This window comes from Eschrichtius robustus, chromosome 9 (assembly GCF_028021215.1).
Source record: "Eschrichtius robustus isolate mEscRob2 chromosome 9, mEscRob2.pri, whole genome shotgun sequence".
NCBI lineage: Eukaryota > Metazoa > Chordata > Mammalia > Artiodactyla > Eschrichtiidae > Eschrichtius > Eschrichtius robustus.
In genome coordinates this window covers 44,281,849-44,403,744 of record NC_090832.1, presented here as the reverse complement: position 1 = coordinate 44,403,744, position 121,896 = coordinate 44,281,849, and the positions used below count along the sequence as shown (strand labels likewise).

The following is a 121,896-nucleotide window of genomic DNA, read 5'->3' as shown; positions in this document are numbered from 1 at the left end:
TGGATAAGTGCCAGATATTCACTTAGTGTCTGTATGACTTACACACACACACACACACAATCAACCTGGATATCAAGCGCTATTAAAAACATTTTTTTTAATCCCAGTAATTTTCCTGAATGTTTTTCTTCTGATTATGTGATATAAGTGGGCAGAGTCCTGTTGTGTACAGTTAACCACTACGACTTCCTTTACAAAATGAGTCTGAGGGTGTCTCTGTAAAGAAGGAAGATTCTAAAGTTTAGTATTGTAGAGCTAAGCCCCATGGACTGAGAAAACTCTGAGGCTTTGGGGGTGGGGGGACTGGGTAGAGGAGATTGATTTGCAAGGTTGTGGGGAAAGGTGGTGGTATAGCCTCAGAACTTTGGGTGCCTGGATGGGTGGATGGCCCCAGCCTGGACCCAGCTTCTGGAGGTACAGCTAAGGAGAAAACCTTTGACAGAGAGGTGGTGCCTTTCCCATAAGTAGTGCTAAAAAAATGGGTAAGGGTCAAATACACTCATAATCTTGGCCACCTAGGCAAGTTAATGCTCTTAGATTGTATTACTCCTCCCCCAAATCCACCCTTCAGCCATCTATCACCTTGGGTCCCATTTTGTTTTTCCTATGTTATATTTTGATGTAATATAGTTTAATATTAAATTAAACTTCAGGGGTGATTTATCTTTCTAATGCTCCAAATGAGGGTGACAGGTTGCAGGTTGTGGTGAGGCGATGTGAACCAAAGCAGGATTCTTGCTCTTTCTGGAGAGCACTAAGCATATAGATAGCAAGCACAGGGCATTATCTGTCAAAAGAACAGAAGATGAAAGGAATGAAGGATTATGTGGCAGTCAGGCAACAGAGACCCCAAGTCTATTGACTTTTCCTTCTTAAAGAGAGAACAAGATATTTTCCACCACATGACTTTCTTGCCATTTTGGATTGGAAATGAAATATGGCGATTTCTTTCATTTTTCATTTCAACAAACGTCCATTGCACTACTACTAGGTATAAGAGGTGAGGAATCGTCAGGGACGGGTTTAAATTACAAAACATGTAGGGAGTGAATGCATCCTTTCCTCCAAGCTCAGGGCCAGATCCTGGAGGGCAGAGAGGCCCGGCATTCTGCGCCCGGGAGCAGGGCCCTCTGGACACTCGTGGGATGCGATGGCGTCTGCCCCAAGTCACTGAGACGGGCCCTCACCACCCCCTAGGATTACTCCAGGAATAAATCAACCGAGGACATGTTGTGCAAAGACTGAGCGGTGCTCTGGGGTCCTCCTCTCCTGGCCTGGGCCTGCAGAGTCAAGGCTGTCCGCGGAAGCATCCTTGTTTTCTCCCTAGAGTAGAGATGGGGACAGTCGCTTTTCCCCCGAAGATGACAGTGGCGCTTTCTTGGTTCTTTCTGGGAGCTTTGGGTGTGGAAAGAGTGCTCAGTCCCAGGGCAAGACGAGAGAAAAGGAGGAAAGAGGGGAAAGGAGATGTGGGGAATGGGACTCCATCGCTCAGGCTCGACGAGCGCAGGTGAGGAAGTGAGTTCCAAGCTGAGCATCTGCCAGGATGGCAGACAGGTGGAGAGAGGCAGTCCCGCCTCGGCCCACCCAGTTCCCAGGGCGGTCCGAGCTGTACCTGTGCGCGGCCTTCCTTCTCCGCGACGCCCGGGGGATCCCGAGCCGCAGCCTCCGTCCCCGCCCCAGCGGCCCCGGGTCCCCAGCCCCGCCCCGCCCCGCCCCGGCCTCGGGGCTCCGCTGGGAGCCGGTCGAGCGGCGGGTGCCCGAGTCTCCGTGGCCAGGAGGATGGCCAAGGTCCCGGAGCTGGAAGACGCCTTCCTGCAGGTGCAGGCTTCTCCCCAGGTTTCTCCCGAAGTCCAGGAGGAGTGTTGTGTGCAGCTCCTGAGCAAGGGTTTGCTCGTTTTCCCCGAAGAAAGGGTGTACCTGGCGGCTGAAGCGCAGCCCGGGGGTGCGCTGGGCAGCGGGGAGAAAGGGGACGACCCGGAGCTGCCGGTGGGAGTTAAAGCCGGTGAGTGCTCTGCCCCCTCCCGGGACGTGATTGGGACGCGGATGTATTTTTTACAGGGCATCCGATAATAAAAAGAAACATACCGCAAACGCGCATATATTTCCCCTAAGAAAATGATTGTTAAATAGAAATTAAGTCGAAAGGATTTTGCATAGCTCTCCCCTGAACGCCCCATAGGCCACCCTGTTTGACGCCAAGATACATTTAGAGGCTAATTAATTGATTTTATATTCTGATTTTATTTATCATCTTTTCAACTTGCAATCAGAAATGCATTTAAGCAATGGTAACTTTTCCTCCGAAGAAGAGGTAGCAGACAATCAAGACAGCAAAACCAAAGCAACCGATCCACACCTCTCTCAGAAGAAAACCATCACGCAGATTATGAAGGATAAAAAGAAGCAGACTCAGCTCACCCTGCAGTGGTAAGACTCGCCCAAGGATACCCTTAAGCACCTGTTGAATTTTTAAAGTCAGTATATTCAGATTCTTTGCTTTTCTCAATTTGCTTCTCCCTCAGATTTTCTTGGAGAAGTTTAAAAGACCGATTAGAAATTCATCCAAAAATTGTTTTCACTGAATATTTGGTATAGAGGCATACTCTGGTACTGGTGAAAAATGATCTGCAATACAAATAAAAACCATCACTCTGTTCATTATTGACTAAAACTATAATTTCTTCGAATGTAAGCAATAATGAATTTTGTCTTACTTACTTGCTTAACATGCAATCAATTCAGTCCTTATATATTTGTTATTTTTATGTTTATAAAACATGATTCTTAAAAACAACTTAAAAGGAGGAAGGATCTTAACGGTGCCTTTATCCGTAGAGGGCAAATTCATAATTGTGTATTGGCCATAAGATGAAATGTGTTTGAACTAGAAGACATAGAAAAATCAGTTAAGATGACGCTATTAACTTAAATAAATGTTCAACTACCTTTCACATATGATTTATTACAGTGAAATATCACTAATTGGATTTTGTGGAAAATCTTTTAAAACCAAGAGTTTATCAGTAGGCTCTCTACGTATACAGAACATTTTATAATATTCTAAAAGGAAGAGAAATTTAAAGTAAAAACATAACATTAATCTTCCCTATGTAGTGTGAAGAAATAGAGCTATAAATTTCCTCCCAAATTCCAAATAAGACGCAAATAAGTAAAAATGTCTATTTGCTGATAAGTTACATAATCTGTTTATATGTAAAGTGTGATCTAAATCTTAGGAAAATACAATAGAAAAAACAGTATCTTAAAAAAACTAGTACATCTTATTTTATTTAAACACTGAATTACAATTTGCATGTAGTAAATTTTTGTAATTATATCCTTAACTCTTCCAAATATTTGAAATATAAACTAAATATCTTTCTAAAATTACGGTTTAACTATTGAAGTTGATATCACATTTACTGGTTAAGAATATACTAGAGCAGTAAATAGTTGAGCTAATTATCTGAAATATTTAGGACACAACTATTTTCTTTAGGATAATTGGAGCTAAAAGATTTTGACTTCAGATATGTTATGAAGGTCTTTTGAATGATCACTTGCATTATTCAGTTCAACTTGAATGAATGGAAACAAACTTGGGTTTTTATTTTATAAATATAAATGCATTACAATTAAAGAAAAAACGTCATACCCCAAATTAACATTATACTTATGTCTAGGATTTTTCAGTATTTTGAAGACAAAAATAATGCCTACACCATCAAAATAGCCAGGTGAAAAAGTGGGCATTATATGCGTGTCATTAAAATATAGTTTTAAATAGTTGAATATTTGTCAGTAGTTTTCATATTTTTTGAAACTATAAAATGTTATCATTTTGTTTGAATTCTCCATATTCTCTCTTAAAAAAGTGTTACATAATTAAAAAAAAATAGCCTAGGTGAGTTATTTACCTTCTGATAATTTTTTCCTTAAGGTTATAGATTATAGCAGGGATGTTAAACAGTAGAATTGAAAATTAATGTGAAAAATCTGCCTAACTTCAATTTTCACTGTCAACTAGGTGTTTGGTTTTATGTATGCAAATTTTATTGGGTTTTGATTCTTTTTTTTCCTTTGTCATAGAAAAATGGATGTCTGATGCTTTACCTGCTTAGGAAACACGTCCTGTAGCTTTTATCTCATGCACCTTGGGAACGTGTTAAATCAGAAATCTAAAGAGTTTAGAAGAGTTTCACTCAATTTTAATCTGAATACATATTCTATATTGCATTGCTCTTGTATAGTAGTAATTATGATTTTACTATACATAAAAAGAGTATAAGTAAACTTTAGCCAATATCATCTACTGAAAGGTTAGAAAAATTGAGAGTAGAATCTACAAGTTCTGATTTCCTGATTGCTGTTCAGATATTTATAACACTTAAATATGTTATTACATTTATATAAATTGTGTGTAATTGCAATTGCAGGCATCCAAATTAAATGGAATTACTTCTAAATTTTCAAAGTTTATATAATTATGTTTATAATATGGAGCGGAATTTATATGTCATGTTTGGGGCCATCTATAGAGAATAACAGTATGTTTCGAGTGTACAGGATCTTTTAGGTAATTGTAAGTACTGATTACAGTAAAAAGTGTAGAGATAGAAATAGATCAGTACCATTTCGAACTTAAGTGAAGTTAATTTACTCTTATGTATTTTGCAAATAAATGTATCACCATGCTTCCCTAACTATTCAGTGTTTGGAACTAGTTTGTGAATGAAAGTAAGAGATTATAGACATTTGCCAACCTGAAGCCTGGCAGCCCTTTAGTGTTGAGAATGTTATTTTTAAAAACCATCACCTTCAATTTCACTATTCATATTTGATTATCACAGAGCAAAGCGTGATGAACAGGGAAAACTTACACAGAAGTAAGACCTATTCTTTGGGATGTGGACCAGGCAGGAGTGGTTTTGTCTTAGCCATGGTATTTTAACCGCACTAGCAAGTGTTCATTGGGGTTCTTGCTCCTCTAACTTTAATCCTTGTGATCATATTTTTAATATTATCCAGAATAAAAGAAGTCTACTCATGTCTGCTCAAGAACTCATTTGTATAGAGTCTGTATTCAAAAGGAGCATTAAATCAACATGAGAGGGAAAAGGAAAGAAGAAATAAAGAAAAGGTTTGACCTAATTCTTTGCCCTTTTTCTTAGGCTTGAAGAGAATTACATTGTATGTGAAGGAGTTTGCTTACCACGGTGCATCCTTTATGCACACTATTTAGATTTCTGCCGGAAAGAGAAACTGGAGCCAGCCTGCGCGGCCACCTTTGGAAAGGTAAATAACATATATTGGCTATACTACCTTACAACTGAAGTCATGTCAGGCAGACAGTATGGAAACAAACTTATCTGTTCAAATTTTCTTATAGAATATTAAGAAATCTGTTTTATAAATGAAATCTCTTGGCTGTATTTGGAACTATTATATGTTTAACCTAGATTTTACCTACTATTTGTTTTACCTTGAATTACTATATGCTTTGAATATTAGAACCCTGGCTATTAGAAGATTTAATGTGACCTTAAAGGAAGCTCTATTTGAGCAATAATATTTCCTTTCAAAGATGGATACATTAAAGAGTATGGTATGGCCTGTATTGAGAAGCAGAATTAAGTGGAGGTGACAAGTATCTTGTTAATGTAATTGGTGACTGTGTTTATTCTATTTCATAAATAGTTCTCCTAATTCTCCATTTGCTCTAAGTATATTTACACTCCAAACTCCAAGATGTCATGATGGGATTGGTTAAATTTCTCTCATTTAAAAACATTCCTTTTTACCCAACCTGTGTGGTTAGGATGGGAATCTATATAGCTGACATTACTGTACTTACATATGCTGATCTCATTTTAAGAATCAGGAAACAATATCAATCTCTTGGGAAAGCATTGTTCTTTGAGATTCTTGTCTTGCTCTATTATCTAAGAACCAAGGATATCCCAGAAAAATTGTAAGAAGCTTAGATCTCAAATATTGCATCTCTTATAAACTGAAATCCAAATTCTAACCTGTAGAGGGACTCGTTGTCTAGAAAATAATGATTACTATGGTCTGGCTTCCCGGTTTTTTTTAACTAAAATAATTTACTAATTTATTTTGAAAACCTATCGTTTACAGGAGACAGTGTGATAAGGGCATGGTAATCCAGTGATTTAGGTGCTAGCCTGGACTCTAATTTGCTGCGAGACCTGAAAAGCACTAAACTTCCTCAAAACTCAGTTCACTCATTCTGTAAAATGAGGAGGCTGCATAAGACAACTTCTAATATCCATTTTAGCTTTAATATTTTATTAGTCCCCCTTATGGCAGTCATTCTTAACTGTTTGGGGAGCCATGAAACACCTTGAGAATCTGATAAAAGCTACAGAACCAGTCCCCAAGAAATTAACACATATTAATACACAGAGTTTGCCATGGAGCCTTTAGAAGATCATGTATGGATCTCCTAAGATTCAGGTTAAAAACCCTGTTTTATGTAGAAGAGATTTTTGTTCTTTAATCAAATGCTAACTTTTAGCCAATTTAGAGAAAGGAACGTAGAAAAGAAAAAGTTTCAAACACGGCTGTGAAGATCTGGTAAGGCAAAGAAAATTTCCATGTCCTTTCAGGGTTGGAGATAGATACTTAATTGTGGGTAAATCTCTTCAAAGAATTACTATAAAGAAACCCAAATCTTCCCACAAAGCACATACATGATGTAATAATTGCTTTGGCAGTAACATCAAGCAAGAGCAGATATTGGTATGATCTGCTTTGGACATTGAGAAAAGGGCAGTAGAACAATGTCATCAAAAAAGCACCTCCCTCCCTTTGCTGATGTGTCATTATGTATCAATATGTGTATGATATTATTTTTTCCAGACTAAATATTTACTCAAAGTTCAACCTTTGCTTTCTAGAATTAATTGAATATGAGAGGCTTGCAACAGAACCACGCACTTTCTAAAAACTAAAGTAATTGACTTTCTTTTTAGACAATTCGTCAAAAATTTCCCCTGTTGACGACTCGGCGGCTTGGAACAAGAGGCCATTCAAAGTAAGACACATGGATGAGCACATTTCAGATCTGTACATATGATGCATTGTATATGAGGACTAATGCAATGTGAAACAAGTATTGTCTTTATCAGTGAATAGAACTAGGTATTCTCTTCTTGATAAAGCAGACTTTTACCAACACTAAGACCTAAAAAGAAAAATAAGTGGATTTTAGAATAATGTTTAAAAAGCAAAATTTACACAGAAAAATCATAATATATTATTTTTTCTGATGAAATAATCTAAATGAATCATTTTTATAATCTTAAAGCCACGACTGAAGGTACCAGTGTCATGAAAGGGAAATACATATGGCTACATAAGTGACCAAATGGAGTCCACAACACTTCCAAAGAGCAAGGCCAAAGCCAGGGGTTGAACATGGTCCAGGTTCTTCCTCTGATTTTCTTTCCCAGATAATAATTTCTTTATATTCCCCTCTTTTCCCTTCAAGACAAATGACATGCCCATATGACTCAATGGAAATATAAATATAAAATAAGCAGTCATGTATTCTCTCTCTTGATAACTTTAGCTTTACTTATCTCTTGTGGCAACCTCTGTAGAACCCCCAGTTACAGGTTCATGTTCATCCATTATTTCTTCTGTCCGTCGTGTTTTTAGTTGTTCCTTTCCTTCTGTCTACAAACATATCCAGATCTCTTCTGTGTTGATAAAATGAAATCGTCTCAAACCTGCTATACTCTTTGTTATTGCTCTGTTATTTTTCTTCTCTCTGCTATTTCTTGAGAGTAGCTATCTGCTCACTTGCCTTACCACTGATCACATGCCTCTGTCCTGTCCATTTCTTTACCTGGGCAAAAACTCAATGGCTCGTTTTTACTGTTACTGATTTTCCTAGGCACCTGTCTAGCATTTGAACCTGCTGATAATGTCTTCTTAAAATAAATAAATGCATAAAACTTCCCCTACCGCTTCTCTGTTGCAACACTGCCAAGTCCTCTTCCCTCTTCTGCCACTTATTTTCTAGTTTGTCCAGTGTCTCCTTCGGCTCTAACATCCAGTTCAGCATTGTCCAAAAAAATATAATGTGACCACATATTTAAATCAAAAATTTCTATTAGCCACATTAAAAAAGTAAGATGGAACAGATGAAACTGATTTTACTCTGTTTTATTTAATCCAACGTATCCAAACCATGATCGTTTAACCATATAGTAAAAATTAAAATTATTATTATTATTATTTTTTTCAAAGCCAGATTTTTTATTTTATTTTATTTATTTATTTATGGTTGTGTTGGGTCTTCGTTTCTGTGCGAGGGCTTTCGCTAGTCGTGGCAAGTGGGGGCCACTCCTCATCGCGGTGCGCGGGCCTTTCATTATCGCGGCCTCTCTTGTTGCGGAGCACAGGCTCCAGACACGCAGGCTCAGTAATTGTGGCTCACGGGCCTAGTTGCTCCGCGGCATGTGGGATCCCCCCAGACCGGGGCTCGAACCCGTGTCCCCTGCATTGGCAGGCAGACTCTCAACCACTGCGCCACCAGGGAAGCCCCTAAAATTATTAATGAGATATTTTACATTCTTTCTTTCCTACCAAGTGTTTTGAGATCCCGTGTGTATTTTATACCTACAGCACATCACAATTCAGACTAGTCACATTTCAGATGCTTAATTCCCACATGTAACTTGTGGCTATTCTATTGGCTAGCTCAGTCTTTTGGCTCAGTCACTTGCCAAAAGAATAGATCCTACTTTATTATGAATTCTCTTGAATCTCTCTCTCCATTCTCACTTTCAAAAACTGGCCTTGACTCTGTCTTTTTAGTCCGTTCAATACCATTCTTCCAAACTGACCTTCTGAAGTTCAGATTCAATCATTTCTCTGTCATCCTCAGACATTTTCACCTGCTCATGACAAACTTTTCTCACCTTGACATTCAAGGTCCATTATGATTTAGTCCCAAACCATTTTCTTACCTTATCATCTACTTCTCACTTTTCAGCCTGCAGCCTACGCTCTCACCAATTTATTTCCCAGTCCCCTTTGCTTCCCTCTCAACCACCACTGTTTTGTTCATGCTGTCTTCCTCCACGAAAAATGCCCTTTCCCCTAGAGGTGTGTTGAAATCCTATCCATTTAAAAGAAATGTCTCCTGAACATCCTCTTCTTTTGAATCTTTTCTTAGCCTCTTGATGTTTTGTAGGCTTTTCTTTGCACCCTCCTAGCAGTTTTTGATACCTACCCTAATGTGAAATTAACTTATCTACCCTAATGCGAAATTAACTTATCTCCTCCCCTCAAAAGGTGGTATTTTGAGGACAGAGACTTTGTCTCACCCATTTTCATACTATTTCTGTGGTCTGCTACATAATAGATTATCAATTTATATCTATTTAATTGATTCCTATTAATGTTAATAGTATTGTGGCCTGAGAAATGAAATGCCAGATTGAAAAAGACAAAATGGGCTCATTCCTTCTAACCAAGTCAGCTTTTTTTCAAAGTCGAATCAGTTTAACTGCCTAATTTCTACTGAACTGATTCCTACTGATTTGGGTAGGTAAAGATTAGATAGTGTTTGAGATAGATAGATAGTGGAAAAAGAGGCAAAGCAATGCAGAGAAATCCTCTTCACAGGATCTACAAGAGGACAGGCAGGCAGGCTGCAGAGAAAGTCAATTAATCCTAGAAGGAGCCTTTAGGATTAGGGATGAATCATTAACCTTGTCCATTGTGACACAATGAGGCTCCAGTGTGTAGGTTTATGTTGTAACAGTATGTAGTGACTTCAGGCAATTTGTTTGATATCTGAGAACAGATGCCCAAGAGCATAGCATTAACAATTTGAATTTTTTCCCACTTACCTGATGTGCCATTTGCTTTTTATAACTTGCATATTATATTTTTGGTATTTTCATATCATGGGGAAAATTTTTTTCTACATGTAAACTAGGTATTTTGAAAGATATGGCAAGATGTAGAGTTTGTGTATCTTATCATTGGTAATATTCTGATGTAATTATTCTTAGCAAGATACTTTTTCTGACTTTATTTATTTCCAAGAAATACCCTTAGATTTTTTTATCTTGGAAGATAATATATCAAAAGGCAGAGTTGCCTAGTGGTTAGGAGCATGAGGTTTAAAATTGGACAAATCTGAGCTTTAATCCCATATTCCCATATACAACTAGATGAGCAGTTCAGCTTTTCATCAATAAGTTGGATATGCCATTATCTACAGGTGTAGTGTGAGACCTAAATGAAAAAGTATAGGAATGAATGGAGACATGAATATGCTTTCAACCTCACTATCCTTAATAGTAATGAAATTATTATTAATAATAATAATAATATAAAATTAATAATATGATATTCACAGTGCATCCAAAAATCAGCAATGCAATTAAAAGTTATTATTTACTGAGCAGCACACACACACGCACACTCTCTAATCCTCACAATGACAATACAAGATTGGAATTACTGTGTTTTGCAAAGGAGGAAACTGCAGTTCAAAGATCACTGACTTGCTCAAGGCCACACAGATACTATAAAATAACAATGTTGGCATTTAGATCAAGGTTTATCTGGCTCTAAAGTTTGTGCTTTGTCAACTGATAAAGCGTCTTCTTTCCTATATCAGTCATATCAACAAAATATTGTTTAATTTTTGAGTTTTTAAATTTTGAGTTTTTGAGGTATAAATTTTATTTATTTTTTCTTTTTTTTTAAACATCTTTATTAGAGTATAATTGCTTTACAATGGTGTGTCAGTTTCTGCTTTATAACAAAGTGAATCAGTTATACATATACATATGTCCCTATATCTCCTCCCTCTGGCATCTCCCTCCCTCCCACCCTCCCTATCCCACCCTCCAGGTGGTCACAAAGCACCAAGCTGATCTCCCTGTGCTATGCGGCTTCTTCCCACTAGCTATCTATTTTATGTTTGGTAGTGTATATATGTCCATTCCACCCTCTCACTTTGTCCCAGCTTACCCTTCCCCCTCCCCCTATCAAGTCCATTCTCTAGTAGGTCTGCATCTTTATTCCCATCTTGCCCCTAGGTTCTTCTGACCATTTTCTTTTTTCTTTTTTTTTTTTAGATTCCATATATATGTGTTAGCATACAGTATTTGTTTTTCTCTTTCTGACTTACTTCACTCTGTATGACAGTCTCTAGGTCCATCCACCTCACTACAAATAACTCCGTTTCGTTCCATTAATCTCCAAAACATACAAGCAACACATGCAGCTCAATATCAAAAAAACAAACAACCCAATCCAAAAATGGGCAGAAGACCTAAACAGACATTTCTCCAAAGAAGATATACAGATTGCCAGCAAACACATGAAAGAATGCTCAACATCACTAATCATTAGAGAAATGCAAATCAAAACTACAATGAGATATCATCTCACACCAGTCAGAATGGCCATCATCAAAAAATCTACAAATAATAAACACTGGAGAGGGTGTGGAGAAAAGGGAACCCTCTTGCACTGTTGGTGGGAATGTAAATTGATACAGCTACTATGGAGAACAGTATGGAGGTTCCTTATTTATTTTTTCTGATCTAACGGTTTTAAATGTTAATTAGTATATTAGATTCTTCTTCAAAGAGCTAACAACATTTCTCAAGCATCAATCATAAGGCATTTTAAATTATTTTATATTTGTTTAGAGATATTTTTGTTTTCTATAAAAGCAAATTTGTAGCACAAACACAATTTTGCTTTCTGCTTTTAATTTTTGTCCAAAATGTTCTCTGTGTTGGTCTGTTATCTTCACAATCATCATTTCTATTGGATGTTTAATATTTCAAAAATTTACATTTGATGAAAAACATTTTTATGTATATGGAAATATGAACAATTGATGATATAGAAATATAAATGAAGAAGTAAGCATATTTTGGAGAAACAGGAATTTATAATTTCTCCCAATTTTACTAGTAATTTTGTAAAACTTTGTATTGTTGTAGTGCCCAAAACATACTATCACTAAATATCTGTTGAATTATTTCTAATATATGAATAAATTTGGTATTAATTAATTTATAAATAAATAATAAGCTCTGCACTCCATCCCTTCATTTTCTCTTACCATCCCCTCCCTGCCAAGAAAACCAACAATCCCAATGGCAGATTCTGCATGTTCTCAAAATCAAGATAAAAACTGACTTTGCTTTTGTGTTTTTCTTTTCTTCTCTTTGATTTACCACCAATGCTAATAATATACCCTGATATTTTTCCTGTGCAAAATTTTTTTTTTAATAAATTTATTTATTTATTTTTTTATTTTTGGCTGTGTTGGGTCTTCGTTGCTGCGCGCGGGCTTTCTCTAGTTGCATTGCGGGGGCCATTGCAGTGCTTGGGCTTCTCATTGCTGTGGCTTTTCTTTGTTGCGGAGCAAGGGCTCTAGGTGCGTGGGCTTCAGTAGTTGTGGCACCCGGGCTCAGTAGTTGTGGCTCATGGGCAGTAGAGCACAGGCTCTGTAGTTGTGGCGCACGGGCTTAGTTGCTCTGCGGCACGTGGGATCTTTCTGGATCAGGGCTCGAACCCGTGTCCCCTGCATTGGCAGGCAGATTCTTAACCACTGGGCCACCAGGGAAGTCCCAAAATTTTTAAATTTAGATTTTGAATAAATAAAAATGAATCAAAATTCTATAGGTACAAAGAGTATCTAATGAAAAGTAATTCTTGCCTATTTTATGTTATGAATCTATTATAGCAAGGATAATCAATCCATTCATATTTATATTGATGACAAAGCATGGTGCCAAAGAGTTTTTGAGGTGCAAACAATAGTAAGATAGGGTACATGCTGTCAAAAAAATTTCACTATTAATATTCATTTATTTAGTAAACATTTTACGTCTGTCCTGGTGCTGACTAGGCCCTAAAGATACAATGATTAGCAAAAGAGGCCGTGTCCCACCCTTGCTCAAAATGGCTCAGCAGTGTAAGGGAGAACACAGTTGAGCCCACCAATTAGATTTCATGAGATTTCATGCACACAGTAAACTGTTTGATTTGAAGTTACATTTTAATTTCTTGTAGACTTTGATCAGTCAAATCTTGGTTTTCAGACATGACGGATAAAAGCTATTATCTTATTTATTAGTAGTGATTTAGTGGGTTAATAAAACTGATATGGCAGCTGCTCTTATCATAGTAAGTTATTGCAAGTCCCTGAACAACTTAATCCCATCATTTCCTTATCAGTTATCATTTGGGTAATGTAAACTAACATCAGGGCTACTAGCTCAGTGGGAACATATGTTTCAGGAATTCTATATAATGACAAAATGGAAAAGAAGAAATACAGGTGCAGGTATAAATTGATCAGCAAATGAAGAAAAGTATTAGACACAAGGTAAATACTTTAGTACTAAAAAGAGGAGCAATAATTTCATTTGTCCTATTAAAATATAACACATTCACTTTAAAATGTGGGCATAAAAATTAATTAATTATTCTTCTTTATTCCTAAAATGTAAATGATATCTGTCACTTGATACAAGGCTAAGGACAGTTGATGCTAATGAATGAAGACAATTTTGTTAGATAATCACAAAGACTACTTGTATTATGCAAACATTTTCTTAGAGAAATTAGCTAATCATATCTAGGATTTTTAAGCAGTTATCATATTTCTTTTAAAATAAAAATCATATAGGGAGAAAGAACTGTGAAATGTTTGGGAATCTATATTCCGAGTAACCTACAGGATAGGCATTGGCTATTGGTATATAAATTTTAAAAACTAGTTAGCCCACAGTGAGGCAAACCTCACTTTTTATTCAACATTTACCTGCATATATTCTTGTTATGCTAGAACATTTCTGGCAAATATTTCCTAGCAAGATTTATTTTAGGGTAATATATTAACAACAAAATAGTGATATAAAATGTTGCAAGTGAGATGAAAAATCCATGTATACTTTGTATGAAATTACTCTCCCCGGTTTTATGAGGTTTATCTTCAGCTGTTAGGAAGACAGAGAGCTGCTCGTTTATTATCTCTTCTCAAAGACACTAAATCATCACTCAGATGATAACATGTTCCTAGTTAGACTAAAAGGAAGATTAAAGGGGAAGATTATTTTATTGGCTCCAGAAGAAACTGGATATGAAATGTGCTAAAGCATTACAATGGTCATTGCAAAATATTGAGATTTGTATTTGTAGCAATTTCTAGTCTTTCCACCTAAATACGCTGATTGCATGTCCTTTATGTACATTGTTTAGGGATACAACTTTTGTTCAATGCCAATATTTTACCAGTAACCTGGAAAGGCACAGTCCTAGGAAGCAGTTATTGAAAACTATTGGCTTTAAGAGAATTTGTGTTTTATCAGTTTCCAGATTTCTAGCAGAACACATTGACTGGTCCAATAAATGAGGATTTCTCTTTACAGTAATTTCTAAGGGGGAACACAATGAAGGGGAAAATGAAATTCCCTTCCTCCAAATCTTATAGGTTAGTAGGGGAGGTAAGCCGTGTATACATATACCGTTAGTACGAGATGCAAAGCTCCATGGGATAACTGACCAAGAGAGGAGTTCAAAGGACAGAGAAATTAATTTTGCCTAAGAGACCAGGCAAAGCTTCATGTGTTGAAGCTATGCCTTGAGGCACGGATAAGAAATGGGGACATGCAGGAAGAAGGGCATTCCCAATGAAGAGCTCAACAAAGTAAAGGCACAAAGTGAGGAAAGCACGTGTTATTTATGGAGGGCAAGTAACTCTGATAGAAATAAATAAGTTTATACAGTACTAGTGGTAGAGTTAAAGGAATTAGTAGATTTCCTTACATCACATTAGACAAGAGGCTTTTTAATCTCTACCAGATTTTAAATTGTGCTATGTTTAAGTATATGACACTATATGCATGCCCTTTATTAAAAATTCCTGCTTATAAAATTTTCTTTATGACACATTGTTATTTTTAACTTTTTTCATATTATGAATTTATTTATTCAACAAATGTTTGTTGAGTTCCTCTCATAGGGAGCTTATATTCTAGAGGGAGTCTTTGTTTATATATGGAATTTCAAGTATGAAACATTCAGATCAATGGTATAGTTCTTAATGATTCAAGTTAGTTATCAATTCTTAAAGATTCATGCTGAAGTTGAAGAGAGAGTGTATATGTTGAGTGCAAGCATATTCAAACTATATTTCATTTAAGAATTTCTAATTATAAATAAAACTGAGATACAAAATTATATACACATACATATTTTGCATCTTGAGTATAGTCTATTGAAACAAAGAGTGCTCTGTGGAGCTTTGGGTTTGAATTTCGTCTTCAAACCCATAACTTTTCACATGTTTTTTCCAAACAAATCACATAAACTTTTTTGAACTTTGCTTTGAAATGGAGATATTACTTCACTTGCAGGCTGCTGTGGAAATTTGAGATGAAGTATACATAAAGTTTTTTACATGTAATAGTTGCTCAATAAATGGTAACTATTTATATTAGTACCTACTATCACCTGCTTCAATTTTAGCACATATTAATTTTGTATTGCAGTTCTTTCTTTGCATGCTTTTTTCCCCCACAAGACTATCAACTCCTCCAGGGCAGAAACCCTCATCTGTCTCTTTTTGAATCCTCAGCACGTAGCACACAATAAGCATTAAATACATGTTTGAAGGAAAGAGTTCACTTTTTCACTCGTTCCCTGTGGGCCAGCGTAATTATAAGATTGTATTGATATAACATGCTCAGCTAAATCAACATGTCTAAATTATGAGGCATTGCTAATGAGAAAAGGACATGCTGCTTCTCATTTGTAGAGTGGAATGTAGCTGACCAAGTTACCTTCCTTGGGTGTCAATGTGTGTCTGATTGATGGTGTCATTTACATTTGACCTACGAATAAAATACATTACTTAAAAGATTTTTTTTTTAGATGTAAAATCTTGACTCTAAATGTAAGTGGAGGTATTAAGTACTTCTATTTTTAAAGATATTCTGACCTAATGATTAGAAAGGAGGAAGCAAAATAATACAGTTGTTTTATAAAAATAAGGAACAAATGAATTGTGTAATAAAAATATCCTTTCCTTAAAAATCCTAAGTAAGAAAAGAATTACAAATCCATGTTACTCAGCATTTTTTGGGTCCTAAAGGATGTTGCCATTTTTACAAAAAGTGTTCATCAAGTGATTTTTTAAAAATGGAAGTAAACTTTGCCTCAGGGCTGCTCATTGCGGTCACTGTTCTGTGACTGGCAGGCGGTCTGGCTCAGGAAACCATGGACTCTAGGGTGGAATTCAGAAGCATATATGTTCCTGACTCAGTTATCCATGTCGGTTTTTAATCATTGTATTGACAGCTCTCACAGTGGTCAGGATTAGTGTGCCATCTAATATTTGTTGAACTCATGGCTATCCTTGTGATTTGTCTTGTGATTTTTGTCTACCACCCGTGAAGGCAATGTAGTTTCTTCTCAATCTGCATGGCAAACCACTTTACCATGGTATAATATTATTTACATGTTGAGACAAGGATTATAGATGAGAAACAAGAAGATCAAAGTTATAGTAAAAGAAGATTTATCAACTTTTAAAGCAATGCTTAACATGTATTGCTTTAGCAAGTGGCTAGAATGAAGTTATTTAAACTGTAGCATCTATAGAACAAACAGCAAGCTTTGCAAAAGACCATGAAATTGCAATATATTTCCATTGTAATAGATTCTCTTGTTCTCAAGCATCTCTTGCTTTATTTCTTCTAATACAAAGACATTTTCTTTGGTATCTTAGTTCTAAAATCTAATAAAGAAAAATAGTTATACTTATTTCAGACTCATGTTCACTCACTAATCCTAATATGCTTGGCTGAATATCATCTAAATCTGTTCATTTGTTATGGTTTTAGGTATTTACCTTATCAATTTCTATTACTATAGCTGCTTTTTGTAATGTCCTTTGCTTAAGTTTCATATTTCCTTCATTTCTCCCTTTCTTCCAATATACTGTAGAGGTTCTTTTCCCTTATCTACCGGAGGAGTATTTTCTTACTGTAAAAATGAAGTTTCTTCTGTTCAGGTTAACAGACTGCTATTGTCCTTCTACCAAAACTGAGGATTTGAAAATTCCTTCCCAGTCAGCCACACTCATAAAATACCTTCACTACCGTGATCACCCTCCATTACTGTTTCTCAAACATAACAGCCCTTTCTGAAACATTTCTTATTATAATATGTGTAATTTTTTCATATTTAAAAACTCTTTCTTCTCCATCTCAAATGGCCCAGGGTCATTAGAGGCAACTTCTCTGCCCTTAGAACCTAACGGGAGAGAAGCCATCTCTGGGACTCATGCTTATAGAGGGTTCTGTTCCTCCCCTCCTCCAGCTGATCTCCTTCCCAGGAGACCAGGAGTCCATAGCCTGAGTGATTGTGTCCCCCGAGACTGCATCCCCCTTCAAGCTCACATTTCAGGTCCGTGGGGCCCAAGAATTCCAAACAGTCTCAGGCCTGCCTCCTGGGCCTAAGTGGGCCTCTTCCCTCATCCATCCTCAGGAGACATAGAGCAGATGGGTGCCTCCCCCAGCGGGCAGCTGTCTGGGGTGTGTGTGAGAGTGCGTCTTGGACATGGAGGCTGGAGTGTTCTCAAGAGGCTCCTCACAGTGAACAAAGGAGCAGAGGCTGGGGAGATAAGGGAGCTGGGGTGGCTCTTCTCCCACCACCATGTTTCCTCATGGAACTCCAGGAGTCTAGGCATTCTAAGCTCAGAATTACCTACTAGATCATTATGGAGGTACATTGTCAAGATAGGAGGCCAGGGACATTTTATTTCGCAATGTGTTCGCTTGATTTATATATTTTAAGTAATTAGACGTAAGGTATGTGGGCCTCCATTTGTACTCTCGTCCTGAGCCTTGAAAACGTTTAGGGGTAGAGTTGCTCTGACAAGTCCCTCCTTTATTACTGAGGTCAGCAGAGGGGCCTTGAAGCGTAGATCCTTCATTGTCCTGTTCGCTTTAAACTCAGATGGTGATGCTAAGAAATGAAGTTTTAAATATGGTTACACTGAAGTCTACTGGAAACCCCCTTATTCTTTTATTTCATTCCTTCCCTGATCTTAGATGAACGCAGATTGAAATGGTAAATAACCAAATAGGTAATGGTGCTGTGTGGTGGGCAGAGAGGGGAAAGAAGAGTAAAGGCAGAAATTAGCAGGCTTTGGTCACCCTCACTAAATACCCAGTCTTTGACTAGCGGTTGTGTCACATGTGTAGCATTTGTACTTGGGCGTGGAGTAAGTCTGGGGTGTGCAGTTTAGGAGAATGAGGTACAACTTGAGAGATGCTACATTTGCCTGTGGCTCAGGATCCATAGATACATTTATAGCAAATTATTCATAACACTGTTGCAGTCCATGTTTCATATTTCCATTGATTCATCACAGAGATGTTTTTTTCCCCATTGTTGCACAGAAGTTTGAAGTGAAAATGACAGTGACTTGGGCTTCTCATTCCTCATGAGGAAAATAACTTTCAACGGGTCAGATTCTTCGTACATATTCTTATGCATGACATCAACATCTTTCCCACACATAATGTCATACTCTTTTCTCCATTCAATAGATGTACTACAAAGAAAACCCACCATTTCCTTCCTCAGTTGACCACATTCAAATTGAACCAAGCAGTCTGCAGATAGACACGCTTGATATACTTAGAGCCAATGTCTACATTTACAAATTTAAGTGCCTGCAGTTAAATGCCTGCAATTATAATTTTTTTTTGGTTTTGGTTTTTGAAACCTAATTTTTTAGAGATTTGAGGGGGATTAGCAGTAGGTAATTCTCCTGTCTTTTTCAAGCTTAGAGCCAGAAATATGACCATAAGTAGAATTAGTTACCATTAAAGAAGGATTAAACACATTAAGATGTTACTTAATCAGGAAAAAATCAGGAAAGGAAGATGCAGACCAAGAGGTTGCAGTTCTTACTTGCGGTTTACTTCAATTCTACTTTAGTCTCTTTTTCCCCTTCAAAAAACTACATTAACGCAGAGCTGGTTCCTGTTCTTGCTCTAGGTATCATTATTACGGGATTGGCATAAAAGAGAGCAGTGCATATTACCACTCCGTTTATTCTGGAAAAGGCCTGACAAGGTAGAGTTCCACTATCTTCAAGATAAGTTCTGTATGTCTTTAAATATGTATAATATTTATTGAATAAAATGGCTTACTAATTTTGCTTATTGAGATGTTTTCCTTTAAGCATCAAACCTTAATTTTAACTTTGTATGGACATTTACAATGACTGGGCAATTAATATACTTTGCAATCATTAATAAGAAATTAATGGTGAACCAGGGATCCCAGAGAGATGTAAAAGAGAAATCAGGGAAGCAGAATTGCTTTTAAATTAGTATTTACTTATAAGGCTGAGTCTGTTTTCAAGGTAGATTCAACAAAATAAAGGCAGAAAATGTAATTTTTTTTCCTAAGAGGTAACCTGTTTTAAGGATCTATGTGCTTGGCCAGTATCTTACAAAGATGAAAAGTTTATTATAATCATCTCGATTCACATATACTTTGATATACCAGCTTACCTTAGTAAGATAAAGCTACTGACCTAAGCTACTGAGTCTCTGTGAAAGAAAAAACACAAATGAATATAAAGAACATATTGCTCTAATCTGTCATCAACTATCAGGAGGAGGTTATTGACAAGTAAGGTGGCATCTAATGAAACCAGTGATAATATGCAATTATTATTTTTTAAAATACTGGAGTTCCAAATGATTAAATCTGCATCTGAGATTGCTTTATTGCACGATTTCCCAAGAACTGCTCTCAAAAGAATGAATTAACTTTAAAAGTAAGGTATCTTGTGGAAAAAAAAATAATTTTAGTCACCCGAGTCATACTAAGATGAGCTCAGATATTACAAAGAACATAACGGCAGCTTACTAACCACTACTCACTGTGAAGTGAAAATACAGGCCAGAACACACAAATATTTAATATCAAGTGTGCTTTGATTGCCTCAGATCTTACCTGACTTCCCTAAATATCCTTTATTTAACTTTCCCGTAATAGACTTATTTTGTTAGTAAGTTGAGAAAGATGCTTGGGTCCCTTTGAAAATCAAACAGATTTCTCCAGATTTATTTCACTGATCGTGATATAAAGTTACAACTTTTGTAGGTCCTCTGCATTTCCTTGATAGATATAACTGTATATGTATTTTTTAACTAATGAAAAATGTTCTGATTTTTAAGGTTTTCTGGAAGCAAGCTGAAGAATGAGGTAAGAATTAGTTTCATTTCTATTTTACATCTGTTATGTATTACAAGTTTAACAATAGGAGTTATTCATCCTTATTGGCAAATATAGAAATAAATATTATTTATTGAGTCCCTTGAATGGCTGAGGACTTTAGACAGAGCTAAGTTAGATTTGGGGCAACTAATGATTCTTTACATGGACCTACTGAACCACCTGCAATTAACCTAGGAGGGGTAATTTTTCAATTACCCTTACCTAATATCAGATACTGAAAAGATTATAAAAAAAAAAAAGACCACTATTGATCCAAGAAATTTTTATTTAAATATAAATGAAAAGCCTACAGCTGAGGATATGGAAAGAATTAGTATTTGGAATATACCTATCTAGACAAAACGTTTGATAGTTATCAAGAAACCCAAATGTTATGCTTGATTGTTTCACTGTGTCTGTGTGTGTGTGTGTGTGTGTGTGTGTGTGTGTGTGTGTGTGTGTATTAGTCAGTTTGCTGATCTCTTCTGCACTGGGGGTGGGGATAGGGGTGGCAGAGGTGGGAGCTAAGGAGAAAGGGTCCGCCACATGCACAGCACACACTTTCTCCCTAGACTCCCCTCCTCCTTCTCACTCCCAACCAAAGAACAGATCAGCAAACTGACTTTATCTAAATGAGTTAAACTACCATTAGGGACTGCATGGCTAATTAGGCACATGATAAGACCTTCATTATCCTCAAGTTAACTAATCATTAAAGGAGGTGCCACAGAGCTGAGGGCACATGACAATGTGTTGTGTGGTAAATTTGGACCTGAGGTAAATTGTAACTCCATTAGTTTGGTGAAATGATGCAGGCATATGAAGAAATAATATAAAGCCCCCAACCCTCTGAAGTGACCAATTTCTTTCCACCAGTGCTTTTAATACAGTTAATGGCTAATTACATAATAAAATCCTCCAGATTGCTCTTTTTATCGATGAAATAATAGCTCTTTATTAGATAAACAGTTGTGAAAGTGCAAAAATATTGACTTAGAAATACACTTCAGTTGACTGAAGTTTATGTCAATAGGGAATTTAAGTCATTTTCTCTCAGGTGTTCTTTCTACCACTTTGAAGAGGCTGGTGGTACCAGCGGTCCATTAGCTGGTACAGCATGCGTATGGCAAGCCTCACTTTATCGAATAAAAGAAAAATCTCTCGCAAGTCTACTGCTTCCCCCTTAGAAGAGCACAATCAAAACTCAGGTGTAGGTTTTGTTAATCAAGTAAAACTAAAATATTTTGGTTAGGCTATACAACCTATTTTTCTAAGGCTACGGGAAGCAATAATAGAGTATCATTACTGTGATGATTATATAAATGAGCACAGTTAAGGGCTTTCTAAAGGCTCAAAAATACTCTAAATACTTTTTTAAAATTATGATAAAATATTTGTTTAACAAAGTTGAAATTTTAAAAAACTATTTTGTACTTAGAGTGACCAGCCATCACAGTTTGCTCAGGGTGTGAGACTTTCAGTGCAAACCTTCATATACTTCAGGTCATTTGAACATGAAGAACGGTGAGGTAGGGAAAATAGGTGATAATATTGCCAATTTACAGCTAAGGAAACTGAGGCTGAGATGTATTTGTTTTCTTAAAAATTCACAATAAAGTTCTGTTTTTTTAACCCATGGTTGAAATGTTAATCAGTAGATATGTGGTGATACAGGTATGAGGGGGCAAAATAATGAAGTCAGAATGGATAGATTTGATCCTTTACAGTGTAGCAGAAAAACCTATCTTGAGCACATAATCATAACTAATTATAAAGGGTGTCTTGAGAGTTAAACTGGTTTAAGTGGTTAAGGACATTTCCTACAGGAAGTGACATTTAAAGAAAGAACTGAGAATAAGAAGGAGTTTGGAGAAGGAGTAGGGGCAGAGGGAAGAAGAGTGGTCCAGACAGATGGAACAGTATAGATTAGGGTTTCTCAGCCTTGGTACCACTGACATTTTAGGCCAGATAATTCTGTGTAGTGGGAGATGTGCTGTGCATTGTAGGATATTCAGCAACATCACACTGTCTCTGGTTTCTATCCACTAGAATCCAATAGCCTTCCCTCCCCCTCGTTGTGAAAACCAAAAATATCTTTGACATTGCCAAATATCAAACACTGGCATACAGGAAGGCAAACAAGAGGAGCATCATGTTATAGATGTATGGCTAGTCTGGATAAGAAAATATCTGAATGAGGATAATAGCCCTAGGGATGGAGAGAAGTGACTGATTTTAGCTAGGAAACACTGGAAGAGAAGCAGGTAGAAAGAACAGAAAGATAAGGGGTTCAATTTGGAACTTGCCATATTTGATGTGCTTGTAAAACATCCAGTGTAGACTTGAAGTGAGCAGTTGGATATATGTGGCTGGACAAGAGGATTTAAGTATTTAGTTTGATGGTGATTGAAGTCAGGGTAATGAATAAAAATGTCTAGGAAAAAATAAATAAATAAGAAGAGAAGACATTACGAGAAAAGAGTTGTGAAAAGTGGGAAAGAAAAATAGGGTCAGCAAGATAACTGAAGAGAATCCAGAGAGGTAAGAGGAAGGAGAATACAGTGGCACAGAAGCCAAGAGGAAAGAGTGCTTCCAACAGGAAGGAATGGTTGCTACTATCAAATGGTGCTAAAAGGTCATCAAGATAAGAACTGGAAAAGATCTATTAAATTAGTTAAGTGGAGATAATTAATGACTGCAGCAAGAGCATTTTCAGGGGAGAGCCGGGGTTTGGTTTGTGAAACGAATGGGCAGTGGCATTGAACATAGAAAATTTAGTCAAGTCAAGGGTGATAGTTGGAGGAGGGCTTGACATTTAGTTTTTTAGTTTCTGTTTCTATAAATTTATTTATTTATGGCTGCATTGGGCCTTTGTTGCTGTGCGCGGGCTTTCTCTAATTGCGGCGAGCGGGGGCTACTCTTCGTTGCGGTGCGCGGGCTTCTCATTGCAGTGACTTCTCTTGTTGCGGTGCGTGGGCTTCAGTAGTTGCAGCATGCAGGCTCAGTAGCTGTGGCTCGTGGTCTCTAAAGCGCAGGCTCAGTCGTTGTGGCGCACGGGCTTAGTTGCCCCGCAGCATGTGGGATCTTCCCGTACCCGGGCTCGAACCCGTGTCCCCTGCATTGGCAGGCGGATTCTTAACCACTGCACCACCAGGGAAGCCTGACATTTAGTTTTGAAGGAAGATTAGACTATGGTTCTAATGTTGGTAAAACAGATTCAGTAAAGAGTAGAGACCAAAGATATGAATAAGAGGGGAAAGTTGAGAGTACAGGGTCACTGAAGGCGTGGGCAGGGAAGAGCTTCCGAGTGGACAAAGTGGCCCTGGAGAGAAGGAACACTTACTCCATTAAAACTGGAAAAAGAAATGGGTTAGTTCAGATGCAAGTGGATTTGTGGATTTTGTGGCAGGAAATTGAGATAGTTTGGTGGTTTGGGATTTCTCTCTGAGGTATCAGCAGTCAGTTAGGTCATTTTCTGTGAGTGAAATCTTGGTAGGGAGTAGTAGGAGTTTGAAGAACTTAAAAAAAGTCCCAGCTCTTCTCAGTCAGGATTCCCAGAGAGTCTGTAGCCCTAATGCCCCAAGGCATCCATTGTATGTAGGGAATGGGCTCTTTTATGCATCTGGAATAGTACTAGCTAAGTGCCATCCTTGGGAGACCTGAGAAAATGGTCACTCAAATCCTTTTCTACAGGACTTACTTTTCTCACAGATTCCCTATTGAGAGAGGTGGGAACAGTCTCTGTGGAAGACAAGAAAGGTAGAACATTATAAAATGTAAATTGCAGGAACCAGCAGAAATGCAAAATATTTGGGAGTAATCATAATAAGAGAAGCATACTACCTATTTGAAAAAAAAATACAGCTATAAAAGAAAATTTTAAATGAAAGGACATACCACATGTCTGGATAGGAATGCTAGATACTATAAATATGTCAATTCTTCCTTAAATTGGTTTAGACATTTAATACTCTATTAAAATTTTGAGTGGGCAGTTTTTTTTGGAAATGATTAACTTGATCTAGAAGGATATATAGGAAGTAATAGTTGAGAGAAGTATAAACAAGAATAGTCAAAAGGGTCTTGTCTGGCAGATATCAAAATATTATGACACTATTATACTGACTCAAATGTAGGTAGAACAAATCTACAGCAGAAATTAGTTACCTGAAAAAAGGCCATAGTGTGTGTAATAATTTAGTGTGTGATCAAGGAGACATTACAACCAATGAAGGAAGACATATTTTTCAGTGAATTGTCATAACTCCTTTATGAAGGAAGATAGAGTACCAAATAAATAAATAAAATTCTTCAGGGCATAATGTTAGAAAAAAATTTTTTGGAAAAAAATTTCTATACCTCATACCTTTATGAAGTTCATATAAATTATTAAATACAAAAATAATAATTAGAAGGAAACATGTATCTACCTCATTTCGGGGTGGGGGGCAGGGAATGACTTTCTACCATGAAAACAATTTAAGAAATTTCAAAGGAAAAAAACCAAAACGGAAATTGAAAACTCCTTTAAATCAAAGCATCATATACAAAATCTGAAGTCAGAAGAAAGACAGTAGGAAGATATTCCATTGTCACAGGCAAATATGACAGTGGGATAATATCTTTACTATATGAAGAAATCCTATGAATTTAAAAAAATATGAAGACCTCAATAAATAGTAAAAAAAAAAGATATGAATAGACAATACGCATAAGGAAGACCAATAAATGCATGAAAAATGAACTACCAAATAAATTAAAATTAACATTTTAAATAATAAAATTATCAAATATTAAGAAATTATTATGAAGCTGGTGAATGTATGGTGAGATAAGTTCTTTCATACCCTGATGGTGAAGACAGAACAAACTTTCTGGAAAATAATTGCAAGATCTGTGTTCAAGTCTTTAAAGTGTTCATCCTCTTTCTCCCACTAATTTCACTTTTGTATGAGTCTCACATGAAGAAATAATAGAAAATGCAGACAAAATATTATGGACAAAATTGTTATTGACTACAGTGAAAAACTGTATTCAATCTAAATGACTAATAATAAAAATGATTACATAAAAACTGATAGCTAGTGGGAAGCAGCCACATAGCACAGGGAGATCAGCTCGGTGCTTTGTGACCACCTAGAGGGGTGGGATGGGGAGGGTGGGAGGGAGGGAGACGCAAGAGGGAAGAGATATGGGGACATATGTATACGTATAACTGATTCACTTTGTTATAAAGCAGAAACTAACACACCATTGTAAAGCAATTATACTCCAATAAAGATGTTAAAAAAAAAACAAAACACCAAAAGCTGGTATATCCATACAATGAAATATTATTCAGCAATAAAAAGAAATAAAGTCTTTTTACAAAAAACAAAAGATTACATAATTTATAAGACTTTTATGGGACTGAATATTATATCATTTATTAAAGGGCTCTTTTAATGACATGGAGAAATGTTAATTAGGAAGAAAAACAGGATGCAAAAACAAATATATGTTTATATGGCTTCAAATATGTAAAATGTGTAAAATAAAACTGGATATATATATATCATATATAAATGATAGAAGATTCATATCTATAAATACTATGCTATGCAGTATGGTAGCCACTAGCCACACATGGCTGTTAATTACGTAAAATAAAATATTCAGTTTCTCTGCACATTATTTACATTTCAAGTGCTGGCTAGTGAATACTGTATTTGAACAGTGCAGGTAATAGAACATTTTAGAAAAATGGAATATTTTCATCATTACAGAAATTTCTATCAGATGGCACCGTTTTAGAATATGTGTTCAATTTAGTAATAAAATGATAACCCAATAGAAATGTAGCAAAGTATATGAACAGGCAATTCACACAAGATGAAAAAGAATGATTGATAAATAGTGTTGGTGCTCGTGGTGTCCATTCTGATTGACCAGGTTCTATAACATATATTCAATAAATATTTTGAATACTATCCCTGCCAATAAACATATCTAATTTTTAATCAGGGAAATGCAAATTAGAACCTAAAAGTAATTATTTTACCATTATTGGAATAACAGCAATTAAAAAGTATCAAAATATGTGTTTTGAATATTGTTAAGAATGTGGAGCAGAGGGACTCTCATAAATGGTAGGAGGGGCAATATCTCGGAAAGTTGAAAGTTCACGCACGTTATGACTGCATTCCTAGAGAAAACTTTACACCGTGCACAAGGAGGCATGTATGAGGATGTTCATTGCAGTACTGTTTATAATTTCAGAATACCAAAAAATGAAAGTCTATTATGATATAGTGGGAAAATAAATTTTTATATATTTAATACAGGGAAATACTATACTGCTTTGGAAATGAGTGAACTGTAGCTATAAGAATCAAATTAGGTTCATCTCAAACACCTAAAGTTGTATGAAAAAAGCTCATTGAATGTAGAAAGATACCTACTGCGTGGTACCAGTTTTAAAGCAATAGTATATGTTATTTAAGAATATTGACATATGAGGTAAATTTTTAAAGGTTTGAATAATAATGATATAAACCAAATCCTGAACATTAATTATTCCTTATGGGGAGGGAAGGAAATGAGATTAGGGAGGGCTACAGAGGCTGCTTTAATGTTTCAAATGTCTAATATATTTCAAATGTCTAATATATTAATTGGGATGGTAAGTACATGAGTATTTATTACTTTTTACCTGTACCTTTTTATAAGTTTTAAATAGTTCATAATATAAAAGCAAACAAAATCAACAGCAACGAAAGCAAAACAAAACATGTAGAGGAAATTAAGAGTAATTATCAGTCAGTGGTATGAATTTTGATTGTTTTAAATTTTTTATTCATAAATATAGTGGTTCAGATTTCAAAAATGTCTTAGAGAAAGTCTCAGAATACTTTAATTCCCAGGAATAAAAAAAAAACCAAATGAAACCTAGTTTTAATACTTTGTCCTGGTCAAAGGAAGCCTTTCTTTTCCTGTGACTCTTTTAGTGTGGGTCAATTTTGTTTTAAGTAGCTCTAGTAATGAAGTTGCCATTATTTCCTAGGGAATAAGTCCCTTGATTTCATACATTTCAATCAGGAAGTTTCCCTGATAGCTTGAGTTTCCTTCTCCTTAACATCAACCATTCATGGCCAGTTTAACAACTTTGTACCAAGATAAACAGCAAATCCTCCCTCCTTGGTATATGCTTTTCAAATATTTGTAGACTGTTATCATGCTCTCTTTTAGTCATCACTTAGCCAAACTGTGCAGCTTAAATCCTTTAATCTTTCCTCATAAATCAGACCCTCTTGTCTTCTAATCATATTGTTTCTTTTCTGTAGGTTCCTTCTTGTTTTCTTTTGGAAATAAGATTCTTAATAGTTCAACCAAGAGTAGTGAAGTCATCAGTTGAGAGAAAAAAAAAAACCCAGACCTCCATAGCTGGTCTAAGATCTGGCACCTCGTTTAGTGTAATTAAAATAGAAAATCTACTAGTGGAATTAAAATGATCATATTCTAATTTTTCCCAGCTTATCAATCTCTCCTTTCTTTTTGTGTTACATGTTCTAGACAGAATATTATTATTTGATTTATACCATGTACACATTTGTTAACATATCCAAACAAATTTAATTTTTGAATTTTTTCTTTAGGTACTCTTGCCCCCTGTTGATGTTCCACACGTGTTGCTAGCTTCTATTACACAAAACTATAATTTATCAACATGAGAGTTTTAAATAAGAATTAAAGACATATACTCTGTTCCTTAAGTGTGTTTCCATAGCACTCTAACATTTTTATTTGGTAATGCATTATTTGTAACACATGCATACACGCACACACACACAGAGTTTTAAAAATAAGCATAAGATGAAAACTCACGACCTACCTCATAGCTGAAAAGGGATAAGTCCTCTGTGTGCCCTCACCCCATCACTTCCCCCTCCCTACCAGAAATTACTGCCCTCCAGAATTTGGTGTTAATTACTCCTTTGTCTTTCCTTAAAGTTTATCACTTATGAATGTATACCATGAATATTAAACACTGTCGTGATGATTACACAACAATATGAATGTACTTAGTACCACTGAACTATATATTTAAAAATGATTAAAATAGTAAATATTATGTATCATTTATTATTGCCCAGTTTGTTATCACCAATATATTATTTATTATTTTCCCTACATAAAAATGGATTCATTTTTCCCTATGACTTTCTGGTTTCATTCAACATTAGGTTTTGTAATTCATCAATGTTAATATATGTAGTTCTAGTACCTTTTTTGTACTGCTAATATTCCATAGTATGAAAATATCACAGCACATTTATTCATTCCAGTTTGGGAGAATTTTTTCCTTTTTGCCTGAAAAACATTATTACTCTGAATGTTGTCCAGGTGCACATGTGCAGGAGTGGAATTTCGGGTCTTAGGATATACGTACTCATGTTTAACTTTACTAGTTAAGATCAAGGTGTTTTCCAAAATGGTTGTATCAGTTTATGTCTCTCCAGCTGTGTGTGAGCATTCCTTTTGCTCCGCATTCTCAGGAACACTTGGCATTGAATGACATTTGAGTTTTTGCCGGTCCAATAGGTGTAAAATGGTATCTGTGGTTTTCACTTGAAAATTGTTTTTGATAACTACATCAAAATTATGAGCTTGAATATCTTTTGGGATTTTTATCGGTCAATTCTATTCTATGAAACGTTTGTTCAGATCATATAATTTTTCTATTTAAAACTTTGGTTCAAAGACTTTATATATTCTGGATACTAAGATCCTGTAGGTTATGTGCTGTAAATTACTTCTCTCTGTTAGTGGCATGGCTCAACATTCTATAGTATCTTTTGATGAAGATCATTTTAAACTTTATGATTAGCATTTTTGTATCTTTTTAAAAAATTTGTGTATAATCTAGATCATAAAAATATTTTTCTATTTATTCTTCTAACACTTAAGTCTTTATTTCACCTGTAATTGATTTTTTGATTATTTTTATTGTGGCAAAACATAATTAACATAAAATTTACTATCTTAATCATTTTAAGTACACATATAGTTCAGTGGTATTAAGTACATTCATATTGTTGGGCAACCATCACCACCACCTATCTCCAGAACTTTTACTCTTGCAAAACTGAAATGCTATACATATTAAAAAATAACTCCCCATCTCCCCTTCCACCTGGCCCTTGGAAACTAACATTCTATTTTTTGTCTCTATGATTACGACTACTCTAGGTACATCATATATGTGTAATCATACAGTATTTGTATTTCACTTAGCATAATGTCCTCAAGGTTCATCCATGTTGTAGCATATTTCAGAATTTCCTTCTTTTTTAAGGCTGAATGATATTCCATTGTATGTATATACAACATTTTGATTATCCATTCATCTCTCAGTGGATATTTGGATTGCTTCCATGGTTTAGCTGTTGTGAATAATGCTACTATGAACATGGGTGTACAAATATTTCTTTGAGACCCTGCTTTCAATTCTTTGGGAGATACACCCAGAAGAGGAATTACTGCTCATATAATAATTATATTTTTTATTTTTTGAGGAACCATCATACTGTTTTACACAGCACTATACCATTTTACATTCCCACCAACAGTGTACAAGGGTTCCAGTTTCTCTACCTACTGGCTAATACTTGTTATGTTCTGGTTTTTGGTTGTTTTTTGTTCTTTTTTTTAATACTAGCCATCCTAATGCGGATGAAGTGGTATCTCATTTTGATTTTGATTTGATTTTCCCTAATGATTGGTAGTGTTGAACATCTTTCATGTGCTTATTGACTATTGGTATATCTTCTTTGGACAAATGTCTATTCAAGTCCTTTGTTCATTTTTGAATCAGGTTGGTTGGTTTTTTGTTAAGTTTTACAAGTTCTCTATATATTCTGAATATTAATCCCTTTTGAGATATGCAATTTGTGAATATTTTTTCTCATTTCATAAATTGCCTTTTTACTCTGTTGATAGTGTCCTTTGATGCACAAACATTTGTAATTTTTATGAAGTCCAATTTGTCTAATTTTGTTTTTGTTGCCTGTGCCTTTGGTATCATATCCAAGAAATCTTTGCCAAGTCCATATATCTATTTTGAGTTAATTTTTGTATGTGGTATTAGGTAAAGGTCTGTCTTTATTCTTTTATACATGGATGTCAAGTTTTACCATCACCATTTGTTGAAAAGACTGCGCTTTCCCCATTGAATATTCTTGGCGTCCTTGTCAAAATCTTTTGAGCATTTTTTGCAAGGGTTTATTTCTGAGCTCTCTATCCTAGTCCATTGATCTACATGCCTGTCTTTGTGTCAACACCACAGTTTTGATTACTGTAGCTTTGTATCAATAGTAAGTTTTGAAATCAGGAAGTGTGAATCCTCCAACTTTGTCCGTTTTCAAGATTGTTTTTACTCCTTGGTGTATCTTGAGGTTCCATATGAATTTTAGGATGGATTTTTCTATTTGTGCGAAAAACATCATTGGGATTTTGCATTGAATCTATAGATTGCTTTGGGTAGTATTGGCATCTTAACAATAAGTTTTTCAATTTGTGAACACAGGATGTCTTTTATTTATGTTTTCTTTAATTTCTTTGAGCAATGTTTTGAAGTTTTCATTGTACAAGTCTTTCACCTCCTTGGTTAAGTTAATTTTTATCTATTTTTGATTCTATTGTAAATGGAATTGTTTTCTTAATTTCTTTTTAAGATTGTTCATTATTATATTATAGAAATGCAACTGATTTTTGTGTGTTGACTTTGTATCCTGCTACTTTGCTGAATTCATTTATCAGTTCTCACAGTTGTTTTTTGTTTTTTGTTTTTGTGGAATCTTTAAAGTTTCCTACATATAAGATCATATCATCTACAAACAGAGATCATTTTACTTCTTCCTTTCCAATTGGATGTTTTTTTTTCTTACCTAATTTTTCTGGCTAGAACTTCTAGTTGAATAGAATTGGTGAAAATGAGCAGCTGTGCCTTATCCTTGTCTTAAAGGAAATGCTTTCAAGCTTTCACCATTGAGTAGGATGTTTGCTGTGGGTTTATGACTTTTAATATGTTGAGGTAGTTTCCTTCTATTCTTAGTTTGTTGAGTGTTTTTATTATGAAAGGGTGTCAAACTTCGTCAAATGCATCAATTGAGATAATCATGTGTTTAGTTTTTCTTCATTCTGTTGATGTGGTGTATTACATTGATTGATTTTTGTGTTCCGAACCATCCCTACATTACAGGAGTAAATCTCACTTGGTCATGTTGTATAATCCTTTTAATATCTTGCTGAATTCAGTTTGCTAGTATTTTGCTGAGGATTTTTGTGTCAATGTTCGTAAGATATTTTGGTCTGTAGTTTCCTTTTCTTGAAGTGTCTTTGTCTGACTTTGGTATCACGGTAATGCTGCCCTCATAGAATGAATTAAGAAGTGTTCCTTCCTCTTCAATTTTTTTGAAAACTGTAAGAAATATTGGTGTTATTTCTTCTTTATATGTTTGGTACAATTCACCAGTGAGGCCATCAGGTCCAGATCCATTCTTTTTTCAGGAGATTTTTGATTACTGATTCAATTTCCTTACTAGTTGTAGACTGATTCAGATATTCTGTTTCTTTGTGATTCAGTCTTGGTAGGATTTGTGTATCTGTGAATTTATCCACTTCATCTAAGTTATCCAATTTGTTGATGTACAATTCTTCATAGTACTCTTTTAAAATCCTTTTATTTTAGTAGACTCGGTTATCTTTTATTTTTTGTCTTAGTCATTTGAGTCTTCTCTCTTCTTTTTTAAAGTCAGTCTGCCTATGGGTTTGTCAATTTCAATCTTTTTGAAGAACAAACTTTTGGTTTCATTGATTTTCTTTATTGTTTTTCTATTCTCTATTTCATCTATCTCTGCTCAAATTTTATTATTTCCTTCTCTCTACCCATTTGGGTTTACTGTGTTCTTTTTCTAATTACTTAAGTTGTAAATGTAGGTTGTTGATTTGACATCTTTCTTATTTTTTCCCTTAGTACTACTTTTGCTGCATCCTGTAAGTTTTCTTGTGTCATGTTTCCATTTTCATTCATCTCTAAATATTTTTTAATTGCCTTTATGATTTTTCCTTTGATCTATTGGTTGCTTAAGAGTATGTTTAATTTTGTCAAATTTGTTAATTTTTCCAGTTTTCCTTCTGTCATCCCACTGTGATCAGAGAAGATAATTTGTATGATCTCTATCTTTTAAAATTTATTGAAATTTAATTTATGGCCAATATACATGGTCTCTCCTGGAAGATGTTATATGTTCACTTGTGAAAAATGTGTATTCTGTTGTTCAGTAGAGTGTTCTGCCTATGTCTGTAGATCTAGTTGGTTTATTGTGCTGCTCAGGTCCTCTATTTCCTTACTTATCTTCAGCCTTGTTGTTCTGTGCATAACTGAGGGTGGGGTATCAACATCTCCAACTGTTATTGTAGAACTATTTCTCCCTTTAATACTGTCATTTTTTTCCTTCATATATTTTGATGGTCTGTTATAGGTGTGTAAATATTTATAATTATTATATCTTCTTGATTTATTGAAACTTTTGTTAGTATATAATGTCCTTCTTTATCTTCTATAATATTTTGTGACTTAAAGTCTATTTTATATGATATTAGAGTAGCCCCCCACCACCCCATTTTCTTTTGGTTGGTTTCATTTGCATGGAAATGTCTCTCTTTCAGTTATTGATATCACAAAATTAGATTTTTATAAATTGTGTCCAAAAATATACAATAATAGTTTTTTAAAATAATGAATTAGTCTTTAAATTTTGTAGAAAACAAAATGTGGAGTTACAAACCAAAGTTACAATAATATTAGCTTTTATACTAATAATTGTTTTAAAAAAATGTCTCTTAAATTATGTAGAAAACAGAAAGTAGACTTACAACTGTTGTTACAATAATACTAGCTTTTATAATTGCCCATGTATTTTCCTTTACTGAGATCTTTAATTTTTTGTATGACTTCAAGCTACTGTCTAGTGTCCTTTCATTTTAACCCATAGGACTCCCTTCAGCATTTCCTGTAGAACAAGTCTAGTAGTAACAAACTCACTCAGCTTTTGTTTATCTGCAAATGTCTTAATTCCTACTTCACTTCTGAAAAACAGTTATGTCAAGTATAGGATTTTTGGTTGACAATTTATTTCTCGTAGCAGTTGGAATATGTCATTCTGGAATTCAAAGTTTCTGCTGAGAAATCTGCTGATAATCTTATTGAGTATTCCTTGTAGGTGATGAGTTACTTCTCTTTTGCTTCTTTCAAGATTCTCTCTTTGTCTTTGTCTTCTGAAAATTTGATTATAATGTGTCTTGCTGTACATCTTTTTGAGTTCATCCTATCTGGACCTTGTTAAGATTCTTGGATGTTTATATTCATGTTTTTCATCAAACTTGGGATGTTTAGAGCCATTATTTTTTCAAATAATCTCTCTGCTCCCCCTCCTTTTCCTCTGGGATTCCCACAATGTGTATGTTGGTCTGCTTGATAATCTCCCATGGGTCCCTTAGATTCGGTTTACTTTTCTTACATTTTTTCTTTCTGTTTCTCAGATTCAATAATTTCCATTATCCTTTTTTCAAGTTCTCTGATTCTTCTGCCTACTCAAATATACCTTTGAATCCCTCTGATAAGTTTTTAATTTAAGTTATTGTACTTTTCAGCTCTAGAATTTCTTTTTGGTTTCTTTTTAGATTTTCTATCCCTTTATTGATATTTCAACTTTATTTTAATATTTGTTGTTATTTTATACAGTATCTTTTTATTGCATGTTCTTAATATTTGTTTCTTGATTTTAGAAATTCAACTGACTTTTTCATTGATTTTGTATTCAGCAACATTGCTGAAAATCTCTCTTGTTAACTGTAACAATTTTTGTGCAGTTTGCTTTAGTTTTCAATGTAATCAACCAACTCAGTTGCAAATAATGCTAGTTTTGTTTCTTCCTTTTCAATATTTAATCTTTCATCACTTTCTCTGGTCTTACTGCTCAGGCTATAACTCGTACAATGTTGAATAAAAGATAGGAGAGTAGGCAACTTTATCTTATTCGTGTTTTTTAAGAGAATGTTTATAGTATTTTACCATCGAGGATGATATTTGCTGTGGGTTTTTGATAAATATTTATTGAATGGTTAAGGAGTTTTCCTCTGTTTCTAGCATGGAGGAGGGGAGAGAGAAAGAGAGGGGGAGAGGGAGAGAAAGTAGTGAATGGTAGATGGATTTTTTTTTTTTTAACATCTTTATTGAAGTATAATTGCTTTACAATGGTGTGTTAGTTTCTGCTTTAAAACAGAGTGAATCAGTTATACATATACATATGTTCCCATATCTCTTCCCTGGTAGATGGATTTTAAACAAATGCTTTTTCTGCATCCATTGAGATGGTTATGTAATATATATAATTCTCATTTTTTTTCTGTTAATGTGATCAATTTAAACCTAAGGTGGCTATGATCACTCTTATAGATTGCTGGATTTGGTTTGCTAATATTTTTTTATTTTTTTTAAATTTATTTATTTATTTTTGGCTGCGTTGGGTCTTCGTTTCTGTGAAAGGGCCTTCTCCAGTTGCGGCGAGCGGGGGCCACTCCTCATCGCGGTGCGCGGGCCTCTCACTGTCGCGGCCTCTCCCGTTGCGGAGCACAGGCTCCAGACGCACAGGCTCAGTAGTTGTGGCTCACGGGCCCAGCCGCTCCGCGGCATGTGGGATCTTCCCGGACCGGGGCACGAACCCGTGTCCCCTGCATCGGCAGGCGGACTCCCAACCACTGCGCCACCAGGGAAGCCCCGGTTTGCTAATATTTTGTCTGGTACTGTTTCAAGTATGATACTAAGCAAGATTGGCCTATAATTTTTCTTTCCTTTTCTGTCCTTGTCCAATTCTGGCATAAAAGTTTTTAAATGAATTGGGAAGTGGTTCTTCTTTTTCACTGTATGGAAAAAATCTTTTCAGTTTGAAATGATTTGTTTCCTGAATGCTTGAGAAAATTCATCTGTTAAATCTCCTGGGCCAGTTTTTTTTTTTTCCTTTGTAGAAAGATTTTTGATTACTAATTATATTTGTTTCATGGAAATGAGACTATTCTCATATTCCTAACTTAAATTTAGTACACCATGTACATTATGTATTGTCATTTTTGGTTTCTATTTCTTTGTCTCTCTTTTAAATCTCACCAAATTATGCTTTGGGGATGAATAAACATGATATTCCACCCAAGAGAAAAGGTATAAGAAAAAAGTGTAAGCTTTCCTAAAGTTAGAATTTAGGTGCATTTTTTTATGTTTATCAAATGTTAGTTTCATATTTTGCCATATCATTTCCTTCCAGATTAAATTCTTTATTTTCTTGCATTTTATTATTTTTCCCTATTCATTGACAATACCATTCTTTGTCAGCACAATGATAATTGGTGCTCATAAATGACAACCCAAAGCAATTAAAAATCTTTGAAGCATATCTTGAATTAAGACTGATTTAATTTGGATCAACCATGCTATTATCTCAGTTTATGATATTTATGTAGTAGTTCTTTATTAATTTCTTAAAAATTAGTTAATCAGAATAATCCTTTTCTATCCATGCTTGAAAATAAAGATTAACAAGGCTAAAAACTAAAACCTAACCTGAAAGTAATGAAATTCTACTGCACTTTTAGTATAAAATTTGTGTGAAAGCATATATCAAATCAGTCAGTAAGAAATTGGTGTTTAAGGACTCAAAAGTCCCCCCAACTTCTTTCTGATTTATCATGATAATTCTGTAAGAGTCTACAAATGTTGGGAATGATAAGACAGGGTAGGGACCCAATCTACCTATGTCTAAGTAATGAAGCTTTTGTCTAGTAAACATCTTCAATATGACAAAGACACACAAAGAAACACAAAAACTCGAGAAGCAAATGTAGGAAAACTATGAGAAAGAATGAAATTTGGTCCTTGCCAGGAACACTACTTCCTTTACCATATTCACAATTTTATTCTTTGCCAAACTTTTTACTAGAATCCAATTTGTTAAAGTTTTGTTTGTGGAGAAGGAACAATCAGTTGTGACCTGGGAGACTGATTCGCCAAGGCTCTGGTTCCGTCATGAATATGCGTTCTCTCTTTCTGTGTGTGTTTCTTGTAGGTACATTAGCACTGCAATTATTATATGTTACTTATTTGTCATTTTTTCTAATTTTCTGAAAACTACCAGAGGTATGCTTTCCCCAAAGGATTCAAAAGAAGAAAAATATCTGAATTTGGCAGGGGGAAGAAGATTGAGGTGGGAAAATCCAGAGTACTAGTTTGGGACTCCAATCACAATTTTACCATTAATTATCTCTGAGGTTGGATAAATTAATTAACTTATTATCATCGCATTTATTTAATCCATAAATGATTTGGTAATCCATAAGTAAATTTGGCAATTTCTGATCCTTTCATATTAAAATAATTTCAGTAGTCTAAAAATAGATCTTTCAAAACTTATGTCACTAACAAATGTAAACTTGTGAACTAAAATTAAATTTCTAAAAGTTGTGAAAAATGGCAAGTGTCTAAACTAAAATCCAAAGTATAAGAAAAATATCCAGACTGTGAAACTATTTATGATTTGGCAACAGTAATTCTGCTGAAATGTCTAGTTTATTCAGTTATTTGATCTAATAAACAGTTACCCAAATCTCCTAACTTGTCATGGTTTGCAGGATGAAAAAGAATGAAATTTTGTAAGTTTCTATTCTGTTAGAATTGTATTTTGGAGCCAAACAATTGATAATGATTTATTTCTTTTCATTTTTCTAAATTATAGGGTGGCTTCACTCGTAAATATTCGCTTAGCTCAAAAACTGGAACACTTCTTCCAGAATTCCCCAGTGCTCAACACCTTGTGTACCAAGGATGCATTTCTAAGGACAAGGTATCAATTAAAGATACTTCTCTATTGATTTTCTGATATGTTGGCTCCATATCTCAATTTGCTGGGAATCTCATGGCACTCGCAGGAAATAGAAATCTACATAATCAAACATAATTGACTGATTTATAGGAGGGACAAACATTTACTAACATCGATTAAAGACTTTCCAATTAATTATTTACCATCTCCATGATAGTATATAATCAGAAGGTGGTAAAATAAACCTCTAAAGACTAAAGATTATTTTTATTTAAAACTCAGTATCAAGGAAGAAAATACTAGAATGTGTCTATCACATGCAATTTCTTTAATTATAAGCGTTATATTTTCTATTAGCTCCATTTAATTTCAGTAACTGGTCATCAAGCACTTCTCTAGGACAGAATTTGTTCCTAACACTGAGGGGGAAATGCCTAGATGAATGCAAGGACCCCACTCGAAGATTCCAAAGATTCCTCTCCATTGTAAAACTCTGTGCTCTGTTGCAAAATTTGTTGAAAATTAAGGTAGAAACAGTTTCATAAAATTCAGTTTATAAATAAACTTTCAGTGCTTATGTAGTAAAGTCTAAAGCTAAATCCTCCTCTATTTCTGAACTTCTAGAGTCATTTGCTGGCTATCTGCTGACCAATAGTAAGATCCATTATTAAATCAGGGCATAAAGATTTCTACATTCTTCTTTCAATTAACGTTCATTTTTTATTAGCATTTGAGGAAAACATCTTTCATAGTAAGTTTAAGTCAGTTCATATTTTGAGGTGCAAAGATAGAGGAATATTATTAACAATGTCCACCTGTATTACTTTAGTAATGGGCTTTTGTAGAAACTAGAAATAAAAATGACACATTGATAAAAAGGTCTATTGATAGATAAGTAGAGATGCACAGCAACTTCCGGTGTTCATTCTAATGACAGACTTACTCTCCCAGTTAAGAACAGGCAAAATACTGAAGATAATTCTCAGATGCTGATTCAAGTCTCCTGGAGTATGTCCACTTCCTACTATTCTCCTCTCCCATCACATTCCTCAAGGTTATCACATCATTTTTTTAACCATATAGAAATAATGTGATATTATGACTTCAGATTTGAGACACCTCCAGTAGATGTTAACATGTGGCACTTTGTGGGGGAACTTGTGGAAGTCTGCGGGACCTCGGGGAACACAGTTCTTTGGGGGAGGGTATTGTTGGCTCACCTTTGTGGAGAGGATAGCTTACGTACAAACATATCAAGAAGATGTTTACTGTGTAAATATACCAGGTGAGGAGGGTAGATGGAGAGAGTAACAAAGAAAAAAAGAGAAGTGAAGAATATGTTCCAATAGTTTATTTCAGCTTCTCTGCTAGCTTCCAAGGACTTCCTTACCTGCCAACTTGAAAAACTGGTCTGTAGGTCATTTCTCATTCAGTATTCAAGATGCTTAAATAACCCCTGGTTTCTAAATTCATTCCCAGTCGTCCCCATCATGAGCTCCAGGGACTAATACTCTTTGTCCCTTGAGGACATCTGGGCCCTGCCTTTTACCTTCTTAGCCAGTAGCCAGGTTCCCCAGGTAAGTTGTCAGTTCCTAGAAAGACAGGTGGGGCTGAAGCTAAGCACTTTAAACACCTACTTTCTTGAGGCAGGAAGGATGGAGACTTTCTAGGGAGAAGCTGACCCCAGTGAGGGGTGCTGGCTGAAGCTGAGAGGCCTGCTTTCTGCCCCCATCACAGTGTCACTCAAGGCAGTTGCCACCCTCCCCCCACTTGCTCACTGACCTTACTAGAGCTAAGCCTTGCCTCTGCTCCTACCCTCTGTAATGTGATGTCTATTCTCAGAAAATTGAGCAAAAGTATGTTTATAAAGACTGCAGAGTATGCTACAGTGAAAATTTATTGTCCTAAGACTATGTAAATATTAAATAAAGTATCAGTTATAAGATTTAAATTTTTTGATGATTTGTGTATAGGAGAAAAAATTTTGACACAAATAAATGGAAATATTTGTGAAGATAAAAGTTTACTTGTACTTTAGTAGGTTTCAGGGATCAAAGGGTTAATTTTGGACAACAATTATGAATTCCTTTCTATCTTTCATGCTGTCCTTATCCTCATTTTAGAAATATGTCTTGGCAACCTATCTAAAAATATAAAATCGTTGCTTAAAATAAAGAGCATGTCTCATTTGCATCAATGGTGACATGTCCTGCCAGAGGTGTGTAGTCAGCATACCTCCTTGGAAGTAGATTGGTAATCTGCATGTCATCGTTATACAGCTTTGCACTAAACCACAAAGATATGTGCTGTTGCTGGTCTGCAGGGACAAAGGTTGGAGAGCAAAGAGTTGGGGTAGGACACCCCCATCATCATGACCACCCTAGATACTATGAAGGTAAAAATAGCTAACAACTGTAAGTTTCTTAACATGAATTATGGATTACTCCAACCACTTTCATGTGTTAATTTATTTAGTCCTCATAACAACCTGACTAGATATTTACTGTTATTATGATCTCCATTTTATAGATGAGGAAAATTAAAACACATAAATGTAAAGTAGTTTGCCCAGCATCACGTAGCAGATTAGAGCTAGCATTCAAATCCAGGTATCCTGCAGGCAAAGCTCACACCTCTAACCTCTAAGCCTGTTCCTGTTCACATAACACAACCTGTAACAGGTAGGAATATTTCTAGCTTATGAAATAAAGATGTTGTGAATATGAATATTGTTAGTTTGCCAGAATATTATCAAGTTCTAACCCATCGCATATTTTAAAATATGTTTAAAACTTTCTATCCGTGCAATACAAATATCAGTGTAACATGGAAATAAAGAATTTTCATAACAGACATTTAATGTTCAAATCTTTTTTTGGTCAACAAGTCATTTGATATTATTACTAATTTTAGGTAATGTAGTAAAGTCTTATACTTCATACCAGGAAAATTGTTCCAGGTGCATCATGTCTCATTTTATCTTCTTTAACACCTTATGAATGATATGTTATTACTACCTTACTTGAAGATATAAAGCTTGGGGTCAGAGACAAAGCAACCCGTGCAAAACAGTGCAGTGGAGCTGATGCTCAGTGTGAGCTGACCCCACAACCGAAACTGGAAACCACTGCACCACACTGCCCAAGCACCTACTTAATAAAACTGTGTGAAGAGTTGATGTATATTACCATTTTACATTTATTTCTCCAATCAAAGGTAATATTTTTATTAAGCAGAAAACTACAATGTTGCTTTGGCCCATAGTTCCCTAAACAATCAGCTTTTTCATCATTCTTATCACACTGTCCTGCAATTGTCCATTTGCTTGCCTTTCTCCCTTCACAAGGCTGTGTGCTCCTTAAAATAAGAATTGTGCTTTTATTTTTGATTCCTCGGATTGAGCACAATGCTTGGTACATAACAGGAACTTTAAAAATGTGTTTGAATATATGAACAAATGAATGCATGAACAAAATGAAGGCAGCACTGCAAGGATGTTTTTGTTAAGATTTTTCTTCCTTGAAATAGGTTGATACCCTAATAATGATGTACAAAACTCACTGCCAGTGCATCCTGGACAATGCAATAAATGGAAACTTTGAGGAGGTAAGAGTGACAAAGAATGCTTTGCTGACTATATTATGTAAACGTTCTTGTCCTGTTCTTCATATGAGTTCATGTTGAGGAAAATGTTAATATTAATGTACATACGCTTTGCTCTCAACTAGATCCAGCATTTCTTATTACACTTTTGGCAAGGAATGCCTGATCATCTTCTTCCCCTGCTTGAAAACCCTGTTATCATTGACATTTTCTGTGTTTGTGACTCAATTCTTTATAAGGTAAGCTCCTTAGGATGTCAAACGTGAACCATATATTTCTTTAAAAAACATTCCATCTAAATTTTTGCAATATATTTTCAATAAATTTGTTATTCCTGGCTGGAGATACACTATTAATTTTTTTTCTGAGGAGAAAGCAAGCAGTTTAATAGTGTATATTTAATAGTGAATGTATTTTAATATAACTTTTCATTAAGTAAAACAAAATCAGTTTCTGTTTACAGCTAAGAATGATTCTAAATGTGACATACTTCCATAAAAACTTAGTTAATTTTTATTAACTGTTTAAGGTGTTTTCAGAGTAAATAACTTAGTGGCTTTTTCACAGTATCAGTGTTTTGGGGAAAGCAGAATTAAGCACTCTTATGGGACTAATAACTTGAAAAATTTGGAAATCTCTAGCGTTAATGCATTCATGACCAATTCTGTTCTTAAGCCAAATAAGAGTCCCTAAGTGTCTACAGAAGGATCACGAGGGTATCGTAAACAAATAGGAGCTGGTTGGCCATCTAGCCAGCCATTCAGCAGGGAAGAGGGTGAGGCTAATTCCCCCAACAGTCTGTTCCCTAGTTAGAGCAGACACAAGTCCAAGCTAAGGAAGAAAACTGTATTGCAATCTGGGTATTTTAAAGTGAGTTTGTCTACATTAACCTCCTAAATTGTCAGAAGGAAAAACAAAAGCTTTCCTTTTAGAACATAATTTAAGTGAGCAAGAAAACCCAAGCTGGAGTCCTGTTAAGTATTTAGGAAGTAAAATCCTTCTAAGTTAGTTGCTGCTGTTACGTTCTCAACTTTGCAGAGAAGTGAAGCAGAGGCTAGATAAACTCAGTCCAGAAGCAACTTTGCACATCAAGAACTGTAGGTGGGCTTGAACCAGGATGAGGGAGCCCATATTTGCATCCTCTGTTCCGTTCTTCCTCATCGCAGTATAAGAAAATAGAGTCTCTACCTTTAGTTCAAGCCAAAGCTGAAGAAGGACAAAGGAGAGCAAGGATTGTCTCATTTTTCTGGGTCAAATAAGAATATCATCATTTAGAGAGAAAGGGTTTAGTTTGCACTGACAGATCGTCTGAAGTGTTTAAGACATGAGGAAGTAACCAGAAAGGGGAAAGAAGGTGTTTCTAAGAGTAGGTATAAGAAAAGACCTGGACTCGTGCACACACATTTACCAGCATCAAGGTAAAGCTGTTTTGGACTGTCATTCAACATCTCCAAGAAATATCCTTAAAGCATAACTTCCTCCCCCAGCAAATGGTCTATTTCTTTGAGTCCAACACAAAAGTCCAGAGTTTAAGTACCGTTACGTGCACAGAGTTTTTCCTCCTCCTGGTGGACCCAGGGAGGCACAGTGAGCACTGTAAATAGAGCAGTGTAATACGAGCTTCTGTAAGATCTTCATCCCATCCCTAGAAAGTGGTCAGCTTTTAGTCCATAAAACTGTACATGATTGCCAAGGCCAGTTCATTGGTAACTAGCATACTGGGCATATACAATACTGTCTCTTGTTTTAGTGTTTCACATACACGGACTACATGTGCATTTTGCTGGTAAGCTGCACAGGCCTTTGTAGATGACTATCTACTCACGTTTTGAAATATCTTTGAAATATCCAAGAGGACCTCTTGGTCCTCTTCTCCAGGCTGGTGCACTCAGTTTATGAGCAGCCTAGGGGATCTGTACTGTTCATATCCTATCTGGTTCCCCATCTCCTTTATTTATCATAGTTTTTCCTGAGCTGGGATCAGTCGGCACTAATTTTTTCTTTTTTTCTTTTTACTAGTTCTCATCAAGGTCCTACTCACCATATCACCCACATTTAAGGTTCAGTCTAGCCCTTTATTTTCAGTGTTCTTTATGTTCCAATAATTAGCTCTCTGTACCCGGTACATTCGTGTCACCTGCTTAACTAGCACTGCAGTGCTTCTATATACCCCCGCTCCCCTTGCCTTTTACACACACACACACACACACACACAAACACACATACACAACTTACATATATACATTCATTTTAGAGATAAAAGTATAACTTTCAGAAATGAGTTAACATATTATTCTCTAGAAAGCTAGGAATAAAAAGTAATTGACAAAGAGTAAGTGTGTTTCTATAGAAATATTAAGGATTTATGTTAACTCTCTTTTGCTGTGATTAAGGTTCTAACAGATGTACTCATTCCTGCAACAATGCAAGAAATGCCTGAAAGGTAGGTTCAGTTAATAAAATATGATAGTTGCTTGTATAGGGTTTAACCTTATACATTATGGTAAAGCAAAACATTAAGTAGAAATTCATTCATTTACCAATATTATTTTCCTATTCCCGTCCCTTTGTATGAGCTATAAGAGATGTGCCTCAATTTTTATATTCAAACCTCAATGAACAAAATCGATGGAACAATCCTGAAATCCCTTTAATTTGAGAGCTGCCCACATGAAAAACAAATATTTAAGTGTAGTTGACCTTTAGGTTACTGAGGAAGCTCTTCAATGGAAACTGGCTAGAGGGAGATGAATGGGGATAATTGATGGAAAATAATCACAATAACAAAACTATAAGGAAAATTATTTTATATTTATTATAACTTTGGTCTTAATTGCCAAAATCAAAAAGTAGCATAATGGAATTATCACCTTCTTTTAACAAAGGAATAAGACCTCAAATTGAAATGATGCCTGAAGATTTTTCCACAAAGTCTTCCTATTGTTCTGATGTGAGAACAATAGGAACTTGAAATAAAAGCCAATTTTTAAACAACGAATTCTAATAAAGTAATGAAATTTATTTTAGTATTTTGGGGCACAAATACATATAGGTTGGGCATAGTTGGTTCTCAATAAATACATGATGATTGATAGAACAATCTTTATTTTTGACTTACCTTTTCCTCTAGACTGGTTTATTTATTTAAATAATAATTGATATTGACCTGGTCAATAGTTTCTTTTAATTATTAATACATTGTCTTTAAACATCTAGCCTGAGCTCTGAATTAGGTACACTTAACACTTCTGTGTCACAGCAAAATGGCTATGCTTACATAGTGACAAGCGTTCAGCCGTGTAACTAATAATAATAATAGCTGACTTTTATTAAACACAGTGTGGGATTTGAGACTTACATAAATTATTTCACTTAGCCTGAGAAGTACTATTTATGTATTTATCTCTTAAGTATGCAAGTAGTTCATATTCATTTAGAAAATGAAAAACACCCATAAATGCATTTAAAAAATCACTCATATAAAATAAAACTAAAAAAAATCACTCATTGTCTTACCACATTTTTAATGTCTTAGGGTTATTATTGTATCTCACAGACTTTTTTCTAGGAATGTTAAAAATGGAATTATAGTACACATATTATTGCAGTATACTATGAAAATCTTTCCATGTCAACAAATATAGATTAGCATTTTTTTAAATGATTAATTGCATAGAAATCCAGCATCCGAAAAATACTATACTTTATTTAACCAATTCCTTATCATTGAACAATTGGATTTTTTTAAAACAACTTGTCAGACTATTCTAAAGTAACTGTTATGATCCAAATTCACAAAGAGGAACCTGGGAGTACAAAGAAATTAATTTATTTGCCCAGAGTCAGCTGATTTTTAAGAAACAGAACCTAGATTTTAATTGACGTCTGTTTAACTCCACACTCTGTGTTTTTCCTGTACCATGTCACTGCTCCCCAACATATGCCCCATCCTAAATATATTTAGATCTGTTTTGGTGAGATATAATATGTAGATTGTTGATGGATTTATAAATTTTTGTATGTTTTCATAATATATACACAACCAACCTTTGCAACTTCCTAAATGGGGTCCTCTAATTAGTATGTTTGTGGTAATTTTTGGTAATTTAGTATGTTTGTGGTAATTAGTTATATTTGGATTATAAGAATATGTTACTAGAAACAAATATTAAATACCTGAAATGGCATTATGATCCCTATGCGTGTCTCTCAGTAAGCCAAGATATGCAAAATCAAGTGCACACTTACCTTTTCCCAGAAATATTTTATAGAAAATGATTGAATTATGAATTAATATTAATAATAAATTATGTCTTATTGATCACTTTCTGCCCAAGTTTTAACCTGAACACTTTCCATGAATTATTTCATGTAATCCTCATAATAATCCTGTGACATGGATACTATTCTTTCTTTTTTTTTAATTTTTTTTTTTTTTCATGTGGACCACTTTTAAGGTCTTTATTGAACTTGTTACAATATTGCTTCTGTTTTATGTTTTGGTTTTTTGGCCACGAGGCATGTGGGATCTTAGCTCCCCGACCAGGGATTGAACCCGCACCCCCTGCATTGGAAGGCGAAGTCTTAACCACTGGACTGCCAGGGAAGTCCCTGGATACTATTCTTATTCCTATTAACGGATGAGGAAATTGGACCTTCAGGAGACTGAGTATTTTGACCAAGATGATAAATGGCAGACCTAGGCTGACTTCAGTCATGTTCTTGGAATCAAAGAGTAATACTATACCTCCATTAAACTGCGTTTATTTAATGCATTTTGAACTACTTAGCATTTAATACAGAGTTTTTTGTTCTTTGGGGTTTTTTTGTAGCTTATTAGCAGACATAAGAAATTTTGCTAAAAATTGGGAACAATGGGTTGTTTCATCCTTGGAAAATTTGCCAGAAGCTCTAACTGACAAGAAAATACCTATTGTGCGAAGATTTGTATCATCTCTGAAACGACAAACATCTTTCTTACATCTTGCACAGGTACGTTGGTAAGCCGAGGGTATTTGAGTCACCAAATCAAAAATGAATCATCTGATAGCAAAGATTGGGGAACTTTCAGAGATTGGAGACTAAGTAGACAGCAATTAAATGCAACATGAGATCCTAGAGTGAATGCTAGAACAGAAAAAGGACATTAGTGGGAAAACTGATGAAATTCGGTAGTTTAGTTAGTTTAGTTACTAATATTTTACCAGCGTTACTAGTATTGTACCTGATTTTGATAACATACAAAGGTTATGTAAGATGATGACATTAGGAGAAGCTGGATAGAGAGTATGTGAAAATACTTTGCACTACTTTTGCAGCTTTTTTGTAAATTTTAAATTATTTCAAAATAGAAAGTAAAAAAAGAAAAAAATACTTTTGAATGAAACGTAAAACTCTTATTTGCCAGATGAATTCAATTAATAAATGAATCCAATTAATAAAATTAATAGGTTATGGGGAATGAGCCCGTGTGATGTTGTGAAAGCCACAACACATTTTAAACTACCTCTAATTTAGTTCTCTTAAATAGGGAGGAAAAAGTAATTCTTAAATTAGAGTTACATGTTTGTATATTGTTAAAATATACTTACCCTCTCCTCAAATGATCCTTTGCTTTATGAAGGTTTCTAGCCCCCTAAATTTTGAAAGACTAGCTTGGGATAGTTCCAGATAAGAAATTTAACGTTGTGAAATTCTTATTTTATGACCACGGGTAAAAAAAAATTATTTTCTTATTCCAAAAGTAGTTTTCAAACCTTTAACAGAGATGATCATGAATCTCAGCTACAGCTTTTAGTTTTAAAATAAAAAAAGAGTTATTTATGATACTCTTCTCTCAAGGAACTATTTCTCTAGAAGCTAAAATTTTCTTTCGATGGAGGATCAGTGATATAATTTAGTGTCTTTTTTACTTTCTTTATGGAGATTGCCAGACCAGCTCTCTTTGACCAGCATGTCGTGAATTCTATGGTATCTGACATTGAAAAGGTTGACTTGAATAGTATTGGATCTCAGGCCCTTCTCACCATTTCGGGCAGCACAGACACTGAATCTGATATCTACACTGAATGTAAGTCTTCTCTTTTTGTTTAGGGCAGGGTCTCCCAACCTCAGCACTATCGATGTCTTGGGCCGGATGCCTACCTGTTTGATAGGGCAGTGGGGCTGTCCTGTGTATTGAAGGGCGTTCAGCAGCATCCCTGGCCGCTCTCCCCTACATGCCGGTAGCAGCCTGCTCCGAGTTGTGACAACCAAATCTGTTTCCAGACATTCCCAAATGTCCCCTTGGACTACAAAATCATATCTGTTTGAGAAAGTCTGGTTTAGAGAAATACTTGTAATTTTAAAAATTGTTCTCTATTTTAAAACAGTTGTACTTACTGATTGTGAAAAACCTGGAAAATATAGAAAATATTAAGAGGAAAATAAAAGTCATCTATAATCTCATTGCCTAGAAATAATCCAAATAGAAAAAACCTGGGAATAATCAAAACAGTTTTGAGTTTTGTGAGTTTTCTTCCAGTTCTATATTACATGCATACGCATTTCCATGCGTTTTGCACTCTTGGCATCATATGGCGTATAATGCATACCAAAATGATATCTCAATGCAATACTGTTTTTCAAAGCCGAAATGCCCTGCTTAGGTTTGGACAGTCTGACAGAATTTACCAAGCCAGTACGTGTGACCGGACAACCAGGTTCCATTTCCCAGGGATAACAACCCACTATTTCTCCCATCGTTTCTCTCTGAAAACACCAAAAAATGCAGCCTCCTATAGGCTATAGCACACTGCTCTCTGGGGACAGTCCAACCTCAGTCCTGCTTTCTGTTTCTTAACATAAAATTATATTACCCTTTGGGATTCAGTAAACCTCAAACTCTTTAATAAAATAATAGTCCTTAACTGCCCCTTTAACTTTTACATGATAAAAGATTATTTATTTAAGTGGCTCAATTCTGCAGGGCAGAATTTAATTTTTGCTAAAGATAAAGGATATTTCAGAAAGCAGGAAATCAACAAGTCTAGCTTAGTTCAGTCATTAGGTTTCAACTAATCTGTTGCATTTAATGAAAGCACTGCATTCAAAATGAATAATCATCTCTACTGACAACAATTCTTCCCTAGTATATAGTATATAAACCTGCATTTCAATATATACCAAAACATATACACTTATGATTAAAATTTTGAAGAGTAAAGAACTAAGGATTTTTTTGTTAGTTTCCAGGATATGAAATTAATTTCTTTAACACATTTAATTTAATCTACCTGTCTTGCCCTTTTATTCTATAAAATTATTAATGATTTCTACTTTTAGATTTCCTCTTGGGTTCAAAGTAGTGTGCAATATTCTGCTTTTTTTTTTTTTTTTCCTTTTTACATGGTAGATGACTCTATCACAGTGTTCCAAGAACTGAAAGATCTCCTTAAGAAGAATGCCACTGTGGAGGCTTTTATTGAATGGTTGGATACTGTGGTAGAGCAGAGAGTTATTAAGGTATTTTTCAATGACATATTCAGAAAATAAAATTTTGTTAATAGTAAATGCTAAACTGGCTGTAATTTCTTGAATGGTGGGGAGTGGTGATAGGCTGTGTGTAATAATGCTTTGAAAAGCTTTTGAAACCCTACCAATAAGGGAAGTCAAATATCAAGATTAGAAATATGGCAGATTTGAGAGCACTGGGCACAGTTTCAACTCTATTCATCGTTTTCTGACAGACTACAAGACACTATTCCTTCCCTATCAGTCAATAAGTGTACAGCTGTGTAACATCAGTAGTGAAAGATAAACTTAGAAACTGGAAAGAGCTGGCCCTTTTCTTAAAAAGCACGTTTTCATAAAAGCTGACAGAAGATATGGTTTTAAGTATTTACATTTTTTAATTCCAGGAGCTCAGTATTTTGTGTTTTCATGTGGTTTCTTCAACTCTTTCAGTTAACCTTCAAGTCATCCATCATGAAACAAGGCCATAAGAACAAATATATCCATCACCAGTTGGTGTTAGCCATTCCATATCAAGGAAACTAGTTATAGTGTAGGGACTTTTTTTCTCCTGGAAGGAAAACAGATTATCATTCAGGACCAGAGAAGTCAGAGTTAATCATTCACAGAAATATATAACCCTTCCTTCACACTTCGCCTTCTCTTTTTAAAGCTCCGTCAAAGGAAAATTAAGAGAGAAAATATTTTGTAAATTATTTCATTTCGTTGTCCAATTTATTAGGTAACAAAACCACATAGAATAAAGATCTGTTAGCCTGAAAAATGATGGCAAAGCCAGATGAAAATTAAAATCCCTAGACAAATCATTGTATTTGATAAAATAAATGGCATGCCCTGTCAACCTGTCCATTTGTCAGACAGTTTTTCTACCTCTTGATCTTACGTAGGAAGCATGTAACAATGAAATGACAGATTTTATAGTTTCATTTTGTTCCTTTACTTTTAGACCAGCAAACAAAATGGAAGATCATTAAAGAAGAGGGCTCAAGACTTTCTGCTAAAGTGGAGCTTTTTTGGTGCTCGAGTAATGCATAATCTCACCTTGAACAATGCATCTAGCTTTGGTATCTTATGTGCTTTATAAAACTCTTCTTAGATGAATTACATCATTCATTCCTCAGTCACATTTCCTATCAATTTTTAAACATGTGGCACTGTCATTCCTCAAATCAGACTCTTGAGCCGGTAGAGAATGGTTGGTTTTAGCCTGGGTTTTGTAGTCAGACCACTTGCAGAGTTAAATCCTAACACTGCTTCTCTTTGGCTTGGCTTAACCCAAGTTAGGCTGCTCACTGTAGAAATGGGAGAATATTTCTTTCATTGGGTTATATAGGCACTTGAGTGACGTGATATGTATAAAAATACATTGCCAGAACCTGGTAAACACAATAAATAGCAGCTATAACCATTACACTCCATCAGTGCTTAGATAAATTTTCTTTGTTAAACAAGCAAATAAACAATAATTAATACATTATTTTCCAAAGCCACTATTCATTGAAATATGGCAAATGTTTGCATCTTTTCCAGGAACCTGCCCTCATAGCTGTATTCCAAGAATCAAAGACCAGCTTGGAAGACATACTGTCATATGTTTTTGAACCATCTATCCTGATCTATACAACTTATGAAAAAATTGAGTCGTTAGCTTTTTCAAAAATTGAATACCTTCTTTTTCCTAAAATTTCTGAGATTCTTAGTTTGTAGTTATAATGCTATCTCCTGGACAGTACCTCCACATTTAGTAGTTGCATTTTGAGAATCCTCGCATTATAAAATAGGTTACAATTAACTAAATTTGTTCATTTAATTTTTAACAGAATTAGATAAAATCAGTGAACTTGTATTGAGGGATGAACAAAATATATTGTCTATTATTTGAAATATGTTGCTTATATTTAAGGTTTCTTAAATTATACAATATTTAAACCTGACCTTATTATGAAAAAAGACTTTTGTTGGAAAATCTGTTGAATAGTTAAAAGAAGTTTAAGGTTTTCCAGGACATCTTCCACATGAAAATTACTTTTCTCCTTTTTTTTCAAATGAAAGAGCATTTTGTTTCAGGCTAGAAAGACATCTCCTTACTTGATACTTTTTTCAGACCATGTTGGCTATTGTCTAATTATTTAGTACAAAGTAAACAGAAATAGAGCAGAGTAGAGCTCATTCTCCCCAGGTTAAAGCTTATCACACTCCAATGTGTGCCCTCTTAAAGCATAAAGCATGTCTCACTTTCATCCGAATTTTCCTTTGATGTAATTAGTGGCCAAAGAGCTGGCAGGACAGTACACACGGTGAGCTGGGCAGGCGGTACACAAAAAGATTAGAGACCCAAGTTAAGCATGTTGGTCTTAGCAGGTCATTTAAAGTCCAACAAGTATTTGTTTATTTCAGTTGCTCCTTGTAAAGTGTTGCGAGATGGTCACAAAGATAACTTGACTTCTCTCTTTCTCCTTCCTTCTCTTTCTCTCCCTCATTTCATCTCACAATGCCCTCTCCCCATTCCCTATCCATAAACAAGGTTCTTTCCATTTGATCCGAATGCTTCTTGATGAATACATTCTGCTGGCCATGGAGACCCAGTTTAATAATGACAAAGAGCAGGAGTTACAGAATTTACTGGACAAGTACATGAAGAACTCAGGTAATTTAAGATGTATATCTTGTTTTGCATATTTCTTTGTTGAAATCTAAGTTGGAGAATTTGTAAGCCCACATGTTAAATGGATTTATAACAGTCTCAGATTTTACCCCCAAAATGTCACTACTAACACAGGATACTAACACTAAGAGAGCCCTATTTTTTCTTTCCTCCATTGGTATATAGAGTAGTCAAGGTACTTTACTGGAAACTCTGAAGAATACAAATCAATATTCTTAACTTCTGAGAACTTAGGTAAAATTGGAGAAGTGACGATAATACAAAAATAACTAGAATTTAAGACTGCGCATGTGGTATACCACCTTATAAATGGTGTAGAGATGAGTTCTATAGGAATTTAAAGAAAGAGGGACACAATATATTTGGGATGTGATGACTTGCATTTTGAAGGCTGTTCACTACAGAGTGGATTATTTAGTGCCCTGAAGAACACACCTACATCCACAAATATACAGTTAACAAAAACCAGCACCACTGCCAACACCAAAGATCTGCCAGTCTTATTTCCCATGGAAAACACTTCTCAGGAATTTCCAGATTTATGACACAACCCTAGAACATTTTCAGTTTTTCTTTTAACTTGGGCTTATCCACTACGAATGTGGCAATGATATTAGCTTTCCTATTTAAAAAAATCTTTCCAGATGCAAGTAAAGCTGCCTTCACTGCTTCTCCGAGTTCATGCTTTCTGGCCAACCGTAATAAAGGGAGCACTGTTCCCAGCGATACCGTGAAGAATGAAAGCCATGTGGAAACAGCCTATCTTCCTCTATCATCCAGTCAACCTGGAGGCTTAACCTCTGCTCTGCACCCATTCCCAGCTGGGAATACAGACAACATGCCGCTCACTGGTAGGCTGTGAAACAACCCAGAAAACCACATAGGCTTCAGTATGTCTCACAGGAACCTATTCCTTTGTTTTCTTAAAGCTGGTAAACTCCAGGCATTTCAAAAATAAAAAGGCTTATCTTCACTGACTTATAACAAAGCTTTATAATATTTTTGTGATTTTCAACATTTGTCATTCACATTATTATCAATACCATTTTTAAGATAGGTATCACATTTTAACATACTCTCTTAGTTATATCAGAGGTCCCAATAATTGGTTATTTTCATTTAGTGGAAGAAAAAAATAGATTAGGTGTTCACAAAATCATTAAAATACTTTGAAAGTTGAAAAATATGAGCTTCTTATTTATTTTTGGATTTTGAGGAGACTTTACTTCTCCTCCATTAAAAAGTAGATTCAGCTATTTTAGGATTACCATTACAATAATTTTCCTCTTTGGTCTAGGGTCCCGTTTCTGTCAATCTGAATGTTTATGGCTTAAACTAGCTACTAGATAATACTTTAAGTCTGCTTATTGCCTTATGTGTTCTTTGAAATCCTTCTATATACCTTACTTCATTGGACACACAGAATTTTAAACCTGGCATGGGTAGTTTAGGGGCGTAATTCCACCAATGGAAAATTGGAGACCCAGGGATTTGGTGGCTCTCATAACTCATTGCTCATCAGTGGGGTCTGCATGAAGTTTTGAATTGACCGCTTTGAAGCCATGGTCATTTTGACATTATTGCCCTTTTCTTTTACCCTAAACTTCAAACCATTTAGCCTTCAGCTTGTTTTTTAATTACAGAGAAATGTGAACAGCAGACCCCTTGCCCTTCCCAAGCTTGAGCTCTAATCATCTTTATACCCACGGAAGGATGAAGCCATCCCAAGCTTTCCTCCATAGTCACTGACTCCAAAAGTTGCCACTGTTGTGAAATACACTGCTGTGATGATGCTTTTTAAACCTAGAGTTTTCTAGGTCCCTAGGCCTGTTATTTTTGGAGGTTAGAAATGAACTAAGTTGGAAAAAAGGTATAGTAATAAATCGTGCATAATTTTAAAAGATGTGAAGCCATCTATTTTTAATTTGCCACTAGTGAATGCTCTGGTAACTTTTTTCCAGGTCAAATGGAGCTTTCCCAGAGCTCTGGTCATCTGATGACACCACCCATTTCTCCAGCCATGGCGAGCCGAGGAAGCGTCATTAATCAGGGGCCAATGGCAGGGAGACCCCCGAGTGTGGGCCCAGTACTGTCAGCCCCACCACACTGCTCAGCGTACTCAGAGCCTGTTTATCCCACTCTCCCTCAAGCCAACCATGACTTTTATGGGACCAACTCTAACTATCAGACTGTGTTTAGGGCACAGCCTCACACCCCATCAGGACTCTATCCTCATCGCCCCGAGCACAGTCGATGCATGGTCTGGAGTGAACAGCAGCTTTCTAGAGACTTCTTCAGTGGCAGCTGTGCTGGGTCCCCATATAATTCTCGGCCATCTTCCAGCTATGGACCATCCCCACATGGCCAAGATTCACACAATATGCAGTTTTTAAATACAGGAAGCTTCAATTTCCTGAGCAACGCAGGAGCTGCCAGCTGCCAAGGAGCAACATTGCCTCCTAATTCACCTAATGGTATTGACATTTTTAAAGAATTTTTCCTGGCTTTTGAGTTGGCAGTAAGGCAAAATCAGACATTGAGTTCTACCTCCGGTGAACAGCATGTCATCCCATGTAGAGCTTTCTCAAAGTCATGGAATCTTAGATATTTGGAGCCAATTTCTGCCACATACAAACATATCCCTAATTCTTGTGACTTTATTAAAGTTGCCCTTCTAAATGTCCTGCATGATGCAAAAATATTATGTCAAACCATATGTTTGAGACCAACCTTAATAGCCCAAAAGAAGAATGTTCTGTCCTTTGAAAATTTAGTGAATAATGTTTCTTCCGGAGAACTAGCAGCAGATCTTAAAGATTAGGACCCAAGCAGTGCCTCCTGTTGAAGTACCTTGAGGTTACTGAGTTGGAAAAATCTGTGGACTTAGTCAGCCACCAAAGTAAGCTCTGTGTAGAGGCTGCTCGGATGCTCCTCTCCTCAGTGTAGGCCAGTCCTTCTCCCAGAAACATGAATCTGTAAATAAAATTGGTATTTGACAAGTAATCTTTGTGAGAGGCTGATAGTGCCTTTTTTTTTCTTCATAAGCATTGTAAGATCTTGTTAATTTAAATAAGGGAAATATGAGAGAGGTGTTGTCTTACATCTCAAAATTGATAATACGATAATGCCTATGTATTTTTTAAAACAAAAAACAACATAATGAACCATATCCATATATAAGCACAAATCCAACCATATTGTAAATGTAGATGTAAATGTAATATTTACAGTATGATATCTCTAGGGCTCTATCCTATTACCTTGTCCTTTTTTTATCTTCCTGGAATATTACTTGTAATAAGTTAACTGTACATTCTCAACATTTTCTGTTGTAGGGTACTATGGAAGCAACGTAAACTACCCAGAGTCTCACAGACTTGGATCGATGGTGAATCAACATGTTTCTGTCATCAGCAGTGTTCGCTCCCTGCCTCCCTATGGTGACATCCATGATCCGCTCAACATTTTAGATGATGGTAGTAGAAAGCAGACCAGCTCATTTTATGCAGACACACCACCTGCAGTTGCATGTCGAACTCCTGTAGTAGGTAAATTATATTAACATTTCTTGAAAACATTCTTTAAAAGTTGTTAACCTCAGCTATGCAGTGTTAACTGGGCACTCACGTTCCCACAGTTGGTTTATCACTTCGGATCTGAAGTTATGTTTCTGAATCTGTTAGTAAAAGCCTTGCTATTTCTCTATATACATGTCACCATGCAACCTACTGCTAGATCTGGTATTCTTTCCAAAACAAATCTCTGGAATCTATTATGTATGCAGAAAATTCATGTAACCTGTCAAATGCAGTCCAAAACTCTGTTAAGTTTTACAAGGGCAATAATGATATCTTTTTCTCACTTTGTCTTGTTCACTGTTGGAAACAGGGCCAGTGCCAAGAGCTGTCTTTGGACCCCATCGTCTCCATCAGTATCCTAAAACCACTCCAAGTTTTAAAAAATGGTGACTTGTGATGAAGGTTGCTATAACTTTCTCAATTGTGTGTAAAATGTGATTAGATACCTCTGTAGAAAATGTTGCTTTCTTATTCTATAACATACATTTTAAGCAAAAATGAACAAAACTGTATGTTTGCCATGAAGTCCCCTAGCTTCTTATTCCAGCCAGGTTGCTGTCCCTAAGAAAATACGGCAACTTGTACTAGATGCGTCACCGACACCCAGCAGAGAGTCTGCCACATAGTAGGAACTCATTACATCACTGAGTTGGAAAAAGGGGCAGAAACAAATGCATAGATTTAGTTTCTAATCCTGCTAATAAGGTATCACAGGGCAAGTATTATATCCACGTAAGTATCAAGGCGGAGTGTTAATGTTTATATGAGATGATTGAAATCTTCCAATGGAACTGATTTCAGATTAGCATAAGTAGAGGGCATTGACACCCAAACAGAGCATAAGGGAAAATGAAATAAATTGCATCTCTCCTCACTCAGTGTATTTTTCCAATAATTCAATAGGAAGCACTTCTTCCCTTCCTATGACCATCACAGACGCTCCCTGAGCAGAGTCTGCTATCATCTTATGCTATCTGCAGATGGTCATTGCTTCTGGGTTACTCTAATGAAGCAGAAAATTCCACTTCAGGAAGTTTCCTCACTGTGAGACTGAAATGTACGGAGTTGCTATTGTTACTATTAGTTCTGTTTACTTGTAGTGATGGTGGATGCTTTGATGGAACACAGTTTGGGTGTAGGACAGATTCTAAGCTTTAGTTGTCAGAGCTGGCTTACAAGTAAATTGCAAAGAGGGCTTCAGGGTGATAAGAGGGAACAGAGTGAGTGAATGAGTAGCACAAGGGGAGTTAGGGCCTATAATTATATTTCCTTAATTATAAAGCCTGGTTTTTAGTGACAGAGATGATGGTACTTAGAAAGAGAAGAAAAACAGCACTGAGAAGGCAGGAACCAAAAATGCAGGAAAGGTAGTGCTAGTGAGCCAGTTAGTAAAAAAATTTGAGAACCTACTATTATGTGCCGAACCTCATTTTAGGTGTGAGGTTATGGTGGTAATCAGGTCAGAGTTCCTGCTTGTAAGAAGTTTACGTTCCAGTAGGAAGAGATAAGGCAATGAAAATATAAACAAATGCATTAAAAAGATAATTTCAGTTACTCTCAGGTCAATTAAATAGGGTAAAATGACAAATAGTAATGGAGGAGCTGCTTTAGGTAAGGTAGCTCAGAGAGGATTCCTGAGGCAGAAATATTTGAGTTGCAAGTTGAGTGATAAGAAGGAGGCAATGATGTGAAGATTTGATGATGGAGTTCCAGGCAGAAGAAATGGAAATTTGCATAGTTTCTGAAATGGGAACATTTTGGGAAAATTCAATGGGCAGAAAGAAGGCTCGTGTGTTTTGAGTACGGTGAATGAAGAGAGGGGAGTAAAATAAATCAGAAGGCAGAGACCAATTCATCTAGGGTGTTAGGAACCAGGGCAAGGAGCTTGGATTTTGTTCTAAGAGTAACGGGAAGTCATTGTAGCATTTGAGAAGAGGGACAATTTGATATACACATCAGCAAGATTATCCTGGCTGCTCTCTGCAGGGTGAGGGTCATGAGACTAGTTAGGAGGCTGCTGTGTTGGTCCAGGTAAGAGAAGATGGTGGTTTGAACTACAGTTGTGCAGGTGCAGCTGGAAAAAGGACGTAGACTGGGGATATATTTTGGTGATACAGTTGTCTGAATTTATGTTTGAAATTGAATTTTCTTTGTGAAATGTATTGAAGGAAAATTTGTGGGAGAATAGCAGGGGGGAAAATGGAAGAAAAGATGAGCATTGCTCTGAGAAATCATACACACTCAAATTTAGTACAGATATATGTGCTCAATGCACAAGTCGTAAAGTGAGTGGCACAGAAAAAAGAAACTGTCAGTCAATTTTCAATTGCTGATTATATTTTCCCTTACAGCATCCAGCTTGCAAACCCCAATTCCTTCCTCCTCATCCCAGTGTATGTATGGAAATTCCAGTCAATATCCAGCTCAAGAAACCCTGGACTCCCATGGAGCAAATGGTAGAGAAATGGCATCCTCTCTACCACCAATCAACACTGTGTTCATGGGAACAGCAGCTGGAGGCACTTAAACCAGCACTGTTCGGTAGGGGTTGAAACCTGAAAAGTCTCCAGCACTCACATGCTATCTACTCAGACCGCCGTCAGAAAAAGAAAATGGAATATCCAGTGGCACGGTATTGTTTTTCAGGTCACTGGTGTAAAGCTATGGACAACACCATAGTGAATGGAAATATTCGCAGAGTTTGCCTTGCACACAAGTTGTTTAGAATGTGGTCCTGTTATTAATCATAGTTTCAAACATTATCAAATGGAACCAGTGGAGCTTTGAAGATGCAGACATTTCAACTCTGAAGATTTAATATTTCACTTCTTAATTTATTGAAAATCTGTGTGCTGTTTCACTTTTGGTTTTTAAAAAAGAGAAACATTTATTTAATGCTTTTAAAATACCTTTAATTTATTAGGATCTCAGAATCATTGTTTACTATCCCTTATTTGACAAAAAGTCAAATGTGTATGGCTACCTCCTATGGAAATGTTTACAAGATCAACACTTAATTCAATTCAGCCTCGACCAAAGTTGCTTGACTTTCAGTTTCTGTGCATTAGTATGATGATTTCTGTTACATAGCAGTGTTCCAATTCTATGTAACTGAATGGAGATTAAAAATGCTTTCCTTCTTTATTTAAAAAAGATAGGAAGAAATAAAGTATGGAAACATTTTTAAAGGCTTGGTTGTTCTCAGGGCTGGTTCTGTTTCTGAAGAATCCTGGGGATTTACAGGCAAAGCTCCTTTATATATCAAATTAAAGAGTAAAGTTGGTTGGTCAAACAATAATTCTAGAACATTTGCATAACAGATCCATGCATATAAATATAAAGAAATTGTGATTTGTAGACTGTTTGAACTTCTGCAGATGTGGAAGCAGTCTTTAATTGAGAACTTTGCTTAGAAACTGAGAGTGAATGAGTGTTCAAGGGTCATCTGGATGCAAAAACAAACTCAGAAGTGAAAGATTCATTACATATAAACTAATACAATTTGATACACCATTTATCTAGCTCTGTTTCTTTTTCTTTTTCATATGTCTTAACTGAAAGGTCTGTTGTAAGACTCATGGCCTATAATGGGAAACTTCCATTAACTTTACAGGCTTCTCCTTTAGTCTTATGACAGGTCTCCTATTATTTGTATTAAGGATTGGGTTATACTGTAAGCCCCGGGTACATTATAAAAGGATCTGTAAGCCCCAAACACCCATTTTACATCATGATGTAATTTGGTAGAGACAAACTGTGGAATTGTTATTCAGCAAGTAATAAACAATTATCTGTGGACTTGTTGGAGTGTTGCTGCCATTTGCTCAGTAGTTTATGAGCTAATTAATTAGCAGAAATATTTTGCAACAATAACAAATCATGAGTAATAGAAAACTAAGTGTTCTATTCTTTGCTATGGTAATATCATAGGAGTGCAAAGGAAATGAAATTAATAAGGGCTTGGACTGAAGAAGAAAACAAAACAGCTTTAAGAAGAGTTTGGACATAAATCTTAAAAATTGAGAACCAAATCTCCATTTTATGGTAATTAAGTATATATTCAGCATCTGTTTCATGTCCGACACAATGGAAAATACAAAGATGAAAAAGATGAAAAAAACACAAAGATGAAAAAGTGCCAATACCTTTAAAAAGTTTTGATGTAATGATGAAGGGGTGATAGGATGTAGAAGCTCAACTGAAGATTTTTGAGTAAAAAGCAAGGTGAGGAAAAGATGTTTAGGGAACATCTAGCAGCAGTTGGAGGGAGGAGGTGGACTTGTTAGGAGAGGAATTAGCCTAAGAATGGGCCACTCTGAAGGCTGTTTCTTTCATCCAGATGCTCAGCGGTTAAGTGCAGAGACTTATGGGGAAGAAGAGTGAATGAGAAGAGGAGAGAGAAAGAAGCACAAGCATCATTTTAAAGAAACATGAGGATCATTTCAAAGACTACATTGAAGGATTGGTGACTGACTAGATAGAAGAGGAAAAAAAGGAATATGTCACTAGCAGCTCTAAAGTTTTCCTTAACACTATTTGCAAAGCATTGCAGTGTAAATAGCTGACCCTATATTGGTACTCCCTCCTGCCCTTTTAAGGTGAGGGAAAATGATTGGAGCAGGGAGAAGTTCAGAAGACAAGTGAGCAGTGTCTGGGTGTCATGTGCATTGTAACAGGGTGCCAAATTTTGATGACAAGAAGACTAACTTGCTCTTTTCCCCAGGTAGTGAACTTGAGTTTATTGCTATTAGAGGTAGCACAGTATTTCTCAGTGCAGGCACCATTGGCTTTCAGGCAGGGCAGTTCTTTGTTTTGCAGGACTATTCTGCATATTGAACAAGATTTAGTATTCCTGGCCTCAACACTAGATACCAATATACTCCCGACACAGCCTTGTGACAACCAGGATCCAAATGCCCCTGGAGAGGCAGTGCTATTCCAGCACGAATTGACGGTGACAGCATCTTTAATTTTACCAAAAGGAGCTTGAGACATTTAATACCTTTCTGCCCATCAGCTACACTCATCGTTTAAGAATTGTTTCCTTCATGGATCTAAAACTTGGCTGCTTAAGGCATTTTCTGTTATTCTTTAGGTTAACTTTGATGTAGTTAAGAGGATCTTGCCTAGGTTTTTATGTTTTTAAAAGTAAATAAATCATTCTTCAAGTAACTGTTAGAAGTTGTGGAGTATCAATTATAAAGAAGTGACCTGTTCAAGCTAATGCTTATGTGAATTGCAAAATTAAGCTTAAAATTTTTTAAATGCTAGGTTTATTATAACTCAATTCTTGGGGTACTTTCTTTCAAATCTTACGGTATGGTGGTTACTAAATATAAAAGACATGAAGAATGAATGTTTCAATTAATTTGGTGGATTCTTAATACAATTCAGAGACCAAGAGCCTATTTTGTAACAACTTGAAGAAAAACTAAAACCCAGCTACGTCATTAACCTAGAATCACACACAGATCAGAATGGATCTAGTTTATTTTCTTCTCTCCAGGTAGAATTGCACTAAGAAAAATTAGAGCTATCCTCAGTTATATGTTCCCAAGTCCACTTTCAGGTCAGAAAGTGTTTTTTGTTTGTTTGTTTTTTAATAAACATCCAATTTTATTTACAAAGCATTAAAGCTTGAGCAAGAAGTACCCAAGTCTCATCTCATACAAAACTACAGAACATTAAAAAGCAAAACCCTGGGGAGTGGGGAGATGACAAAAGGGAAAAAGAGAATATGCATATATTGTACAAATTGAGAAAATCAAACTGAAATAGACAGAAGGTTTTAGGAGCTGAAAAACATTCCAAAAGCATAAATAATTATTAGGAACTGCTGCCAGAGACTCTTTGACAGGGCTGAAGTTGATTTTCTCAGTAGCCGGTTTAGGAGGTGGACAGAGCTTGACCAACCAAATGCTCAGGCAGAGGACACCCAGCTACTCTGCATGTGGAAATAAGGCAGAAACCTCTTGTATCACACAGTTTGCATACAGTACAGAGAGAAACAAAATGGAAATAATGCCTGCAAAACAAAAAACATGTCTAGTGACCCACCTACCAATCTCAACCACTGGTCTGATACGAAATAGGAAATGAAATTCACAAAATGAGCATCTGAGGAAAAAGCAGTGGCATCTAAAAATATAGACATTTTGCCACTGAGTCAGGGAGAGCTCTTGCTTCAACTACTGAATGTTTTGGTTCTAAAGACGGAATGGAAGAGGCTCTTGCTGATGTGTTCTACTTTGATTTCTATGCTAAAATCCAAAAGGTAATCAACTTGTTTGGCTACCTGTCGGAGCAACCACCAACTGACAGAGATTTCCCAATAAGCACAGTGTTTAACTCTCCTTTGAAAATACTGTGAAAATGATGACCCAGATTAAGCACTTCCAGTCAGCTCAAAGCTCTACTCAAGAGAGGCTGGAGAGCTTCCTGCGCACCTGGTTTCTTCACTCTGGATTTTCAGAGAATTTCAAACACCTAGTGTACACATCCATCCAATCTGCTACTTTTATAAAAGAACAGCAAAAGCAAAAATTAAAACTTTTTTTAAAAAAGCTAAGCAACCTTTCACAGAAAGGAAGTGACTGGAAACATGTACGAAGGAAAAGGGGTGTGGACACAAGGAGGCGAAACACCATGACTGATGGGAAGGACAGATGTCCACGAGCAATGATAAAAAAAATGTTGCTTGATTTTTTTTATTTTAACTGTGTTGTCGCTGCTTTGATTTTGGACGGTTTTATTTTAGTCCTTGCATAGATTCCCCCACCCCCAGTAAAAAAGAAGCCTGCTGAGAGACACCTCAGTGTGTTTCCATCTTTAGAAGCCAGTACAGGTAAAGCAATACAAACTACTGATGATTCTTTGCTGGAGACAAATGAACTAGCTATCTTCAAAAACCATGATTAATGAGAATGAACCAATACTGGAGGGAAACATGCAATGCAAAGAATACAAAGAAAAACCCTGACCCTCTTACAGCTCAGCTTCTTGAGCAAAATGTTATAGTATGTTAAAAAAGAAGAGGCTTTTCTTATCTTTCTTCCAAGAAAGGGTTTTTTTTAAAAAAAAATAATTTAAGCTAAATTTCAATTACAATTGTGAGGTAAAATCTTTCTCTTTGTTTCTACTTTGAGAGAAAAGAGCCCATGGGACTCTCAAGGTTGCCCAGATCAAAAGCTTATTTTGGAAATGGGGAGGGGGATATTTTTCATTGGTATGGTGCCTAAAGAGGGCAGGTGCACTGACATTTAGTGTCAGGACCAGGGGTGTGAATATCCTGCAGTGTGTGGGAGAGATCTGAAGAACTGTCCCCCTTCAAAAGCCAGTAATGCTCTATGGAGAAATAGACATAGACCACTAGGCTGTGAGGGGATTGCCCCAAAACTTTGCCCAATAATGGCAATCTGTATTAAATGTTATTTAACTAATCAGATCATCTCTTCAGGAACTGTGACTGAGAAACTCACACACACAACCTAGAGAAACAAACAGGCAGAGGAGTAAGGCCAGAAGCAGAGAGAAAGAAAAGAAGGAGAGCTAGAAAGAAGCTGAGTTGGGAGAGGGGTCCAGCAGGCAGCAATGGGTGGGCCCCTCTAACGGGGTGCTGAGACAGCCCCAGAGCTGTGCCTGTGCCATCCTGACCAGTGAGGAACAATGCCAAATCCTCCTCTTTCCATTCAGATTTGCCCTGGGAGCCCTTGAAGGACATGGGCTCCGTTTAGCCATCCAGAGTAGAGCTGTTCTGACTACACCCCCAAGTCCACAACAGTATGTGTTTCCTCTTCTTCAGAAAAACATGATAAGCAATAAATTAGAGGCTCACTGATTATGTTTTTGGATCACTGATTTATGCTTATACAAATGCAGTCCACAAAAATAGGACAAAGAATACTGCCAATCCTTGAAAATCAGCTCAGATGGTGCATTATCTCTCCCCTCACCTCTCACCCCCAAGAAAAAAGAGAAGGAAGGAAGGAAGGAGGGAAAGTGAAAAGAAAAGAAGGAAGGAGGGAGGGAGGGAGGAAAGGAAGGAAGGACAGATGGAAGGGAGGGAGGGAGGGAGGGAGGAAGGAAAGAAGGAAGGAAGGAAGGAAGGAAGGAAGGAAGGAAGGAAGGAAGGAAGGAAGGAAGGAAGGAAGGGAGGGAGGGAGGGAAGGAAGAATTCTTTGGTGGTCCAGTGGTTAAGACTTCGCCTTCCAATGGGGTGTGGGTTTGATCCCTGGTGGGGGAGTTAAGATCCCACATGCCTCTCAGCCAAAAAAACAAAACATAAAACAGAAGGAATATTGTAACAAATTCAATAAAGACTTTAAAAATGGTACACATCAAAAAAATCTTTAAAAAAGAGAGAAAGAAGAAAGAAAAGAAAGAAAGAAAGAAAGAAAGAGACTTTGAGATAAATGAATTCTGAAACCCAAATCCAAAGTTTCATCTTTTCAAAAAAGCGGGAGGCAAATGAGAGTATGTCCAAACTTCCTGGAAAGGGATATTACAGGTACTCAGATTTCTTTATAAATCTGAGTAAAAGGGAGGGAAATTAATTGTCATACAAGTCTCACAATAACAGCTATGAGCTCTTATAAGGCCTGGAGTAATAAACTGTTCATACAGTATTTTGAAGGCAGATTTACAATCCTAGGTGAGTTATAGAAATTTAAACAAAAACCTTCCAGAAAAGTAAACAATAATGATTATGGCATACGGGACATTTTGTGCTTTGGGAATGATAAGAAATGATGAATTTATATAAAAGGTCATTACACTATCTCACTCAATTATTGAATTCTAAATTAAATCCTTGAGTTTGTAAATGGCAGAGAATACAACCTGTCTGTTCCAAAAGCACACTGATTAAATGAAAAGAAAATAAATTTCAGTTACTCCTTAATTATAGGCATTAGCAATGGCTGGGAAAGATTGATAGTTTTAAGTAGACTCCAGTGAACAATCTATTCGCTAATTTTGAGATATCTGATTACAAAATAAGGTCTTATCTCTGTTCTGATTGGTAAAAAGGTCTTTGATTAGTTTTCTAATATCAAAATCTTATAAATAGTGTTTAATTTTTGTTGATATTGGCTACATAATACTATGGTAGAAATGTTTCCCATTTTAAAAATAGTCTCTTTCCAGAATGAGCAAAATAATTTAGTTTTTTTGTAGAATCTAATCCAGTTGGAGACATCTCTGATTTTTCCCCAAATTTCTCTTCTAATGTCTATAATTTCAATCATATTCATGCAGATGTTTAGGAAGATAAAATTCACCACTCATTAACAGTAGTTTGACCTTTTTACTTATCAACAGCAGAGGTTCTAGTAAAAGCCTCTCTGCCCATTAAGTAGCATGGGAAGCTTTTTCTTTGTGTCTGTGTGTATACTGTATTATTTATTACTCTGTAAAATAATAACAAAGCAACTCAATAATCAAAGAAAATTGAAGCATGAAGAGCGTAATACTGTTATATTTCTAAATAGCACAACTAAAAACATAGATTCCTGTTCCTATTAAAAACTTTATCTCATTATTTACAAATATTTCATTTACTCTCAAGACTTAAAATTTACTTATTGCTTGAGTATTCTTAATGAAATGTCTGGGTAGTATTCTCAGGCTTGGTTAGGTTTTGTTAATGGGTTAATGTGTTGAAAGTGCCAAGAGATACTCCATTTTATCCCACATTTTAACAAATGTGTCGCTCACACTGGTGATAACAAGAACAGACAAGGTCCCTCCCTCATGGACCGTACACAACTGGTTACTGTTAAGAAGTAATTAGTTGAAATTGTGAAAAGAAGTGAAGGATCTCAGAGAAATTAAAACAAGAATCGAGCTCCTGGAGATGCATACTGGGCAAGGATAAGGTGGGAGACCTGGTCAGGGAAACTTCTTGAAAGAAGTGATATACTGAGACTGAGGAAAAAGCAGGAAGTAGGGGATGTTGAGGAAGGAAGTTGTGGTGAGGGAGGGATGAGCAGGCAGGACAAATTCAGGACAGGAATCCAGCACGTACGGAACCTATGACTGGAAGCAAAAGATGAAAAGAGGTGACAGAGCATGGAGGGCTTGGAAAAGTGGCCAGAATGAGTCTAGAAAGACCCTCCTGAGGCTTTCATGATTGTGGTGACTTACTGATAAAACATGAGAAACTTATATAGTTGTAAAGATCTATAAAGTATGAGAAGAGGCTGGTAAGAATGTCAAGCTGAGATGTTTATAAACTCTGAAATGCTAAAATATTTTCATCATGAGAACAGCATTGCTTTCTTAGAATCTTAGAATAGCCTTTAAGCCCCTTTATGTGTTCCATGACAACACATAATTAAAGAAATTAATCTCATGGTTTTCTTTTTTGTTATTGGGATATGTTTGACGTATAACATTGTATTAGTTTTAGGTTTTGGTTTTCTTCATGAGGGTCTTAATTAAGGTCTCTTTTCAAAAATGATGATTTCAGCCAATAAAATAAGCTTTAATAGAACTCACTATTCTTTTCCCACAAATTCAGTCCCAGACTTCCTCCCTTGAACTATCAGGGAAATATTTAAATATCATGGAAAGGAAAACTATGTTAATGCTTTTAAGTGGCATTTTTCTATATTGCTGACGTGATTAATTTTAACCCTAAAGTTGAATGGAACTAAAGGTGAAGAGAAGGTGAAAACCAAGGTTTCTTAGTGTGGTGTGGTGACTTTACCTCTTTTCTTAAAATAGATGTTGTAGGGTCTTCAGGTAAAACTGGGTGAGGAACACATTTACAAAAGCGAAAAATTAACTGCTCAATATGATACCTGCTCTAAAGTAAAGAGAAACCGTTGTTTTTATTAGTTAAAAACAAGGGTGGTGTTCTTACCAATCAATAGAATGACGGTCAGAGATTTACAGCCCTCAAGCATCTTTAAACACACGGAGGCAAATATGAGCTTCATGGGCAGTTTGTTAATCAAGATTTGTCATTTAGCTTTGAGTACTTTAGCTTATTAATGCCTTATACATGACGTCTATGGAAAACAGAACTGTTTCCATATTTTTTAAATAAATTTATTTATTTCATTTATTTTATTTTTTGGCTGTGTTGGGCCTTCGTTGCTGTGCGCGGGCTTTCTCTAGTTGCGGCGAGCGGGGGCTACTCTTCGTTGCGGTGCGCGGGCTTCTCATTATGGTGGCTTCTCTTGTTGCGGAGCACGGGCTATAGGCGCGTGGGCTTCAGCAGTTGTGGCACGCGGGCTCAGTAGTTGTGGCTTGTGGGCTCTAGAGTGCAGGCTCAGTAGTTGTGGCGCACGGGCTTAGTTGCTCCGCGGCATGTGGGATCTTCCCGGACCAGGGCTCGAACCCGTGTCCCCTGCATTGCAGGCAGATTCTTAACTGTGCCACTAGGGAAGCCCTGTTGCCATATTTTATAAAATGGAAAGATTTCTTGCCTTTGAATTTTTGAGGTAATATTTTGTATTATTTGCCATCCCCTCTCCCAACACATGTACTGTTTTTCACTCACTACACCTCGTTTGGATAGCTCTACAATTTATAATATTCATTTCAACTCTCCACTACTGAAAGAAACTTCACCTAGAATATGTACCTAAAGATGGTCCTTGATGTATTTTCACAGGAAGCTGAGTATTCTGTTGCCCGAGGGGTAAGAGGCACTGGGACATCAAACTAGCAGAGGGAGCCCTTGAGGAAACACTGATCCTTGGGTGAAAGAGAACCTCCTGGCATATCGGGGGTTCTCTCACATCCTGATGCTCCCCAGGGAGTATAAGGGAAAAGTGGCCAAGAACTGACTAGTGAATTCTGGAAACCAAAAAGAATAGCTTGTCTTTGACACATGCTTCAGTGCTAAGTGACTTGCCCTAGTGAAACTCCTGAATAGCTTTTCGTGGGCTCCTTGCATTTGAGAACACGTGACCATCAAAAGTTCAGAGTGCAGCAGGGACTAAGAAGATCAGGATGATGTAGAATAGACTTGAGTTATCCCAGGAAAGGCACCACCACAGGAACCACAGACTTATCTTTATACTGAAGTGAGCATTGGTGTGGTTGTTCAAGTTTCTGTTATATTATGAAGACAGGAGTAACATAAAATAGGATTTCAAAGTAGAGGCAAAATATGTAGCAATTTAAAACATTTATGACAGAGTCAGACAAATCTATGTTTGAAACCACATTAGCTGTATGACAAGTTAAATAACTTCTCCGAGACTCAGTTTTCTCATCTGTAAAATGGGCTTAATAATTTTATCTACCACAAAAGGTTTTTGTGAGGATTAACGGAGCTAATTAATGTTTATGAAATATTTAGCATGGTGGTTTCTGACACTGCACAGACTCAATAAATGGTGACCCTTGTTAATTATTATTCAAATCCCATGAGATCAGTTTGCGTTGCTTTCATGCAGTGCAAACTCTTCTTGTGTGTCTTTATGTGTAATATAGACTGCTCTATTGCTAGAGTTATCTAGCAAGATAACTTAGGCCAGTGTAGTTAAATAAGAATTTACTATGTAAAAGTAAAGGAAAAAAATAAAACGTGGTAAATCATTAACTACTCCAATATGGTTTTATAGAAATGACATCCACAGAATACAGTATGATCTGATTGTTAGATATAAAAACATTATTATAAGAAATATTTTAAAATAACTGGGCTTCCCTGGTGGCGCAGTGGATAAGAATCTACCTGCCAGTGCAGGGGACATGGGTTTGATCCCTGGCCCGGGAAGATCCCACATGCCACGGAGCAACTAAGCCCGTGCGCCACAACTACTGAGCCTGCGCTCTAGAGCCCGCAAGCCACAACTACTGAGCCCGCGTGCCTAGAGCCTGTGCTCGGCAACAAGAGAAGCCACCACAATGAGAAGCCCGCACACCGCAATGAAGAGTAGCCCCCGCTTGCCGCAGCTAGAGAAAGCCTGCGTGCAGCAACGAATACCCAACACAGCCAAAAATAAATAAAGAAAGAAAATAAAAATTAAAAAAAAAAATTTTTATTATATATTAAAATTAAAAAAAATAATTTGTGTTTATACATATTTTGCTAGTTTCATACAATGATGCAGATTCTTCCTCTATGAATCAATAATTCTGGGAGGAAATTGTCAATATTTATTTCAGTCTGATTGCCTTTGTTTTCAGACCTATAATACCCAGCCATAAAAATATGAGATTTTTCTATGAAAATTTCTATCAGGAAGAAAATATTTTTCATTGATTAATTTTATTCCCCATTAAAAGTCAATTAAATTAGTATTTTTAAAATGTAAATAGTTAAATTTATAATCAGATTGTGTCCTCACCATGTTTTCCCTCTCATCATTACAGAGCTATGGAAGCCAGAAACCTGGAAGACATCCTAAATTCCCCCTCACTGCCCCCTCTTCCAGTCGCTCTGTTCCTCTGGTTATCTTTCTGAGCTCTCATCTCCTCCTCATCCTCATAGACAAGATCCCAGTGCAGACTCTCATCTCTTATCAGGATTATGGTATTAGCCCCAACTCGATCAGTTTCTCCATCACTTCCAGAGGGAGCTGCCTTCAACACAAACTGCACTGCTGCTCAAGATTTTCCTCTGGCTCTTCTCTGACCTCGGAACAGGGCCCAAACTCGTCAGCATGAGTCTAAAGCTTTTTCGCTTTTCCTGCTTGGACCTAACATTAATCAATATAATGTATATGCTCTTTGGAAATTTGTCTGTAACTGGAAGCTTCAGAGGATATTTAGATGTCGAAAATAATCACTGTGTAGGTACTGGGATTTCCTTTATGTTTTGTGGTCAGAGTAGAAAGTGTAGAAATACGAATAATAAATGATCAAAAGAGATGAAATGCTTATAAAAATCAATAGATTTAATGGCTCTAAGATATTTCAGGATGTTAGCATTTGACACAAACAACATTGAAGGAAGCCTTATTTAATGGAAATTTTTGGCTCATTTATCAGTCTTCCTAATGTGTGACAAAGTGATATTGAAAGACTGAGGAAATAGACCTTGATAGACCTCAATGACGTACAGGCAGATAGAGGCTTAACGGAGTCTAAGCTTGAGATTTTTAAAAAGTTAATATATAGGAATTTAATAAATGCAATAAACTCTCTTCCTCTTCCTTCTGCCTCTTCTGTGTTTGACTGATTCTTACTCAACCTTCCTGTATAGATTTACATTCTCTAAGAAATCACTCCTGAAACCCCAAAGTCCAGGTTAAGGTCCCTCCTATACAGTCCCTTTAAGTTCTATATTTTTCCAACATGATACTTATCATGTTAGTTGCTGTCTCCTGAACTAGGCTATAAACTCTGGGCTGGCTGAGGTGATCGTTAGGCTTTTTGATGTATTTCCACAGAAAATACATGTTTAATTAAAGTGCATGTAATAAACACCTTTAAATTCAGAATGAATACTCACTTTTCCGTTCAAGATGCTGTGCATCAAATAACATAATGAGGTCAGAGCCAGGCTGGTCATCTAACGGGGCCCCAGAACTGCACAAAGTATGAAAATTTACTGAGGGTGGGCTTGTCCTGGCATAGTCACCAATCAGAAGCATTCTTGGAGAAGAAAGTTGTGCTATTATTTTGTCTTTAGATTTTATTTCATTTTCAATCATAGAGTTGAAACACAAGTGGATTCTAAGAACTAAGATCTAGTTATCTATTTTAATAGCCTAAGCCCTCAGTAAATATTGATTAATTCATTGATTGCTTGACTGGGGAGGCTTGGAAGATGCCTTTGTAAGTCATGCAATCCAGATATACATCCTAAATAAACTCTTGCACTTTTGCTCGAGTAGAAAGATGGTAAGATGTTCTTAACAGCATTATTTGTAAAAGGAAAAAAATTAGAATCAACTTAATTGACCATCAATAGATGGATGGATAAGAAAAAAAAGAATTCATGCAATGGAATACTATATTCAGGCAAAATTAGTGTATTAAATCTACATGTATTAGGAATAAGTCATGAAAAGGTCATGTTAAGTGAAAAAAGCAAGTTCGAAAGAATAAAGTTTAATATTTATGTAAATTTAAAACCATAAAACAAAACTATTTGTTTTTATGTATACATATGTGGTAAAAGTAAAAATATGTGGTTGGGAGGTATATGTATTATTTTCAGTGTAATGATTACCTTTGGTGAGAGAAGCAGAGGAATAAGACTGGACGAAGGTTTGATAATACCTTAAGCACTTTGCTTCTTTAAAAAAGGTGTGAAACAAATATGGCAAAATGTTATATATTGGTTAAAGTTTGGTGATAGATACACTGATGTGTATTATGTTGTTCTGTGTACTTTTTAGTAAATTTAAATATTTCATAATTATTTCTTGAGTTACAACAGAGAAAAATAAACCATAAGAGGGGAGCGCCTATTCAGTTTTAAAAATTAAAACTTTACCCACAGATGTTAGTTCAGCAGTGAGTTGAATAAAATATATGCTTTTGAGAGTCAAAGGGTTATTTAAGTCTCATTAGCAAATATTTATATCTCTAGGGAGGTTAGTTAGGCAGTAATAAATGATTTTGTTAGATAGAATGGAAAAGAATGTCTTTCTTCTTTGCAGAAATTTAAATATTTTTCTTAATTACCAAAGCAAAAGATGCTCAGAAATGTAAAATAAGGGCAGGGGGATCTACACATTATCCTGCCTCTTATAAATAAAATCTATAAACACAATTTTTCACACATGCACATGCCTATATGCATACATGATTTAAAGGCATCTCTCTGTGCATACTGGTTTGCACTTACTATTATACGATGAACATGTTTTCTATGTTATTTCATTTTCTTTGACAGAAGATTTTTGGTAGCTGTGTAGAATTTCTTCATATGGACATGCTATAACTTACTTAACCAATTCCCTAGTATTGAATGTTTAAGAGGCTGCTAAACTTAAAAAAAAGAAAAAGATAATGATTTCCTGGTTCACTGGAAATAGTATGGTCTAGAATGTTTTCTAATTCAGCATTGTTTTCATCGAACCCCAACATGTAAACATATACATTTGATCTTTTTTCTAGCATAAGGAATCATCCAGTTGACAGACTAAATTTCCCAGCTACTTTCAGCATGTCTGATATCCAGGACACAAAACCACTGTAGCATCCTGGCCAGCTCTTAGCATGTCTGGGACTTGGCATGCCTAGACTATGACTATATCCCCACAACGATTTTTACCTGCCTACTTTGGAGGTGAGGAAAATGAATGTCACACTAAAAGTGCTCAAAATCAGACTCCTAGGAAATGACTAAACTGTTTAAATATTCTTAAATGAAATTATTTCCAAAACATTAATAATACAGACACTGGATGAGTTCTTTTAACCCTCACAACAACCCTATGTAATATATTTATTGAAATAAATTTCTAGGCCCAAGATGGAGCCACTTCTGCCCAGGGTGCCATGTCAGCAAACTGAAATTTAGAAAACTTTAGTGTCCCTGTAAATACTCTGCTTGACCAGAAATGCAGTATAACCAGTCAGCCAATCCTAAAACACCAAGTCAGCTCTTAGCTCTAGACATACTTCTTTGTTCCTTATTCTTTATCCTGTAAAAGCTTCCTGCCTTCTCATTTTGCAGTTCTTAGCATGGAGACTGTCCATTTCATGGGGTGTTAAATAAAATTTGTTTGTACCACCTAAATTGTCTTTAACTATTTTTTAACATATTACATTAACATTCATGCTGAACGTTAGAAGAAACTGCTTTATGATTCCTTTAAGATAGACAATCACAAAATAGTCTTGTTTTCCTAATTGCCAAAGAAGACCTCTGAAACACAAACATCATGTTCATATATCCATGAGGATATGACAATAGTCTAGGCAAGAGACATGAACACAATGCACCATGGGGAACACAAGCAAGTAGAACTGAAGTGAGGCTAAATGCCATTAAGCAGCCGCGCTTAGTGAAATTCAGGCACTGTGGGGTCATGATTTGATTCCCTGTCAATGTCAGCATCACAATTCACTCTTTCAAGTTCAGTTAATATTGATGAGGTTATAAACACATGGCTTCCTCCCTTGAAATTATTTATCCATGCAAACACACCTCTCAATAGCCTAGCAACTCATCTGCCTTCTGCTTTCATGGATAGATCTATCGCACATTCCGTTATAGAAAAGGAATGATTCCGACACATCTTCTGCACATCCCTGTGAAGAAATAAATCCAGTTTTCCACCCAAGGTCAGTGCAAACAACAATGTCCAACAATCAAGGACTTTTCTAAATTATATTATTGTACTTTTATTATATATATATATATTATATATATATATTATATTAATATTATATATATATATAATACTTTTGCTTGGACTGGGTCTTTTGAGGCAGGTCTATGTGTTCATGGGTCTGCTAGAGTACAGGTAACTCATGGGAGGAAGCCTCGTGTGTCACATAAAAGCTGTGCATGGCATTCCTTCGGTTACTACAATCTGTATAATCAGTGAGGGAGATACTACTAATATTCTAGGTTAAAAAAAATAGCTAAGGCCTGAACTCTTGTCATGAATTCAATAGGTTAAAAACAAGAAAAGATAAGGCTTGATTAATTGGATGTGGAAGATGGTGGTGGTAAGAGTGATGGGAGAGAAAAGGGCTGATCCAGGAGACTTGGTATGTGGTGATATCATTAACCAATTAAGAAATATAGAAGGGATTGTAGTGTTTCTGTGAGGGATATAAAGTTGAAGGCTGACAAGAAACATAATCATTATATGCACATTAATTTTGAGGTGCTTTTGGAGTATGCCTAGATTGGCCTATTTCTGGTCTAAAATTCAGGGGAACTATAAAGGCTGGAAATATGTCCTTGATGGTCTTAAGATAAGGTGTTAGTTAAAACTCTTAAGTGTCAAAATTATTGCTCAGGGAGAATTTATAGACTAAACAGAGCAGTGGACCAAAAGAAGATCCCAGAGAAAATCCTGTGTTTAAAGAGGAGACACAGAGAAGGAATCCATGAAGGAGACTGATGGTCAAAGCTGAGAGCAGAGAAAGGGGAAAGTCAAGGAAGTGGAGAGTTTCAAGACTATATAATGATCAATAGTGGCAAACACAGCATAAACACTCCATTAAGAAAAGGTTTGAAAAATATCTATTGAGTTTGGCAATATGGAAATTGGTGGGCTTTGCAAGGGCTGTTTGAGTGGAGGGTTCTGAGCGAAAGCCAGCTTGTATGGGTTTGGATTGAGTTATAAATAGGAAGGGAGAAAAGGAAGACAATGAGTGTGGAACACCCTTAAAAACATTTCCTACAGGATTGAAAGAGGGCTATTTGTTTTTCTTCTTTTTGACTTGGAAACATTTAAGCATACTTACAGACTACAGAGAAACAACAGAGAGGAAGACATTGAAGGTATAGAAGTGATGGAGACAACAGATGCAGTGACATACTGGATGGGGTGTCCTGATCCAGCCTTGGGTGCATTAGTGGGATGCACTGATTATTACTGTTTTTATTTTCTCACTAACCTACCATGATGCTATTATCTATTCACATACTACTTTGGCAGGATCTGCAACCGACCCATTCATTTGTGAGCCTTGCTCTTCCAAGTTCTCAAGCAAAATCCCAACAGAAGAAAAATGAAATGAACCTGGTGATTGGTGGCTGAAAGCAGAATCCAAACAGAAAGAATTCTCTATTTGGTTGTGTACTTCTTTCTTTATTGCCACACCAGCAATAAAGTGACCTCATGATTGGGTTTTCCTCGTCCAAAAGACAAGCTCAGTTATTAAAGCAACACAGCCACAAAATCTTCATGATAAGGTAGAGATTTCCACAAAATCTAAGTGAATGAGCACATCTCCTGGACTTCCTGACTGGCTGAATTGAACTAGAGTACTTTGTAAGCCACTGCATTACACACACATATAAAGAGAACACACAAAGATATATTGTTCTCCTGACCCTTAGGTGAAGTTCTGATATAGCAATAACAAGCCATAGACACGTTCAAGCTAGTCTAAAGGCAGATATTAAACTTTTGGCTTTTTAATTTCCTAGGAAAATGCACAGTAGGCATTCTTACTCCATTCCTGACCCTCGGCCCATCTCTCAGACTCACTCCTCCACCTCCACGTGTGACCTGGAGGACAGAGGGTTAGACATGTGGTGAAGATGTCCTGCTATGCTTATTATGTGGTAGTTCTTACAAGCTGAAATTTTAACTCTTTGTCTTTTTAATGTATATAAAATTTAAAATGGTCATAATGTGAAAATAGCAACATCAAAACAGCCTGTGAGAATGTCATGTGACTTCCTTAGTTTCCTTTATCTTCTCCTCATTCCTAATAATCTCACCTTTTATCAATGTCCATCTCCTATTTCTCTTTTCCCATCTTTTTCTTCTGAAGTTCATAGCTGATACGACAATTTTTTTAATCCACTCCCTTTACCCCATAGCCAATTATCACTACTTTCCAACAGCAGTTCTAGAAGCTTCTATTGAAGTAATCAGTCAATGTGTCAACCAACATTTATTGTTAAGCTCCAGGTATTATTATCCTGAGGTGTGGTAACACAAGGCTTCCAGGGCCAGCAACCACCGGCAGGTGTACCTTACCTCATTTTATTTTCTTGTGCTTGTCTTTACAGAGAACACTACCAATAATTAACATCTCAGTCCTGAGCTCCAGAAACAGCATAAGGAATCAGATATGGGCAAGAAAGGTGCTCGTAGCATCAGAATGGCCTGGAATCCCACAGTGTTTAATAAGTTTTTCCAGCAGAAACTTGGGAAATCTGATGTATCAACACCTTTGAATAGCTTGTATCTGAAAAACAGTCAGAATCCATAGAAATTACAAGATACTGTATAAATTTTCCTCAAGTGCTGGAAGAAGTGTACTAGAATAGCAACTACCTAAGGAGCCCTGGAATGAATTTCTCCCCTTTATCATTCTTCACAAATGAACATCATTTGTTCTGGGAGCTATGATTAGCAAACATATATTGCAGAGAACATATAAATATTTTGTTGTTTCTTTATGTAGTCCTGAGACTGTTGTCCTCTGCTTAAAATCCAAAAAAGAAAAAAGATACATGCAAAGACAAAAATGATGATGTAAGAGAAGAAAATTATAAGTAAGATAAGCAAGCCAACAACAAAAGCAACCAATCTATGGCTCTTTTGCTTCACAGAAATGAGTAAAGGACACACTTCGATTCATAGAGCGTCAGTCCCTGCAGATGCATATTCAAATCAACTTTAAATATCCAGTTCCTGTTACATTCAGCCCCTTTATTTCTGTAGGTTTTTCCTTCTTAATGATGGCACAGATGGACTCACAATTGGAGAGCACGTAAAAAGATTCTATGTCGCAGGTGAACTAGGAAAGCTGACCTGCCTTCCTCTGGGCTTGGTTGATCATTACCCTTGATCAAATAAAAAGCCACATGTTCCAGCTGCCCTTATGCCCTGGTTACCACAGTGAGAAAAAGAAAGAAGAGAAAGAGAGAGAAACAGAAAGAAGACTTGAGACAAGATAGATATCCTTATACAAATTTTCATATCATCTGAATACAAGCATGTTTTGTGCATCCAAATTCTTCATTTTTTCAAAGGAACATTTAAATGGAACGAAAGTGGCTCACAGTAAATCATTTACTCTTGCTGTGATGGAAAGGATAATCTCTTGCAACAAATCGAACTTTTAAAATAAGAAATGTCATGTAACATGTACTTAGAAAAAAAGTCGAGATGCTGGGTTAGAAGTGAAGAAGAAAAGAGTGAGGACTGAAAAGAAGGGATATGGAAAGAGAGGCAGAGAGCCGTTATTCCCTCTGACTTCATACTGAATGCTTGTAGGGTGCAGACATTTGGTAGATATTTGGAGTTACATTAGATATTTTTGAAGGCAAACACTCTACAAAATGAGGTTTTCTTTCTTCCTCCAAAATGAGTTTTAAAACGTAGTGCTCTTCTGAAACACATGGAAACATCTCGGTGTGGAAGAGGTTGGTGAAGCAGATTATAAATTAGTACACATGATACCACATTCCTCTTGAAAACACACATTTTGGGGGGTATAAAAATAAATAAGAACAGGGTCTTCCCTGGTGGCACAGTGGTTGAGAATCTGCCTGCCAATGCAGGGGACACGGGTTCGAGCCCTGGTCTGGAAAGATCCCACATGCCGCGGAGCAACTAGGCCCGTGAGCCACAACTACTGAGCCTGCGCGTCTGGAGCCTGTGCTCCGCAACAAGAGAGGCCGCGATAGTGAGAGGCCCGTGCACCGCGATGAAGAGTGGCCCCCGCTTGCCACAACTAGAGAAAGCCCTCGCACAGAAACGAAGACCCAACACAGCCAAAAATTAAAAAAAAAAATAAATTAATAAAAAAAAAATAAGAACATGTTAGGGAGGGGATTAGACCTCAAATTGTTGAGAGGGATTTTCCAGGAAATCGACAGGGTGGGGAAGTTACTGGGGGCTTTCTGTTTAATGATTTCCTCTAGTAATTAAATTTTGTTGAGTACTATTACAATTGGAAAAAAATATAAAACATTTGGTACTATAATGTAGACACTATCAAGATTTAGATGTTGGTGATTATAGTTACAGTAGATATCCCAAAAAGTGTTGAAGAGTTTGCTAGTGACCAGGGACTAATGTGTGTTTTCTGGAGAATTCTGCTATAGAGCAGGCCCTGCTTGAACTTGATGAACCAGATCTGTGGACAGAAAAACCCTGAATACTTGCCTTGTTTTTAATGAATCTCTTTGCATTATCCCATTTTATTGGTTTCAAATCAAGGAGAAATGATAGGCGTTCTATTGGCTGAGAACAGATACGCACACAGGAAAATTTAGAGATATTGCTGCAATTGCCCACGACAAGATGAAAACTAAAATATAGCAGATGATTCGTACCTTTCCAACTAAAACCAGAATTAAAATGATAGCTATTTAATTTGGACATGGAAAAGTTTTTAGAGAATGTGTTTCACAGAGGTAAGTAAATAAACTTAGAATGTGAAAAGCTTTCAAATTTGAGTGACAAGAGGAGTGGGAATGAAGAGAGGGAGTGAGAAGCAAAAAACCAGCCCTAGTGTGACATCACTCTGAGTATGAGATTGCCTGTCTTAAAGATAAGTCCACCTGAGACTAACACAATATTGTAAATCAGCTATCCTTACAAAAAAAAAAAAAAAAAAGTGTAACTTTTTTCAATTTTTAAAGGGAAGTGAAGCTGAGAAAAGGCTTCAGTTTTATTCATTAACTTTACAAGATTAAAGACTAAGGTTTTTAAGTCTAGCAGGAAAGAAATATGACTGGAACACAATGCCATTTTATCTGATACTCTGGGGCTGCTCAGCCAGGGAGGGACTTGACCACCGTGCAATGCACTGACCTAAACATGAGGATAAAACTCAAAGTCCATTCTTCTGACATCAACAAAGGCATTTACTCGATTCTAATAGTTTAATTTCAAATTACAAAGAAAAAGGTTTTGCACTTTACGGCAACTTGAAGCCACATACATCTTAGTAAAGATTACTAAGTTGTTAAAATGGCATCTTTCCTTGTATAGCTATCGGCCAAAGTGAAATCAGAATCTCTTCCCTAAGTCATGAAGATAGCAAAGTGCAAAATGGGTTTTTAAGATTTGTGTCACATTCCAGCAAGTTAACCCTCAGTCATCCGATTTCTATTATTTTGCTCAGTTTTAACAACTCAGGAAGGACGTATTCCAGGAAGCAGTGGAGCGTATTTAGCTGCTTACGTGTTATCAAGTCTTTCTCGCTACTTCTTCAGATGAATCTATACTATTTTATGACATATGCAATTGTTACTTAGTTGTTGCTGCTAAATTTGGTCTTTTTCAGGGAGATTTTGTAACTAGGATAAATTGATGCCTTTCATGCCATAGCTCATTTCTGGGACTCCTTGAAATAAGCATATCCCAGACTAACAGGATGGCTTTCATTGTATCCGTGGCTAGAAGGTAGCATTTCTTTAGCGTGGTATTGTCTGTAATCTGCTGTCTCTATGAAGAGCATGTGCAACTGGCTTTGTCAAATAGAGTCAGATAGACTGACATCAAAGCTGAGGCCTCCGTGACCGGCTGACCGGCAAGATGAGCACCGCCAGAGAACAATTGGGTGACTGATGCACAGCTGATGGGTTCCCGTGCTTTCTCTCGCATCTGGTTTACCTCGTTTTATCTACACTGATAAGAACAAGAAAAGTATCTGAACTGGACAAAGGCTAATGACAGCATATTATTAATACATTCACATAAAAATCTAAAGGATTACTTATAACTCCCCAAACAGTATCAGATTGATCTTTAGGTTGTGATTTTTGTTGGCCACACAGTTTTCCTTTCAGGAGTATTTTGAGGCTTTCCATCTCACCTCTTCCTATGTCCCATGCTCCGAGAGAAGGAGTTTGCCCATAGCTCAAGGGGGCACCATTGATCTGTGGCTAAGCTATGGTGGGAGGTTAGATGCTGGTTCATAAAAGCACCTATTTCTCAGCCTAGAGGATTGCCTACCCCACAGGGATTGTAAACCAGAGCAAGTTTTAAGAAAGATAGAAATTTCCCTATGATATTCAGGGTTCTAGAAAGTATTACTTTCTGGACTGATTATGGAATGTGAAATAGGATGTTTTTTGTTCTGCAGAATGTTCAAGCAGTTAGAAATCCCCGTAGTTGCCACAATAATTTCCATTGCTCTGAAATTATTTTCCTCGTGTTAGCTTTAGTTCCTTTTTCAAGCCTACATATTTTTACATTTTTTCATAGATTTTCTATGAATTTTCTACCAATTAGAACAGTTACATATCCTAATGTGCCCCTGAATTATGAGTTTATGCAATACTTTTTTTTGAAAATATAATCTTTTTTGTTTGTTTGTTTTGGCTGCACTGCTCAACTTGTGGGATCTTAGTTCCCCCGCCAGGGACTGAACCTGGGCCCTTGGCAGTGAAAGTGCAGAGTCCTAACCACTGGACTTCCAGGGAATTCTGCAATACTTTTTATAGGTACCTGAATTTGGGGCGATTATTATAAATATACTTATATTATATATACTTATAAATACTTATTATAAGCTCATCATAACAAATAAAATATAAAATTACACATATGCATATATATATCTTCTTTTCCTAAACATAAATAGGACAAATTTTATGAAGTATTTGCTGGTCTTTTTATATCATTTTTAATCAGAACCACTGTATAAACATTCTCTCACATTCATGGTTTCAAGGAAAAATGCCATCAGTGATACAACTCAACTGAATGCACACTCCTTAAGTCATTTTTATGTGCCTAGCACAGTGTGCTGCAATAGGTGAATTACTCTTCATCTTCCTTTTCATGGTAAAAAGGATCATTTACCTATGGACTGTCTGGCATAAGCATGGTTTTAATAACAGCTCCTATTAATATGGTCACAACTCCATAAAATTAAAAAACAGTCCTCAAGTTTGGCAGAGGATGAGTAAACTTGTAAAAGAAACTGGATGCTCTCAACTATATCTGAAGCTTCATGACCTCCGTGGCAACTCTCTTCTGTTGGATTCCAATGTTCAATAGGCAATCATCACATAATTACGGGGCCTTTGCCATAAAAATAAATCTACTGAGTGTCTGCTATGTGCCAGGCACTGTGCTAAGAAGGTTATGTGAGTTCCCTTTGGAAATCTTCACCTCAGCTATATGAGGCAGGTACTCTTGTTAGATGAGAAAACTGTGTCCTGGAGACATGAAGTGGGTTCCCCCAAAGTGACACATGAGTAAGCAGCAGAGCTAAGAGTTAAAGCTAGGCGCCCTGAGGTTACAGCTTGCATCCTGAGATCATATGGCTCTGCTGAGGACTGACCATGTGCCCTGATCCCACCCACTCTCCCTTCTCCTCACCCCTATTACACCCCTGTCCCAGGTCATAGTCAGCTATTGTTGGCTGGCCATGAAATGCTTAGGAGGAATCTCTGAATTGGGCCTTTTGCTCAAAGTCTCCAAATTACTTGGAAAAAAAAAAAAAGAAGAAGAAGAAGAAAAGGAAAAGCTTTAGGTGAATATTGAATTTTGTGACAGTTGGCAATTATTTCCCTGTTTTGTTTCTCTCCCTAAATGGATATGTATAATAGATGTCAGCCAAAGAGAATTACAAAATTGCTCTAAAAGTCCACTATTAAACCACATATCTTGTTATTTTTATTGACAAACTACACTGAAACTTAAAGCTGAGATGCCTCAAGAATCTGTTTTCAGGTAGATCAATTAATTGAGATAGAGACATTATTTTATTTATGTTTCCCACGTGCCAGGCACCGTACCAGGTACTTTACCACAGTATCTAACCACAATAACACTGTGACAGAGTACTTTTCTTTTCACTACTTTGTAGATGAAGGGACCTCAGGTTAGGGAGGTTAAGTAACTTCCCTAAGCCATGAGCTAAAAAGTGACAAGGCCATGACATGGCCCCTGGTCTGACTCCAGCGTTCATATTTTCAAATTCTTTTTGCTACATTTCCTAAATGCAGAGGGGCAGTCTATGGTCATTCAGACATCACTCATGTCCCCTGTGTGTGTGTGGGGAGGGGAGTGAGACTGATCCCATGCCCTTTAAAAAGGTTTATCAGAGTGCAAATTAGTCCACTCTTCTGCCTCTTTTTCCTGGGAACAGAAACGCAGGGCCTCCTCCAGATTCTACATCGCTACAAAGCCAATATATTTCATAAGCCCCTTATTTTAAAACTGTTTTCCCTTCCCTGAACATTCTGCTTGTGTTGCCTTACTTGCTGCAGTAAGCACCACGCTACCCACGGCAGATGCACACTCTTACGGTCCTGACAATACCGTGGCAAGTTAGCAAGAAGAGTTTCCAGCACTATGAAACATAGCCAAACCTGTCTTTAATATCACCCCACTCAGCCTCTAGTAAATTAATAATATCTCCACACGTAAAGAGGAAACAATATACCTTTGAAAAAGAGCAGCAGGCAAGAAGGTACTTTCATCTGCATTTATTTTGAATTCTAAGACAAGCTTCCTTTTCCGTCACTCACAGATAATTTCCTCCTTTTTTTCTATTGATATGCTAGTAAATCAAGGACCTAAAATCAGAACTCTGAAAGTAAAAAAAAAAAAAAAAAAAGGCCACTGTAGATTTTTTTCCTTACCTTAAAAAAAAAAGAGTTTACCCTCTCACCACAACAGATGGTTTTAAATGCAGTGATTACAAAATTCTGAAGGTAAAATGGTTTAATTACAAAGTCAATACTACCTCCAACCTGGGCTGAGTCTTTAGCGTAAAAACAACAGACGGAGCAGTGCAAACGCTAGGGCAATGTTTAACCAGAACTTTGCATAGCTACTGCAGTAGGGTTTTCCATGGGGCTTTAGTAAACTACGGAACACATGATTCTGGGTTCCTATTCATTGAATGTCCTCAGAGGACGAAGAGTTATAGACATGAGTATCTATTTCACCGTGTAATATATGTAAACACACAAACAAGTCTGATGAGGCCTACTGGCACCCAATATAATGAGATGGGGCTCAATTTCACCAAAAATGAGCAATTAGGAAAAGTTAAGAATACACAAAAAAGGAGCTTGTCATAGGCATGAGTTTGCAATTCATTTTAAAAAGGACATCATTCTGAAATTACATGTTAGTAAGTCATTTTCAAAACATTAAATGGTCGGTTTTGGCTTACAACTCAAAGGAAAAGCAATGACACAGTAAGAAGCGATTCAACTGCTAGATGTTTGTAGAGTTGTTGTTAGTTTTTATTTTTTTAATCGCACAAAAGGGCAAAATTTAAGTAGGCTTTCTTTATAAAATTATCATCTTTTTTCCAAAACAGAAACAATTGGAGGACACAAAATATTATTTGTGGGTTAAATCTTGATTCTAATTAAATTTATAATATTGAAAAATAAAATCAGAGTGATTGGGGAAAGCTTTCCTATATGCTAGCAACACATTCAGACATAACAAATGACTCAATTAGTGAAATTATTTTCATTTTTTTTATTTTCATTCACCATCCATGAAAACTTATGTAAAAGAAAATCACATGCATTTTCCTTAAACTGGTGTATTCTTGCTTCATATTCACTAAACATTTAATATAGGCAATTACAGGATAGTTGGGGTCACTGAGCTGAGCAGGTGTGGGAGGATCTAAATAGTTAAGTAAAATAAACATTTCTGATGGTCTTATCTCCGTACCTTCTGATTTTAATAAATGTCACCAGGATAACCTAAAACAACTCTTCCAGCAACTCTCTGCAGGGAATTAAAATCAGAAGCATTTGGTGATTTCTAATCTGTTCAGGTTGCTCTGGGAGGGAAAATGCCTCATTCCAGCAGAAAGTACCTGGGATTACATTCAACAACATTTAGAAAGTTTGGTGTTGAGGTTAAAATGTGAAGAAAAGATAAAGTAAAGGTAAATAAACACCATGTTCTAAAAATAAAAATGGCTTAAAAGGTGCAATTTTTAAAATATGACATTAAGGCAAAGTAAGTACATTCTCAATCATAATTACCACACATTAATTTCACTTTGGGAGAAGTATTAAAATTTAATTACCTGAATTTACAGTAATAAGACATATCTAGTTGGTTACTGAATTTCACTCTCTGCCACAAGTTTTCTAAAAAGCCCTAAATAAGCAAAAGCTCTCAACTTCTAAAAGTCATTAATATAATTAAGAAATTCTTTGGTAATGCTCAGTAGTAAGTTCTTGAAAATCACGCATTTGAAATTCATTCATTCACTCTCATTTCCTTCTTGATAGGCAACCATTCTAATGCATTTAATGTGTAACTTGAAAAAAACACTTTGTACTGCAATATCATAGAGGAATAGACCATTCCACTTATCCTAAGTGTACAGCTTGGTAAATTCTCACAAATTGAACACAACTGTGCAGTCAGTCCCAAGATCAGGAAGCAGATGTTGCTAGCACCCCACAAGCCTTTCTTGTGCCCCCTTCTAGTCACGAACAGCTCAGGGGGACCATTTTCCTGACTTTTAGCAGAAGAGGTTAACTTTGCTGGTTTTGTACATTACATAAACAGAACCATACTATTTGCACTTGTATGTGTCTGGCTTCTTTAGTTCAACATTGTGTTTTTAAGATTCATTCACGTTTTTGTGTAAATTGAAGATTGTTCATTCTTACTACTGCATGATATCACATTTTGTGACTCAACCACTGTTCATTTCCATTCTATTATTGATGGGCATTTGGGTAGGTTCCAGTTTTGCCCTTGCTAATAGGGTTGCTAAGAACCTTCTGTTTCATCTTTTGGTGAACACATGTCCATATTTCTGTCAGGCTTATGCCTAGGATTGGAACTGTAATTCACAGTATATATAATATAATATATTCACCTTCAGTCAATATGGCCAAAGCTGTACCACAATCAGCTTTTGTGCTGAGTCTTTGCTTCTATGTCCTTGTACAGTATGAATTATTGTTTTGCATGCAAATGTTTTTATTCATATACATGGTTTTCTGTTACACATCTGGTTCTGTTTCCTACTTTTTTCCCACTCAGGATTATGGATTTAACATCATGCATGCTGCTTGTGAACATCGAGTCTGTTACTTCTGACTAGACACTACCACAGGATGGATAGTGACATTTTTATTAACAACAGGGGAAAAGTTTCATCCAAAAAACACAACTCTATAGGCCCACTGAAAACCAAGTTTTTAAAGACTATTTGATTCTGCGGGAAAAGAAGGACATAAAACTATAAAGTATGGCCCAAATTTTATTTTTAAATATATATATCTGAAAGGAAATATACCTGATATAAATAGTGTTTACTATGATATAGGACCTAGGGTGCTTTTAAAAATCTTTTCCTGTATTATCCAAGGATATTATAGCCAAGAAAAGGTAAGTAAAAAAGAAAATATAAAACATATGAGTACTGTTTTTACATGAGTTAAGTGTTAGAAAACATTCTTACTTTTTATATCCTGATCATTTGTTTTTACATCATTGTTTTCATAATCATTATCTGTAGTTTGTGCTAAGTCTACTATTGTCTCTTCAAATACTACCTTGTTTTAAATCTTTGTCTTTCCTCTCTATTTAGTTTCTTTTATACTGCAACTTTCTTCATTAGAAAGGCCAACTGAAGTCAGCACATCCCTCTCTTCTCTAGGGAGCAGCCCTCTTCCTCCCAAAGCTAACAGGTGGGATTTTGCATAGAGTAGAGTGTTATTATGAAAACTCTACATCCTGTAGTTATCTTTTAAGACGTCTTTTCTCTTCTCAAACTTGTTTCTTAATTAACTCAATCATTATATCTAACCCACACTGAGAATATTTTAAATTATAATTGTTAGGGTTACTAAATAGAAACAGGGTCTCATACAAGACAGGGCCCTTCTACAATTTTAACCCACATTAGCGCCAAGGATTCATGTTACTCAATTTTGCTTCTACTTCAAACTGTCCTTTGTTCTCGGCTACAAACAAAAATGTCAGTGGTCATTCTCTCAAGCAGGAACAAAACCCAATATTTAGGGTCAGAGAACTTTTTACAGTTTAGAAAGGACAGTAGCGATTATCTAATTCCAGTGATAACCTTTTCTTATGTTCACTTATTAGCTAAATGATTATACCTAACCCACATTGAGAATACTTTAAATTTGGCTTCATCATGACTGCCATGAGCCTGAGGCACTTTTCTCTTTGTGGGCTCCTTTTTCTGTACAAAAATATTAAAAATTGAAAAGCTTGAAAATCCAATAAGATGGGGAAAGAGACAACAGAGATGAACTGGGGAAAGCAGGACAAGGGATAGGACCAGAATGCTCCATCCACATGGCTGGCGAGGAAGAAGGCTCTATCATGAGCTGTACCACATTTTTTCACCTCCTTCCTTGACACATCCATATGGAAGTGCTCTGGGGAGCCCTTGAAAGACCACAAGCACCGTGCTCCCCAACTACCCTGCCTGCTTCCTTTCTCTCTCACAGCACCTTTTCTGTCATGCAGCTTATCCCCTCAGGCCCCGGTTCTTTGCATCTAGCAATCTGGAGGCTGGACAGTCATATAAATAAATAAATGTTCATTGAAGAAAGTGCTGTACAGGATGGGAGTCACCTCTTCATTCTTTATTCCTACTATGGTTAAACAAACAAACAAAACATGCCCTGGTGTTGACTTTGACTCTCTAGAACTGCCTGATCCGCCTTGGTTGTCTGACTTACTGGACCGACTAGAAATGAAAACTCTGGACAGAAAGGAGGGCCTCTTCCTTCTCACACACACTAAGGCAGCTGCCAGCTTCACCTGCACCCCAGGCTGAAACAGCATTGTATAGCACCTCTATATTTTGATCCACTGAAAAATATCTTCAAAGCAGAATGCAATCCAAGGGTAAATAAAGGAGACAACTTGTGCATTTTTAAGTCTTCTCTTGGTTAACAACTTTTGCTAATGATGGCAACAAAATTATTGGAGCCTGCAATAAGCCATCCAGTAGTCAAACAGGTCACCTTATGACCAGTATTAAGATTTAAATATCCTTTAAAATTAAACACTTTGGGGTTATTAATGGTTCCTTTCCTCTCAAAATTTTTGTGTTGAGAGGAGGTATGGGAGGAAATGTATTAGCAACAGTAGGATGTGAAGAATAACTCTAAGTACATTAAACATCTGTTGATGGAGCTATTAACACAGTTTGTAGATACCGCCACCTGGCCCTTATTCCATTTTGGTCAAACTTTAGTGCCTGAAAATATACTGTAGCAGTCACGTTCCACTTCTATTAAATCTTTTACTACTGCATTAGGTGGAACGTAAGCGTCAATCAGTTCTCATGGACAGAAAAAACACCTACTTATGGCAAATGCCAATAAGAAAATGCCAAGGGTTAACCTTCACTTAGCATTCAAGCTGGCCGTGTGAGAGGAAGCCCTTAAAGCAGCAAATGGAGAGAAAGGCAGCTAGAGTTTGTATAATCACGTTATTCAGGTGAGAGAATTTCAGCTCCTTCCTCTTTCACATCTATAGGTTATTTCCAAATGCAGCATCAGATTTCTCATGGACAGGGAGCTAAATAAAAAAGACCTCAAAAAAAGTCTCCATCTTCCTTGAATGTTAAGCCTATACCGATTGCTCTTCTTTTTCAGAAAAAGCATGTGAACAAGTGCTTGTCCTGAAGTCTCATGAGATTTACAGAGTCCAAATAAAGGCATAAAAATGTTTCTACTGAAAGGACAACTGACTTTCCTGATGTAAGACCACTCATCCCTGGTGTTCTATAAAACATGGTCTATAAGCTACAAAAGCATTCTTCCTCCCTCTGCAACTGAACCCGGCTTCCTTGTTTTCTGGCTTCTCGGCTCCTCCTATATTACCATTTTCTTCGTATACAAAGATACTCTGCTAAAGAGATTCACCATGTTTGCAGAGGTGCTTCAAGGGATCTAAGGGACTGAAATTTCATTTTTAAGTTCCTCTATGACATGTGTCTGCTTCCAGCTTGGCTATTTGAGATTTAAGGCCTCAGTCTATGAATGTTTATGGAATGATGGACTCAGTGATGATCTTGAGCTTTAAGAGAGACCACCATTGGTCATCCTCACCCATGCTAACTGTTCTGTGCAACTGCCTCTAATTCCACATACCACAGATATATAACGTTCCTTGAAATTGTTCATCTCAGCTCCAAAAAGAAATGTCCTCTTTCTGCTTCCTATGTATCAATATGCCCTCTGTATTATCCATTCGATACTGTAGAACCCCATGGTCAAACGTCTGCCCCAATATTATGACTTAAGGATGTGTCTTGGCCCTAGTTTGATGCAGTTGGACTGGTTTATCAGTCATAGTCATATCAAAAGCATCTACTTTCCATTCTGTGAATGGATGGCATGTGTTGTGGTGACATTTAAGTCTTTGGCATTCTTTGACAATTCAATCTAGTTATTGCATTCGATTTCATTCTGTCTTCATTATGTAATTGGTGCTTTGATTTCCTTCTCTGTAAAATGAGGAAAATGATGCCTGGGTTATATATTTCATGGATGATAGATACAAATGGAAAAAGATATATATCTTGAAGCACAATATGATACAGCTATTGACAGCGTTATCTCTCACCTTTCCCCCTCCTTCCCGTTCCCAAAGCCGTTACCCTAGTTTAGAAACTTTTTATGCCTTACCTACATTATCTCTATTCTGTCAATTTGAAAAAAAAGTTAAAAACAAAAAGATCCCTTTCTTTCCTCCTGCTGGCTGAAATACTACTGATGCTTGAAGACTCAACTGACATACTTTTTCCACCCTAGAGACTTCCCAGTTCTCCCAGAATTGCTTACTTGCCATATTTTATATTAAACTGTTAGCTTCTGATAAGTCTGTCTCTTCACCTAAATTGTAAATTATTTGAGGGAAGAAGTCCTGTTTTTGGTTACCTTTTCTTCCTCCATCCACAGTACTTAGCATAATGCTTGAAAAACTAAAGTTTCATGAAGAATTGAATCAATTGAATGAGGCTAGTGAAGAGACCTGGCTAGGAATACTATCACATTAAGACCAAAATACATGTCTTGCCAAATTCTGTGGCCAATTCTTTTTATCTTCATATTCAGGACCTCTTGGCAGCATTTGAAATGGCTGAGCACTTTCTTTCGTGAAGCACATTTTCCTGCCGGTTTTTAGGACACCACACTCTCCTTTTCCTTCCACTTTACTACTTCTCCAATTTATTTTCTGACTCCCCTTCCTCTGTTCACATCTAAATACTAGAACATCCCAGAATTCTGTCCTTAATCCTTCACCCTTTCTACTAACTCTCCCCAGATGATATCATCTTGTCTGATGCCAATAAACATCATTGATATGCCATCAATCCCAGGTTTATATCTCCAGCTCAGAGGGCTCCCCTGATTTCTGGACTTATATATCCGTTGTCTTTGAGGTTCCACTAGGATGACCGATTTTCATCTTAAATTTAACATGCACAGTACAAAATTCTCGATTCTCTTTCACTCCTTCCCAAGTCTGGTTAGTCCCCCAGTCCCCACACCTCCTTCAATTTGATTAGGCCAAAAATCTAGGAGTCGTCTTTCACTCTTCTCAATCCTTCAAAACTTACATCAAATCCATCAGCAAGGCCGGTGACCTCTACCTGAGAAACATATCTCACATCTGACCCCTTCTCTCCATCCCCACTGCTACAGCGCCAGTCCAAGCCTCCATCACCTCTTGCTTGGACGGAGTGGTCTTCTAGCTTCCAACCTTTCCCCACAGTCTTTTCTTCACACTGGTGTCAAAGGAAACTGTTGAAAAGCGTAAGTCCCATCATGTAAATTAAACTCCTTCAAAGGTTTCCTATTGGATTAGAATATAATCTAAACTTTTCCCTCATCGTCTGCAAGGCTCTGAACTCCACCTAAGTCTGCCGGCTCATCTCTTGCACTTTCTCTCTGGACCACTCCAGTCCTGCAAGGCGCTCTCATCGTCAGCTGCTGGGAACACTCTTCCCTCAGATCATCGCATGGTGCCTCCTCATCTTTCAGGTCTTGGCTCAACACCGCCCTTGGAGTGACCTTCCCTGACCACTCTAACTATGGTAGCCTTGCCCCCCACACCCTATAGCCCTCTATCCCATTATTTTATTTTATAGTTTTACTAGAAATTATCACTGTCAGGAATTATTCATTTACTCATTTTCACATTTAGTGTTTGCCTCCACCAACCCCTCTTTGTATCAGGAATTTATCCTTGTTCACTGTTGTAACGCTAGTTTAGGATAATGCCTGGACCATAGTGGATACACAACAAATATCTGTTGAATGACTGGAACATATACTTCATGTATTCATTTACTAAACAATCATTTAGCACCATCTGTGTACAGGCCTTGAATATGTGCTGCTGATATAAGTGTGATAAAATAGGGCTCCTGGGACCTCCCTGGTGGCACGGTGGTTTAGACTCTGCGCTCCCAATGCCTCGGGCCTGGGTTCAATCCCTGGTCAGGGAACTAGATCCCGCATGCGTGCCGCAACTAAGTGTTCGCATGCCGCAACTAAGGAGCCCACCTGCCGCAGCTAAGACCTGGTACAACCAAATTAAAAATATATATATATATATTTTTTTAAAATTTAAGGTTCCTGCTTTCAAGAGGAGTAGAGGAGACAATGAGGGACAGGCCTGTCCCTGAGGGACAAGCAAGAGCCACAGGAGCATCTAGGTGAGGTGTGCAACAAAGACCCGGGGTGTCTGTAGGAGGTTTGGGAAAAGACTTTGTGAAAGAGAGTGTATTAGGTTTCTACTGCTCTCATAGCAAATTACCACAAATTTAGCATCTTAAAACAGCATCTATTTATTATCTTATAGTTCTAGAGATCAAAAGTCCCACTGGGCTCAGCTGGGTCTCAGCTTAGAGTCTCACAGGTCAGCAGGGCAGTGTTCATTTCTGGAGGCTCTGGGGGTACGTGGTTTTTCAGTTCATTCAAATTGGCCAAATTCAGTTTCTTGCGGTTGTAGGACTGAGGTTAGTATTTCCTCGCTGGCTGTCATTTAGGGGCTGGTCTTTGTTCCTAGGAACTCCTCACAGTTCTTCTCAAGCTTTCCCTGTAACCTGCCTCCAGTCACGGGGCGTGAGATATCTCTCACACTTCGAGTCTCTGCAACTTCCTCTTCTGTTGCATCCCTCTTCTGTCTCCAGTCAGGGAAAGTTCTCCGCTTTTAAGTTCTGGTGATTACAGGGGGCCCATCTGGATAATCCAGGATAACTTCCCTATTGTACAGTGTGTAATGTAAATTGTATCTGTAAAATCATGTTTGGCAAGTATAACGGCATAATTACAGTTTCTGGAGATTAGGACATAGACATCTTTGTGGAGGCATTATTCTGCCTACCTTAGAGTAGATGACTAATCTGAATCTTTCAGATTAATTAGGGGTTTTCTAGGCAAGAAAAGTGAGAACATGCCAAACAATGGGAAGAAAACAGAGAATCACAAAATCCTTGCCAGTCATCCCATATCGCTAGAACACTGGGATGTCAGTATGCATGGGAAAGGTGTAGGACGAAACATAAGGCTAGAGAGGTGGGAAGAACATAGATGTTGAAGGTGTTGTGTACAACATGGAGGAGTTTGGACTGTATCACAAGGTCAACCAGGAGCCATCAAGGGCTTCTGAGGCTGGGAGCTTATGATGGGATTTAGGGAGAACAGCAATTCCAGACAAGACTGGGTTGGCTGTAAGAGCAGAGGAACTTGCATGTAAAACCAAGTGAACACTTCTGTGACCCAACAAGTGAGGAAGAGGAAGTGGCTGATTGTGCAAAAAACTGTGTGAAATGCTCCAGGTTGCCTGGGAAGACTCAAGTGCTCTGATTTCCTACTTCTTGGTAAGGATCATGAAAGGATCCTCAATCCCAAATTATCTCACTCACATATGTCACATATTATACCATAGTTATATGTATATAGTACAAAAATAATACATATATATAATTACATGCATAAAATTTTACACATATGTATTATATATTATATATAATTTAAAATTGTATAATTTTATAAATACCTTTATAATATAGTAAAAATTTATTCTGAATCATCTGGATGTTCACTCTCTAATCAAGATTGTCTAATCCAATTGTCACTGGATTTCGGTGCCTACAGCTGAGTGTATGTATATGATTCCATGGTCTGAGTCTTAAGGAGAAAAGAGCAAAAGCAGACCCAAATGTTTTATTCATGCTAAGTGAAGGCCAAATGATCTGTGCTTGCTGTCTGACTAACAGTATCACAGTAGAACAAAGAACAGAAGTGATGGGAGATTGAGTCTCAGCAGTGAGGGAATGCCCAGCACAAAACCCACATCCAGCAGTCAGCATCATTTCGTGTTTCAAATAGGCAGTTTCAGCAAAACAAAACCATCGGTTATATTAAATTGAATATTAATATGAATAGTGTTGGTTTTGTAGTTTTGTTTATATATAATTTGAAATTTCATTTTGTTTAATAAGGTTTATATCTAGTTTTGTAGGTCTATATATATGTGAGATTATTATATATAAAATTGATTTAACACTGGGGACGGAGTCCATAAAAATAATTTTTATTTGTAATTCAAATTTCAGAAATGCAACTCTATTGTTTTAGTTATTTGACTGCTACCCTTCACAGGACAGGTGATTATATTCCAGTCATGTAATTGAGGAGAAGGTGGGGGAGAAGTAGGATTACTTAGAGAATTGTAGTATCAAAACATTTCTGATTCTGAAAGAAATTATGCAGCTTCATAGTGGTTTTTATCTATTCTGAAGAGTTCTATACTACAAGCATGCATATTTCTCTTTGTTTTGCTATATGTTAATTGCATTTTTATATAAGAATGAAAACCTATAATTTTTTATAATGAAAAATCTATATCTATTTTTGTGCTAACGCTCCTGTTTAGAATATTGAAACTTTAAGAATTAAAAGGACTGTTAAATTCAACTCTATCACAAACACACACACACACATACCTGTCATAAAAAACAACAGCAACAAGGACTAGAGGAACTGAATGGCTTGTAACACAACTTTCAGCACTTTATGTTTTCTGTGTCTTAGACCCAGACTACAAGTCAGGCCTGCTTATGACCTGTGCCTACAGTGCCTTATACTTCTTCATCCAGCTCAGAGCAACTGAAATGTCCAAGGTCTGTCTCCCCCACTGGACTCAGCTCTGCAAAGATAGGGATCTCTTATGCCTGATTCCTGCTGTATCCACATTGTTGAGCACATATTTATTGAGAAGGAGAGGAGGAGAAAAGGAAGGGCAGAGGAATGAGATGAATCCATGAATGGATGAATGGATGGATGGATGGATTGAAGGAAGGAAGGAAGGGAGGGAGGGAGGGAGGAAGGAAGGAAGGAAGGAAAGAAGAAAAGAAGGGAGAGAGGGAGGGAGGAAGCAGGAGAGAAGGAGGAAAAGAAGAGAAGGAGAAAGAGGTCTGGTTCAGGTCTCTAAACTCCCAGTCTACTCTTTTTTACTATACCATACGCCATGCAAAACCGTAAATCTACATTTTTTTCAGGATTTACACTTGAGATTACAATCCTGCTGTCATACAAAAAGGTCCACAAGAATAGAAGCCAGCTTACCATGATACCATAATTGAAGGAAGCCCCATGGAAGCAAAGCACCACGTATATTTTACTAAAACTATATTCTCAAGCCTAGCGCAATGTCTGGCATATAGTATGTGCTCAAAAAATATTTATTGGATAAATGTATGTAGGCATCAGGGGAAAGACTAAGGAAAACTGTTGCAGCTAGTCCAAAAACACTTGTAAGTCTCAGTAAAGCAATACATCTGTCTATTTTTGCAAGACAATCAAAACACCTCCTCAGCAAATGGATTACAGGAAAACTGTCTTGAATCTGATGTTGCAAGATGAGAATTTCCATTTATAAGGAGGATACAAATAGAGGGAATTAATCAGAGTATGAAGAAAATCAAGTTAAATGTTTTAGTAAAACATTAGAGAAAGAAACTTGTTTCCTCTGTAATAAAGATTAGATAGTTGATAAGCTCCTCAAGAGGACATAATGATCTCTCCCAGTGGAATCAAGTATATAGAAACTGCCCCAAGAATGAATGACTGCTCTTAACCAGTTGTGTTGCCCAAGGTCACGTGCAGATGCTGCAGACCCAGCAAGCGTAATAAAAAAAAAATCAGTGGAAAAAGCAAGCAATAGGTAAGGCTGGAGAAACAGTCAGGGAATCTTGTAGGGGGTCGGTAGTGGGATGAGGGATTTCAATTATTGCAGCGTGGAGTGGCGAACAGGGCCCAGGCTTTGGAACTGGTAGACTTGGATGGGGACACTCACCAGCTACCTGACTTTGGACGGGTTACTTATCCTCTTCGAGCTTCACTTTTTGGATGTAAAATAAAGACAACGCTATTTGCATTAGAGTTAATGTGTATATAGTTGCTGGCATGCGATAGGTACTCAATGAGTGGTATTTAAAATTATCATCATCATCATCATCATCATTCTAGTATCAGGGACCTCTGAACATACAGAGGAAAAAAACGGTTGCACGACTTCACTTTTGCATTTCTAACAAACTCCTAGGTGATACCAATGGGGCTGCTCCATGGACCACACTTTGAGAAACCAGATTGGACCCTTTCAGAACCTCTGGCTCTCCTCTAGAACTGCAGCTCCACAAGTTCTCCAAGTGATTCCTGTGTACACTGAAGTCTGAGATGCGCTAATCTAGAGTATAGAGTTTCTGATGCAAGGCGGTGGGCAGGGTGGGGGGAGTCTTTCTACAAAAGAAACTGTGAGGACTAATTTACATTGCTCTAAATAATAACAACGATATGCTTTTAATGGGACACGTTGTCCAGAATTTTCTTCCCGAGTTCTATGGGAAGAATGGCCAACTGAGGATGTAGCTGATGCCCAAGAGGGGTTAGTCCACCTTCACGCTCACCGGGGAAGCTAAGCTGGTGCCCATCTCCCTTGCTTTTTATAGAATGAAGATTTGGTAGAGCTGGGCTGGTGTGTTCTTAGAATGTCATCAGCGAGGCCAAAGCAGATCAGCTGTTACCATGGTCCCTTAAGCCTTTCTTTCTGTGGTTTGGTTCATCTTCAGAGGCAGCAAGTGGAAAAGGCACTAATGCCTCATCCTGTCCACCAGAGCCAACTGCCCCGCAGCTTTGCGCAAAAGGCACCCACTGTAGCCTTGCCTTTGCTCTATCCTCAAGCTTTGTCATGGGGGCGTGTAAAGGGGATAGCTGGTTGGAAACAGCAGAGTCCGTTTTCCTGTCTGAGGCTCTGTCCTTAACCTAAAGTGGGCAGCACAGAAATGTATAATGGCTCCTACCTCACCACTGACCAGGCTTTGAGAAAATGGAAATAGAGAAGGAAAAATGGTATGGGAAAACTAAATAAAGGGAGAGAATTTAAAGGCAATTTCTAGCTCTGAAGAGGTGGATGGACCTAGAGTCTGTCATACAGAGTGAAGTAAGTCAGAAAGAGAAAAACAAATACCGTATGCTAACACATATATATGGAATCTAAAAATATGGTACTGATGAACCTAGTGGCAGGGCAGGAATAAAGACGCAGACGTAGAGAATGGACTTGAGGACACGGGGAGGGGGAAGGGTAAGCTGGGATGAAGTGAGAGAGTGGCATGGATATATATACACTACCAAATGTAAAATAGATAGCTAGTAGGAAGCAGCCGCATAGCACAGGGATATCAGCTCTGTGCTTTGTGTCCACCTAGAGGGATCGGGTAGGGAGGGTGGGAGGGAGATGCAAGAGGGAGGGGATATGGAGATATATGTATACGTATAGTTGATTCACTTTGTTGTACAGCAGAAACTAACGCAACATTGTAAAGCAATTATACCCCAATAAAGATGTAAATAATAATAATAATAATGTAAAAATCATATAAAAGGAGAATCTTGGCTTCATGTCCCCTGGTCCCAAATTACCACAAGAATCTTTCTATGACGCTGGGGTTAGGACTAAATAGGATCTGTTTATGGATACTCACTTATCAACCTGGAGCTCCAGGGTCCGTAAAATAAAGGTGGAGGAGGAAACAGTCAGGCTCTTAAAGGAACAGTGTGTCTAAATACAATCTATCTGATTGAAGCAGTTTCGTCCTCTTTTGGGTCTGCAAATCCATGGTCACTGCTCCCTCTGCTGGACTACCAGCGTAGATTGCCTGATTTATAAATTCCAAACCCGTCATTCATTCTATCTGCCCTCTGTGAACCGAGCAACTGCTCTGAAGTGCAAAATGAAATTTTGATGGGATGGGGAGAACAAAGCCAGCTTACAATTTCCTGACAGTTTGTTACTGGATGAAGAAAAAAAAAGCAGCATAATTTATTTTCCACAGGAAAGAAAAATATAAGCAAAGGGCCCCAGGTGGAGACATCTTCTAAATATTTAGTATTGCTATAAAAATAGTCCTAGAAAGGATGAATAAATATTCTCCATGTGCTAGAGAAGCAACATGAATGCAACTTCCTCTCCTCTTTTTCTTTCCCACCAATCCCGCAGCAAGGATAGTAAGTGGGCCCTTCCTCCTCATGGCAAATGGAAATACTATTGGCATACTGGCTTCAACAGCAGGTACTGCATTATTTAAAAGGACTTGCAGAGAAAAACAGTAAGAATGAACAGCTTACCACGGACACAACATAATCTACTAAAAACATTTCCCTCTTTCTATCTTCTTGTTCTCCATTTCTAAATAGTTTGTGAAGAACACCCCTCCCCAATCTATCTCACCTTAGTGAGGAAGCTTTTCCTTTATTGGATACTTTAAAAAACTTTGATTAACTTCAAACCTATACAAAAGTGAAAAAAAATAGTACTCGCCTTCATGTACTTACCACACAGCTTCCACAATTATCAACACAAGGCCAATCCTAAGTGTCTGCACCCCCATCAGCTTCCCCTTGTCCTATTATTGTCAAGTAAATTTCACACATTTTAATTCATTCACAAATGCTTCAGTATTTGTTCTAAAAGATAAGGACTGTTTATGACCATATAATATCATCATTACACCTAAAAATTAATAAATTCTTAATACTGACTATCCAGTAAATGTTTAAATTCCAATTGCCCATAAATGTCATTAATTTTTTTATAATTTGCTTGTTTGAATTAAGTTCCAAATAAGGTCCCCGCATTGTGTTTGGTTGATATGTCTTTTAAGGTATTTTAATCAATAGATTCCTCCTCCGACTCTTCCTTTTCCTGCAGTTTATTTTTAATGAAACCAGGTTGTTTGTCCTATAGAATTTCCTCCATTCTGAATTTTGCTGATTGCATCTCTGTGATATAGCTTCATAAGTTTGGGCTTCAGTATATTGGTAATTGGACCTAGAGCTTTGCCAGATTTAGGTTCTTTTTTTTTTTTTTGAGCAATACTGCTTCATAGGCGGTGTGTTCTTCTATCCAGAGGCATCTAATGTCTGGTTGTCACTCCTTTTGTCCTGTTAGCAGCTACTGATGCTCAATGCCTAAAACATTAATTCACTGTGATATTCTAATTATATACTTTCTTATTCATTTAACTGGAATACTTCTAGAGAAGTATACTTGTATTTGGTTATCCGGTGATATAGTTTGCATAGGAAAGGCAAAATAAATGACTGATTCTCTTTGCAAATGCAAGTTATCAAAATAATCAGTTGGGTTCCCTAAAATGCTCCAAAGGTGACAGATTAGTTTTGTTTCTAGTCCTGTGTTCTTAAATAACCTCTAAGGCCGGTCTTGGAATGGTTGGGTTTTGACACAATTCATAGGTTACCAGAAATTAATTATAAATTTGCTTTTTTTATTATTCTCATTCTATCATTTTTTACAGTGATATAAGTTTTCAATCTTTTAGTTGGATAGGTCTCCTCTTTCATCCAGCTTGGGTTTACCTGTTCTTTTTTGAGTATCCTTGAACATTTATTCATAATCAAACTCTCTCTCGGTCTCACATATAAGCCTACTCACTCATTTATTTATTTGTCACCCATTAAACAATGTCCATTGAGGGCCCACTACGTGCCAGGCATTGCCCTAAAACATATAAAAATCGCTTTCTTCTTGGAATTACATTCCAAAGGGGAAGACAGGAATCACAGACACACAGACACAAACAGAGAGACACAGACACAGACACGCACACACACACCTACCTCGTGATAAAAAAGCTCCCGTTCCTGTTTTCACTTTCAACGCCATCCTCCCAGTTTTGTTTGCCTTTCTTCCCATGAAGGTTGGCATCAGTTTTAAAGCCTTCTTAGTTATAGGAATGAAGCTGTGTTTTGGTTGGAAGTTCTCAGGAAGAGCAGCTCCTGCAACTGTGAATGTATGTGTGTTTCTGCATGCATGTTTCACATGCTGCTGTGCCCATGTGGTGACCTAGCCCATGATTAATCAGGGAAAATTTTGGACTAGAAACCATGTCTCTGACAATGGCACTGCAGAACAGATGACAGAGACTAGTGATCACTGGTATGCTAAATGCTCTGGGGCAGGGGTACAACTTTTTTTTATTGGGAATACTTTATTTCTGTGCCTCAACTAGCATTTCTTAACATGGTGCATATTTGAATCTCCTGGGGAGCTTATAAAAACGACTCATGCCAGGCCATAGGTGAATAAATCAGAATCTTCATCAGGTGGTGGGAATGGGGATTGTTTTACAGGCTTCTCAGGTGATTCCAATCTGCAACCAGGATTGAAAACAGAAGCCTAAATTAACAGGTTTTGTGCTAGATAATGAGAATAATGAGTAAATAAAGCAAGTTCTCCAATACTGTCAGTAGAGGGCAACATGGCCCCAATTATTAAATAATCCAAACTCATTGATGTCTCATTGGACTAGCCCGATAGATTCTTTCAGCATTTTAAATTAAATATTCTGCTTTCATAAAACTGTGATTTTGGTTCCAGAGCTATATAAGCTTTAACTATATTTTATAACTGAATAAAATATAAATTAATTTAGAAATTAAACAACGAATTCAGCTATTTCAACAATACTGAGAGGTCATTTTAAACTACATTATTTTAAACTACAGATGAAAAAAATTTGAAATGCGGCCAGAATAAATAACATTTAGGTTTTGATAAAAGGGAATATATTTCTGGATTTGGTAAATTATTTTTTTTTAATTTAAATAACATGAGTTGTCAGCATGACTGATTTTCAGCCTAAAGGCTCAAACTAAAAAATTCGACAAGAGAATCTGGAAAGAATTCCTAGGAATGTATTTCACAAAGCTGCATTATTGTCAGAATAATCAATAAATGTTTGCTGTACTAATTAGATTCAGCAGATGGGAGAATTCTTGAGTCAATTACCCAGCCCTATTTTATATAAAGATTCTCATTTATCTGAAACATAACAATACATGTTATTTTTAAACGGCCTTTATATCCACCTTGTATTTAGTGTGAGTGGGGCCCAGTTATAATGCGGTAGAGAGTGCAGCCCATCTGATAAAGATTAGGTTGAAAGTGATTATTCCCTAAATCTTCTTCGGGAGGAGGGGTGTTGGGCATCTCTGCTTGAGAAGTAGTATTAGGCTTACTTACACACAGATTTTATGACACCAAATGGGTCTTCCTTCCCTCTTACCTTCACTCATTGTGAATATATAATAATTTTAGAAAAGTAGACTCGCTTCCAAGAACTAAAGAGTCCCACGATAAAAGTCTAAAGATCAAAGGCCTCATTTTACGATGGAATCTGTTATCTGCCTTATTGCTCTGTACTTTAGCACATTTTGGTAGCATTTCAGGTGAATACTGACTAAATCTAGTTGTGTGAAGAATTAATATAGCTAAGTCCAGTAACATGAACACTTTCTCATATTCATATTTGTATATATGTAGTTATTTGCATATAGAAAACATCCTCATCTATAAACATATGTATGTAAACACCCCCATACCCTCTTTACTCGTTGACATTGGATTTCAATAAAATCATGTTTCTATTAAAATTTCAATTCCATCCATAGACTATACCGAAAAACTCTCATTAATGTAAAAATGATCACTTAACAATATAGCCTCAAAATTCATATACATTGCAGTTTGTTTACTTCAGAAGTCTTGACGTATGCCAGCAAGACTTGAGATGTCTTGCTACATCCCTACAGCACTTGAACTAGACAGATAGATTATCAACTAGTCATATCCACATTTATTTGGTGGAAAGTTGTTTAAAGCACAATAAGAAACGTAGCAACAATCAAAGGCAGCTTCCTTCTTATAAATAATATCTTGTCTCCTTAAGCAATATAACTTTGTACTTGATGCCTCTAGTGGAAATACTTTTTATCTCGAGAGATGCCAAATTTACTGTCTATGTACATGTGACACTCACGTTTTAGCTTGTGTAAATGAACACAAGATAAAGTCCGGTACTAACAGACAGAAGAGACTTCCACAGAAGGGTACAAGGACGATGAGTACTTGCCACTCCCAAGTCTGCTGGTCTCTTTTCCTATAGTCATGGAAGCTGTTGGTCATTTTGCTTTAGTGGGCAAGAGTCAACTGACTCCCCACTCCCTGTGCCACAGGCCTGCAAGCTTCGGATGGAAAACAATTTCGACATTCACCACTTGGACTCCCGCCCTTAGCAAGCACATTTGTTGTTCATACATGGTCTTTTGGCTGCCTTCTCTCCCAGCCATCTGTTAAGAGAGGCATTGTGCCTGCTCAGATGGGATGGTGCCACTATTTCCAAGAGACTCTCACAAAATACATGTTTCTTAACTACCTTGACTTCACAAAGTTCAAAATACATTTACCGACTGGAATTGCATTTTAAAACCCCACAGAGCTGAGTGGTGAAGGGCTGAATTCTGTGTCCAGATGAATTGTGAGATTCCCAAAAGAATTATTCAAGACTTACTTTCAACGGTGGACAATGAAATCGAATGCTGCATTTTCCATGATTGAACACGGGATATAAATACAGCTGCACACATCACTGCTTTCTCCTTCATGTGACCAGCTCTGAGCAAACAGTGACTATACACCTGTTATCCCCTCATCCTCAGGGCTACACATTTCATCGATTCACAGAGATTGTTTACACACTTGGAATATTTGATTTGCATGTGATTGATTATGGCTCAGTCCGTGTGAGCCCCAACTGTCATTAGCAAGGCTGTAGTAGTGATACTAGAGTTACTCTATGAAACCCACCAGGACAGAGATTGCCTTTCCAAAGAAGGTTGGGTTGAGCTTTTTGCACCTTTCAGTTAGTACATTGTCAAGTTCATCATTTCCCCTCAAGGTTTAAATGTGCCTCTTACCAGATTTTTATGCATCTCAGAGTGGAGTTTGAGCCCACCTCCAGGTCTCTGTCAAGTTTCAACTTTCCACTAGATAGGTCACCATGTATTGCAGCCAACTTGTGCATCCTTCTGCATTTGGCTGATGGTCATTTCACATATCCACACCTGGATTGGAAAGCAAAGCTAATTTGGGATGCAAGCCTAACAAAGCCAGCCAAATACCACCTGAATGAGCTCTAACTCTGAATCAGACAATAAATATTGTTGTTGCATATGAATACCACCAAATTTCACTTCTAAGTCTTTTTCCTCTAAAATTCTAGTTAGAAAAGTAATGATTTCTTAACTGAAAGCTAACATTAAAAGAATTACCTAAAACCACACATTTAAAAAAAAAATTACCAAATTTATAGTATCATGCTCCTGCTCGACTAAATAAATATTAGAGATTTGATTTTATGTAGAAAATGGAATTTATGGGTTTTTTTCCCCCCCAAAGGATGTGTTAAGTGAAGAAAATAAACTATCTCACTTGATTCAGAGAGGATTTTGTCCAGATGATGGGCAGCTTTGAGTGAAGTGGTTATATTGTGTGAGAGGAACATTCTGCACAGGATGGCAGGTGAGGTAATAAAAACCCAGAAGAGGGATAATTTGGATGCAAAGGGCAAACAGCAGAAGGAAGCTCTCATGAGCTGAACAGTGGTAATGGGATGGGGAACACACAATGATACGAGCCCACTGAATCAGTCAGGAGTGTGTAATAGGGGCCTTGTAACTGAGGATAAGGAATCTGACCTTAAAGCCCAGTGTGATGGGAAAGTCACAATGGTCCCATGAACTGGGTTGTGGTGTGGTAATCTGGTCCAAGGCTTAGGTGGAATGTAGCCTAAAGAATCAGTCACAGTGGGACAGGGCCTAGGAAGGCTGACAGCTGACTGCAAACCTGAGGTGTTCTAGCTAGAGATAGGTGAGTAATTGCCACTGAGTCCAGCTCTGTGAGAAGCACCATGCATACCTTATCCATCATTGTATTTCCAGAATCGAACACAAAGCCTAGTGTATAGTAAGTGCTCAATAAAGATGGTGGATCACGTGAGGGAGAAGATAAGAGTTTTGTGTGATGCTTTGAAGAAAAGAGCACCAACATTTGGCAATGGAATGGCAGTCGTGGATGAATGACAATTATTATTCCAAAGCTTCTTGACTGAGGACTAGAGCTGGATTTACAAAAAGCCACATAAGCTTAAACTTCAGGGCCCCTCCCTGGTACAGGCCCCTTCCAAGATCCTGGGAGTGACTCTAGCAATGTGTATATGTCATCAGTTTTTGTAAAATTATCAAAAGGAGGACATTTGAACAACAATAGATAAGACTACTATCCTTTTCCACATTGACTTTCCCTCAGTCACTCCTACTTTCATGCTGGGGATGGTATTGTAGAGTAGCTGTGAGCTTTTTGGGAATCTGGCTAACAGGAAGCTGAATTGAAGAAATAATTTCAGTTTAATGAGATCCAGTTATGTGGTTTTCAGCCCTTTTTGAGTGTAGCTAAGCCCTAGATACTCCTTCTGCTACTATGACAACTCACCTGGTGCTGTGACACAGAGGGACAGGAATAGAGAAAATATCAAAATCGTTTACTGTCAGAGACAATTCTCTGACTGTGTCCTACAAGGCCAGTCCCCAGTGTGGGGTGGAGGAGTAGCAAGGTTTGAACTGTTTGGAGGTAGAATCTAGTTATGGAAAGCTTTTCCTCTTATCCAGTTCTCATTAACACCTCATCAGAAAACAATGTTATTACTGCCCAGTAATGCAGCACAGAGTATTACAAATTCACCACATATTTTTTTCCTTTTAGATGGGAATCTCATGAAATAGAATTTATCAGAATTATTATAGAGGTAGGGTATAAACTTTTGTCAAAACTGCAAATAGTACATGTGGGAATTCACATATTTTATATGTCCCAACAATTCATAATAAAAAACAAAGTTCTATCATCCATGTTAGAAGAAAGACTGAATTACCTTTCTACTCCGTCTACAGGATATATTTTTAAATTGCTTGGCACATAATTAGGTGATCCATAAGTAGACAGACAAAAAAAGTAGGAGAAAATGTATAAAAGTACACTGGGCAAAGTAATAGAAAATAATATGTTGTTTTTCTTTTGTTTTGTAGTGTTTGTGATATTTGTCAGCTTTTCAGCATTGGTAACTTGTTGTCATTGCTTTTCTCATTCTGAATATTTGCCTAATTCATAATCAGAAGTTTGCATTCTCTCTCTTAAAGAGCCCCTCCCCCCAAATTGTATAAACCTCAAGACCCACAAAACCTGATTAAAACAGAGGTGGTGAATCTGATAAGAACAGTTTAGAAGAAAGACAAAGAGAAATGTTTCTGTGTTTAAGAATAGAAAAAGTTCAAGATACCTGATGGCATATTTGGGTGTAGACTGTAGCAGAGAAATTGAGGATCAGACCATGTAAAATTGTCTCTCGGGACTTCCCTGGTGGTGCAGTGGTTAAGAATCTGCCTGCCAATGCAGGGGACGTGGGTTCGAGCCCTGGTCCGGGAAGATCCCACATGCCGTGGAGCAACAAAGCCCGTGCGCCACAACTACTGAGCCTGCGCTCTAGAGCCCACGAGCCACAACTACTGAAGCCCACGTGCCACAACTACTGAAGCCCGCGCACCTAGAGACCGTGCTCCGCAACAAGAGAAGCCACTGCAATGAGAAGCCCGTGCACCACAATGAAGAGTAGCCCCCACTCGCTGCAACTAGAGAAAGCCCGCGTGCAGCAACGAAGACCCAATGCGGCCATAAATAAATAAATAAATATATAATTTTAAAAAATTGTCTCTCATTTGTATACATGGGATCCAAGACATTGAGGGGATTTTAAAAACCTGAATTATGGAGTATAGAGACACCAGTAGAAATGAACACTAACAGAAATAGGTACAGGTCAGAACCTGAAAGACTTCTATTTTCAGTGGAAAGTAGGAGGATATAATCCTAAAGTTGAGATTATCAAGATAGAAGATAAAAGTAAATTCCTGGAAACTAAGATAAGAAAAAGACAATATAGAAAAGCACTATAGAATTTAAGAACGAGTTACACATACACTGTGGGTCCTGCGTATCCACGAGTTCTGCACCCAAACATTCACTCAACCGCGGATCGATTGTCATTTGAAACGGAGGCCTGACTGTGCCGTGCCCCTTTATCGGAAGGGACTTGAACATCAGCGGATTTTGGTATCCACCGGCTCAAGGGGCCTGGGAACCCATCTCCCACGGATACTGAGGGGTGACGTATTATCTACCTAAAGACGATTGAAGGTGAAAGCAGTTTTTTCTTCAACATTTTGTTAATGTTAGTACTGATAAACTCTAGAATAATATTAATAATAATACAAATAATAAAAAATTAAAAATTAATATCTATTCAGAGGACTTTTGTGAAGATTTTAAAATGCGTTTATAAGTGCTCAGCATAGTGCCCGGCATAGAACAAGAGCAAAAATTATATATTTGAACTATATATTATTAGAGTAAGTAAAAATGAAATCAGTTGAAATCTGCAAGAAACAAAGGGAAAAAAAGAAAAAAAACACTCCTGATAGAGCAGGCTTAATGGAGATTTATAATTTCATTGGTAATGGTCATCATGAAACATAAATATACAAGCATATATTTAACATTAATTGTTCTTTGAAAATGTTTATCCTTGAGAGAAGTTTGGAGAGACTGAAAGGAGTGAAAGGTTAATAAAAGGGTTGAATTAACAGTGTTAGCTGTTTGAAATTGCAAACAGCTTTATTTCCACTAATAAGCTGTCAATGCTGTATGATAAAGCTCAAGGAAATTTCACAAAGCCTAGATTCATCTTACTGTTTTTCTAACTCCTAGAGAATATCTTAATTATAGCAAGGATAAATCTTAAGAAACAAACCGTAGAAAAGTCAGAAAGACCTCCCACACATAGACAACTTTCAAAAGCTTCCCACCATGTATCTTTTCAATATGTTAATGCTGTAGTTAACCAAGTCGGGAGAGAGTTTCCAGTTTTTCTTCATCCTGATTTTTCATATCAAAATATCTGAGAAACAGGGACTTCCCTGGTGGTCCAGTGGTTAAGACTTCATGTTCCAGTGCAAGGGCGCATGTTCGATCTCTGGTCGGGGAATGAAGATCCCACATGCCGCGCAGCCCCAAAAAAATAAAAATTAAAAAAAAATAATCTGAGAAACAAGAGAGTTTCAATACAATCCCTAATATCTCAAGAATTAGATAACTGGGCAGGGTGATCAATTTTTTATGACTTCATTATAACCATTCTCATAGACTTTGTTTCCAGCCCTTAGTTCCATTTTTATCCTTTAGCATGTAGCTTTAAATTGTCCACTGAAATATTTTATTTAGAGCTGCAATGTATGAAGAGAGACCTACAGATTCAAAGAAAATGCCAATTGAAATGACATGCCCCTGCAGCATATTAAAATATCTAATATTGAAAGATGGAACATAGAAACTGTTGATGAGGATGTGGAAGAAATAGAAACCTCATGCACTGCTGGCAGGAATGGAAAACAATACAGTCAGTTTGGAAAAGTTTGTCAGTTTCTTTAAAAGTTCAACTATCATCTAATATACAACCCAATCATTCCACTCCTAGGTGTTTATCGAAGAGAAGTGAAAACGTATGACTATGTAAAGATTTGTGTGACGCAAGTATCCATAGCAGCTTTATTTGTCAAAAATTGCAAATTTATTTGCCAATAATTGGAAACCACCCAAACGTCCATCAACGGGTGAATGGATAATCAAATTATGGCATATCCATGCAGTGGCATACTTCTCTGCAATAAAAAGAATGAACTTTTATATGTACAACAACATGGATAAATCTCAAAATAATTATACTGAGTGAAAGAAGCCAGACAATAAAGAGCAAGTATTGTATTATTTTGTTTATATAAAGTTCTACAAAATGCAGATAAATCTATTGTAATAGAAAGCAGATCAGTTGTTGTATAGGGATGAGAAGACAGGGAGGACCAGGAAGAAGGAATGACAAAGGTCATGAAGAATATGGGCGATGATGGATATGTTCATTATCTTGGTTTTTAAATATGTTTTATGTGTTTATTATCTTGATTTTTGTGATGTTTTTATGGGTGTATATAGTCATGTTTCATTCTTCTCAGGGGATTGGCTCTAGAACCCCTCCTTGGATACCAAAATCCACAGATGCTCAAGTCCCTCATATAAAATGGCGTCGTATTTGCATATAACCTATGTACATCCTCTCTCATACGTTAAATCATCTCAAATTACTTACAATTAAGTAATGTAAATGCTATGTAAATAGTTGTGAATAAACGTAAATGATATGTAAATAGCTGCCAGTGTGTGGCAAATTTAAGTTTGGCTTTTGGAAACTTTTTGGAGTTTTTTTTCCAAATATTTTTGATCCATGTTTGGTAGAATCCACTGATGCAGAACCCATAGATACAGAGGGCCAACTGTACATATAAAAACTATCAAATTGTGCACTTTAAATATGTATGACTTAACTAAATGTCTATTATAACTCAACAAAGCTGTTTAAAAATAATTAAATTAAATTAAATACATACCATTAAGAATCAACCAGAAATGAATGAGACTAGCTTTCTATTAAAATCACCCCCAGAAAATAACCTGCTAAAAGAGACATTTCTAAATTTCAAAATGGAACCTAAAAGCTTTATTAAAACTGTTTTGAAAAAACAGTAATCTAAAATCACAAGAGACCGAAGTGATATTGTTATAAAATGGAATGGTCATTGCAAGGCCTGGGAGAGGGGAGGATGGGGAGTTAATTGCTTAATGGGTATTGAGTTTCAATTTTGCAAGATGAAAAGAATTCTGGAGATGGATGGCTACACAACAATATTAATGTATCAATACTTAATGCTACTGAACTGTAGACTTTAAAATGGTTAAGATGGTAAATGTTACGTTATGTATATTTTACAACAATTTAAAAATGGATCAGGTTTAAACATAATAGCTAAAACTATATTTTAAAAAACTCTTAGAAGAAAACATAGGTGTAAAAGATCTTGGATTTCTCTTGGATTAGGCAATGGTTTCTTAGATATGACCAAAAGCATAAGTGACAAAAGAGAAAAACATAAGTAAGTTGAACTTAAATTAAAAACTTATGTGCTTCAAAGGACAACATCAAAAAAGTTTTTATACAAACCACAGAAAGGGAGAAAACATTTGCAAATCATATGTTTGATAAGGGACTGTATCCAGAATATATAAAGAACTCTTACAACTCAACATAAAAATATGCAAAGAATTTGCATAGACAATTCTGCAAATAAGATCTATAAATGGCAAATATGCACATGAAAAGATCATCAGCATCATTAGTCATTAGGGAAGTGTAATTCGAAACCAAAAGCACCATTTCACACACATTAGGATGGTTATAATCAGTGAGATGAACAATAACAAATATTGGTGAGGATGTGGAGAAATCAGAACCCTCATACATTCCTGGTGAGAGAGTAAAATGATGCAGCCTTTAAGCTTTGTTATGCACATTTAGAGCAGCCTTTAGACTCAAGCAAGTTTTTCTGCATTACTGAGGCAATACCCTTCAGAGTAGTCTACCCTGTGTCACATATATTACAAGGTTTTACATTTTGGTTGTTAGGACATAATACTATTCCCAGGGAGAGCTCCTAGGATTGCTCTACCTGCTCCTTTTAGGTTGTTTCTCTCACAAGTTTCAGACAGTTTCCTTACATGCATGTGATCACTATTCGGGTATAGATTGGGGGGGGGGGTGTTTTCTGCAGACCTCCCAAATTCTCTCTGTTATCTCCAAACTCCCAACCCATCATCTCTTCAAATATGGGAAACTACCAGCATTTGCCTGGACTCTCGTTCCCTGCAAAGTGGCCTGGAGACTCTCCAGGTGTTAATTAAGCAGGGGCATGGAGGGCTCCTTTAATTGGCTTGTCTTCTATCAGGAATTGTTGCCCTGTGTTGTCTGGTGTCCAATTATTTCATATATTTTGCCTGGTTTCTAGTTGTTTAAGGTGGGAGGGTAAATCCTGTCCCTGTTACTCCATCTTGGCGCAAAGTGGAAGTCAGGTTATGCATCTTTTCTATTCCCAAATCTATGAAATGAGCCCTTTCCAGACTGAGTATAGAAAATTATCACACTAAGTTGTCCCCCAACTAGTCTCAGTTTCCGAGAGTTTTTCAAGTGCTTCCTCCCATATGCTCAGGAACACATTTCTAAGGTATTCATTCACTGATTCACTTATTCATACAAGAGATATTTATTGAGAGTTTCTAATATTCCAGGTCCTGTTAGAGGTGCTGAGGATACAATGAAAAACAAGAAAGAACACATTTCCTGCTTTTAGAAGTTTACATTTTGTTGGAGGGCAGCCACCATCGAACAGGTACATTTCAGAAAGTAACAGGTACATTTCAGTAAGTACCATGTAGAAAATAAATTAGATGCTTTAATAGAAAGTGACTGGGCAGAAGGATGCTAATTTAGGTTAGGAGTCACTGAGGAGGTGATAACTTGATCTGAGACCTAATTGACAAAGTATCACTAATAAAAAGCTCTGGGGAAAGAGAATTCCAAGAAGAGCAACTAGCAAACACAAAGGGCTTAAAATAGGGATGAGAAATGTGTACCTGAGGCACAGAAAGAAGACCAGTGTGGCTGGAATATACAGAGTGATGAAGAAAGTGGTGAGAGCTGAGATAAGAAAGGCATGGATTAACTTTTAGTCTCAGTGCAAAGATGAAGTGGGTGGGACCCAGCCACTGCGTATTCCTACCAACACCCCGCTCTCCCTTGAAGACCTAGCCAGTTCTATTCAAATGTCTATTCCTGTTCCCAGAAAATGCTGGTTACTATCAATGAATCATAGTAATCTTACTTACCCTGCTAGTGACTGGTTTAGGATAAGTGACATAGACAATGAGACCTGAGAGGCAGTTTTCTTGGAGAGGTTCCCGTGTTCATAAAAGACTCACAGAAGGAGTTAGCTCCTTTGATGACTTTAGACTAGTGATTCCCATCTGGGAGCAATTTTGTATCCCAGGGGACATTTGGCAATATCTGAATGCTACTGGTATCCAGTGAGTATAGGCCAGGGATATTACTAAACATCCTGCAATGCATAGGACAGTTCCCACAGCAAAGTATTATCCAGTCCCAAATATCCATATTACCAAGGTTGAAAAACCCTGCATCAGACATTGTTAGGTCTAAATGTGATGGCCACGACCGCTGTGGCCATCTTGTAACCAGGAGAGCTAGCTGATGAAAAAGTGAAAAAATGGAAAGGCCCTAGGGATATAATGATATCTTTGAGCTGCTCAGTCAATTGAGTGGTTTATAACCACTTTACCTTAGAACTTGTTATATGAACTACTATATTTGTCTATGGTTTAGGCTATTTTGAGCTAAGCAGTTGCATCTGAGAGTCTAGAGTCCACAGGGGAGATGACACGTATTTGAGAGTCATCAACGAATAAGTGGAATGTGAAGCGACGGGACTGGAAGAGGGCACAGGTGGAGAGCCAACACCAGGGGATGCCAACGTTTATAGCCTGGGTTGAGTCAGCAAAGATGACTAAGAAGGAGCAGTCAGGAACAGCTAACACTAAAAATATTTAACATTTTTATAGTGCTCACTATATGCCAGGCACTTTTCTAAATGCTTTATAAATACTACTTTATTTAGTCTTTATAACCAAGTCAGACATGATACTATTATCATCCCATTTTGCACATATAAGGAATGTGAGTTATAGCTAAAGTAAAACAAATCTGTTCAGGTTATGAAGTCTGTAAGTGTATGAGTTGAGATTCAAACCCAGACAGTCTGGCATCAAAGTCTAAATTGCCTCTCATACAATATCTCTAGAACCAGAAACATATGGCTTCATACAGGTTAAGAGAAGAGAGTGTTTGAGACAAGAGGGAGTAGTCAGTTGTACTGAATGCTGTTAATAAACCAAGTAAGATGAGGACAGGGAGGTGTCAATTGGATCTGACAACATGAACATCAGTGATTTTGACATCAGCAGTTTCTGTTCCTCAGATGAGAAAATAAGCTTGTTTGTAAGGACCGAGGAGTGAACAGGAGGTGAAAATTCAAGACTCAAAGTCTAGAAGTTTATTTAATTGTTATATGTATACGTGTGTGTGTAGGAATTAAAATGCTAGACTTTAAGTAATTAAGGTCCCAAATGGGTATATAGACAACTATAGTCATATCAGTCAAATACCCACTGAGATATTTAAATTGTAACTTGAAATAATTACAGAACTGGTATGTGATTGGTTTTGCTACCGACCAAACATTATCAATCACTTTTTCACTTGACTTCTTTCCTACATCTTTTTTTTCTCTTCTTTTACCTTATCATTTTTGCATGCTTTGAAATAAAGAACCGTGCCTCTGGAAGGAACGCAGTCGTGTCTGTCAAATTATGACCGTAACTGTCACTGAGGCATTGGATTCCACAAGTACATGCCTCTTAACCTGTAATAAGCAGCAGGTTACTGTAATTCTGTGTGTGAATTTCTGGGATAGACATTACAGGCATTTCTCTCATTGGTGATAAATATCTAGGAAATCTCACTGCAATCTTGGCATAGTAAGTCTTAAATCTGAATATATCCTAGAGTCAAATTATGATGTATTACAGAGGTGCTATAAGCAAATTAGATAAAGAGTTTGGTTTGCATCTATTGCTTTTAAGAAGGTATTTTATGGTGTCAACATATTCTTTAGACAATTAGCTGGTCCTATAATATTCTGTAATATCTCTATTATTAAAGTGGCTTGTGGCTCAAGCCCTTAAGCTGGACTTTAAATGTGATGGATATGAAATTCCATTTTCAGTGATAATAAAGTTATTTTTAGGGATTAAAAAGAATGTTCTGAATGGGGATACACAGAAGATAAAGTAAGCATATTATCTTTGATTATTGTTTCATCTGAATAATATTTTATCTGTGGACAAAGTCACAGGCGTGATTCCATAGAAGTGACATTGTGATATGATGGCAGCTGCGTATTAAATCGTGTGTTCACAAAAGTAGAATAATTACATTTCTACATTAATAAAATGCCATTAAAATGCAAGGTGTTCACTTCTTGTTGTTGTTGTGCTAGATTTTTATGTTAATAATCTCAGAGGAAAAGAACACTAGGCTGCAGATGTAGATCCCAAAGAGAATGTTTGCAACTAACCAGTGGCATTGACGTTAGCTAGTTTTTTAACCCTTCCGAGTCTCAGTTTTCTTATCTGCAAAGTGGGAATAATAATACCTACTATGCATGCAGTAAGTGCTCACTAAATGTTTTCTAATCCTGACTTGAGTGGGCTGGTAGCATCATTTTATGCACAAAAATCAACACATGATCAATGTAATGCTCCCCACCATTCTGGTGGAATATGATAATGCGAATAATTCTGGCCCAGAAATCTTTAAGCCCCCATAAGATACTCATTGATTTAGACACATCAATCCAGGCCTAAATTAAAGAGGACAAATTAGATGACTTATGAGACATTCCTTTTCCCAAAGGAAATAAAAAGATAAGTATCAACATCTTGCCTAAACAAATATTAATCCAAGTATGACGCACGTTGGGATAAAACTGTAGGACTTGCCTGATGGTTGAGTTCTGTAGTGTCACTCATATCAGTCATCATGGCATGAGTCTTTGGCCTTGATTTTTGGCACTAATGGTGATCTTTTTTAAAAAATACCATAAATTCATCTGAATTAGCGTCTGTGGCACAGATCAAGTTTTGCCTGGAGAGCCAAGTCATGCTCTTTCCCCTGCTTTTCCTTGGCTCCCTCTCTGATGTTCCTGCTGCTCTCCCCACAAAGGACAGTGACTTGCTTGGCTTCCAGCCCACACGGAGCAACAGGCTTATTTAAGTCTAGATGAGGTTTGTTTCTAACAAAACCAGTACTCGAAAATGAAGCCTTCCGTCCATCAGTCTCATTGGCGACAGCAAATGACTGTTCTGACTAATGTTTTCATTAAATTAACAGGTGTTTAAAGTCCTAAATATAATACATGATGTGGTTTAACAGAAAAAAATATAAGCTTAAGCATCAGAAAGGCTGGTTCTGCTCCTTATAAATGCCTTCACCTCTCCGATCCTCAGGTTCTGTATGTATAAAATGGGCCTAATCATGCCCCTGCCAGAATGTTTTTATGAGGATTAAAATGATGTAGCATCTGTAAAGTGTTTAGGTTTTTAAAAAAGGAAACTAAAATAGTATGAAAGAGGAGAAGAGAATGGGAATGAGGTCCCAGTTAGGGGCTGGAGTAACATACAGGTAAGAAAGGATAAATGTGTAATAGTAGCAGTGGTGAGAGATTTTTTTAAAAGCCCACAATGTTTCTGGGCTCTTCTTCAGTTGAAGGAGTGATAGGCTGGTCGGGGAAAATGGAGTAGTAAACAGGAGGACTGTGGGAAGAGCAGAATGGAAGAAGACCAAGATGGTTTTAGTTTTGAAATTGTTAAGTTTAAGATGCCCAATAGACATCCATGTGGAGTTCAGGGAGGAGGTACAGGCTGGAAATACAATCATGGGAGTCAACAGTGTATAGATGATGTTTAAAGCCATGAGACTGAAGTCACCAAGGAAGTATGTGCAGAAGGAAAAGATCAGAGGACCAAGAGCTAAGCATTAGACTCAGCCTTGGGAGCAACAACATTCAGAGGTCAGACTGATGAGGAGGTACCAGAAAAGAAGACGCACTAGGAGTAACACCTTCTCTGAACTCATTTATGTTTTCAATGCCTTTGAATGTCATCACGTTATTGCAGAGGAAATATGGATTGCCATAACATTCTTCCATTCTAGAAAAGAAAAAGCTGTTATACATTATAGCATTATCAATTAAAGGTATCAAGAATAAATGTGTGCATGTGTTTTCATAGTATCCCAATTTCTGCTTCCTTTTGTGTAAAAGGTTTAGTTTATACTGAAGTTCAAAGGTACAAAGAATAAATCTGCAATGTGTGGGGTTTTTTAATAAACTTTTTTATTTTTATTTTATTTATTTATTTTTTGGCCGCGTTGGGTCTTCATTGCCGTGCACGGGCTTTCTCTAGTTGTGGCGAGCGGGGGTTACTCTTTGTTGCGGTGCGAGGGCTTCTCACTGTGGTGGCTTCTTGTTGCGGAGCACGGGCTCTAGGCGCGCGGGCTTCAGTAGTTGTGGCATGCTGGCTCAGTAGTTGTGGCGCACAGGCCTAGTTGCTCCACAGCATGTGGGATCTTCCCGGACCAGGGCTTGAATCCGTGTCCCCTGCATTGGCAGGCGGATTCTTAACCACCGAGCCACCAGGGAAGTCCCTCAATGTGTTTTCATATCTCAGTGTCTTATGTCCTTTTATTTACAGCAAAAGGTACATGAAGGCAAAAAAAAAACTGTTCACCTCAGAGTTTGCCCTCCACAGTCGCTTAAAAACACAAAGCTTCTAACTTTTGTTTTAAAAGACAGGCTCTATTTCAACAATTTCCATTTTTGTAAAGACAGTCATTCAATAAAATCATGTCCTATACAAGGAAGACTTTCTGGAAGATAGTATTCGACAGCAGGGTGTTCAGCTCTCTCTCATTTGATTCCCTTATTGGTAACTATTCATAACACAAATGCTTTTGTCATTTCCTCCCTCTCCCTGCCACAATAGACTGAGTAATTAACCAAGTGAAGAGTCCGTCAATTAAACACTGATACTAATCTAGGCATAAAAGCTTTCTTAGGGAGTGCTGGTTTTGAACATATTTTCAGCATTATCAGCATTGATTTTATTCAATCCAATCCTCATACAATCGAGTGCTCCAGATGTTTACATGCCATCCAGGCAACGCTTGCAACATGGATGACCCACACTGCAGAAGCAGTGTTCACAAAGAGTGTATGGAAAAGAAGCACTCTATTGTGCCTCCAAGGCCTATTTTTCCAGGAATAGATGTTCCATCATTAATTAATGTCCCACATCTTTAATGATAAGATTGTCAAGGACAATTAAGGAAACGATTACAAGTGTCCTTGGCAACTGGAACGCCCCACTGATTTTAGCTTACTTTCCCTAAGTGTGACTTTAAAGGTCATTTCTTTGAAGTGTGGAGACTTAAGCATGGCTTGCATGGGTGTCATTATGTACAAATGCTATACAAAAAGAAGACATATTTCTAGCTTGATATCTTCAACATGAATAAGAAGATATTTTAAAATAGTTAAATTTTTGAGCCGTTGCTTCAGCAACTAAGATCTAATAGTAAATGATCTTCAGGAATTGCTACGGTTTGTTATTACCCGTCTCATTAACTTGTTTGACTAATTCATATACTATACACTGCAATTAGTTTGCTTTTTTTTTTAAATTTTTATTTATTTATATATTTTTAAATTTTTGGCTGTGTTGGGTCTTCGTTTCTGTGTGAGGGCTTTCTCTAGTTGCGGCGAGCGGGGGCCACTCTTCATCGCGGTGCCCGGGCCTCTCACTGTCGCGGCCTCTCTTGTTGCGGAGCACAGGCTCCAGATGCGCAGGCTCAGTAGTTGTGGCTCACGGGCCTAGTTGCTCCGCGGCATGCGGGATCTTCCCAGACCAGGGCTTGAACCCGTGTCCCCTGCATTGGCAGGCAGATTCTCAACCGCTGCGCCACCAGGGAAGCCCCAATTAGTTTGCTTTAAACAAATCCATTTTGACTATCACTAGCTATCGATGATTTCCTCTTTCCTCTTACTTTCACATCAGTCTGTTGATGCATCCATTCAAAGACAAAGTCTTATCCCCTGTAAGTCCTGGGTCTTCAAGAAAAGACCTCTCTTCCAAATCGTTGTCAAAAACTGAAAAGTATGCACTTTTACTCTATTTGCAAGCTAGTGAGTTAGCCTGCCACAGCTTCATGGGTGCTAACAGAAGACATGTGTCCTAGGTCAGCCCTCGAAGATTGTGTTACTCATGGCACAGCAGACAGCAAAAGCATCTTGTTTGCCGGTTCTCCTTGCCTCCCAAGTCCCACGGAAGTGTCATGGGGGTCAGGTGGATGCTGCACATACAGTGAATTTGAATCACAGCTGAAGAACCCCAAGTTTAGAGAACCCTAAGTTTTTGTAGTGGACAGTAAGCAAACCCATGTGACTTTTGCTCCAGAGGGAGCAATTATTTGTAACATCCTGGACAAGGAGCGAACCTGTCCTCTGCTCTGGAGGGAGACGCTATCTACCTCTATCTGCCACACAAGCATCCATGTAAGGATAAAGGTAATAAGCACCTCTAGTTGGAGGACATGCAGGAACATGTGCACCCATGGAGAGTTTCCTTCCAACACCCATCTGATGGTCACACATTAATTGTGAGAGAACATCTGGCAGAGAAGTATTAACCATAATCACCCTTGAAAGGAGGATTTCAAACTATACGTGTTCCATTCCCCACCCACTCCTAAGCCCTACTCCAAGCATGCCATTTCCTTCCTGATAATAAGACACTCTCATTGGTTTGTTTTTTCTGTTTGGGTTTTTTGTTGTTGTTTTGTTTTTTGTGTGTTTTTTGTTTTGTTTTGTTTTTTGGTGCTAGCCACAGACAAGTCTAATGCTCAATCACATAAGTTATGACAATGCCTATTAATAGCTTACTTGCAGCTTCTTTTTTTCCCCAGCCCTCCTGATTTTCCATTTACTTTTTGTAACATTGCACATATTCTGTATTGTAAACTACCTTAAATTATTTTAGAAAAGAAGCTGCTATATATTTTAAAAATAAATACCAAATAATAGAAAGATTGCATAAGCCAAAATAGTATGACTACTGAAAAAGTTTCAAAAACAGATAAATCACCAATGATCTCTCCAAAGACACTTGAAAAGCACCTTTTTGTATTCATTCATTCCATAGTTATTACCCAAAGTACTCTAAAATATTGGAAAAATTAAGGATAAAGAACATCGTGACAGTGAATAAAATAGTCCGTGTAATTTTAAAATTTATATTGTTTATGGGGAATAATAGCAACTGTATTAAAAATATGACAAACATAAAGAAGAAAAATTAAATTATCCACAGCATACCACCATCTGATATAAACAATGATAACTTTTAAATTTTCTTCCATGTCAACCATTATATATATATATTATCTACTGTATCTATATTACATAATTAAAATTGTGTATGTACAGATTACTTACTGACTTTTTATTTAACATTTTCTCATGAGGATATCGAAACTATGCCATTGATATTATTTAAAAATTTAAGTTTTTAATGTCCTCATATATTTTTGTATCACATGACCAGGATAAAATTTATGAAACAATTTTCCTATGGCTTGCTATTTGAGTTGTTCATAACCTCCCTAGTAAAAATTCTGCAGCACGTAACCTTGTACACAAATATTTGTCCATGTTTATACATGGCAACATCAACTGTGTGGCTACAAGAAGGAACGGTCTCATTGAGGACCAATGTAGAAACTTCCGAGTTTTTTTTACCTTGTCTTCAGGTCAAAATTTAAAGTCCTCACATAATCTTTTTTACTGAAGCTCTCTAGTGCAATTTAAAGTGTTTTAGGAGAATTTGAAACCTTGTTGAATTTTTTTCTTAATTAGGATCCTCCACCAAACCTTCGGTATGATGTTTTGATTCCTTTGTTCTACAGCATGTTTTTATTCCTATTGGTCCAAGTAGTTTCTTTCTTTTCTTTTCTTTTTTCTCCACTCTTTAATTATATTTGAATGAGGAGAAATTTATCTAGACTTAGAATTTGTCAGCAGAGGACATGGTCTGTCTTTAGTTCTTACTCTCTATGTGGGAGCTGATAAACCCACTTCTCAGATCTGTAGTTAAAAGGCAGGTTGAAAGGCATAGGTTCCACTTTACTTTCCATTGAATAGCAGTGCTTTATGTAGTATGGCTCTTATTTTATCACCCTACTTTGTTCTTTAACAGGCTGCAATGATGCTATAAATGAATAACTGCCATTTTCAACATCTTCACTATCAGGACTCTTTCCTTGTTATCCCTTCCCACAAACTTCCTGATGTAATAAGCCACCAATAGTTAATCATCACCCCAACTCCACCTTCAATTTCTGCCTTGTTTTCTGAGACCAAGTCACTATGTGGATATATGAAGATAGGGAGTAGGGAAGAAAAGTACTCCAGCCACTTCAAACAGAAACTCTACCAGGTGAAAATATGACTGTCCAACTTTACAGTTAGTATGGACCATGGCTTTTTGAGCCATGATATAGACCAACACTGTCTATATATAAAGAAAGCCACAAATGCAAGCCACATATGTAATTTTAAATTTTCTAGTAGCCATATTAACTAATTATTCAGTAGTCACATGTGGCTGGTGGCTACAGTACTGGATAGAGCAGGTCCCAATAATCAGGGAGTGTTATGAAAGTTTCAATGCCTATGTTTATCTGCAAGTGACTCTTTTTAATGGGTGAAGACTGGTTGAGTTGCCAACTTTTTCCTAATCCTATGTCTTCACCCTTATGGAAGGAAGTAAAATTTCTGACCATATTCTGGAAATGGGTTGATTATGATTTTTTTATCTTTCTCTGTATATTCATAAGTGTTTTGTTGAAAAATTGGGAGATGGTTACCTAGACATCATCTTTAAACTCTAAATCAGAAAAATTAATTTTAAACTTTATTTTTTCCATTAGTACATCAAAAAGCTTTAAAGCAACCGAGAAAAATCTACCCTTTAAAGTAAATTCAATGTCTAATGAATGATAATAATCATAGTAGCAAGAGATCATTTCCATAATTTTTGTGTTTATAACAAAAGTGTATGTTTGGACAGATTTTAAGTTGTTGCTTTCATTTGTATTTTCTCTTTGGAGAGATGATGTGCAGTCATGCATCTAAAGGTTTTGCAGGAAGCCGAAAAATGTTCCCATTCTCTCCATTTGTTTACCAAACATGCTGCTTCACAGAAAACTAAACAATCCTGATGTTTCTGTTTACAAAAGTGGCTATTTTACAAGAATGTGATTAGCTTAGAAAGACAATCCTGTTCTTTTCAATGGTCAAGACTAACTACCCCTTCTCTGCATTAAGTGAACAGAATTCATGCTCAAAATTTCCATTTTACTTGTAGTTGATATCTTCCTTTTTAATGGACAAGCTCAATAATCTTTCTTCTGTTATAAGAGTTTCTATTAAAATGACCAAAACGCAAAATGCAGAGAACTCAGTAATAAAATTAGAAAAGAAATATCAAAACTTGAGATGCTTGCAATGTAAAACTCTACTATTGATTCCTAATAGTAAGACCATTATTACAACTATTGGATTCTGTAATTTGGAGTTTTTACAATAATTATAATATTAGTATTTTTCAAGAGAACACCAAACCTCGTTATCAAAAATGTTAATAATGCATACTTAATATTTTTGATAACGAAGTTTGGTGTTTTGAAAGGTAAATTTAATTGATTAAACAAAACCAAATTTGACTACATTTTTGGTAAGTTGACATAAGATCTTATACGTATAAAATACTAACAGCTTTCAAAAGAAAAATACCATTAGTGCTTTAAAAATACAGCAATAATGTACACTTGCTTCGTCCATCATTAAGGGCCAAAAGAATCTTCAAAATTTTGGAGAGGAGAAAGGTTTGGAAAAGCCTATTTATTTCCTAGGTTTTTAATGATATCACTCTATGTCTTCAAATGGGACAGAAATACAGAATCCAATCAGTATCTTCTATGAATTTAGTGCTGCTTTACTTTAATTTTGTAGGCAACACTTGTATGCATGTCACTCTACTAAAAATTATAAATTGCTTTTAGTTAGTATATGCTTAGTGCCCTTTTAATGAATGAGTAAATTAATTGAATGACAATAAAAGTAAAGTAGCATGAGAGAACAAATCCTTATTTTCAGCTGTTAAAGTTACCTAAGGATGAAAAGAATGGGAAGAAATCAACACCTTCTGTAAGTGTTCCTTCAGCACTTGACTTTGTTCAGAATGTGAGCATGTCTCTAATATTGTTTGTTTTAAATTGCTTCAATTGGTGTATTTTGTTTACTTTGAACGTCTTGGAATTCCAAATCTGTAAATTGCATTCCAACCAAACAGCAATATACCCTTCACAGAGTAAAATCCCTCCAAGAAGAATGAGATTAGCTCATTTCAGTGAGAGATAAGTTCATTAGGACACTTTGAAGGTTGATGGAATGTCTGGAGTTAGAGTTCTTTTCAAGTACCTTAAGCGCAACAATTTAATTCAAATTAATTTAACTCGAAGCAAATTTACTGAACACCTCCTATGACCAAGACACTGTGGGGATACCTACAGGGATAAGTTGCTGCCGCTAAGAAACTCATGATCCTAAATAGTAAATGTATCCATTATTAAATATAACAGAAGGAAGAATATGGTTAGTTCTCTGAACACAGAGGAGAGATAAGTCAAATGGGGACCAGGAGCCTAGGAAGGATTCATGTTTCGTGCTGCAGCAACCATTATGTGACTACTAGGGAGATATTTACTACACACTGAGAATGGCACAGCAGAAAGATAGCCAGAGTCTGTGGGTCCCTGATGACATTGTTGAGCTACTAACCACCCCAGCAACTGCCTACCTCTGGACTTCTTTCTTGATTAGGAAGATAAAAATTTAATTAAGATAACGCCACTTGCAGGCCGTCATTCATGCCAAAATCATCTTACCTTTTACATAAGGGCCCAGAAATCTGGCTGAGCTGCAAGAAGAGGTTGAGTAAAGCTTAGGGGTGGCAATGAGAATAGAAAGGTGGGACCGAATGCAAAAAGGTAGGATGGAGAGGAATCTGCATTTCTGAACGTGGAAGGAGAGAAGGAGCCAAAGATGTCTGGTTGATTGTATGCATGACTGCTATCTGCCTCAATTGGAATAAGAGAGCAGGAATAGGTTTGAAGGCAGAGAACGCTGAGTATAATTTTGGTGTTAAGTTAGAAAATGAATTGCAACGGGAGAAGCCCGCACCCCGCAACAAAGAGCGGCCCCCGCTCACCGCAACTAGAGAAAGCCCGCGCCCAGCAACGAAGACCCAATGCAGCCAAAAATTAATAAATTAATTAATTTAAAAAAATTATTTATGCTACGTGAAAGAACCCAGACCAAAAGAGTACATATTGTATTATTCTATTTATATAAAACTCTAGAAAATGCAAACTACTCTGTAGTGACAGAAAGCAGATCCATGGTTGCCTGGAGAGGGGGGCGTGGGAAGTGAATTACAAAGGGGCACTGAGAAAATTTTCAGGGTGATGGATATGTTCATTATCTTGGCTGTGCTGATGGTTTCACGAGAGCACACGTATGTCAAAACTCATCAAAGTGTATGCTGTAAATATACGCTATTATATGTCAATTAACCCTCAATAAAGCTGTTAGAAAACAATAAAAGAAAAAAGAAAATGAAGAAAAACATTAATTTTGCTAAATACTTTTGAACTAAATTGAACCTTAGTTTATGAGGAAATCAGCATGGCCATTTCCCCAAAGGGTTAAGTATGCCTTGTTCACTCCAATGTCACTGAAGTGACATTTATCCAAAGTTGAATTTAATATTTCAAAGAAATCATTGGTCTTCTTCTTACTGTTTGAGCGAAACAGTTGAGATAAACATATTGTCTATTTCCTTCTGAAACCTGCCTAAGCTGAGAACAAAAGAATAAAAGGTATTTAAATCTACAAGGGCCAAGACAATGGGTCCCCTTTCTCAGGAGGCTACTGAAGCATGTTCACTAGTAAAATGAGAGAATGATTCAAGAGGACAATATTGGGTTCTTAAATCAGGGCATCCAGCACAGGAAAGAGGTGAAGGAAATTCCTAGGCTGATGATGCAGGAAGCCCTAGGATGAAGGCGACAAGCCTAAAGAACAGCAGCCAGTACTGCCTGGAGCTAGAGGCTGGTGAGCAGGAACCTGCCTGAAGGGGGGCAGAAAAGATTTTTTTAAAAGAGTAGATTTATTTGCTCTGTCATTTCTTGCTCATATGAATAGATCTTTCTTGGTCCTAATGTAACCTCAAGGGACCTGTGAGTCTTCTCATGTACTCGGGAAGAAGAGAAGAACTAGTATGATTTGAGCAGCAGCCAATCTTTACCAGTGTCTAAAGGTGAATAAGCAAGTTACAGCCATAAAAGCTTACATGACAGGAGAATAAATGAAGAGTAGAAGGCAACTGGCCTGGGAGCTGGAATCAAAGGTAGGGAAAGGGGGCACCAGGAACTGCTGTACAATTTATTGTAATAAGCCTTCTAGAGCAATTTGCTCTTTTAAACTAGTCATATAAATAACTTTGATGAAAATAAAATTTTAAAGAAAATGAAAAGGTAAATAATCCATCCAGAGAACCGGCTCAGATAAAAAGATTATGGTCACCCCCACTGAATCCGTTATTCAACAAACTCTATCCCTCCACGATTTAGCCTAAATTCTGCTCTCCCCTCCCTGGTAAATCTTATTAGAGCAGACTAAACAGTGGAGAACACCTTGCAAGGATACAAGAAGCATTTATTTCCCCCAAATAGCTGAGCCACAGTCTCTCTTGGTGTGGGTGACACAAACACACTTTAAATCTCTATTCAAGACCATCATTTACATTTTTGATCCAAGTATTCCGGGCAGTGTAAATAATTCTGGAAATCAAATCAAAGCTAGTTTGAGCTGGATGAGGCTCTGCTAAGTCACTTAAGTTCTTGAGGATACATGAAAGCCAAGTTGTACACAATTAAAACGTTAAATTACACATGAACAGAATCTGTTGACTCTTTAAAAAAAAAATAACACATGGAAATTTATCTTCTTCCATGAAGGGATGTAAAAAGGCTGCCAAAAGAGAAAGGGAAGATTTCAAATATAATTATTGCCTACTGATACTGAAATAGAATTTTTGCCTACTGATATTAGATTTAGATTTCTATGTAGAAATCTAAAATTATAGAGAAGAAATGTACCTTAAAGTCAACCAGTCCAACACCCTTGATTTACAGATATAGGAGCAGAGGTCCAGGAAGGCAAAGTGGCTTGCTTGGGACAAAAAAACTATTTATGGAAAGGCAGGAAAGAAAACCAAAACCCTTGACTACCAATCTATTGTCAATGCACCCTAAGTGCGGCTTCAATTGCCCCTGCCCACAGGACATGCTGTTGCCAGCCTGGAGGATGGGCCTCCTAGGACAAAGGGCTCATGAAGGAAGGTGGACATTTCAACCAGGCGGCAGGGAAAGTGCAGAACAAGCGCTGAGTTAATGCACTGCCCACAATGCGACCCAGAACTGTGTGTCAGGAAGAAAATTCATGGAGTTCTCAAAAGAGAGTAAAGTGCTTGGAAGCTTGTTTTAAAGGATCAGAATGCTCCTACCTCTTTTCTGTTCCTTTCATGTGCACAGTGAAAGAGCAGAGGTATTCTATTTCCACTGTAGGTTTTTGAGTGTGAGACCAAGAAAGCTATTCATGTGAAACTACTCTTTAGCGACATAGCGTTTCAACAAGGCATCACTAGTACAAGCCGGGATGATGGCCATTTGAGCCTCTTTTTTAGGTGTCTGACATCAGCTTCAAGACAGCCTCTCCCCAAATGTGAGTTTCAAATGTTGCCTGTAGACACGCTCCAGTGAAGGAAGTCAGCAGTTGCAATTTGTGTATGTCCTTCGCACTCCTTTTCCAACGTACCCTCTTAAACCGTAACTCCAGACCCTAGCTTTCCCCTCCCTCCGTGACCCAAAGCAGAGAAAAAAAAGCATTCCTTTTAGTTATGTATCAGTGCTGCTCATTGCCCCTATCTACCAATTTTCCTGTCATTCAGTAACGGCAATAAATATGTGTTTGACACTTGCTTTAAATTTCCTGGTTCTTGGGAATGTTTAATTGTTAAGGGTTTTCCTTCACTTCTAAGGTAAATGAGCTTACCGTAGTCCATTAAAATTGTCATTTTATCTGAGGACCATGGACAAACTTTGTTAGGTAGTGTTTCACTCTTATCTCTCTGTCTGATCAGAGAGGAAGTCTTGCTAGTCCCTCTTTAGCTTGAAGCTGATTATTGGCCTCATGATTACACAAAAGGAGATGCGGTTCTTTCCACACCTGAAGGCATTTGAGGTGCAATTTGTGTGGTACTTCCAAGCCCTGCTAAAAGGAATGGCTGCCTATTTTCCTAATCTGTCTGTTTGCATTTGTAGGCATTGAGAATTCACAGTAAACAAGGTAAAGTGCAAATGCTTTCACAGGTTTGCATTGGACAATGACAACTATTGGTGACAAAGAGAAGAAGCTCTTTGCAAATCTGTACTTTATCAGCTGATACAGATGTGAGTATATTCTTGTATAGACCTTCTGAAATGATCAGAACTTACCGTTTCC

General features: G+C 36.9%; 1 protein-coding gene across 1 annotated transcript; it reads left to right on the top strand.

Moving 5' to 3' along the window:
- The first annotated feature begins 1,779 nt into the window (after window positions 1–1,779).
- Window positions 1,780–57,117, top strand: RFX6 (regulatory factor X6). The gene is made up of 19 exons (XM_068551427.1): window positions 1,780–2,002; window positions 2,271–2,427; window positions 5,172–5,295; window positions 6,996–7,057; window positions 19,090–19,167; window positions 20,283–20,310; window positions 37,146–37,253; window positions 40,761–40,838; window positions 40,961–41,074; window positions 43,229–43,278; window positions 45,668–45,827; window positions 46,761–46,905; window positions 48,229–48,338; window positions 49,294–49,411; window positions 50,872–50,994; window positions 51,657–51,863; window positions 52,974–53,486; window positions 54,348–54,560; window positions 56,942–57,117. Exons 1-19 carry the CDS (start codon window positions 1,780–1,782, stop codon window positions 57,115–57,117), a joined length of 2,787 nt encoding a protein of 928 aa, XP_068407528.1.
- The last annotated feature ends 64,779 nt before the right edge of the window (window positions 57,118–121,896 follow it).

What these genes read in the sequence shown, in the direction of transcription:
- RFX6 (XM_068551427.1), top strand. Translation starts at nt 1,780, where the DNA reads ATGGCCAAGGTCCCGGAGCTGGAAGACGCCTTCCTGCAGGTGCAGGCT. An exon ending in GCGCGGCCACCTTTGGAAAG is followed by an intron (nt 5,296 to 6,995) that starts GTAAATAACATA and finishes CTTTCTTTTTAG; the next exon opens with ACAATTCGTCAAAAATTTCC. An exon ending in GCCTCCTAATTCACCTAATG is followed by an intron (nt 53,487 to 54,347) that starts GTATTGACATTT and finishes TTTCTGTTGTAG; the next exon opens with GGTACTATGGAAGCAACGTA.